Source organism: Channa argus, chromosome 15 (assembly GCF_033026475.1).
Source record: "Channa argus isolate prfri chromosome 15, Channa argus male v1.0, whole genome shotgun sequence".
Classification (NCBI taxonomy): domain Eukaryota; kingdom Metazoa; phylum Chordata; class Actinopteri; order Anabantiformes; family Channidae; genus Channa; species Channa argus.
The window spans coordinates 1458319-1602497 of record NC_090211.1 but is presented as its reverse complement, the minus strand read 5'-3'; the positions used below and the strand labels follow the sequence as shown (position 1 = coordinate 1602497).

General features: G+C 39.2%; 4 protein-coding genes across 10 annotated transcripts in view; 3 read left to right on the top strand and 1 right to left on the bottom strand.

The window, feature by feature from the left end:
• Nucleotides 1-4338, top strand: part of aoc2 (amine oxidase copper containing 2) — a 10940-nt gene extending 6602 nt beyond the window's left edge. Inside the window, exons 4-5 of the mRNA XM_067477431.1 lie at nucleotides 1384-1516; nucleotides 1606-4338. Coding sequence (XP_067333532.1) covers nucleotides 1384-1516; nucleotides 1606-1890 — 418 coding nt within the window. The 3' untranslated portion in view covers nucleotides 1891-4338. The remainder of the gene's footprint in view (nucleotides 1-1383; nucleotides 1517-1605) is intronic.
• Nucleotides 4339-20439: 16101 nt separating this feature from the next.
• Nucleotides 20440-25297, top strand: LOC137100330 (apoptosis regulator BAX-like). 2 transcript variants are annotated; one of them, XM_067478090.1, is made up of 6 exons: nucleotides 20440-21200; nucleotides 21437-21467; nucleotides 23946-24107; nucleotides 24204-24342; nucleotides 24716-24820; nucleotides 24924-25297. In XM_067478090.1, the coding sequence occupies exons 1-6, from the start codon at nucleotides 21182-21184 to the stop codon at nucleotides 25059-25061; spliced, it is 594 nt and encodes a 197-aa protein (XP_067334191.1). In that variant the 5' UTR covers nucleotides 20440-21181; the 3' UTR covers nucleotides 25062-25297. The 2 variants fall into 2 exon arrangements, with proteins under 2 accessions (XP_067334191.1, XP_067334190.1); XM_067478089.1 differs by having other exon boundaries at nucleotides 20442-21209.
• A 10348-nt stretch (nucleotides 25298-35645) lies between these two features.
• Nucleotides 35646-44228, top strand: LOC137099958 (pyruvate dehydrogenase (acetyl-transferring) kinase isozyme 2, mitochondrial-like). Its single transcript, XM_067477445.1, has 11 exons — nucleotides 35646-35982; nucleotides 37130-37271; nucleotides 39610-39681; nucleotides 39808-39995; nucleotides 40165-40254; nucleotides 40676-40753; nucleotides 40842-40918; nucleotides 41526-41624; nucleotides 41994-42104; nucleotides 42343-42456; nucleotides 43006-44228. Exons 1-11 carry the CDS (start codon nucleotides 35853-35855, stop codon nucleotides 43147-43149), a joined length of 1245 nt encoding a protein of 414 aa, XP_067333546.1. The 5' UTR covers nucleotides 35646-35852; the 3' UTR covers nucleotides 43150-44228.
• Nucleotides 44229-57921: 13693 nt separating this feature from the next.
• Nucleotides 57922-141454, bottom strand: LOC137099455 (voltage-gated potassium channel KCNC1-like). Of its 6 annotated transcripts, none has more exons than XR_010910752.1 (6): nucleotides 140389-141454; nucleotides 104294-104425; nucleotides 102625-103486; nucleotides 95172-95384; nucleotides 68065-70807; nucleotides 57922-65295 (listed from the first exon to the last, which is right to left on the bottom strand). XR_010910752.1 is itself a non-coding variant. In XM_067476317.1 (5 exons), exons 1-5 carry the CDS (start codon nucleotides 140929-140931, stop codon nucleotides 59029-59031), a joined length of 1761 nt encoding a protein of 586 aa, XP_067332418.1. In that variant the 5' UTR covers nucleotides 140932-141453; the 3' UTR covers nucleotides 57922-59028. The 6 variants fall into 6 exon arrangements, 3 of the variants coding, with proteins under 3 accessions (XP_067332418.1, XP_067332417.1, XP_067332416.1); XR_010910753.1 differs by having other exon boundaries at nucleotides 68065-73162; nucleotides 140389-141453; XR_010910754.1 differs by having other exon boundaries at nucleotides 68065-73159; nucleotides 140389-141453.
• Between the last annotated feature and the right edge of the window lie 2725 nt (nucleotides 141455-144179).

Sequence of the window (144179 nt, the reverse complement as noted above, 5' to 3'; positions counted from 1 at the left end):
AAACTGTGCTGTGTGATTCTGAATGTACCTCTAATTAAAATGTAAACTGTTATTGACTGAAGTATCATAAATAGTAATAATTTAAACACAAAAAGAACCCGCAGTATGGACTTAAACAAAAGGGCACCATTGATATTGATTATTGATGGGATGTTTAGGAACACTTGAAGCTTATTCACTCCTAAATGTGCTGCTTTAGTGTCCTTTACACATTGAACACAGAAGTAAGAGGTACAGTTACATGACACACACATTTAAAAAATATTTGTGACTCACCTTAAGAAAAGAAAAAACCCGGCCAACATGTCACTAGATCTGCCACTACTCACTTTTTTCTAAAGGGCTCCAAAAAGTGTCTAAGAAAAGTGGATAAATGGGTAACAAACTGTTAATGAGAAGACAGAGAGGAGTGAGTTAAAGCAGGCTTTGCTGTGTGGGCACTGCTGCTGGAGTGTGTGTGTGTGTGTGTGTGTGTGTGTGTGTGTGTGTGTGTGTGTGTGTGTGTGTGTGTGTGTGTGTGTGTGCAGTTGATATGTAAATATCCGAACAATTGAGGGCCTCCTGTGGACAGGAAGTTCTAAATGTTTTTGGTTTTGACTTTCAATGGCATGGAGCGGGACCTCGTTCTTTCATCTGCTCTTGTTTTTGGACTATTGCAGTTCTCTTTATTCAGCCAACCATCAAATATGGTTTTTCTATATATAATAAATTATTATATTATTATCAAAGTCAAAACTGATTTAGATGCATCTGACAGCTTTTAAAGCTGCACAATCGTCGTCTTACTATACATCCATTATCCATTGTCTGGAACTACTTATAGTAGTGTCAAAAGACATTTAATTGAGAAAGATTACATGCTACAATATGCAACTTAAGCCAGCTCGAAATCAGTCGGCTCTAATTTGACCAGTCCTATTTTTTTGCTGCTTTGCAACACTCCTCATTAATCTGCCCAGGTAATTGTAACCCAACAATTCCCCCTGGAGCAAACCCTAGACAACAGTGGAGAGAAGAAAAAATCATGAAAGAATCCTTTCTTTAAATCTGTTTATAGCTTATAATGTATACAATATACTTTATTGTAAATTCAAATATTATTAGAAAAGGGTCAGACCAGTTAGGGATCTAGGGGCCAGGGTGTCAAAGCCTTTCGTGTCTTATCCCCCAAACGTTAATCTTTTAACTGTAACTCTGACCTTTAACTAACCTTGTAAGTAACCATAGCTTATTTTTTGCCATATGTGTGAACTTTCTTTTTTCTACTATGCAGAGTTTTTGAGGAAATTAAGAATTTCACACACCAAAACATTAGTGTGTAAATCCAATTTGCCCATAAGCTACAGCACAAGCATGGCTCTGACCTCTTTCTTGCATCACCAGATATAAGGTTGCCATCACCAAGCATAAGGACTTGGAGCAGACCAGCAGCAGCCTGTACAGTCAAAATGACATGTGGGATCCAGCTGTTGACTTCAGCAAGTACATTGAAGACAACGAAAACATTGAACATGAGGTGTGATGAGATGGAGTTGTGATGTAAAAATTGTGATAAACACATGTTTGAATATGATAACTTAAGCTAAAAGATGCGTGTGTCTCCAGGACCTGGTTGCCTGGGTGACAGCGGGTTTTCTCCACATCCCTCACGCGGAGGACATCCCCAACACAGTAACAGTGGGCAACGGGGGTGGGGTCCTGCTGCGTCCCCACAACTACTTTGACGAGGACCCTTCCATCCACTCCGCTGATGCTGTGTACTTCAGCCCAGGCAGGGAGACCAGCTGTGAAAACAATAGGATGGCCTGCCATGCTCAAGAGACCTGTAGCCCTGCGCTGGAGCCATTTACATACAATGGCTTTGATGGAGTGATGAAATTTGAAGATTAGCTCGGATTTATTGAGCTCCTCTAGTAAAAGCTATTGAGTCCTGACAAACTCAGAGATGTGCTTGAACTGATTTTATCTATCAATTAAGAAACTTGTGTCAATGTGATTATAAAGGCCGTTTGGAATGGGAACGTATTTACACTGCACATGCTCTAAGGCTGAACTAGGCAAGATATTGATTACTGTGGGAAATGTGCTAATTAGCTTTATTTCTGAGAGTGAGATTAGAAGATTGATACCACTCTCACCTCTGTATGTTAATTATGGTTAGTCTAGCTTAGCATTAAGCCTGGAAGCAGGAGGGAACAGCTAGCCAAGCTGAGTTGGAAAAAATGTCTGCTGAGTTTGGGGATAAGAAAAGCCCTTACAAATGGCTCAATCATTCTGGCAAGGATTAAATAATTAACGATGACATAAATAGGAAAACTCAGCCCGTATATAAGTATTTTTTTAATTTAAAGGATAACTTCATTTTTTAACCTGCCGTCCACCTCTAAAAGTAGGTAGGGTGACTCTATAGGTAGTGTTAATTTTAATATTTAAAATTTTAATTGAATATTATGGAAATTCCATTATTAATCCATTTTGTTGAGGAGAGTCTCAAAAATTTCTTAAGAAAAGGCCACAGCTGTAAAGCCCTGAGTGTGTACAACATTTGAGATTACTGATGGATTCTCCCAAAACATTATTTTGTTCATTATATTGTTCTCCAGACATAAAGTTAACTTTTCTCATACAGACACAGAAAAGCTTACAAATCAGTGCCGTTTATTTGTATTGGCCAATTTGGTGCTGTGTGCATTAATACATTTAATGAATACATTAGCATTTCAGTTTATGCATCCGTTAAACTAATAAGATACAACATATACATTTTTACAGATATAACAGAGCTAGGCTACCTGTTTCCTCAGTGGAGGTTTTTTTGATGATGGTGATTTATTTCTTATAATGAAACCACTAACAATACACAGCATTGCTCCTACACACACACACACACACACACACACGACAACTAAGAAAAACACTACACAAGATACAAAAAAAAAATAAAAATTTCCTTTTTTCTCTTCGAAACAATTAACCTGTCATAAAAAAAATTATCTCAACTTTCATACCCAGTTTACAACTGTATATAAATACAAGGTATTCTAGCAAATTTCACTTTCAGCCTTCAAAAATCTTTAGGCAGAACTTTGCTTTGAAATTTGACCAGTTTAATTAAATTTGTTGGTTTTGTGACACAGTTCTGACTTTTAATAATGGTCGATATATTTTGTAATAGGGTTGAGTTCACTACTTACCAGATCATTCGCGAAGATTGATGTTAGCCTGCTTTATCTAATCTAACAAAAAGTTACATAGAACATGCTTCATACTTTGGGACACTGTAACATCACTCCACCCACATCTGACCTCATCCTATTCTGTTCTACTGCAGGTTACCCACGTTTTGGAGCATTTGCTATAATTTCATGCTTAAGACATGAAGCTTTGGGTCACATTTACGGGTGTAAACATAAAAAATTTACCTCCCAGACATGAGCATGTTAGTATACTGAGGTTAGCACTTAACTGTCTTGTGTTTGTTTTCTTTCTTTAATCACCAAAGGTGGCAACAACATTAAAGAGTTTTCTCATTTTGTGTTATTGTTTTACATTTACGAAGCTTAAAATGTGAATTTTTAGTTACTAGTTACTTAAAATAAACTATGAACATTTATTACTTTATTAATAAAAATTCACTGCAGTCTGAAGTTTTAGCATGAATAACTGTTGCATGGAAATGATTAATATTTTATTAGTAAAGACGCTATTTGCTGATGATTTCATATTTACCATTTTGCTAGCAATGACTTGAACAGGAAGTCAAAATCTATTCAAATGTTATTGGAAAAGACATAATTGTTTCTTCCTGATAAACCACTGATAGACTGTACACTGTGATGTAAACACTGGGCAGTCAGGTGAGTGTGAAAGGTGGAATTATGCTTTTGCTTGTTGCACGTTAACAAATGCAGGTTACATTAGGAGACTTTTTTCTGTTGTACTTGTGCAGCAGAAATACCTGTCTACAAGGGGCAGTGTTGATTTTACCAAACCACAAATTACTGAAGATTAGGGGAAAAAATGGAAAACTGTTACCCTGGTATAAACAAGTCAATCTATTCCTGTTTCGTGTCATTAGCCAATCAGCTAACTCAACATGCCTCTTCACCTAACACGGTCCAAATTTGGAACATGTGCACGTTAGCTCCTTTACAAAACTTCTGTGACCCATAGCACCCTTGTCTGCATAGACGTGCACCTTCAGAGAAGCATAATTCCTCCTTTAAGGAGCCGTCAAGAACCAGCATCACTCTGACAGGCTCCAGGCTGGGACTACTGAACATCTATTGTTTAATTCATTTTGTATACTTTTCTACAGAGATAAACTTTAAAATTTTGTGTTGCTGTTTCCTTTCTAAATAAATAATAAAAAAAAAAAAAGGTTATATGAGTAACAGGAGTTCTGGACGTCTGCTGCTTTTTAGCCTTATCAAATACTAATACTTTCAGCTTGGCTCTAAGAAAATAAAGGCCACTGAAAGCACTGAACAGCTGTTCCAGACCATCAAAACAAACACACCCAGAGATGGGTGAGGACCAGTAAAGGGCAAAACTGCTCAAAATACACAAGCACAGGCACACGCACACCATCCCTCTTCTACATACTTCATGGGAACACAAAGAGAGGGCAGGAGTGCATGTAATGTTCAGTGATTGTTTTCGTGTAGCTTTTACTTTGTTCTCTGCCCTGCACATGCAGAAAGGCAGTGTGATTGTATTTATGCTCACTGGCGTCTTGAATGGCTTAAATATCACAAAATATATATACGTAACAAATATGCATAAAGTAACTTCACATAACCACATTGAACATCTGGTCACATTACATGCCTCATTGTGTACATAAGTGCCACTGCAGCACAGATGTTGTTAAGGTGGTGTACTATAACAACACCCTCTTATGCTGCTTTCAATGTTCCTCAGTGCTCAGTTAGAACGCTTGCAACAATAGAAGTGTCAATGGTTTATAACTATTCAGTTATACGATCAGTTAACAAAATGTAAATGAACTGAATAGATATCCAAATCAAAATCATATTTAATGTGGCCATCCTATGTCTGCAAAACAGCATAACATCTTCTGGGATTTTGGAGGATCACAAACAAGTGCATGATTAATCTATTATGCGAAGGAGGCTGTTATTACCAAAAAGTTGGGACGATGTGTAAAACATAAAGCAGGCAGAATATGTCAGTTTAAATGAGTCAACCCCCCCAAGTCATATTAATTATCATATTCCTGGAAGCACAGGCCGAGGTGGAGGAGTTGCAGCAATCTTCCATTATAGCTTATCAATAAACCATAGACCTAAACATAGCTATAACTCATTTGAGATTTTTCTCTTACTCTTAACCTTTCACACCCAAACTGGAAAACTCAAAAACCACTATTATTTGTTATCGTGTACCGTCCTCCAGTCCCTTACTCAGAGTTTTTGATTGAATTTTCTGATTTTCTATCTGATTTAGTGCTTAGTACAGATAAAGTCATTATAGTGGGTGACTTTAACATTCATGTAGATGCTGACAGTAACTGCCTGAGCACTGCGTTTAATTCATTATTAGATTCAATTGGTTTTTCCCAAAATGTAAATAAACCCACTCACTGTTTTAGTCACAGCTTAGACCTTGTCCTTACATATGGCATTGAAACTGATAATTTAATAGTATTTCCTCATAATTCTCTTCTGTCTGACCATTTTCTAATAACATTTGAATTTACAATAACTGACTATACAGCAGTTAGGAAAAAATTCCACTACAGCAGATGTTTATCTGAAAATGCTGTGAATACATTTAAAGAAATGATTTCTTCATCTTTTTCACCACCATGTGTCAACACTATGGTGAGTAGCCATCTTACTCCTGTACAAATTGATTATTTAGTTGACGATTCTGCAGCCTCATTACGTATGATACTAGATACAGTTGCCCCTCTGAAAAAGAAGGCCGTGAATCAGAGGAGCCGACCTCCATGGTTCAATTCACAAATGCACAGCTTAAAACAGGCAACACGAAAGTTAGAGAGGAAGTGGTGTTCCACTAATTTAGAAGAATCCCGGTTAGCCTGGAAAAACAGTTTAAAAATGTACAAAAATGTGATGTCAGAATAACATATTATTCATCATTAATAGAAGAAAACAAGAACAACCCCCGGTTTCTGTTCAGCACTGTAGCCAGGCTGAATAAGAGCCATAGGTCTGTTGAGCCTAGTTTTCCCTTAACTCTGAGCAGCAATGACTTCATGACTTTCTTTACTAATAAAATTGTAGCTATTAGAGAAAGAATTCACCAGATCCTCCCTACAAATATTACAGATAGATCTTCATGTACAACAGCTCTAGAATCCTCAAAAAGGCCCCAATCCATCTTAGATGGCTTTACACCCATAGATCTCACTGAGCTAAGTTCAACTATTGCCTCCTCAAAACTAACAACATGTCTTTTAGACCCTGTTCCAACCAAATTGCTTAAAGATGTTCTACCTTTAATAGACACGTTCATATTAGATTTGATTAATCTCTCTTTAGAAACTGGCTATGTACCAAAGGCCTATAAAGTTGCTGTAATCAAACCACTACTTAAAAAACCTTGTCTTGATCCAGGAGATTTAGCCAACTATAGACCAATATCAAATCTCCCGTTTATTTCTAAAATCCTTGAAAAAGTAGTTAAAAAAAATTACGTGATCACCTGTACAGGAATGATTTGTATGAAGACTTTCAGTCAGGATTTAGAGTTCATCATAGTACAGAAACAGCACTGGTAAAAGTCTCCAATGATCTTTTCCTGGCTTCAGATAATGAACTTGTGTCCGTACTCGTCTTACTAGACCTTAGTGCCACATTTGACACCATTGACCACAACATTTTATTACAGAGACTAGAACATGGATTTGGGATTAAAGGAACCACATTACATTGGTTTAAATCTTATCTGTCAGACAGATTCCAACTTGTTCATGTTAATGATGACTCTTCTTTATGCACCAAAGTTAGTTATGGAGTTCCACAGGGCTCTGTGTTAAGACCAATACTTTTTAATCTGTACATGTCACCTTTAGGCAAAATTATTAGGAAACATTCCATAAACGTCCACTGCTATGCAGATGATACCCAGCTCTATTTATCTGTGAAACCAGAAGATATTAACCAATTAGTCAAACTTGAAGCATGTCTAAAAGACATAAAGACCTGGATGTCCTACAATTTTCTACTTCTAAATTCAGACAAAACTGAAATCATCCTCTTTGGGCCTAAAAAGATGAGAAATAATCTGTCTAACAATATAGTTATTTTAGATGACATAACTTTGGCCTCTAGTACTACGGTGAGGAACCTTGGAGTTATCTTTGACCAAGATTTGGCGTTTACATCACATATAAGACAAATCTCTAGAACAGCCTTCTTCCACAACGGAACATTGATAAATTAGAGGCATCCTGTCTCAAAGTGATGCCGAAAAACTGGTCTGTGCATTTGTTACTTCTAGGTTGGACTATTGTAATTCCCTACTCTTCGGGTGTCCTAATAACTCTCTAAAAAGCCTTCAATTAATCCAAAATGCTGCAGCAAGAGTGCTAACTGGATAAAATCTAGAATAGAGTTCAAAACCCTCCTCCTTACATACAAAGCTCTTAATGGTCAAGCTCCATCATATTTAAAAGATCTCATAGTTCTGTATCGCCTGATTAGACCACTTTGATCCTGGAATACAGGCCTACTTGTGGTTTCCAGAGTTTGCAAAAGTAGAATGGGAGGCAGAGCCTTTAGCTATCAAGCTCCTCTCCTGTAGAACCAGCTTCCAATCCAAATTCGGGGAGCAGACACCCTCTCTACTTTTAAGACTAGGCTTAAAACCTTCCTTTTTGATAAAGCTTATAGTTAAAACTGCTCACTCAACCTGAACTAGCTTTTCTCTATACATTTATTTGTCACCACTGTATGGCATTAATTTTGTGTCCTACAACCTGTACAATGCTTTGTTGTTGCTTTTTTGTTGTTTTGTTCTTGCTTTTCTTGTTGTTTTGTTGTTGCTTTTTGTTGTTGTTTTGTTGTTGCTCTTTTCTTTTCTCTCTTCACTTTCCACTCACCCCAACCGGTCAAGGCAGATGGCCGCCCACCCTGAGCCTGGTTCTGCTGGAAGTTTCTTCCGTTAATGGGAGTTTTTTCCTCTCCACTGTTGCCTAGGGCTTGCTCAAGGGGGATTTGTTGGGTTTCTTCTACATACTTGTGTAGTCTGGACTTTATTCTGTAAAGTGCCCTGAGATGACTTTGTTGTAAATTGGCGCTATATAAATAAAGTTGAATTGAATTGAATTGAAAATTGAATTAAATAAAAACAAAATGCAATGATTTGCAAATCTCATCAGCTCATATTTCATTCACAACCCAGCACACATATCCCAGTGTCACACAGGCTGCACTCAAGCTACAGTACTTTCAAAGTTTGGATCAACTTGCAAATTTTAATCAGTTTTTCTAACCACAACCCAGGACAAGTAGTTACAGATGATGGATGGATTAATGTTTTTCTACACTGAAATAAGTCAAAAACTGCTCTGTTTTCACAGATTTTACAGAGTTGCTTCAAGGGGCAACAACACCATACAAACCAGACCTGTAATGGATTGTGGAAAGACCACTAGGTGTACTACAGAGTAATTTAGTCAAATAAACTCATGTAGAAGAAGACCTATAAAAAAAGGCTGCGTTATGGCCTTAGGCCTAAATGTCATTGTTGCAGGCTTCAGGTCCCAGGCTGAAGTGGTCCAGAAATGTATAATATTGGGGCTTCATTCAAGTGACATTAGTTGATGGGCAAGGTAATCTTACACTCCTTACACAAATTATGTGTTTAAAGCAGCATAAAAGTATAACTGAGCTTAATGAAGCTCAATTATTTTATTTGTGAAATACTTTACAAATAATGTAATACAATGCAAAGATAGAACTGACTTCTTTTAAAATGCAGATTCTGTAGACAATGAGCCGTCAGAAGAGACTTTAAAATATTAAACTTGTGTAGGTCTAATGTTAGGTCTCAGGTCACAGGGAGTAATGAAAAAAACCTAAATGTGTTGCAACTCTAGTCTCTTACTCTACATACTGCACAGTGTAATGTTAAAAAGGGAAGAGCATACAAGCATGAAACCATCATCCAAGGGAGTGGAGGGCGTATTGTGATTTAGCAGTTACTAATGTATTTGTCATATCCTGCAGTCAGCAGGATGACAGACTCATGGGAGCTGAGCTGAGCCAAGCCAAGCCAGGGGAACTGATTTTTAAACATTTGCATAGAGCAAGCACATCGTGTAACATGAAGTCACAGATTTGCACATGGACAGTAAGAATAGTGATCCTACAAATGTGAGGGTGCTTAGTGGTACCTGATCTTTCTACTGATCTCAAACCATCTTGTCATTGTAACCCCATGTATTAATTATATGCAGAGAAGGAAAGCTCACTCAGTGAAGTCTGCTCATTGACGCTGAGAGTCTAAGACCTTCCACGTTTTCCCTCTGATGGAGACCTTTGTTGTGTTTGGGATCATTTGCTTGCTGCATGATGAAGCTCCTCCTAATTAGTTTAGTTGCAATTCTATGTCCTGTCAGATAGAATAGGCAACAGTTAGGTAAAAAGAGACTTGACATGGCCAAGACCCGGTAGAAATTGGGGAGGGTTGCGTCATGAAGGGCGTCCGGCATAAAAACTGTGCCAAATCAACATGTGGACAATGACCCGCTGTGGCGACCTTGAACTCACGGGATAACAACAACAAAAAAAAAAAGTAAACCACTACTCTACTACTGTCCTACACATCAAAGCCAAAAATTAATTTGGTGTGAACAAGCCTATTAAGGCTTTATTAAGACCACCCATACTAATGTCGGGGCTGAGCACTATATTTAAATAATACTTAAAAATTCCAAGACAAATTGTATAAAAACAATTCAAGGTTTAATAATAAATAATTCAATTATAGTCACCAAAACTATAAAACTAAACTAACAGAAATAACACAAATTCAACGTTAACTACATTCTACTATCCGAAATATGTAATATCTGAAACTGTAGGTCAGGAAGGTAGAGCGGTCGTGTTGTTGGTTCGATTCCCGGCTCCTCCGGTCACATGTTGAAGTGTCCTTGAGCAAGACACTGAACCCCAACTTAGTTGCTCCTGGTGAGTGTTGGCCAGCTACATAGCAGCTCCCCCATTGGTGTGAGTGTGTGTGATTGTGAGTGTGAATGGGTGAATAAGAAGCAGTGTAAAGTGCTTTGATTGGCAATAGGTAGAAAAGTTCTATATAAGTGCAGAAAATTTACCGTTTGAAGTGACTTTTCTTGATATTGCACAAATTTACAACAAAAATCATCAAGGCACTTTAAATAATCTATACTGTCTATCATCTGATACTAAGTGTATAACAGCCTAAGTCTGTCCTTAAGCACCAGCTCCACGCTGCCAAATGGCCAGTTTATCAAAACCAGGACAGATAGTTCACACGGGTATGTACAGTCCTTCTACTTTCAAAATAAACAAACTGAAAGGAAAATCCTCCCCAGGACCCTGAAACCACATCTTTAAAAGGTCTAACCGTGCTGAAAGCCTTGGACAAAATAAAAAAAACATGTTGTAGTTCACTGTCTGGCTGCACTCTTTATCTGTTAGTGTCTCCCCCTTTTTTATGGACAGCTTCTACAGACACAGCCAGCTGCCTTTCAGATAAGCATCTGGACCAAAAAAAACAAACAAAACAAAACTCAGTCCACCTCAACTTTTCAACTTTTCCAATGAAAGTTCACATTAACCTTTATCTGCAGTTCTTTCCTACAGTCTAAAACACACGGAAGTAAATAATTCTGAATACAGCAACTGAATTCCTCTTGCAGTTTTTTGCAAACACTCTCAGGGATTGTAGCAAGGCAGCCCAAACTTCCTCCACAACTGTCACTGATGGTCTCTTTAATTATTTCTGACAGCTCTAGTGCATCCTTCTGAGGCTGATTTCTGATTTCTGGTACACCATTTTAAAATCCTCCTGTGCTTGTAGTGTAGTGTTAGAGCAGTGAAATCCACCATCCTCAGGTGTAAGAGGAAAAGATGTTTATCATAGCCCAAGCATCCCCCTCCCCTCAGCAGTGTCTTGCCAGCTTGGACCGCAGCAATAGAGCAGCTGTACAGTAGGATAGAGTCTGAGGGAGGAAATCTTGGAGCGAATGCCATTCTCCCTACACTAACAAGGTGGTGGTCAGCCCGAATTATTCTAAGTTTCAAACTGTGAGAAATGTAGATTCTGGCGAGTCTGGCTGCACTTACAGTACCAACAACCACACCAGGAAATGAGTGCTCTGGGTCATTCACCACCTGCTCGTTTTGTGGACAAAAGGTCTGGGTCCCACATCTCTATGCTCAAAACACTTCATCTGATTGGGCATATCAGACAACATGGTACTATGAGGTCTTTCAGATATGACAACTGAATGACAACTTCTTACACACTCACACACAAGGAGCTATTAAGGAGGTGTCAGTATCTTCTTACCATGTTGTGTTATGTGTATAACATCCACTCTCCACTGACATGGGAAACATTTTGTTTTAGATTTGAGGTCAAATCAACTCGATCACTAAAGACAGATATGTAGATGCACATTAATGTCTCTGGACATCAAGTGTCATTAGGCACAGTAGGACCACATGATCTATACCACACCTCCCTCTAACAGGAGCTTAGGAACACAGATTTTTACTACTAACAAGCAATGAAAGAAGAACTCCATAAAAAAATGGAGTGGTGAATGCAAACACATGCAATCACATTGCAGCTGCTTTCGGGTTTGTACTGTGTTTTATTTAAGCCATAGCCTCCTTGATGGTTTAAAGTCAAGTAGTTGAGGATTGTTTCCACAAGAACTGAGGAAAACAACCTGCAAATGATTAAATCAACATAGAGCAAAAAGACAAGAAAACCAGGGGGAAACATGCAGTAGAACTACTAAAAGACAGATGTCATAAGTAGTCCTGGAAAGCACAACCACAAAAAACACTTTCAGACAGGAAAAGAAAGCAGCAGGAAACTCCGAGCAGTCCCAGCAGAGCAGCAGACAGTCTTTGAAACAGCAATGACTTGTAAGGGGACATATGGGAAAACAGTCTGAGGTCAGGTCTCAGAACTCTGGTAGCCAAAAGTGGACGTTATGTGTCAGACAGCATGTTGTTGGCGGGAGAGTGAAGTAGAGCTAAAGGAGGCTGAGAGGGGAGCAGCTGATATGTGCCCACATACAACAACAGTGAGCACCAGTCATGTTAAAGTATGTAGGTTTTCACTTTAAAAAAAACACACTTTTTCAAAGGCAGCAGCTTATTTAATACTATATGAACAGTCCAGAGACCGTAACCATGACCCCATGACACTTTGTTTGACATACGGCTGTTGTGTTTCTAGGATTTGGCAGTAAAGAGCTTCGGAGTTGCTGCTTCTGGGTTTGTTGTTTGGGTTGTTCTTCAGGATCATATCATGGAGGATCACCTGAAAGGACTAACAAGCAGAAAAAAGACAATTACAACTGTGCATGGAATAACTGGGATCACACTGAATTTAGCAGTGGGAACTAAGAGGTCTGCAGAAAAGAGTCATGGCAGCAGGTTTTCATTGCCCTCAGTCCAACACCTAAAAGTTGAGACTTTTACCAATAATTCAGATAATTCAATCACTCAGCTGCTTTTAAAATGGGTTACAGGAGAAATGTTCAAACCCTTAATAAAACTGGGTGCTGGGTGCTGGTGAGATTCACTCAAAATGTTTGAGTGAATCTCAGTGCAGACGATTTGACACAAACATGGAGACTGGGTCTATTAGAGCACTGGGATCATAAATTTCCTTTCTGTGTCTGTAACACTGTTGGGGAGTAATACATATTACCGCATAGCAGAAATATTATTCTTTTAGCAAGACGTAGTAGTGTGAGGGATTACAATTTGAATTTCAGTAATGACATATCATAATCGCATTTCGTTAGATTTGTTTCTGCCCAAACCACCTAGGCCCATCTTTACACATCTCGAGGCCAGTCGTCTCCTCCCAGCTGCAGCCTCTCACACCTCAACTCCATGTGGACCACTCTGCCCCCTTCTCCTATTGTCACTGAGGGCTCCCAACAACCACAACAGATCACAACCACCCCCCTGTGCCCCACTGGGGACCAGGTGAGAAGGGAGTTAAGGAAGACCAAGGTTAGGAAGGGCACAGGCCCAGACCCAGGTGAGCTCAATGTTGGGCCTGCTGCAGTTGGCTTATCGACCTATCATCGGGGCGGATGACGCTGTGATCTACCTGCTGCATTGGGCCCCATCCGACCTGGAGTCCCCCGGGGGTACTATGAGGGACATGTCCTTCGATAGCTCCAGTGATTTTAACACCATCCAGCCATCACTGCTACAGGGAAAGCTGTAGGTGGTAGGCACGGACCAACATCTGGGTGCATGGAACATCAATGAGCTCACTGACAGGCGTGAGACTGCGTGACTGTGGGTCGGATGTGGGGGTCTGTAGGCGGGGGGGAGGCCCCTGGGGGAAGGGGCTTTTCCCTTTAATACACATCAAACTTCAAGTACAACTCACCCAACTGTCACCTGCAGAACTTCTCAAATGACACTGCCATAATTGGATGTGTGTCAGAGGGAAATGGTATCTGTCTTCCCCATCTAATAAAATATTTCTCTGCTCCTAGCTGCAAAACACCTTCAGATGACATCACCTGGAGTTTTTCATCATTAGGAGTTCAGATGATGTCATGTGGGTGGGGGCGCTAGAGAAGCAGGTTGACCATGATTAAAAACCTCATAGTGTGAGCAACACACACACACACACAAAAAAACATAATCTGAACTGAAATTTTCTTTCAAGTGATGCTATCTGGAGGCATTTTTTCTACTAGAGGTAGAGCGATATTTTGAATAGGGAAGTCAAGAGGAAGTTTAATGGCAGTCATTCACATCTGCTTATAAAACTAGAACCAAAAGAAGGAAGTTTAAAACCAGTGAAGATGCCCTTTAACACCAACTGTTGTATATCTTTACTTTACAACATTTAAGACTCATTCAGGCCAGAAGGTTTCATTACATCGACTGTACTTTACTTATTGCTTTTTGCACCTCAGAAAGGGACATTTGTTTGAATCGGAAACTGTTTTCACCCAGTGCATGGTCTAGCTCATCTGACATATTTACAGATAGGAAATCATTGTCAAAGTCATACATATTAAAAGAGGCAGCAAAATGTTAAATGAAACAACTTAGCTTGCTGAGCCTTTCAGACAGTTGTTTGAATCAGTCACAATCGTAATGAAAGAAAGGATTGAATGCAGTGAGACCTAATGAAGTCTATTCCCACTATCAACTCAGAATATCCTGATCGAGTATGTTTTTGCACCCAATTCTGAGCAGAGACCTCTTGTTGTCAAACTCTACTAATACAGAGTTTGATCACAATTAAAATTGTTGGTAACGTTACGTGCGTAGGAATGAGACTAATAACTGTAACAAAGCTACTTATGAAGTTGACACAAGCAATTCCTCTGGAGAAGAATGTACTGTACCATTCTACTTAGTTAACATCACAAACAATCTTTGACTATGTACACACACCGGCTTAAAAAGAACAAATACGTTAGTCATAGATTAATGTTTGTGATAATTGAAATGACCTGCTGCCGGCAAAGTACAAACTTCACAGAATGCTACACTGCCATTTGAGCATGAGAAATAGGGTTAAGAGTCTAGTCAATGTTTGCATTTTGTTGACTAATTTTCACTCTGATGCAGACGAATGCTGCTGTGACAGAGAGCAGCACTGCAACGCTGTTAAGTGACATGGACAAAACACAACAAAGAGCCGAATCTGATCCTTTAAAATGGGCCTAGATTGGCAATAATACTGATCTCTCCACATCGGCTCAGATCATCTCCACTATAAATGTATGTGTTATGGAAAACAGAAGCTGGGAATGCCATGCAGGCCGTCGAGCAAATTAAATGTCAGCAATAATACATATGTAGTTTGGCTTGGGATTTGCATTTAAATTGTGTAGTTATTCTTTGTTATTTCATTTGAATGGGTAGGAGGCTTAGGTGAAATGATGTGTGATGTGGAAATATAAATGTGTGATGTGGAAATGATCAAACTACACTACCCTTTTAAGACAGTCGTGCTGTAAAGCCACAGAAGTGCAATGCTTCAATATGGTAAATGTTCTGCACTTATATAGCACTTTTCTACCTATTGGCACTCAAAGCGCTTTACACTGCTTCTTATTCACCCATTCACACTCACAATCACACACACACTCATACAGTGTATGGCTGTGGTAATGTAATATCTAGAGATCTGGTCCAAATAGGATGCTGCCTCTGACTCTGCCGTCCTCAGCTCGGTCACCATCTCTACAAACACACAGACACACACAGTAAGACACATCCTGTCCAATTCAACATGATATAATTAACTTTTAGAGTGAAAGTCATACAAACAGACTGACACACAAATGCAGAGCCACGTCACAACCATGTCTGTAAGAATGCTGTCTGTCACTGCACACAATTCCAATGTGATCTGCTGTAAAGTAAGTCACCGCTGCCTCCCAGTGTCAAATCCAGTGATCGCACCAAAGCCTTCAGTCACTAAGAGCTACTACATAGTGGTAAGTACTAGCAAGGTTGATGTGCTGACTCGAACTGGTCGGAATTAATCAAGCTTACAGTTTGTGCTCCACAATTATGTAATCACACAAGCACAGTCAGTCTAGGAGACTGTATAACTGCAAAAGGCTGGAATTTATTTAAATAAATGTGTGTCTGCGTGTGTGTGCTGTTTGTTCATTAGCTACACTTCTAATAAAGAGATGATGCTCAGGCTCTGTTTAGGCAGTGAAGCAGCTTTGCACAGCAGTGTTGCCAACTTAGTGAGACTGTCACTAGACTTAGGGACCTTCAGACGCCTTTAGTGATCAGCTTCCCAGCAAATTTTGGCCACTTTCCTAAAGGACAGTCACAGAAAAATAGTCAGTGAATGTAGCTCCTTGACAACCTGTGTTCAGTTACTGTTTGAACCTAACTTGACCATTTTACATTTAATTTGACCAAAATATACAATTTAATTCTTTAACGGTAATACTGCAGCAATCAGGGGCCTGGTGGCTCATTGGGTAGAGCATTGGGTCGGGAGGGCCGCAGGATCGAATCACACTTCAACGGGTGTGGCGCGGCGGGTCCCGAGCCAGATAAAATGGGAGGGTTGTGGCAGGAAGGGATGGCTGCAGGAGGAGCATCCGGCGTAAACATTTGTGCGTAAACCCCTGAAGGACAAGAAAAAAAAGCCCTCGTTTTTCTTGAATTGTGATACTACTGCACTATAATCTACATTAAAGGTTTGTGATACAAGAAGCAGATTTAAGTGCATCATGGTCTTTTCTTCTAGTTTGTTTGAATGTTTAAGTTTGAATTATTCAGGAATCTGAGTATTTTCTTTGATGAGCAGGAGAGTGGACTCATGATGGTAAATGGTAAATGGTCTGCACTTATATAGCGCTTTTCTACCTATTGGCACTCAAAGCGCTTTACACTGCTTCTTATTCACCCATTCACACTCACAATCACACACACATTCATACACTGGTGGGGGAGCTGCTCTGCAGCTGGCCAACACTCACCAGGAGCAACTAAGTTGGGGTTCAGTGTCTGGCTCAAGGACACTTTGACATGTGACCGGAGGAGCGGGGGATTGAACCAACAACTGTGAGATTGGTGGACAACCGCTCTACCTTCCTGCGCCACAGTCGCCCAATGATCCCATTTGTTAATCAGTATTATTATTGCCATTGCAATATTGTAATATATAATATAATTTAATATAATATAATATGCCCTGAGATGATGTTTTTGTGAATTGGCGCTATATAAATAAATAAAGTTGAATTGAATATTGTCCACAAGAATAACAAAATGACTTTTTCACCAAATGGCAAAGCACTAACCCTGGGAACAAATCTGAAGTCACAAATACACAGAATCTTCTGCATCTTTATATTTATATATAATCCTGTTGTTCCTGGTAAAATATCATTTTAGTCTGTTTCTTGTGTATGACGAATTGTTTTCCACAGAAAAAAAGACAACAGGAAGTGAAACTTTCTTGCTTATTTTGATTGAATGTTGAGAGCAACATTTTAGCTTCCTGTTGAAATAATACTTTCCTCATATGAATGACAACATAATTTCCTGTTTTTCGATTTATCTTTTTTTGTCCCTTCGGGTTATCCTGTGAGTTCAGGGTGGCCACACCTGATCATTGTCTGCATATTGAGGTTTTTACACCGGATGTCCTTCCTGATGCAAACCCCCCCCCCCCAATTTCTACTGAGCTTGGACCAGGGAGGGGAATGGGCTGCTAGGGGTTTACTGTCATGCCCAGAGACACTTTGACATGTAGCCGGGACCCAGGATTGAACCCTTTACCCTGCGGTCCATGGACAACTGCCTTACAAACTGAGCTACAGCCGCCCCTCCTTCCTGTTTGTTGCTGTATTTTTGTGAAAAATAGACAAAAAAAAAAACTGACAAAATTATAGTTTTTCAGGATTGAACTGGATTATTGTTTAATTTACAGCCCTTGTAAATTTGATGCGAGTCAGGAAATACCTTAAGAATTGAGTGAGGGTCCCTTGACTGCAATTAATTAAAAACATGCCACATACTGTTCTGCGTTTCTTAAGAGAAGCACTATGGCTCATGTGAATGCAATAGATGAGAAACAAACTGGGACTAGGCTGACGCAATTAGGGTTCAATGACAATTGACATAAGGTTAGTTGTGGTGCTGTTTAAAAGGTAAATAAAATAAGTGGTCATTTGCAAATAATTTAAATCCTTTATTTATAAACCTATTTGTTTATAGGTATTATTTTTATCTACTGAAAACACTTTCGGATTCCTTTATATTTTGTGTGCTTTATTGTGTCAGACATTTACTTTGAAATAGTACATCAGGGTCCTCCCAAAGTCATATAGTTAGGCTGACTGCCCACTCTAAATTGTTTGTAGGTGTGAATGTGAAAGTGGCTGGTTGTCTTTATGCGTATGTGGCCCTGTGATAGGCTGGTGATCTGTAGCTCCCTGCATCTTCAGCAGTGACTGCTGGGATCACCTCCTGACTACCCTCAAGAATAAGTTGCTCCGACTGGATAGATGGATACCTGACAGAACCTACTGTAGATACATCATATTAATGCCATGTCAGTTAGTTAAGAGAGTCTAGTGCATTATTGCTTGTTCTTTTCCTCCTTACTCTTGACCTATCAACAATCTGCACTACCATCTTAGTAGTTTGAATAGTGGTTAGCGCTGCTGCTTCACAGCTAGAAGGTCCCCAGTTTGAATCCTGACTGGTTGTGGCCTTCTTTTGTGGGAATTAGCATGTCCTCCCCTTGTGTGGGTTTCTGCCCGGTACTCCGATCGCATGCATGTTACATTAAATAGTGACTGTGAATGGTTGTCTGTCTGTGTATGTCTCTCTGTGTTGGCCTTGAGATAGACTGGAGACCTGTCCAGGGATAACCCTGCCTCTTGGCCAATGACAGCTGGGGTACACTCCAGCCCCAAAGAGGATGAATAGTTATTTTAAAATGGTAAAAAAAATAAAGAAATAAAAGGATTTTTCCATCAAAATACTTTTTGCTCTTAGCTAGTGCAAATTTTATTTCATCTGCTCCTTGTTATACAAATGATTTACTGTCAGATCAGTGGACGTACTATCGTGGCTACCAGTAAGGATTCACATGTAGTCAGCAAACACTTTTTGCTCCCATGTTTTCTATATATCTATATCTCTTGCTCTTTTGAAATTAGGATGTAGCCAATGGGAAATTTGCTTATCATAGTTTCTAGTGTTGATGTAGATGGTCTATTCAACAACCACAAGAGCGCACGGTTATCCCAAATGATCAAACTCATCTTTTCTAATCCAATTCTCTTTAAGGTTTAACGAACCAATAATATTGGACAACCTGATTGAGGATTAGAACACCCACTATTCCTACAAACAAAGAATAGGGACCAGGGCTGACAACCGCAGGATTATATTACAATAGTCCTATGTTAAGATTCATTGGAATTTTAAATAGCCCTTTATTCAAGTGACTTACCTGAAGAAAGTGATTAATCTCCAAAAGTTTTTGAGGGAAAAAGCCAGCAACCAGGTTCCCAGCCTACAATAGCAAACAAAATGAATATTTTTTGCAACTTGGAAAAAAAACTTGAGGAGGGAATTACATGGGAGAGCTGATACGCTAATGAAAGGACACCAATCACTCAGAAGTTGCTGTATTTAAGGGTTTGTGGACTTAATATTTTTTGTCAGAAAAAGCCAAATTAAGCACAAGCCTCAACTGCATAAAGCAGCAACTCAACTAAAGTAATGAGACAAGAGAGACAGCAAAGACAGAGTAGGAATGTTGGAGGAAATCCTAGCTTGGTCATATCAGGTAAGATGCTCACCTCCGCGGTGATCTGCTCCCTAAATGTTTCCACCTGTCGTGTTGACAGGTCAAAACCCAGATAAGGCCTCTTTAAAATTCAGCAAATGACAGCTTTCATACACAGTCATCATGTCTACGCTGCAGACCCCGTGTTGTTCATCTCATGTGAAGGCCTAATGTGTCCCTGCAGCAGGTTTTCAGGTGGAGCACATACAGAGACAAAGATAAGAATCATAATTTACTGTACACTAAAAAGGAGTCAGAACAGCCATTGTTTAAAACATCAAAAAGAATCAAAGGTCTGTGAACAGCACTAAAGACACTCCTGCAAGCTCTTTCTTTTCCCTCTAGCTGTGAAATGCCGATAGTTGTCGTCATGTGTTTGGCCTTGTTCCCCTTCTGAGAAGTGGGGAAGCTGAGAATGCTGCTCATCCTCTGAGACAACCACTGAACAGTCTTCTTTTAAAGGCATTTTGGCTGACTGCTGTCTCGCCTTCTTTATTTGGCAAATTTGTTATCTCTCAACAAACTAAAAAATAAACTGAAACTAAAACGTTTTTGACATTATATTTTCTGTAAAATATGTCAAACCTTATTCTTTTTTTGTCTCCCACTATAACAGTGATAAACTGATAAAAATGATAAACTGTTGGAAAACTGTCTCACTCGCTCACTCACTCAAACACACCTTAGTTTTCAACTCACTATCAAGCTTAAAAAAAATTTGACATAGTTTGAAACAAATGTCACAAACTGCTCAAATATACGTCAGAGTTAATACTTAAGTGATAAGTGATGTTTTAATCACGCCGCACGCACCGGTTCCCCAAGAAGATTACGTAATCAGATCGCGACAGGCAAAGTCAATGGGTACGTTGGATATAGGCGCCGAATTGCCAACTTGAAACGGACAGAGACGTTGCCACCATGTTGGACCGGGCTAGACTGGACATTAAGCAAGTGCAAGTCAATGCCGAAGCTCGTTTTATTTTTAGAATAAAATGTATTTTCTTATTACGGTTTTAACAACGTATGATAAGTCAAACCCGTAGCTAATAAACGTGAATTGTTATGATTCCATATGACAACTACTTTTCTGCCCGTAATTTACGTCATGTATTCCTACGTTGACAGAAACTCCCCTCTTGGGTTGGTTTTTCCCATAAAACCAGCGCTTCTGCGTTTCGTTTCCAGGCCGGTCTTGCCCGGTCCAATATGGCGGCAGTATTAATGTGCCGAAGCTATGCGCTTTTCATTTTTTGCTTCCGTGGGGACGTTCTACAGGACTGTTTTTGTACTGATGATTTAAATTATAAAGACTTACATCAAGCTTTTAAACACTGAGCAGCAGGGCGGAAATACGCAATGTTTCTACACGGAAGTGTAGTCACGGACAGCTAATTGGCGCTACCTGAAACCTTCTCACAAGTTACTGCTATGCTTTCGATGTGTGTTTCAGAGTTTTGTCGATTTGCCGAAGGTGATTGATTTGTAAGAAACGCGGAAGCAGACTTTCGGTTATTGCAATATTTCATAAGGTGCTGTTTTCATCGCGGAGTAAAGTTTTTTTTTTAAAGAAGAGTTTTATTTGACACCGAGGGAAGGAGGACAAAGGAGTTTTTAAAACATTTTTTTTTCTAGTTAAACAATGGCGTGTGAAAGAGACGGTATGTCAGGTAAGTTTAATATTAGGCAGCATTCACGCCATTCTTTTAATGCATTCATTTAGTCATTTTAACACGGAAGATAATTATTATTTTCCACATCATAGAACCGATTTATGTCCCCAGTTGCTTAAATAATTATATGATTTAACGATACCTGGTATTTTACAAGAATTTCGAGCCTGCTGACAGAACAACCGTAACATTTTAACTTGTATGTTGGTTTTATTCCACCACAGATGAGATGATTGGGGAAGCGCTGATCAAAGAGTGAGTTTCTTTTATTTTTATTTTATTTAACACTAACATTTATGTTTTCATTGCTTTACACGTTGTCTAAGAAAAAAGCAAAAAACTAGTAGCAATACTTTAAGGTTTCATTAAAATCTAATAACTAATATGGGATAAGATCCGTGCAGAGTTTCTCGGTTGTTTTAATGAATATATCAGTGCAGAATGTACAGAAATACTGAACAGTTTTGTCCTTACAAGGTAGAGCAGAGCAGGGCACATATTTTCAACTCATTTGACGTATATTTACTTATCTACAACTTTTATAAATTCATTTTACTATTATTTATTTATATAACTCTTAAACAATAAAAATCTTAGGTGTTTTATTTTGCACTTGCATTCAATGATAAGGAAACAATTCTCATAGCCATTTTGCTTCAAAATGTTCTTGTTGACATTTTGCTTGCCTTATACCTCACTTTTAAACTTTACTTCCTCGATAAAAGCATCTGCTAAATGACAAAATGTATATTTATAAAAATGATAAGTATGTAATACTACTCATGTTTTTATCTAAGCAACACATTTCTGTCTAAATTAAGGCTTTAACTCTGTTTCTAGCACCTAATCTTAATGTACTGTACAATGCCATTAAAGGGGTTTATTATCAGGTATTATTTAGACATAAAATTTGAAAAAAGCGTCTTATAGTGGCATCTGTGTTGCTCAATATATTTATCATTGTGTATTACAACTAAAGTAGAGTAAAAAAGGTAAATTAAGAAGTGGGATAAGCTGAGCTAAGCAAAATTTTAGTATCAACATGTTGGCTTGTTGCACTATGTTTGAGAGGCACCTGGTTGCAGAGAAGTTGGGTTACTTTCAACCATCCCCGGAAGTTGTCTGCTTTGTCAAGGAGGACATTTTCTGGAGGTCATTATAGATTTTGTCAAGATGCATCATGATTAACATCTTTCCACCAATATTTGCTACTGAATCGTATATAGTATAGTTGTTGAATTAGCCACACCTGACCTGTTTTTTTTTTTTTTAATGTTTATTTTCATCAGCCCAAAACTGTTATTTGAAAGTGACAATTCTTACTTTTCCTAACTTAAATCTGCAGAGTCCAGATTTAGTTTCGTTAGCATTTCACATAAACAGCTCTTACCATTTACAATAAATCGCAACAACCATAAACCTTGTGTAATCTACGGTTTATGGTGTATGTCATATCATGACTCATATAGAGAAGACAGTAAATAGAACTTCTTCAAACTGGCTGTGCTGGTCTCTGCAGTGTTTGTAGCTTCCTGTCATCGTATGCATAGGAGGAAGCACTGTAACTAGTATTATCATGTTAGTGAAGCATCAACAGAAAAAAAGGCTAAACAGTACACACTGTTAGCTTTACTGAGGATGAGTATGGTAAATATGTGGTACTTTGGTATTGGATACTAGAGGTGGAAACACCTGGGCCGGCTATGTGTGCACGTTTTTTTTTTTTTTTTACGCGTGTGCTAGTGACTGGTGAGATGACATTCAGAAAGTACAGGAATTTTAAACTAGTTAAAAGACCATAAACAATAAAGTAGGTAGTATATCCATTATTGTAACGTGTATAAATTCTTCACTCTTTCTCCCTTTTCCATCATTACTCCTTCACTAATGCAACCACAAGGGCATATCCAGTGTCTTCTCGTGCCAGTCCCAAGTCTGGATAAATGCGGAGGGTTGTGTCAGGAAGGACATCCGACGTTCAACGCATGCCATATTAAACATGCAAATCATGACTCCCACTCCTTCTCTCTTGTGCTTTCTGTTTGTTTTTTTCACTTCAGCAGAGCCAGAGTTAAAAAAATAAATTAATGGTACTCCAAATCTTTATCACATCACTATTAGTTGTATTATTATGATCAGGTTACTGTGACTGACCACTACCAGACAGTTTTAGTTTTCTGTCATAACTGTACCCAATCATTTCCTGGCTAAATTGGAAACCAAATCCATGCGACAGCTACTCTTAGTTTGGACAATGGAAAAGCATGTCTGAACCATCCTGTCACATCCCAAGATGCGTTGCTGCGAAGTTTATATAGAGTGGCCACTTCATGATGTAGACCTGTACAATCTGATGCAATCCAATACAGCAGCTCTGCAATGAATTCTACCCTCTCATTTATTTTAAAAAGTGAGGCCAAAACATTAGAACCATTTTTGTCTTTGTTCAGTAACTAATTTAGTTTTTCTCAATTGTACAAAAACTTGTTATGAGACTGAGATTTTTTTTTTTTTTTTTTTTAATAAGATGTTGACTTGGTGTAGTAATTAGGTTTTGTAATGTAAGCAAAGTTTTATGATAAATGTTTGTAAATGAACACAAATCAGAACATGAATAATATCTGATGTAATGTGAAGTGGATCATGTTGAAACAAGACACTTTTCTTATTCTAAGGGGTCAGTTTGGGTGAGTGCTCACAGTCTAATTTTTGTTTTTCCTCTCTGTCTTCTAGGGTCATAGAGGAGGAGCTGAAGGACATGCCTGATAACTTCCAATTGCCCACTTCATTGGCTGTGGACGTCAAAAGTGAACAGGAAAAGAAGGTGGTGACCCAGCTGGCCAAAATGATTCGCATCGTTGGTGACAAAGTGCAGGACGACAGGGCGTTCCAAGAGTGAGTTTCTCAGCCGCTAGTATCTCAGTTCATGATAGAAAACTGAAGACCTAACATCATTTTTCCATTTTTCTCGGGTTTATATCTGGGTTTTAGTGCAATTGACGGGATTGCTCGAGACCCTGTGTCTAAATGGGTCAGATTTAGACAAGTGGCAGACAAGGTGTTTGAGCATGGGATCACCTGGGAGAGGATTGCTGTGCTCATCTATGTTGCTGGCAGGCTGGCTGTCAAGGTGGGTTTCTCTCTTTTTGTTATAGATAAGAATGGGTCACGGCGAAACCTGTTGCAGAACTTATTCTGAGCTTTCTTTACTCAAGTTCTTATTAGTTGATGGTCGTTATCGTGCATTTAACTCCAGAAGCTGAATGAAAGGGTCCACACATTCCTTTTTATTAACTTTAGCGGAAGCACTCTAGTTTAATAATTAAACTAACTTATGAATATAAAATTCAAATAACCTAATTGGTTTACTAAATAACTGTATTGTTTGTAAATTACTTTTACGTATAAAAAAAACAGGTTGATGGAATGATCCCATAGTGTAACTGAAATAAATGCATTAGCGTGACTGTGTACAGTAAAACTCATGTCTGTGTGTCTATCAGATGGTGGAGATTCACCTCCCTCAGTCAGTGAGGGATATCATAAGCTGGACTGTGGAATTCTTGAAAAACAATCTCCTGGTCTGGATTCAGGAACATGGAGGATGGGTATGTTAGACCTTTTATTTCTTTTCTTTTCTTTTCTTTTCTTTTCTTTTATTGTTTTTAAAAGTGGCAAAGCAGAACTAGAACAGTGTACGTGTGTCCACAGATCAACAGTTTTCCGGACCTTGCGGTGGCATCAATACAGCGCATGTCATTAATGAGCTCTCCAAGCTACAACCTCATCTTCTTTTTCATCGCTGGACTGGGTCTTGGAAGCTTTATCACTTGGAGACTGACCAGATGACTGAGATGCATGTTAGCTAAGGAATTATTATTCTCTATTCACACTCTGCTTTTAAATTGTTTTCAATTATCTATGCAACATTCGAAGGGACATTGTGTCAAAACAATCTTTTTATTTGCATAAAGATGAACGGTATCATGTTAAATATTCTAGGTTGTGCTTAGATCTATGAAACATAAAATTTAAACATGGAGAAATATAAATTATAGCAGCCGAAATGTACAACCCCAATTCAATTTGGGAGGATGTGTAAAACATAAATAAAAACAGAAAGCAATAAAGCAAATCATATCAAGCAACATTTTATTCACAATAGAACATAAACAACATATGTTGTAACTGACATTTTAACATTACATGGAGAATATTAGCTCATTTTGAATTTGATGGCAAGTGACTGTGACATAGTCCTGAATCTTCTACCAAGTAGACTTTAACACACATTATGCTCATTCCTGTTGTTTTTAGGCTGACTAGCACAAAGGTCCAGTAACAAAGTGCCACTTTATAATTTATAAAAATATATAAATTTATAATTTATATGTTTTGATGGGTTACACAGTTTACATCATTTTGGCTCTTTGCCATCACAGTGAAAATTTAGCCATATGTGTTTAGACTAGGTTTAATTAAATTTATTTTTGTTGTTAGTTTCGGGTTTTATTCCCAGAAATATTGGAAGAAGCATGTAGGAATTATATATTTAGATATAAAACCCAATTGTACAGATTCAGATGTGATTGAACTGAAAATTATATAAATTAAATTCTGGAAATCATGTACATCGGATATTACGTTTTCTTCCAGCTAATTTGATACGTTTCAAAGCTTTCGTTACACAGAATTCTAAAGTTTACATGGTGTTGTCAAAAGGTACAAGTTATATTTTTTTTTGTAACTCAGAACATAGCTTTAAAAAGTTTTTCCAGAATCATCACCAAACCATCTGAATAACAAAATGTTTTTGCACAATAAAAATGACTTTAGCCACTTTCTCCAATTATGTCTCTTTTGTACTTGTAAATAATGTACTTTATGTTCTTCTTCCTTAATTTGGACATCATTTCTTAAAGAATAAGGTAAAGAGGTAGTTTTTTTTATACACAATATTTTATTATTACAGACTTGACCCTAAGTACTTAAAGTCCTGCACCTTCTTCACCTCTGCTCCCTGTAACCTCACCGTTCCACCTGGGTCCCTCTCATTCACACATTCTGTCTTGCTGCGGCTAAGCTTCATTCCTCTGTTTTCCAGAGCAGACCTCCACCTCTCTAGATTTTCCTCCACCTGCTCCCTGCTCTCACTACAAATCACAATGTCATCTGCAAACATCATAGTCCATGGAGATTCCTGTCTAACCTCATCTGTCAACCAGAGCAAACAAGAAGGGGCTCAGAGCTGATCCTTGATGCAGACCCACCTCCACCTTGAACTCCTCTGTCACACCTACAGCACCTCACCACTGTCTTACAGCTCTCATACATGTCCTGCACCACTCTAACATACTTCTCTGCCGCTCCAGACGTCCTCATACAATACCACAGCTCCTCTCTCTGCACCCTGTCAGACGCTTTCTCTAAATCTACGAAGACACAATGCAACTCACCTTCTCTGTACTTCTCCATCAGCGTCCTCAAAGCAAATACTGCATCTGTTTTTCTCTTTCTAGGCATGAAACCATATTGTTGCTCACAAATACTCACCTCTGCCCTTAGCCGAGCTTCCACTACTCTTTCCCACAACTTCATTGTTTGGCTCATCAGCTTTATTCCTCCGTAGTTGCCACAGCTCTGCACATCTCCCTTGTTTTTAAAAGTAGACCCCAATACACTTGACCTCCATTCTTCTAACATCCTCTGAGTGGTATGTCATCAAGACCAACTGCCTTTCCACACTTTATCCTCTTCAACACCCTCCTCACTTTACTCTTATAATTTTCTAATCTTTGCTACTTCCTGCTCCACATCTTCTATGTTCACTTTCTTTTTCCTCATCCATTAACTCTTTAAAGTACTCATTCCTTCTTCCCATCACACTTCTTGCACCTTTTAGTACATTTCCATCATTATCTTTAATCACCCTAACCTGCTCCACATCCATCCCATCAAGTGATCAAAAGACTCTGAACCCCAATTTATAGTTGCTCCTGTTGTGTTGACCAGCTGCATAGCAGCTCCCCCATCAGTGTGTAATTGTGAGTGTGAATGGGTGAATAAAGAAGCTGTGTAAAGTGCTTAAAGTACCAATAGGTAGAAAAAGCACAATATAATGATGGACCATTTACCATTTGACTCATATTAACAACCACTCTTCTCAAATTTCAGATTATATGATCTAACACCAAAATTATACATGGCATTATTTCATGTTAGGGCCCTAAAACAAATCATCAAACAAATCAAATGAATTCATAATAATGCAATAGTAATATACAAAGTAACCTAAATCATAATTCTCCCACAGCTAGTTTATACACGGAAGCACTAAATGGTATGTAACCTTGGGCATCTTGAGATACCCAGTCCATATTAAATGTGTGCATTACACACAGGGGCTTCAGTAAAGAGGCCACAACATATAGCATATACCCCAAAGCTACTTTCTCTCTTTCACAACTGACACATTAAAGTGATGAACACATTAAATCAGAATTTATTAGAATTATAATAACATATTGTTTGAAATAAAATCATACTTTGCTTTGACATTTCTGCACCTATTACTTATAAATGAAACGAATAGATGACTGATGAAGGTACAGTACTGACCGATCATTTGCAAACTGTCATGAAATAGGAAATTTAGCAGATACTGTGTCAAGCTAAAAAAAAAACCTCCAGATCTGGGTTTCAGGTAACAGGACCTCACCTCATCACCAGGATTACACTGATAGGCACCGTGTATAAATTACTGTTGGTATAAATTGGGACTAAGAAACCATCATGTCAAACCATGTTAACTGTTGGAGGACACAGATGTTTCCTTAATCCAGCTTTACCAACTTAAAGTTGACTTTTGCTTCGTTTTGGAACTTGTCATCTTGATGCAATACCCAGAAACTCCTGTGGATGGCAGCAGAATAATAGGCAGCCCATTGATGCAACAACAGCCCATCCTGGTCCTGCCTGTTTAAGAAGTGTTATCTATAGGTTAGAGTCATTTTAAAGCACGAACGAGCACAAATGTCATTTTAATCTGCTTTAAGAAGCTCAAATGTATGCAAGCGTTGATTTTTGTGTGTTAGATGATAAAGGAGTTGTTTACCTTGTTTAATACATGCTCCCCTGTTTCTAAAAACGTGACTGAGTCAAGTCCTTTATCATCTAAGGCACAAAAAAATCAAAGCTTCATGGACATAATTTTAATAATTTCCCACTGTAAAATGTGTAAATATGTGTTGACTAATTAGAGTGAATTGCATTTTTAAAGCCAGATGGATAGACAGCCAATCCTGTTTATCCATTTGTACAGTGGCAAACAGTTTTCAGATTTAAGAGATTTATGATTTGTGCTTATGCATCATAATCAATGAGGCTCCTGGTCACTGGTGCATAACACAGTAACTTTGCCTCATCTTCAACCTTCTGATCTGATCTCTCTCTGCTAAAATCAATATTGCTCATACATTATGTTACAATTTTACCACCTGAAATATTCAGTTACATGTCCAAAGAGTACAGTCAATATTCTAATTCCCACCTGCCACTGCAGATTTTTAATCTCTCAGAAGGGGTCTAGGGATAAATACAGTTCATGAGGCCAAACATACTGTGTATATATGAGTGTATTGTGATCTAACATCCCCCCTGCTTTCACTTCCTCATGTGAATTTCAACACTATAAACAGTCTATATTAGGGAATGGCTGGTAGATGCAGGCAGAGCCTCACATGCAGAGGCTCAGAGGGCCACAGGTCAGTGCAATAGGAACATCAACAATAACAAAAGGTGGTAAGGACTGATATTAATAATTTGAATTGTGATAAACACAAGCACATAGAAAGCTGCAGGTGACGCACAGCGTAAACACAGGGCATCCGTCACTCTAAGGGCATGGAACATTCACGGCCAATACAGTGATCCCGTGATGGGAAAACACATACCGAAAACATGTGCGACACACAGCTGCTACTGTCTGTAACACACACACGTCTGAGAGAGATGGAGTTGGAAGGGGAATGTGAAGCACATGCTGTTTACAGTTGACTTCAGTATTTGTGCACAGCTGTGCAGCAAGCTACATGCACATAAGGTGAAAGGTGTTAGCATCTAAAGTTGTGTAAATGCGTTAGAATATGGCCACAACATTACAAAATATTATTAGTAATTTTAAGTAAAAATATATTTCAAGTAATTATCTGTCTGATGTACTACTCCTATATACTGGGTCCTACATGTACTGTAGGTAGACAGGCATAAGATGTAATGTTGGAGACCAGTTGACCCCAACTACAACCTCCCTAGTGTGAACAACTACATCACTTTGTTGGTGATTGTTTTATAGTTAATAGGGAAATCCAACCCAAACACCCAACCTTCTCTGCCTCCGTCCAATATACCCAGATTATAAGATAACTGATGTGTTTAGAATGACCAAAAAATAAAAAAGTAGAACCCAAGTGTTGCAGACAGTACAGGGGTTTACCTTCAATCCTCTACAGGAAACATGTCCCTTTAGATTTTCCACCACTGCTTCAGTTTGAACACATGACCTATGCTGTTTTTAGTAATTCACCCCACTGGTGTTTTTTAAAACTCAGTATGAGTATATTTATACAGTATTAGCAAATGACCCCCTCACTCACAATAAAATGCAGTTCGTTCCTACTTAGGGTGTAAAAGGAACAACAATAAGCACTGCAGGTCATAATCTCTTTATTTCAGCAAGTTAAACACACACCTAAAGTGTATTTGTTAGTGTTTTCACTAGAACCATGCTCTAAAATATATCTTAACGTGGGAAGGTGCTGTCAAAGTCTCAGCACTTGATAATTTGGTGTAAAAGAAATAATCTTGAAAAATTTTACTAATTTATAATCAATATATTTGTGAATTAAAGTAACCACTTATTTTCAAAATAGGTCAAATAGGGCGTATCAGTTACTTTCTTACTGTGTAGATGTCATAATTGAGTATCTTGAAAGGCAGGTTGGGTCAACACATGAAAAATATAAATAAAATCTTAAAATAATAAACGTTGTTTGACAATGTAAGTAATTCACTCACCAGGATCAACTTAAGGTGTGTGATGGGGATCCAACAATGCACCCTGTGATTTGTGGATACCACAAAATGAATATAATAATAACTAAACATGTCTTGTTGCTTGTCATTACCAAGAAAAAGAAAAAGAACTGCATAATATAAATGTACTTTGTTGGTCTTACATAACTTGTTTAGCTTTAAATGTTGGAAAAACAAAGCTAAGCATGTATAGATTTAATTGATACAACCCAGATTTCCCCAGTTCCCAGTATCCTAAATGTAGTAAATGTCTGTAGGTTTGCTGTAGCGTAAAACATAAACAAGTATTAATTTACAGAAAGTGTAGTTTAGTGCATCAGCTCAGGTTAAAGAATATTATGATACAATGTTATGACATTTATTATTCTCACTCATCACGTTTGCACATATCATTGTTGGCAACACCATAGACAATAATATGATGTGCAAGATAAATTGTCCAACATTCAGCGTTTTTGTCAGGATGAAAAGTGATAAGAACATTATTGTAACATTTAAATTGTGTGCAGGTAGTGTTATGATTCTTTTCACTGCAAAAAACACAACCTCAAACTTCTTGAATGACTTATTAAGACTCCACAACAATATGAAGCTCGTGGACATACACCCCAACACAGGTGAGGCCTCTGTGGGTGCAGAAGATGGATGTAGCCCCATCAATGGCTTTAATGCTGACAGCAGCTACAAAGAACTAAGGAAACTGTTAGCTGCATGTGTACTGGATCAAATGCTCTTTTTCACTATTGACTCTCAAACCAACATGTGGACAATGATCCACAGTGGCGACCCTGAACTCACGGGATGAGCCAAAAGGACAAAAAATAAATAAACTCTCTGTCCCTCTCTCAGACGCTAATGCTTTGGAAAAGCAATTTAACGATTAATGTAGTAAGTTACTTTTGACAAGGAGGAATAAGTAAAGCAACAATAATAATTTGGCCCATAGTAACAAGTAATGAGTAATGTCAGAGGTCACTCCAAAAGATGTTCTGTACAATGTGCAAAGATACACCTGAGACAATCCATCAAATAACAGTGAGCAGCAAAACGCTAGCAGGCATAGCAAATGTGACCAAGTGGCTGGTTGTAATGTAGAGAAACATCTGTGCTGAGTCCAGGCTGGAAGTCCTAAAGTCAAAATAGGATACACCTCAGAACCTGCAGGAATTCAAACTGGCAATGGCCAACCAACTAGACGTAGTAGTGGTGAACCAACACAAGAAGGCTGTAGTGAAAGATGATAGCAATCATCTCATGATTGCTCAAGTTTAAAAGGTGAAGACACAAGTAGTCCCTGTGGTGACGGAATCACTGGAAGCTGTGGCCGTCAAACTGTAAGAGTGGCTCCAGCAGATTTCAGAAATTATATCATGCAAATAAACAACAATATATAAACAAGATCCAGAAACAATGCCACCTTCTTGTAGCCCAAGCCCATTAAAAAAACCACCTGACTGGGTATTAGTGGACAAGTCAAAAGCCAGCATCTGTGATGATGTAGGATGGGTTCAATTAGCCCATTGCATGAATTTGCAATGTTGCTATTGCAATCGTAAAAGCACTGCAACATGCATTGCAATATTTTTGAAAAGCTGCCAACCGAATGGATAACTTGCACATCTATGAGGGCTCCACTGCTGCTGAATCGTATATACAGGTTATTACAACAGCATAGCTTGGTGGTAAAAGAAATGCAACCGCAAGGGGGCACAAGCCAGTGTCTTCTTGTGCCAGTCCCAAGTCTGGATAAATGCAGAGGGTTGTGGCAGGAAGGGCATCCGACGTAAAACACATGCCAAATCAAACATGCGAATCGTGACAAAGGCTTCCATACCGGATCGGTCGGGGCCCGGGTTAACAACGACCGCCACCGGTGCTGTTGACCTACAGGGTACCGGTGGAAATTGGACTACTGTTGGTCGAAGACGAAGAAGAAGAGGAGGAAGGTGTGTTCGTAGGCAGAGAGAGAAGAGGTAAGCTAAGAATGTAGGACTGACAGTAGGGACTTTGAATGTTGGTACTATGACAGGGAAGGCTAGGGAGTTGATCGACATGATGCAGAGAAGGAAGGTGGACATACTGTGTGTCCAGGAGACCAGGTGGAAAGGTAGCAAGGCTAGAAGCTTAGGAGCAGGGTTCAAGTTGTTTTACCATGGGTCAGATAGGAAGAGATATGGAGTAGGAGTTATATTGAAAGAGGATTTTGTGAGGAATGTTCTAGAGGTGAAAAGAGTATCAGACAGGTTGATGAGCCTGAAGCTGGAAGTTGAAGGGGTGATGTTCAATGTTGTGAGTGGTTATGCCCCACAGGTAGGATGTGAGTTAGAAGAGAAGGAGAAATTCTGGAGTGAGTTAGATGAAGTGATGCAGAGCATCCCCAGAGGTGAGAGAGTTGTCATTGGTGCAGATTTCAATGGGCATGTAGGTGAAGGGAACAGAGGTGATGAGACTGTTATGGGCAGGTTTGGTGTTCAGGACAGGAACGCAGAAGGTCAGATGGTGGTTGACTTTGCAAAGAGAATGGAAATGGCTGTAGTAAACACTTTCTTTCAGAAGAGGCAGGAACATAGGGTGACGTACAAGAGCGGAGAGAGAAGCACTCAGGTAGACTACATCTTATGTAGACGTTTTAATCTGAAAGAGATCAGTGACTGTAAAGCATTGGTAGGGGAGAGTGTAGCCAGACAACACAGGATGGTGGTGTGCAAAATGATGCTGGTGGTGAGGGAGATAAGGAGGACTAAGGCAGAGCAGAGGACGAAGTGGTGGAAGTTGAAAAAGGAAGAATGTCGTTTAGTTTTCAGGGAGGAGCTGAGACAGACTCTGGGTGGTTTGGAGGTGCTTCCAGATGACTGGACTACTACAGCTAATTTGATCAGGGAGACAGGTAGGAGGGTACTCGGTGTGTCATCTGGAAAGAGGAAAGCGGACAAGGAGACTTGGTGGTGGAACGAGGCAGTTCAGGAGTGTATACAGAGAAAGAGGTTAGCTAAGAAGAAGTGGGACACTGAGAGGACTGAAGAGAGTAGACAGGAGTACAGGGAGATACAGCGTAAGGTGAAGATAGAGGTGGCAAAGGCCAAACAAAGAGCATATGAGGACTTGTATGCTAGGTTGGACACTAAAGAGGGAGAGGTGGATTTGTACAGGTTGGCCAGACAAAGAGATAGAGATGGAAAGGATGTGCAGCAGGTTAGGGTGATTAAAGATAAGGATGGAAATGTATTGACAGGTGCCAGTAGTGTGATGGGAAGATGGAAGGAGAACTTTGAAGAGTTGATGAACGAGGAAAATGAAAGGGAACGAAGAGTAGAAGAGGTGACTGTTGTGAAGCAGGAAGTAGCAAAGATTAGTAAGAGTGAAGTGAGGAGGACATTGCAGAGGATGAAGAGTGGAAAGGCAGTTGGTCCTGATGACATACCTGTGGAGGTATGGAAGTGTCTAGGAGAGGTGGCAGTAGAGTTTTTGACTAGTTTGTTTAACAAGATCTTGGAGAGTGAGAGGATGCCAGAGGACTGGAGGAAAAGTGTACTGGTACCAATTTTTAAGAACAAGGGAGATGTGCAGAGCTGTGGCAACTACAGAGGAATAAAGCTGATGAGTCACACAATGAAGTTGTGGGAAAGAGTAGTGGAAGCTCGGCTAAGGGCAGAGGTGAACATTTGTGAGCAGCAATATGGTTTCATGCCTAGAAAGAGTACAACAGATGCAGTATTTGCTTTGAGGACGCTGATGGAGAAGTACAGAGAGGGTCATAGGGAGTTGCATTGTGTCTTCGTAGATTTAGAAAAAGCGTATGACAGGGTGCCGAGAGAGGAGCTGTGGTATTGTATGAGGACGTCTGGAGCGGCAGAGAAGTATGTTAGAGTGGTGCAGGACATGTATGAGAGCTGTAAGACAGTGGTGAGGTGCTGTAGGTGTGACAGAGGAGTTCAAGGTGGAGGTGGGTCTGCATCAAGGATCGGCTTTGAGCCCCTTCTTGTTTGCTCTGGTGATGGACAGACTGACAGATGAGGTTAGACAAGAATCTCCCTGGACTATGATGTTTGCAGATGACATTGTTATTTGTAGTGAGAGCAGGGAGCAGGTGGAGGAAAATCTAGAGAAGTGGAGGTCTGCTCTGGAAAACAGAGGAATGAAGCTTAGCCGCAGCAAGACAGAATACATGTGTGTGAATGAGAGGGACCCAGGTGGAACGGTGAGGTTACAGGGAGCAGAGGTGAAGAAGGTGCAGGACTTTAAGTACTTAGGGTCAACGGTTCAGAGCAACGGTGAGTGTGGAAAAGAGGTGAAGAGGCGAGTGCAGGCAGGTTGGAACGGGTGGAGAAAAGTGTCAGGTGTGTTGTGTGATAAAAGAGTATCAGCGAGAATGAAAGGAAAGGTGTTCAAGACGGTGGTGAGACCAGCAATGTTGTTCGGCTTAGAGACTGTTGCACTGAAGAAAAGACAGGAGGCAGAGCTGGAGGTTGCAGAGCTTAAGATGTTGAGGTTCTCTTTGGGAGTGACGAGGATGGACAGGATCAGGAATGAGGACATCAGAGGGACAGCTCATGTTAGATGTTTTGGAGATAAAGTCAGAGAGGACAGATTGAGGTGGTTTGGACATGTTCAGAGGAGAAACTGTGAATATATCGGTAGAAGGATGCTGAGGTTGGAGCTGCCAGGCAGGAGGTCTAGAGGAAGACCAAAGAGGAGATTTATGGATGTAGTGAGGGAGGACATGAAGTTAGTTGGTGTGAGTGAAGAGGATGCAGAGGACAGAGTTAGATGGAGGCACATGATTCGCTGTGGCGACCCCTGAAAGGGAGCAGCCGAAAGGAAAAGAAGAAGAAGCTTGGTGGTAAAAGAGTCCACGTGCTAAACTGACCTGCCTGCAGTAAGATGGAGAACACAGCCCTTTCCAGGGCATTAGCATTACCCAATTTTCCCAGTCTTTTGTTGCTCTGTTTCCACCTTTTTGATGCCCTCTTAGCATCAAATTCATACTGAGCAAATACTTTTGAAAAAAGAAAAAACTCAAAATTCTCAATTTTGAACGACTTGCAAATTATTGCATTGTCATTTTATTTGTGTCCCAACAATTCTGAAAACAATTATCATACAAACAGCTTCATTGTAAAGCACTTGTTGGAAGGGGATAATTTACGAGTGAAATGTTCTGTGCAACTTTAAGCGCTCCTACTTTTTCATCCAGGCTGTTTATCAGACGCGGAAACGTTACATAAACCTCCATATGACCCGGTCACACACGCCCACGCTCACACGCGCGCGGCGTTGTTTACTATCTTCCTCGAGTACATGACGGTGGGATTCTTGGAATATGATTCGCGGGCTACCACCCACCGCTTTCTCCCATTGGCTGAAATCGCCTATTAACTAAGAGGATCTTGCGCGAGACTGCACACACTGGAAGCGCGAGCATCTGTAAGACTAATCCGCTGAATAGTCGTTATTGTCACAGCTAGCGAACTAGGATTCTACATCCACTTGTCGTGTTTTGCTCTTTTTTTTCTTTTTGGATTGTTACCGTAAATTTGACGTTTGAGGATGACAAGTAAGATGAAGTTTGCTCGGTCTCTGATGAAGGCTGCAGCGCTGGCCAACGTGCCCAAACACATAGAGCATTTCTCCAAGTTCTCGCCATCTCCTCTGTCGATGAAACAGTTCTTGGACTTTGGTGAGTGTCCTCTTTCTATTATCAGTGTGTTTACGCCTTATTTCTTTATTTTACCAGAGATGGGAGCAGTACACAAACGACTGCTGTGCACTGCTGTCAGTTGTAGATTGGTATTTTAAAGCTCAAGTACATTCTTTACCTTTACTTAAAGTACAAGTACTCCGCCATAAAAACGTGCACGAACGTGCATAGGAATGAATTCGAACAGGGCTTTTATTTGATGCAGAAGCTAAAACGAGTGGACGGGTACAGTGCAGATTACTGACAGGTGCTTCATCCGCAACAATACATCGGCATTTATTTGTTACTTTTGCAATACTTTCAGAGAAGTGTAGTGGAGTGAAAAGCACAGTGTTTCCTTCTGAACTGTAGTGGAGTAAAAGTAATGTGTAAGTAGTCACAGCCCAACCTACATCCGTCCTTCATGCATACAATATACAAGTGTTTTTGTTTCACATTAAAACTATCGTGCAATATTTAAGATCCATAAGATTAAACTAGGGACATAAACAGTCTCAGCAGTGGTTTTAGCACCTGTTGGTGCATCAATTTACAGAAGGATAGAAAATGGAGCTGTACTCCCTGTGTGCGTTTGGGAGTAAACTATTTCTACGGAGGTCAGCAGATTATCAGCAGGGAGGGAGGCTGAGACTGTTTCCTCACACGTCTCATTGACTTGATTTCACCATCTGACCTCAGCGGTGCAGGGGCCACAGTCTGTCAGCAGCCTGTTGTGACGTCTCAGGGATGACGTGGTAAAATGCTGCTCCTCACAATGCCGATAACGGCTTTTTGGTAGAAATTGTAGGCTTCGATCTTTTATTTCGATCACCTCGGTTCAGGTGAACGCTGATGTGTAATAAGCAACCGTACGTTTACCATATTAACTTCATCCAGGTTTGGTTATCTGAAGACTGAATCATTTCAGCTGGACTCTTCTAGGTTCCCTTGAAATATGTCATCACAACTTCACATCACAAAGTCTCGGTGTCTGGCCTGTAGGTCACTTGATAACAGTTTAACCCACCTAGACTTGCTGAGAAAGACCATACGAAACTGCCAGAGACAGCTAGTAAGTTTCCCTAGAGGTCAGATTTTCACATCCTATTTGTACTGGAATTTAATCCTCATCTGTCTTGTCCCCCAGGTTCCACCAATGCCTGTGAGCGCACGTCATTTGTCTTCCTTCGCCAGGAACTTCCCGTGCGTTTGTCCAACATCATGAAGGAGATCAACCTGCTGCCGGACAGGCTGCTGGCGACACCCTCTGTCCAGCTGGTCCAAACCTGGTAAGACAAAAGAGATGGATTAGCACAAGAAATGTGTTACCTGACAGACAGGTAACTGATGTACAGAACTGTCATTCAAGTCAAGTTCAAACACTTGACATCTTTGTTTTTGTCAACATAAATGTCCTCAATCCTCTGATTGTGTGATGTTAAAACATACATGTAACAAAAGCACATGTATCTTTTCGATTTTTTTAAACTTCATCATTTGCTGTTTGAGCACAAGTAGTTCTCTAACCCAACCTTTCACACTTGCAAAACACTTTCATAACTCTGTCAAAGCTTGTTTTTGTTCCCTAGAGCTGAGGAGTTCCTCATTGGCAAGAGTTGCAAGCTTTAAATTCAGCTGCTATGAATAGCAGACCAACAGTGTACTGTGTAAAAAATAAATTCATAACAAACCAGAGGGAGGAGGAGGAGGAGACAGTTTGGTTGAACTTTGTCCCAGTTCCTTCTCTAAACCCCGCCTTTCTTCTTTTTCTGTTTCCTCATCCTTCCTGCTTGTTGTTGCAGCTGAAGAGAACAGCGTGTTCAGAACAGCAGCTTCACAGCTGAGAGACAAAGTCATCAACAATGTCATACTCTCTAGACAAAAGATGCTAGATTAATTATGGAAGATTTTGGTATTTGGCAAGTCAATTAAAAATGAGACTGTTTTATAGAGTGGACTCCTGAGGTTAATGAGAGAAATCAGTTGTTGAATCGAACTGAACTGAACTGTTGTTGAGCTGAACACATTGACTTTCTGGATTCACTTCTTTTTTTTGAGGCTAATTCAAATTTTGTTCCATCTTATGTAATGAAAATGTGACCACTGACCTTTTGACTTGTTCACATACAATTAGTAGTGAGGCCATTCTAAGTGTTTAAAATTGATAAGAGCAACTTAAGTTGCAGAATCAAAATTTGCTAGAGAGTGAAAACACCACTGTATGTGGTAGTTGGATTTTCACATGTGGTAGTTGGATTTGTTTTTGCAGTTTTCCAAGATGCTGACATCATGCTGAGGTTTTTCTAGGAATCTGCAGGAGTTGAGCTCTTTCCACACTCAGCAGTGCAGTGGTTGTTTGTGTACTGGAACTTGCGAGACAGGAGCTGCAATATTATTTGACATTAACATTGTATATATATTTAAGTTTAGCAGCACTGACCCCAGTTGTTGACAAAGTTTCTGGAAGTTATTATAGATTCACCTTTGGCTCACAGTCCTATGACTCGCAGGTCAGATTCCCTTAACGTGGCTGAAGCATATATGCAGTATCAGTTAACCAGAGTCCTAGGGACAGGATGACATACAAGCTACGTAAGATTGCACTTGCAAACAGTCAGAATACTAACAGACTAATTAAAACATTTTACCGGTTCTTTGTCCAGGAGACTTAAAAAAAATTGGCCCCAAGGAGATTTTCCCTGTCACTACCGTTCTCGTAAAGTTCTTGACCTCCTGGTTTTCAGTTTGCCACTGTGTACTTCCCGGAGCATAGTTGCATGATTTTACTGTCCCCTGTAATCACAGGCCCATAGTCCCTCACCTTCTTGGGATCAAATGCCACTTTTGATTTATCTACTTTTAAAATATGTGACTTTCATACATCCCCTCTCTGGATGAAGTAACACACTGGTTTTTAAAGTGGAGGATAGGCCCCCCTGTTAAAAACAAAAACAAAACAAGTTTTCTTATAAAATATAAAAAAAACAAATTGGAGCGGCAGTGACACTGACCATAGGTTCAGAGTGAATACAATAACAAAGGATTGTGTGTGCAGTCTGAAATGTAATTGTTCATATGGTTTGGAGATGTGTTGGTCCTGGAGTGATGGTAGATTTGTAGCCTATCACACTCTCATCACATTTTAAGGAAGATCCATATAAGGTCAGACTTTAGGAGTGAGAAACTGTCCTGTTGCAATAAAACGTTCTGGTAATAATAATAATTCAAAACAAGATCTAAAATTTACATATAAATAACATACATAGGCTTATGAATCCTCTAGAATTTTAGCCAGTGGTTGTCTGCCCCCTTGTGGTCATTGAAGGCATTACAAGTGGTCAAACCTACATGAAAGTTATCATTGTTATCAATATATATTGTTATAGATATTATAACAATGGGAGCAGGCATCTCTTTAAATTGCCCCCTTTAGTGCATCCCTTCGCTGCCAGGGAACAAAGTTGCAGTGCTGTTTTTTACAGACACACTGAAATCGCAGCAGTTGCAGTTTGGCTTCATATCACTTGCTTTATTACCATTACACAACTACATGTTTGTTACACCACATATCTACAGTATGTTTTAAACATCTTCATGTTCACAATAACAATGTTTGTATTCACTCAGGTACATTCAGAGTCTGATGGAGATCCTGGAGTTTCTGGACAAGAATCCAGATGAACAGAGAGTCCTTGAGATGTGAGTGTAACTGGATGAGATAACATTGCTTTGGCTTTTTTCGGTAAACCTAACACTATAATCATACTCTCCTCTCACCTTTTCTCTCGTCTTTCTGTCACCCTCCTCCACCCCACCCAACCCCAGGTTTGTGGAGGTCTTGGAAGGCATCAGGAACCGGCACAACGAGGTGGTCCCCACCATGGCTCAAGGTGTCATTGAGTACAAAGAGGCTTTTGGCCAGCAGGACCCCGTCACTGACCACAACATACAGTACTTCCTGGACCGCTTTTACACCAGCCGCATCTCCATTCGCATGCTCATCAACCAGCACAGTGAGCTTCCACGCATTTTAAATATATATAGTTAGAGCTGGAATAACAGCCGAAAGAAAAAGAAGAAGAAGAAGAGCTAGAATAACTTCAATACAGATATTATAATGTAAATATGCGGTAGTTGTGGAAAGAAGAGCAACTGATTTCCTGTTTTCTTACTTTGTTGCAGCTCTGATATTTAACGGCAGCACAAATCCAGTTCACCCTAACACCATTGGCTGTATTGACTCCAAGTGTGATGTCACAGAGGTTGCACGAGGTAGGAAAAATGAGGAGAAAGGCTTGGGTGGTTTAAATCTGAGGTCATTCTAATTACATTTGTTCCTATTATGTTCCTTAGAATCGTATGGTTTGTATAAAGTTGATCATTTTCTAAATTAATCATATTTTCAGCAATCCCTATATAGCAGGGATCACGTCACAGTTGTTTTTTGGATAACGGGCACAATTATGTAACTCGCTTTCCATGTATGATTTACATACAGTCGTGTGTGTGTGATTGTGAGTGTGAATGGGTGAATAAGAAGCAGTGTAAAGTGCTTTGAGTGCCAATATGCAGATAAGTGCAGGCCATTTACCATATTATTAAGCTCAAATTTCTTTTAAACATTTGTGCTTTTACGTTCATTCTATTATTTCTACAAAGGCAAAGAATGAGGCTTTTTTCTTTCTCTCTCTAGATGCCTATGAGAGTGCTAAGTTGCTGTGTGAGCAATATTACCTGGGTGCACCGGAGCTGGAGCTGAGGCAAATGAACGGTGAGATTCATAAAAGACACACACACATACTTTGAATCCGCTCTTAATGTATAGAGAGCTGAGTGTTGTGTTTTTTCCTTTCCTCTAGCCAACAACATCAGAGAGCCCATCCACATCTCATACATCCCATCGCATCTATACCACATGCTGTTTGAGCTTTTCAAGGTAATAAATTATACTGCATCTGGATAAAAAACGGTCACATCTGTCTCTCTTTCCATTTCTCTCTCAAATATATATATATATATGTGTGTGTGTGTGTGTGTATGTATATATACAACCTATTATTTAGTTATATACAAATACTACAATATAATTAAAATACAATTGAAACAATAAATAAACATAAATAAAAATGAAACAACAATTTAAAAAATGCTGCCTTGCATTTATGCTTGAAACAGTTAACAGATGACATCCTTTGACTGCAAACCTAGTAATAAAATTATGTCCATAACAAATAAATAATAGTTGACGATAACGAGTATGTGAGGATTTTTCTCCTCATCAAACAAAGCAGAGATGTATTCACCCTGTATTCATCAATGAGACCAACCTGAGATTGTGTGTATTATACTAATAGTTATTCTGTCAAAGTTCAGGGTGGTGTTAGGGTTGTGGTGGACAGGGGTCAGCATGGGAAAAATTACAATAGTGACCTTAAATATGAACACATGCAACCTGTACTATGTAACACGTAATCATACATCTTGTTTTTAACAAAATATCTGAGTGAAATTTGCAACAGCTGATAATTCTCGTGCCTCTGCAGAATGCAATGAGAGCAACTATTGAGAACCATGAGGCCAGCAGGACCCTCCCACCCATCAAAGTAATGATTGCCCTTGGTGGAGAGGACATGTCAATCAAGGTGAGTGACTTCTCTGCTGAATACAGAAACATTTTGATCTCATATGCTCTTAATTAACATTTTTAGTATCTGCATGAACTTAACATGTCTTTAACATTATTTCATGTTCTCATTCTCATACATTCACCCTTTGCAACATTTAACCAAACTCAACACTGTCCACCTCACCTAAATTAAGCAGACACTTCATAAACCGTTATAATCGTTGTCATAATCCACCCAGACACTGAGCCTACTGGCACCTGGACCCCGATACATCCACGTTTAGACATGTTAACACAGAACACTACTGCTAATGCAGTACCTGCAGCATTTGCCCTTGTCCTTACACACTAACACACTCTGTCTGTGTCCTCGGTTTCTCTCTAGATGAGTGACAGAGGAGGTGGCGTTCCTTTCAGGAAGATAGAACGTCTGTTCAGCTACATGTACTCCACAGCTCCCAAACCCTTCATAGGTGAAAAACACAGAGCCCCATTGGTGAGCAAATCACACAAAACCACTCAATATTATTATATTTATTGCCTGGCCAAATCAAAATTTCCACCTGGATTTATACTTAAATAACAGTTAAGAGCCTTCAATTGCATAATTACTGCAGTGATTAATATGTTTCTGCTGTGAAGATTTTATTCGACCCTCAATCATGGAATGAGTAGTGGGCTACAAGAATATACTGAATAACCAGGGTTGTGTGTGTGTGTATGTGCTTGAGCAGGCTGGGTTTGGCTATGGTCTGCCAATCTCTCGCCTCTACGCTCGCTACTTCCAGGGAGACCTACAGCTCTACCCTATGGAAGGTTACGGCACTGAGGCTGCAATACACCTGAAGGTAAAGTATTTCTGTAAATACACAAAACGTTTGTTTATAGACTATATTAATAAAAGGGAGATCCGTAAATTTCTTGACACAACATTTTGAATTACAATTAACTGAAATTAAACATAGGAGATAAACAGTGTTCATTAGTTACTGTATAAAGTAGCCTAATGTACATTGATAGGTATGTGAGCCCCTGTTCTAGATAAGCCTGTTTCACGTATGGCCTCTAGACAATGTTAGGAGAATTCATCCTCGGTCCAGAGTGAACTTTCAGACATGTAAACTCACAGCGGGAGATCGCTGTAAGATATAGTCCAGATCATGTCGGCCTCAGCGTTCACACATACTCCTCCTCCAGTGCATGTCTGAAAGGGGATAGATTTACCTCATTACTGATCTTGTGATCTCAACTCGTAAAGCTCCTTTAAGGAGAAAACGCTGGTCATGTGCAATTATCTGTCATGTAAATTTATAACATGTATTGTTAAAATTACAATAAATGAAATAAATGTTATAATACTGTATGAAGTCTACAGTGTGTTCTGTGTTCGTCTCTAGGCTTTGTCTACAGACTCCGTGGAGAGGCTGCCAGTCTTTAACAAGAGTGCTCTGCGTCACTACAAGCTCACTTTGGAGGCAGATGATTGGTGTATTCCTTCCAAGGACCCACTGGACTTGGCTGCCCACCCCACGGCCAAGTGATTCAGTCATGACCCAATGATGTCTGACACCAACTAGCTTACAAGCTGACCATAAACTGTCCTTCAAAAGAAGGACGTGTGGGAACAGAACTATAACTCCAAAATGGTGACCAGGACGTGACCAAAAGTGGCCCAGGAGATGAAAGAGAAGGCCCAGCACCAGTGACCTAAGTGTCTGGGAGTTTCCTTAATCAGAGTGTGCACTTTTATCCTGTGTTTTCGCTTGCTTCCTTGTTACAGATAAAGGATGAGGAGAATGACATCGAAATTCGGTGTCAAAGATGGCAGCCAGAAAAAGATGCCCTGCCGCAGCTGGCAGGTGGATTGAAACACTGGACCTGTGAGGTGGCAGCGCTAACAACTCCACCACTGTGCTTCAAAGAAACTGTTTGACGTTCAATATACTTTCTCTTTCTAAATTTTCATTTTCTGAAAGTTTTCATTTTCTGATGTCCCATCAGCAGTTAAATGAAGGGAGTGGGATGTTTTGAAGTAAAAAATTAGAACAAAAAGCAGGTCTTCCAGCTCCAAATTAGTCAAACCTTACCTCATTGGGAAAAATGCATTTCACCCAAAGATACTTTTTAATATACATTTTTGTTTTGTCAGTTCTTAAGGTTTCAATATGCCAGGACGTGTCCGTGAGAAACGCAGCATGTCTCAGTCTTTGTCTGACAGGTCTACAGTCAGCTTGTCTTAGTTGAAGACATAGAACATGAAGATACCCAGATACTCAGTTACTGAAATCACACAAAGACTTGGGATCATTTGGTTTGAGTTTTGCAAAGATGCCGATGCAGTTATAGAGCTTTAAAACTAGATCTTTAGTTGAAAGTAGTGGTTATCCATAAATAGCCTTGCTAAAAGTGTTCTAAAAGCTATTTTTTTGGCAACAGGCCCATGTGACTATGTATAAATGTGTAAAAATAAGTCGTTCATGTTGAGATACATGGGGTTTATTCACAGATGTGACACTGTTTTAAGTGTGTAATTTGAAGTGCCTGCATTATTGAGCATTCAACGTTCAACTGTTCATACTAAAGGACTTTTTTATATAATAAATCAACCTAAAATGAATAAGACTCTGTTTCTTTGTGTGTGTGTTTGTGTGTGTGTGTGTGCACGCGTGTAGGCTAGGTGTACGACAGCGTGAGTATTTTCCAGTGGGAGTGAGAATACGAAGACTTTCTCACTGTTTGACACTTTTCAACTCAAGAGTTTTTGACTTGTTTAAACTTACAACAACTTCTCTGATGAACCCCAGTCCTCCACATTATCTTCAACTTATTTGGTCATTCTTAACACTTCTTAGCACTAAAATGCTTCTTTCTCTTTGCTAAAAAGTGATTACAGCTCATCCTTTGTCATTGTGGGTTTTTTATCTGCCTTAATTTTCCGTTCCATGTTCCATGTCACACAAACCCTTACACAAGCAAAGCATGTAATGTATTAAAAGTATTAAATGTTTGAGTCAGCAAGATAGTGCTAATCACCTCAGTCTGATGCAAGTATTGAGCGTACAGTCACGTACAGTGTATTTACTGAGGCAGGACCATGATCGAAAGCTGTAAGACTGGCTTGAACCAGTTCTGTAATACTCTGCCCCTCTAACAGCGGAGCACAGTCCAGATTTTATTACGTGATACCAGATAAACCAGTCATGTCTTACAACAGTAAGTACACTAAGGCCTCTTGGCTTTTATTGCCCTTCAATTGCATTATCTATATTTTTAACAAGAAACAGTTTAAGGTTACAGAAGGTTGATTACATTTAAAGTGTTTGTGTGTGCATGTGCTAAAGACATCACTCGTGATCTGAACACACAAGTATTTAATTTAACAATAAGTGGCTCTGAAGCCTCCATATGATACACAGGGCCTGTGTTGTACATGGACAGGAGCATCCTGCTTACAAGGCTGATTCTTCCTTGGATCACTTTAAGTCTATGATATTTGAATGTAACACAGAGACGTGTTACATAGAGATGTATGGGGAGTATACATGTCCCCATAGGACTGTTCATGAAGGACTCTGAACTTAGTTGTGAGACGTACAGTGTAGCCCACATTGTACTTAAACTGGACGATGCTCTGGGGCTTTGTTTTGCAAAGAGTGTTAAAGAGAGCACCTTCATTACACTTATTAACATTTATGGGGGGCATCTTTATTGACCTATGGTGAGAATGGTTGTCAGCCACATGCATAAAAAAAAAAAAAAAAAAGATAAATCACACGCAAACCTCCCAGCCCCACACTGTTTACAAGTGTACCTAATGAAGTGGTCAGTGAGTGCAGGTCTGTACTTGTGTAATGTAACATGTTTTTAAAATGCCTTTATTTTGAAAGTGTGTTTCCTGTGTGTGGGTATCTGTCTCTCTGTGTGTGTGAGTCTGTGTGTATGTGTGTGTGTGTGTGTCTCCACTGTGTACCATGTGGGAAAAAAAACTGTCAGCTAAAGTGTTTGGACACAGACTTTGACTCGCATAATGTGCTAAATGTCAAAATAATTCCTATTGACAAAATTAAAGCGGCAGAAGACTTGACCGAACACAGAGATATTGTTTTTTTGAAGATACTCAATAAAATGAAGGCTGAAAAGAAATACTGAAAGAAACATAACATAAGTCCCGTCACTATAAGAGTTACACTTCCTGAGAGAAAACAGAAATACATACGTTTAGAAGTTGTTGAGGAAAGATGAAGAAAAGAAGAAAAAAGTTGATAAAAGTTAAAAGTTAGAAGCTTGAAGTCCGAGTGTGTGATGTCACTCTAGCTGGGCCAACATTCCACAATACACACTAATGGAGAAGTTGAAAAGTCTTCAAAAAGCACATAAACTAAAATTGCAACTATTCAAAATAAAAACTCAAAAATTATAAGGCTGATAGCTGAAAGTCTTGGGATTTGCTAAACGTTTGAATGGTCTCTCTAGGCTCGAGTATGCTAGTTAAAGCTGAAAGAGGACAAAGCTGAAGAGTAGCTGAAGTGTCTCTCCATTCATTTGAATAAGAAAAAATTTCAGAAAAAAGCTGAATATTTTAAAAAGTATAAAACATATTTGAAAGGCTGTGTGCAAGCGATAATTTCCTTTTCTAAGCTGAACATTTTGAAGTTTGAATGGTGTTTCTAGCTCAAAGTAAGTCGAAGCAGTTAGGTGCCAGAAAGCACACGAAAGATGGAAATCATAATAATAATTAATATTTCATTACTGTGCATTCACAGTAGATAATTACAACACGATTCATACTATGTATAGTGACTGTATGTTTTTTGCTTTCTTGAACAGTGATGTAAAATTATATCAAAAAATTTGATAATAAAGGTTATAAAAAAAATTATCCAAAAACATCATGACATCAAAGTCAGAAAGTTCTGATGTCATAGCCCAGGACATCAAAGCCACAATATTTAAAGGCCTCAGATTAGACCAAATGTTAGGTAATAATTTCCATTTTTCAGTATAGTGCCATTAGGATTTGAATCTGTATTGGCGAACTTCGCGCCCATTTGAACTAAAAATGGCTGCGTTTAATGAAGAAACAATGAGATTTGGCAGAAAACAGGATTTATTCACAACTAAAAAAATGGAAGCACTGGTGGAAATATCTTTGGGGATGATCCGTTTACAGCTGGAGAAGGTGGAAAAGACCATAAAAGCCAAGAAACATCTTGTAATTGTACTTGAAGAAATGCTCCAGAGAGTAAAGCTCATTGCTGAAGAGTTCCGTAAGGAGAATGAGCAGAAATCTTTGGAGGTAATAGCAATTTCCAAAGGCGCTAGAACAGAGCTATTCCGTTTGAAAACTGAGGCTGAAAAGCTAAGAGGTAAAATTCTGGATGTGAACTCTCAAATACAGATGAAGGAGGACATGGTGAACGAATACAAGGGATACAAAGACCTCCTCATCGACCTTATGTCTTTGGAGCAGGAGATAGAACAGGAATCCCAGACTGTGACACTGTCCTCAGCCCAGAATGACACACTTGTCACAAATAGTGACAGCTCAGATTATCAGAAGGCAGAGGAGTATTACAGTGATTCATGGAAGCTGCTAAATGTAATGACTGGTCTGAAAAAATATAACCTATCACTGATTGAAAATAAATCCAGGGAGGAAGAGACATTGATATATCAGCGGGAGGACACTGACATAATGTCACAAAAATTCAAATTGGCAAAAGACAAAGAGATGATGAGGGTAAACGAGGTAAAAAACAGAGCTAAGAATGTGAGGGAGGTAACTGTAGATCTTAAAAAAAAGATTGAGATGCATGAGCACATAAAGAACACAGAGGAGGATATCTTGTTACAGTCTCTGGAAAAGATGGTGTGCGAGCTCTATCAAACCCATGTGAATAGTCGGCCGACTGCCATAAACAGCTTGAAGAAGCTGTCTGCTGTGGAGCATCATTTGATGTCCCTCCTCAGGGAAATTGATGCCATTGATGGAGAAAGACTGGAGAAGCTGAGGAAGGAGCAGTGGAATATCAAGAAATACCTGTGGCAACAGGAAAACGTTAAAAGGGAATGGGAGAAAAAACAGGAAAGGTTACGCAAGTGCATGGAAAGAGCGTTTGGCGAACGCAAAGTAATAACTGGAAGGAAGCTCATGCCCAAGTCCATGATCACCAAGCAGGAAGTAACAGTCAGCACCAAGGAAGTCAAGTACGTGACACCAGAAGACATCATTTGGGAGGAGCTGATTGCCGAAAAGTACGGAAAAGCCATGCCTAAAGTTTCATGGAAAGAGTGGTTATGTGCCTTAGAGAAATCTAGGAAAGAGAAGATGAGGGGAACGGTCCTCCCACCCTCCCACAAAGAAACGACAGAGCAGGACAGGCCCTTCACTGCATTTGCCGGTAAGGCCCAGCCGCCCTCTTCATTACCGCTGAATTCTCGCCTTCCACAAATTCAGCTAGCACTCAAAAAGAGGTACAAAAAAAATGTTCACGACCTGCCGGATCCAACAACTGTACTGACTTTTTAACCGGGTAACTTTGGACTCTGAATTGGCCATGTGAAAATGTAAGTGTCAATAGTTGTCTCAGACGATGTTCTGCCACTTCTTACCTAATGACCCTGACACTGGAAATGGTTTGGATGAGGGATGGATGGAGTTTTGGGCAATACACAGTTTTTACGCCCTTCTGGACACAACCCTCCCTAATTTCCACTGGGCTTTGGACCAGCACTGTGTGGCTGCGGATGGGAATGGGCTGTTGGGGGTTCAGTGTCTTGCCCAGGGACAACAGGGGTGGGCGGCCAATCTTAACCATGAGCTACTGCCGCACCAATTATTATATTATTTGTTTAATTTAAATTTTACTTAAAAATTTCAGACAACAAAGCCTTCACGCATCAACGCCACATGTTAACAGTGACTGACACCTGTCAAATACATCGGAGAAGACAACTCGGAGACAACAATGGAGGATGGGATAGAGTATAAATGGATAAATGAATAACTAAAATATATAATCAAACAAAAGATCAAATAAAACAAAAGAAAAAACAAACATAAAATAAATGGAGTGTTAAAAGTCTGTAAGTGCACAAGGGCTGTGAGCATATTAACACGATTAATATTAACACAAGTGTAAATGCAAAGCCGCAGCATAGAGATTAGTATGAATCTGCCTAACGAGTGTAAATTAGAGCTGTGAATTGACACCAGGGTAAATAAAGCAAATATCTTTGTGTGTCATTCCTTAATTTAGATTAGAGATTAGAAATCATGGCCAAAATTGATCATAACTGGTCACATTATCTTTGACCTACTAAGATGGGAAGTATCCCTGCAAGCAAACCCTTAAGCTACAGTATCAAACACCTTTAAACAAAGCAGAGAGATTAACGTCATAGCTGTGGGTGTGGACCAAACTTTCAAAATGTCAGTTTTGCACAGTTGTTGCACGTTCGAAGACTGGTCATATTAAACCTTTACTGATGAAAAGTGATTTTTTTCTTCTTCAGGGAATATTGCCATTTCTGTTTTACAGGTCTAGCTGCCCTGTGACTAAATCGCACAGGCACAGGCTGGCAACATGTACCATACAAGCACTGAACGTAAATGTAATACACTTTTTGTGATAAACCTTCCACACTGAAGTTACCACCGAAGTGAAATCTTTAATTTCACTGCAGAGTTTCAGAAGACCGAAGCAGAGAGCTCTGTGCATTCTTCTGCATCAGCATCCTAATTGTCTGGGAGATTCCTTAATTGGAGCATAGTCTTATTTTAGTGTGGAGAAGTGTAATGGAAGGCTCCCGTTACACAGACCCAATGAGCAAAGTCCAACTTTGACGCTTTCAATATGCCAGCATGTGCTCTTCAGAAAGAAACAGTAGCTCTGTCCATTCACTGACTTTTAGTGTGAATCAGTCAGTGGGGATACTGTGGACATTCTGTAGTTATACTTTTGCTTTGTCTTGAGGAATTTCACAATAGTCCTTTTTAAAATTTCCTCTTTTCGTGGCCTTGTTTTAGTTTAGCCGTTCAGTTACTGACAGCACACAAGGATCAAGGATCATTTGCTTTGCAGGAGTTGAGCACATGATGCAACTCTAAGTAAATTCATGTTATCCATTCATTAACCTTGATAAAATCAGCTTTTTCTAGAGCTGATTATTGCATCCAAACTGCAAAAAAATCTACACCTCTAACATTTTATGTTGTGAGTCATTGGGTTTATTCCTATACACGAGTTTCAGGAGTTTTCAGCTTTGGGGTGTAAATGTATTGGATTCAAGGGGAAATTTAATGGCATTTATGTACATGTACTACCCAGAAAATAACCAAAAGAAGCAAGTTCAAAACTACTGTGCCTTTAAGTTTAAATATGTCATGTGTCAAGTGTCTGCATTCTATCATGTACTTGAAGTTAACTGCTCACACTGAAAGAGTTTTTAAAGAAATCCTCCCCAAAATTGCTTTGCTTGCCTAAATGACTAAATGTAAATGTAAAATGTAAGTGTAAATAAATTACATTTTTATATTATGAATGCTGTTGGTTTAACACCACAGTGCATTTCACTATCCAGGATCTGTACAACTCAACAGAGTCAGAGAATGAGTAGACAAAATCACTACAGACCCTCGAAACAACCTGCTCCAGCTTCTTCCCTCTGGTCAGTGCTACAGGACACAGAACTACTGGGCCTTTAAATTGTGTTATTACACTGTTGATCTCAAGCTCTGCAATAATAGCATAAATACAAATGACCCCCAGGAGGCCACATCTTGTGGATCAGCCATCACTAACCGCACACGACAGTTGTAAGTAATATCAATTTATCACTAAAACTCTTAGTTAACTGTTAGTTACACAATGCTTGTAATGCGTCAAAAAAAAGTACAAATGGTTGGATGAAGTTCTTTCTTGACTTTTTCTCATGTCCTGTGATCAGGTTGGATTTCACAAGCAAAGCATGTAATATATTAAAAGTATTAAATGCATAATTCAGCAAGTTAGTGCTAATCACCTCAGTCTGATGCAAATTTTGAGAGCGTACAGTCACATACAGTGCATTTACAGAGGCAGGTTCATGATGAGAAGCTGTAAGACTGGCTTGAACCAGTTCTGTAATGAGTGACAGAGCCAAAACCCTGTCCAGCAGAACATAGTCCACGTTATTCTGCTCTGCATCTGTACTGGTAGTTTTTCGTACATGGTACCAGACACAGTAATGTCTTAAGAAGTACATTAAAGCCTTTTGGTATTAAGGCCCTTTTTGGACTTAAAAAATGAATTTATTTCAAACATATCTATAATACATTATGCTTTAAAACTTCCCCCGAGCAGCTGTTTCCTGCTGTGTACATAAAATATAATTTATTCATGTGCACCCACTCTGATTGGCTGGTGAAGGGCACCCAAGTTCACCACAAGCCAATCAGAATGTGACCTAATGAATAATGCTGAATTTGTTACAGCACATCTTCACCTTGTGTAACGGCTTCCACTGGAGACGTGAGTATTGCCGTGTGAGATACATACTCTACTAGTGCTGAAAAAATAAGGTTTACTATTGTTTTGACTTCATTATAATTTTCTAAGGCTCAGGTTCTTTAACAACCATGAAATGTCGAACGATGCTGAAGATGTTTTGCTGCAGACACCAACAGACTCAATAAACTCAAGGGCCAGTGACATTGTGGGGATGGAGCTGGACACCAACAGCAGAATTAAGCAGAAATATGCTGTCCAAGCTCCAAGGGATGATGGAGAATGATTCCCATCCTCTGCATGACACGTTGGTGATGAATAGAAGACTCATATCAAAGGGCCATACTGAGTTTCCTGTGGCCATTAGTCTTTATAACTCCTCCCTCTAAGATACGCTGATTAAATGTTTTACTTTATATTTAATTATTGTTTTATTTTCTTTCTATGTGCATATTTCATGTTCTTATGCACAATTTCCTGCTCTGGCATGGTGCATCTGGGACAAAAGCATCAGGCATTTATAAAGTATTTCTGATTCTGGTTCATAAATGTAGTCACTGTTTAAAGCAGGATGTTGAGCAGGGCTGACATCATACCAAGCAAGCCGGGTTCCCTTTTTAATGTTACTAGTTTACATCATGGAATTAGTCATTTCACAGCACAGGACGTTTTTATAATCCTGCTTATAAAAACTTGTGACAGAGACGAAAGTGATTTATTAACTATTTTATTGATGGGAAAAAGTATCTTTGAGCCAGTGTATGATATATTGTCATGAACTCAGAAGCTTTAGTATCATAGTTTTGCGACCGTGCAAGTACGGTTTTCCATTTCAGCTCTGTTTTCTTGATTCAACACCTCTTGCACAAAACCAGACCGTTAAATATTTTCTCTACACCATCAAATGAGGGTCCTGGAGACCCTAGGTCCTCTTAAACAGTTTTATGAAACGTTATCGTCAAGAGAAATTTCACCTGGTCTGCAACGTTATACAGCAGCCTCCTTTTCCTTTTTGTCTCTTCCCCTGATTCCTAGCACTTGTGTTTATCAGTTATTACCTGTCCCCATGTTTTTCTGTAATATTTCTGTGGTCTCCCACATTTCAAAAATTTGGCCTCTAATTCATCTTAGGTAATACAAATAGAGCAATATGAAATAGGGGAAAATAGCTTTTCCGTATGAATGTTATGCCTGTCTGAACTTTTGAATTAATTTTTTTAAGATATCTTTTTATTCATTACGTTTCCAATGTTCCAATATCTGCAAAGACATGCTTTGGTCCTTATGGAAGCTTCAGTGTTTACCCGCTCTTCTCTGACTGGTCCAGTAGAGTAGACTGACATCCAGTCCTGCAGACCACCACCACCTGAATGATGAGTGTGTTTGTGTCTTTATATCTTTTTGGAGCTCAGATACCTGATAAAGATCTGTTGGATCCAAATGTTGCTCTGTCTGTTGTAGTCAACTTGCAAGTGCAATAAACTGAAATTGTCAATTGAATATAATGATTCTAAAGATTCATGGAATTTTTAACAGTTTAAAAACAAACATTTACCTTTGGTCTTTCTGTGACACCTAATATAAGAACTTTGAAGAAGGAAACAATATCAATTATAAAGAAAATCAATACTGACAAAAGATATAGAGAATTTTTCTTCCAAACATCAGAGACATGACAGGAAACGTGACCATTTAAACAATATTCACTTATGATGAAAATAATAATGCACCTAAGCTCAGCAGTCATTGAAGCTGTAGTGTTTGCCAAGCTAAAGCGTAAATCTAGATAAAAATAGTAAAATCACTGACAGCCATTTAACAAAAATGCTGTAAACATTACAGGCATAGTTTAGTTTTTGGTCCACTGCGGGTTCACATGTGATAATCGACTCAGCAGTGAACCCATGTGGCCAGTTTGCGAATTACAAATACTGCTAGACTGCGTCTATATTTAAACATTAAGTTGGTTAGTAAATTTGCATTACAGTCAAACTGTATCAACATGCATGAAACAAATTAAAAGTTCTCAAATTCAATGATTTTCAGGGCTTGGACTCATGACACCACAACCAGTTTGAAAACACTGACGACCCAGTCTACAGCTTGTACCAGTGTGACAAGGAGACCCAGGCCCCATTCTTCATTCATTCATGGATAACCGAGTTGTTCAGTCATTTCCAGACACAAATGCGTCACTTTCTTAAAGAAAAAGAGGAGCAATCAGTTGATCTCACCATCACAAACAGAAAACAACAAAAGGTTAGACACATTTACAGACACTGTGACAAAAAGATAGAAACTCAGCTAGATTCTGACTGTTAAAGGATCAGTGGAGTCTGGACTAAAATGAACATTAATTACATAATTACACATCAAAGGGTTACTTGTCATTTATATTTCTAAACAGTCTGACACTTTGCCCTAAATATGACCAGTGCTGCACGTTACTCAGCAAAATTATAATGAAGAATCGTTGCAAACACTTTTCCACAATGCACATATATTTTATCTCTTCAGTTTATCCCTCTACTCTTTATTTAATTTGATCTATTATCTCTTTTACCTGTGTAATTCTTTTTATGTATCTATTTTTGTTATCTTTTATAAAGATCTGACACATCTGGCTAAAAAAAGACCTGGCAAAGAGTCAAGATCAGATACAGAACATGTTGCCGGCCGGTAAATGACTCGATTGCTGAATAAGGCCAATGCGTAAGGTGTCTGCTGACCTACTTCATTGTCTGTACTGATTTTAACAGTTAAAAGAAAATCTGTGGGTGGGGGTGACCAACCCAAGACTTACCCATCAGAGGAACTGGCCCTGGCCTTGAACTAAGGGTCATCAGCGATGAAAGAAATCCCGGAAGGACAGCCACTGACTTTAGCCCAGCTAAAACAAGCTGGCTTCTTCATGCAAGGTATATTACTCCAGAACTGCAAATGGAACAGAATCGAATAATCTAGTATATTTAAATCTTTACTATTATTAATATTATTCTTCTAATTTCTGTCTTCCGTACATTTTTTTGGCACTTAACTACTTGAAACAGATTTCAGCTTATCAAGGAGAAGTTCTCATCCTTTCAGCTTTTTAATACCTTTTATACTTTTTAAAATATTCAGCTTTATTCAGCATTTTTTTCCCATTCAAATGAAAAGAGAGACTCTTAGAGCGACTGTTCAGCTTTGTCCCTTTTCAGCTGGAACTAGCCTACTTAAGCCTAGAGAGACCATTCAAACTTTTAGCAAATCACAAGACTTTCAGCTATCAGGCTTGAATTCTGCTTTTTAATATCTTTTACAGTTTTTGAATAGTCACAGTTTTAGTTTGAGGTACTTTACCCAACAGATCTTCTGATACACAGTGGATACACACACACACACACACACACACACACACACACACACACACACACACACACACACACACACACACACACACACACACACACTTTCAAAATAAAAGCCTTTTTGATACTTTTTCAAATTTTTAACAATTATATATTAAAATGAGTTTGTGGTGAAGTCTACCTGTGTGTACCTTTGGTGTGTGTGTGTGGACACACCCACTCACACAGACAGGAAACATACTTTACTGAATACTGAAGCAAATACTGAAGCATTCATAGTGCATTTTCTCTTTGGAAAAGTTTTTTCTAGTTATATTTTCTTATGTGGACCTGTCTTACTCTGGCTGACCAAGCAGTGTCTGGTAACATACTTTCAGTTCTGGAGCCACCAGCTGATGATGCTGTGAGTGCTGTGTTGAATATTGCAGGTGGAAGGCACATCTGCAGCAGTGGAGTGTACTTCCACATTAGTGGACCTTATAGTTTTGTTCAAATGGCCTACTTATTCCGTCCGTTATGGAAAATAAGTCAGTTATATTGTGCGAATAGAAAATATATTTGTCACAGGATAGTGTACAGCCTGATAAGCAGCCTGGTATAGTGAGCATTGACTAAATCTACATTCAATTCAATTTAACTTTATTTATATAGCACCAATTCACAACAAAGTCATCTAAAGGCACTTTACAGAATAAAGTCAAAACTAGGGCGACTGTGGAGCTGGAAGGTAGAGCGGTTGTCCACCAATTTCACAGTTGTTGGTTCAATCCCTGGCTCCTCCGGTCACATGTCGAAGTGTCCTTGAGAAAGACACTGAACCCCAACTTAATTGCTCCCAGTGAGTGTTGGCCAGCTGCATAGAGTGTGTGTGTGACTGTGAGTACAAATGGGTGAATAAGAAGCACTGTAAAGTGCTTAGAGTGCCAATAGGTAGAAAAGTGCTATATAAGTGCAAGGACATTTATAAAGATATATAGAGAGAACCTGACAATTCCCCCTTGAGCAAGTCCTAGGTAACAGTTGAGAAGAAAAACTCCCTTTAACAGAAGAAACGTCCAGCAGAACCAGGCTCAGGGTGGACGGCCATTTGCCTCGACTAGGTTGGGGTGAGTGGAAAGTGGACAGAGAAAAGAAAAGAGCAACAAAAGCAACAACAAAATATCGGGCAGGTTGGTAGGACCAGTAGCTGTACACTGGAAGACACACAGCTCAAAGTCGGGAACACCTGCAGAAAGGGACAGAGAGAGGGGGACAGAGAAGGACAAAGACAACTACGGGAGAAAACAGAGTTAAAGTCATACAGTGGTGACAATTGTGGGGTGAGAGGAGAGGAGAGAGGGTGAAGAGGAGGAAAGGAGCTCAGTGCATCGGGTGGGTGGGTCCATCAGCAGTCTAAGCCTATGGCAGCATAACTATAAACTAACTAAAGGTTTTAAGCCTAGACTTAAAAGTAGAGAGGGTGTCTGCTTCCTGAATCTGAACTGGGAGCTGGTTCCACAGGAGAGGAGCTTGATAGCTAAAGGCTCTACCTCCCATTCTATCTTTGGAAATTCTGGGAACCACAAGTAGGCCTGCATTCTGAGAGCGAAGTGGTCTACTGGGATGATATGGTGCTATGAGGTCTTCTAAATATGATGGAGCCTGACCATTCAGAGCTTTATATGTAAGAAGCAGGGTTTTAAATTCTAAGCTACTTAAGGTGTAATATGATCTCTCTTGCTAGTTCCAGTCAGCACTCTTGCTGCAGCATTTTGGATTAATTGCAGTCTCTTTAGTTACTGGGGCATCGTGAAAGTAGGGAATTACAGTAGTCCAACCTAGAAGTAACAAATGCATGGACCAGTTTTTCAGCATCACTTAGAGACAGAAAGAGCTGGCATATGTCAAGATTGAAGTGAACAAGGGAAAGCTGCTGGACATAGTCCTTAAGATAGAAATGAATTGCAACACACTGAAAAAAACTGGACCTGGAATTCCAGAAACTAGAGGGTGAAGTAGGTGATTAATGCAGTGCACAGAAACACAATGTGTTAACATTATTTATTCTGTCTTCAAAGCAACAAGATGACAAGTTCTAACCTTAAAAATAAAACTAAAACATTGCGATCCTCTCCCTTTTCCATGAATGTCCACTATAACATATACAATAGTTAGCAGTGGAACCACACACCGTGTGCCGAGTGAGATGCATTATTCACTGAAATTATTTGGAATACTGTATAACGTTCTCTGGGATAGTGATAGCATAATATTCCCAGTCTAAGAAAGGCTGGCAATACTATGCAGCACTGTGCAGGCAACAGTCCTGTCACAGGCCCTGTTCAGGCAGGCTCTCAGGTGGTGCAAGTGCTGATATTGCGATTTCAGAAGGCTGAAGCCCGTTTGGTTCAAGCCCTTTTTTACGGTGGGCATGATTGTAGTCGTGCTTACAACTAAATTCTTCCAATTTTTACTCCTTAATATATGTAGCAGAGTTGAAACTTCTGACACACCAATCTCCAAGGTGCTTTAAAATAACAACTTACCTTGTGAGGGTCTCTGGAGTCATGGACTGAGCCAAGCCACTTTGTCTCTAATTTGATGATATCATTCTTACCTGAACACTAATAATGCGGAGATATTTCCATAATGTCCATCAAGTGCTCCGGAGGCGGGTTTGATGTGTATATGGGTGCAATCAGCTGCACCAATGACTTCAGGGAAAGCTGCTAAATAGAAAAAGTGTCTTACTGTAAGTTTTCTTAGGTAACAGTTTTTGTAACCTGTAATTCATACCTGCATTTTTTTAAGAACTTTTCCTTTATGAAGAAGGGTCTTCTGTGGAAAGGGAAAGTAATGAATAAGTGCTAAACTAACATTTCTTACTGTGTGGCAAATATGCCTTTGCCTTAATTGAGGTGTTATGTAAGTGTAGGTTTTACCCTGTATGTATAATTTTGATAAGCTGGGAACTAAATTGTTGTGATTTTTGTTTTTAATCTATGTTGTTCAATTATATTACTAAAGGAATCATTTAAGCCCCATATTCCCAATTATGAGTGTACAAGTCTAGTCCAGATATATATATACATTAACACATCATCATTTAGCAGTTGGTGATGTCGTTAGAGAAGAAATTGGCAAATGTGAAGCAGTAAAAGTCTCTTTGTCAATGAACTGTAGTGAAGAAAATCTTAAAGAATTATAAAATGGAAATACAGTACAGTACTTGAGGTAATGTACTGTAGATGATATGTGTGTCATTTATTGATTTTACACTTTCATATCAACATTTACCACCATATTTATTTATGTTTTTATAATTATTCACACATTTATTTCCATGTCCCTATATAAGCCTTGCACTCTAAATAATATTCATTGAGCTAGTTTTTGCATGCTGCAGATGAATGTATGGCCACTAGAGGGTGCTGCACTAAATAATGACAAAACAACAATAATGACAAAACAAAAAAAATGGCACAGGACACATGTGGAGATTTTGGCATAAGCTTTTAATTTTTTTATTAGGTTTTTTGATGTTTTCTTTTTAAACTGAATTTCCCCAGTAATTTTCAGATTTTCTTTTCAATATTATTGATCAGTAAAGGAGGAGAGTTGCTCAGGTAAATCAGCATTCACAGTCAAACCTTCATACGTTTTAACAACATTACTCTTTTTATAAGATTCTTTTTCACAAATGCTGTGGAATTATTACAGCTTTGCCTTTTTTTTTTTTGTTCTTTTACAGGTTTCAAAAATAGAAAAGGTAAATAATAAACATTCCATTGAAATATATTTTGTACATCTCTTTTTTAATTTTTCTTTATCCCATGTAATGACAAAATTATATCCAGCATCAGTCTTTATAGCACAAACTCCATTCATCAATGGAGGGAAGCCTCTCATACTTCTGTGTCTGTCATCCTTCAATTGTTTTTTTTTTTTATTTTTTATTTTTTTACTCTTTACCAATTTAGCCCTGTGGTGGGACCATCAACTAACCAGCTTGTCAACAATCTAATCAGTCAACACTGATACAAACCCTAGAATCCCTCTCTGAACATGTAGACTTATAATGGATTTTTCAGATGACAAATATCTGCAGCATTTGGAAACTGCATAAAGCGAAGGCACAGCAAAATGAAGAGGCCTGAAGCAATAGGTAGAGAAGCAGGTAATGGTTAGGTAGCTTGCAAGACAATTAAGACATTTTCCATGATGCCAGCATTAACGATTTAGTGAAAAAGCAGTGTCAAAAACAGAGGACAATGGAATTATGGAAGAGTAAAGAATTACTCCACTTAATTTCCCAGGCGAGCACCAAAGCCTCAACACCAGCACTGGGAAGTTACTGGAAAACCATGACTGGACTCATGAAACTGAGCCTGGTTTGTCGTCCTATCCCCACACTTGTTTTAAAGCAGTTGAGGTAATGAATTGTGAACTGAAGATTAGAAAGAGAAAGAATGTTGATGTCCCACACTGTATTTTGTAGGAAAAGAAGGCAGCGACGATTGTTTTCCCGGACAGTGGAGAGGCTTCCCTTCACATGGCCATTCACAGGTTAAAGTCATCATTTAAAAGTTTCCCACGCATGCATTTAGAAGTCATCTAAAAAAAAAAAAAAAAAAAAAAGATAGAAAAACACAAGAACAAGGGATGCAAAAAGAAGCTTCTTCCTCAAAATAACTGAAAGGGTAAGTGGGGGAGGAGGAAGAGGAGGAAATAATGGGAGCGAGGAGAAGTGGAAGGAGCATGGGATGAGACGTCGCTGGAGGAAATGGAGGCTGGACATTATTCGCTATAACTACAAATGGACACAAAACACCTACATTGAGTATGAAAGCTGATTCTTCACTGTGGGAAAACTGGGAATGGAGGCTTGCTAAGGAGTATATTCAGACAACATAGGTTTATAGTGCTAGGACAAAAATGACTGGCCTTAATACATTAAAGGTCCACTTATGACTATTTTGTAACAGTTATTTTGTTTATCCAGAAGCTATAATGCTATATAGCCCACTACAATGTCCAGGCTAAATAGCTTCCACTTAGCTTTTCAAATTCCAAATTCAAGCTTGCCTTTAATGGCAGCTCATTTTTAGTACACTTTTTTTTAAAACCATGGTCAATCTATTAACTTTTGATGATGGCTTAAAGCTTCCAAATGTACCCAGACTGTCCAGTCTAGTAGAAGTTGTGATAAACCAGGTAGCCTCAACTAAGTAATTTATTAATTATCATGTATAAACGATCAGACTGCTTGGGCCTTTTGAAGCTCACAAAAGATGGGGGCTGTAACAGTGGCCGGAGCCAGTCCTGCGTAGTCCTATTCTGATATGTTTGCTCATCATTTGGGTTTCAAACCCATTGGGTTTGATGGGTGTGACTTAGCTCAGCCTGTACAGCTTTCTGTCTTACACAGACTCTTACACACACATACGCCAAAGCAGAGATCTAAAGAGTGAGCTTGTATCCTACCAGTCATGCTTTGTCTCTTAAACTGCAGCTGAATAATGGTTTCTTTGTCTCCGTATGACTGCACAGCCTCCGTGTCTTTATTGTGTCTGCGCTGGATTGGTTTCTAAAACAATGCACCTTGATCATTGTATGAAGGGAGAATGATGGAATGGATCCCATTTTAATGCAGGACTCTACTCACACATTCTAGTACCAAACAAAACACTGAAGTAACATAGTGGTTGTCAAACTGACGGATGTTACAAAGAAAGCAGGATGATGGAGACTTAAACTTTCTAACTGTACTGATGTGATCACCACTCGTGTGATTATATTGTCATGAGTGTTTGCTTTAACACTTTAACACACTTTACATGTAGAGGGAGGATGACGACCATTGAAACGCCGCCTATTATCTATGGTGACAGGTGAGTCTTAAAAGCATGAAGCAATACTTTCTGAAATAACGTATGTCTAATGTCCACATCTACCCCATAACCACATCCTCATTACCAGTTATTTCTAACAGCAAAGTGACCTGATAATCATGTGGTAAAAATATAAAATGATCGTATAAACCAAAACACAGTTTTATTATAATATTGCTATAAGCAAACTAACCAAAAGCATCAATGACACTTATAGAAGTTTTGTTCACCTTAGTATAGGTACAGTCCATGGCAAGCTATAATTATTTTGGACATTTGGACATCAAGCTATACCTTTAGGAAGACAAGGGATAAAACAGAACAATTATACCCTGAAAGCAAAGTGGATGTAATGCCGTGCGGAAGGACAGATGGAGAGTTCACACTGAGAAGATCCAGATATAGTCATCAAATGATCTGAATGATCATTTGAAATAATTTGAAATGTACTTGAAAATACAAACTGCATTCTAGCATCGTCAGATCTTTACATTCCACCTCTCAGCCATTTGCAGTGTGTTCCTGAGAAAGGCCCTGTTTTTTCTGCGTCTCCCTGCCATTTTGTTTCTTTGCCAGAAAGAGACACACAATTCTAAAAGCAATAATCACAATGGGAACTCAATCCTAGCACTTGTGACAATCTAAAGAAAATGTTAACAGAGTATGGATACCAAGTAGTACCTTTGTTGGTGCCGACAATGTGCTAGTGCTAAACAAACTTACTGTCACATATACCAATAATAACCTTTGAGGTTGAAGTAAGACTATAGGTCCATTTCACAGCAAAGTTTGCTCACATTGTAAAATCATTCGTAATGTCACAGTTTAAATGAGACATTATTAGCGTTCCAATAATGCCTATTGCCCAGACAGCATCACTTCTATATAACAATGGTTTGCCAGAAAGTCTCTTATCATTTTGATGAAGTACAAACCGATAAGTTTGACAAAAATCTGTGATAACAAGACAGTGTCAATTTGTGGATTTTTTTTTTCCTGTCAGAATGTTTTCTTCTTCATATATATCTTTTTATAAAATGTCTAATAGGAAACACAATATAAGTAGAATATTTTGGTTTGATGTTTGTCATAGCACTACTATATGCCACTAAATCTCAAAAGTACACACATATGGATGGATTATAAGATGATGGGCCCATGGGCACGATCATCTAAATTTGCACCCCAAGCCTAGACTGAAAGAGAAACAAAACTTTGCACTTGCTATCATTTTTTATTTCTGTGTAGTTGTGATCTATGTAGTTGTCTTTGTGAGTCTTTTTGACGTTCTTTTGTGCCTTTGCAGCTGTTTTAGTTCCTGCGAAATTGTTTTGTCTCTTCGTAGTCATTCAACTTTTGCTTATATATGTTTTGTGCCTCTTCTTAGTCAGTTGGCTGTTATTTGTGGCTGCTTTAAGTCTCCTTGAAGTTGCTTTGTGTCTCTTTGTAGTCTCTCTCATTGATTAATCGTCTAACAACATACTGAGTTGCTCAAAGAGGTCTACACAGTTTTAAACAATTTTGGCCAACTGATTGGTCCACTCAGACTCATAGGCAAAATAAAACAGCATCCAAAACTAACATTATTGCTCATATGAGATAAATGAGACATGAAATGGTAAAGAAATGAGAATTAATTCAGTTATTCTAACAATCTACAGCTTCTTTTCATATTAGCTCATCTGCCCAGTACTTGCTACCTGCTAGGGTTGAGTCTGTCCACAGTGCATCAGCTACTGTACCTTTAAAGGCAATTCCAATTTTCTGCATGTCTCTCCATGTTTAAATGCATCATCTAAATCTGCCCACAGATTGTGCAAAAATAAAGGTCCCTACAGCAGAGCAGCATGTCTTTGCTCATGCTTTTGCTGATGCTAGGGTTTTTTTTTTTTGGCCATCCTAACATTTTTACACACAGAGTCAAGATGGCTGCCTCTCACCCTTGAAAAACCATCACTCCCAAACACCACTGTACAATATTTCTCCTGGTAGGTGGTGTCATCTCTGAGGCAAATGATGCTCTGCTACTATCTTGTCTCACCAGGTTGTATGAGCATATGGTACCCAACTACAAATTATTTTAGCACGTTTTTGTAGGACTTTGACCACAATGTCAAATGGCACATTGTTAACAGTTATTGCACAATGGATCATAAACCAATCCCTATTTTTTTCTCTTGATAATATAAAAAATAAAAAGCTCCAACCTTAATTATGGATTTCATACATTTGTAAAAAAAAAAAAAATTCTATGTATTTACAGGCCAGATAGTCATCGTTTCAGCTGGGTGTAGCATTGTTAGGTAATTATATTGTCATGCCAGCATGACCTTACATGTTCTGTGACACAAATAAGGACTTTTATAGACAGTGTGCCACAAAGGGAAGTGACCGTGTTACCAACGACTATAATATTGCAATAAGACTTTTTCAAATGCCCTTTGATAAGTACAGTAAAACCCTTTAAAACAAGCTACACTGTTGATTCCAGACGCAGAGTAAATTACATGTCAAAGTAGATAACATTTAATTTAGATTGACTGAAATGTTAGAAGAATAAAATAGAAATGTAGAATTTGGGGTTTCTATTTAGAATGCTCATAAAATCGCACAAAATATTTGTTGGCCTTTATATTGTCTGATTGGTGAGGTTGAGCTGGAGGAGTTGAAGCATAGAAATTTAAGAGAATGGAATAACCACCCTTGGATGATGAGGCAGCCATCTTGTTACTTTTCACCTGAGGAAGAAAACACACCTGCTTCAGTCACTGTGTGGGTAAAAATGAAATCTGTACCTTTTACTACTGTATTCTTGACCCCAGACTTTAAATGACCTGTCTAACCCTTGACGTTGTGGAAAATGCCTTGGAGGTCAAGGTCAAGGAAAAATGTCCAAGGAAATGATGATCTTCAAATAAAATACACATAATCAATGTCATCTCAGAGCAGATGGCAAAGTTCTGTTCCATATAGGTTGTATAGTCCAGGGTCCAGATAGTGGCACAGACACACACAGCTGCCTTTGGAGAGAGTCACGTGTAAGGGTTTCGGTAAAAGGCTACAAGCGGAAGAAGAAAGAGGAGGAAGATAAAGCAGAGTAGCAGCCAGTAGTAGTCATAGTAGTAGAAGTAGTAGACCAACTTGTAGCAGCGTAAATACTTGAAGAAGAAGCTGGGGTGGGAGTCTCCTAAAATTTCTTCTTAAAGAAAACAAAAGAGGCTCTATGTTGCAACCCTTTTTTTTTTCTTAATTATGTTTAGTCATTAAAAACAAGAGTGCGAAAATCTTCTTTTAAACATAATCTAACATTTTGTACTCTTTTGCATATTATATAATTTTGTTCAATTTTCATCTTTAAATCCTCAATTTTGTAGCCCTGTTATTCGAGGGGGCGATCAGACTGGCTTGCAGAAGTCATGCAGAATATTCATGCTGGTAAACAATGTCATAAAAATGCATTTCTAATTTGCAACCATTGCCATTTTTTTGTCCCTAGAATAGCTTCCCAAAGATGTGCTCCCACTCGCCGAATACCCGCTTTCTTTAAAAAGCCTTGCAACATGTCCCCAGAGGTAAAGAGTGTATGGTCTGCAGAATCTCCTTCCCCCCCTTCCAATTTCTCACAGATGATTAGGGGAATGGAGTCCTCTTCGTCCACCGTTCCTTTTGAGAGGGTGATTTGCTGCACGAGACGCTGATTCGAACATATCAGAAGCCAGTTTTTGAGTTAAAAAGTAGCTTGGACGATAATGATGACTTTGCATTGACATTGCTGGGTAGGGGGGAAATAAAAGGAAATCTGTGGTCTTTTGTTCCCCCACATTCTCACAGACCCTTTCCCTTCTCCCCCTCTTTTTTTTAATCCATCCGTTGTATCTTTGATTGTCTTTCTTATAGTTTTTAATTGCTTTCATTCATGCCATGCAGATTTGCTAAAGGAGAAGAGCAGCAGCGATGTTGAAATGCAGGAAGGGGCGTAACAACTGGAGGGGGAAAGAGAGAGTGCGAAAGAAAGAAAATGGATTAATCACATCTTCATTTTTGGTGACGCCTTTTTTTTTTTTTTTTTTTTTTTTTTTAGCAGATGTTATGGCCAGTTTTGCGTCTTTGAGGGTTTCTGTTCAACCAAGCTGATATGTCCATCCACATATCAATCTTTGGGTTCAATTCCATTTCAAGGTGGATTTAAACAGACTCTTTGACATCTATGGAGGTCTCGGTATTCAAGAGAACCAGCTGAACTTGAAGTCCCAAGGTGTCAACTGGCTCTCGGAAGGATTCAGATGATATCAAATAGACACGATCACGTGAAAAATACATGTACTTGTGATATGGCTGATGCTTTCTGATATGTATGAGTAGATTTCTGCCAGCTGACAAAGAGGTCCTGGAACTCAGCAGATATATTAGCGGGGCAGCCCAGCGGCAGCACTAGAGACATCACGACGAACCACCCCTCACCTTGCATAGTGCTTTGAGTGTCAAAATAATGGAGCATTCACAGCAAATCAACAGTTGCCCTCTGAATGCAGAGTGGTCACTAACGCAACAAAACAACTAAATTGCAAAAAGACGGGCATCCTCGTCGCATGGTTTCCAAATCCAAGTTTGTCATTAAGATCCTCTGGCTGCTCAGGTGGGAGCATCTACGCTCCGACAAACACTTACAAAGCGGGTGGAAACGTTTGGTCGCCCGTGGGAAAGTGGCTTACGTGTAATCGCAAGCGTTTTCTTGATTGAGTTGCATGTTAATATGTCACACTGATGATGAAAATGTTCATGTCAGAGCATCTGACGGCGATGATCTGTACCTCTCATCTTCTTTTTTTTCCCTCTTTCCATCTCCCTCTTACATTCTACAGTGAATCCCATTGGGGGAGACAGAGGTGTAGCAGTATAACCTTTATTAAGTCCCACTTCTTGGAGAGACAGTTGTGGGATTGAAGGAGTGGGGTGGGATGAAATTTAGAAACTCAGCACTGAAAGGGAAAAAGAAACAGACTTTAGTGAGGATTTGAAGTGAATAATTAGCAACTCTTGATCCTAGGACACCAGGCCATGGCAGAGTTTTTGATTTGCCCTGATGGAGGGTGGTCACCAAGTCTACAGTGCATAAAAAATACTTTAGATATGGTTTGAAGTAATAATTTACACTAACTATGATAATTAATTTGTTTCAGATTTAGTCACATCTAGGTCTGGTGCAGATCAAGTCCATTTAACAAATTGTTTCAGTAGGTCAAATGATGCTGGTGGGTAAAGTAATTTGCTTTGCTTTCATAAGCCACACAGCTGTTTCTAAGATCAACATCTTAGTTCAAATGTATTTTCACTGATGACATTAATATGAGCTGCATTTTATATTCCAGCTTAATTACTCAGAGATTGGTTGTTTAAATTAATTAGTTGTTGCTTACTTCCAGTAAGTGCTGTCTAGCTTCCTAAAATATAATGATTTTAAAAAGATAACTAGAAGACAGTTGACATATCTGTACTTAAATGCAACTAAAGCTGTTTATTAATCAAGTGTAGCTTGAAACTTCTAAACTTCCTCACGAAAGAAATACTTCAAATCATAAAAAACTACAATCACAGCTTTGCACAATCGACTCTCCCTAAAACCGTATAAAAGAATACTGATACAGTGGTATTAGAAAACTAATACCACCATTATTTCAAGTTTATAAAGGTGATTTCCTGTTCACATTGTTTCTAACTGAGTACAGATACACTGATTAGCACTGTTGGCCTTAATACTGTCATGAAGGACAAGGGTCAGCATGAACAATCTGCAGCTACACAGCCCTATACACAGCACGCTGTGATACACGTGTGTACAGGTGGTACAAGTACACAAACTCACTACTCAAGTAAAAGAGTTTACTTAAAGTACAAAAGTAAACACACTCTACTAAATCCAATAATCATTACGGTAATTATGGCAAAACATGTAATTAACAAAAGGGTCAAAGGTCACCGTTGGTAAAGGTGGAGCTGATTTTAACACTTTCTGTGCTGACACCCATAATGATATGTGCAAACTTTTGCAACCGACTGGATGATTGGTATCAAACTTTTTCCTGCCTTTCCTATATATATTATCACTGCTTCTACCTGAAATGGATGATCGTAATATGGTTCCTTATACTGAATTAAAAAGCTCCTCCAGGTCAGCTGGGTTTTCAACTACATCCACAAAGGGCAGGAAAAGACTGGTTTAACATCTATTTATACATGTTCTCTCCAAAGCAGAATCTGAAATAACTAAATTGAAACTACTGTAGCTACGAGTTGTATCATTAGTACAACCCAGTCCTGATGCAGTATACGTTTTACAAATGACAGCTGATAAGGGAATAATTTTACCCGTGTGATTAGAAAGAACCACCCATCAGGTGATTCCGGCAGATGAACTGAGCAAAACTGACAATTATTTTACCCACCATCACAGACAAACCTAAAGTTTCATTTTCATTATTTAGTATGGAACAACATTAGATATGAGCCTGTTTCCCAAAAGCATCAAGATGTGATATGATTATTTAGTATATATTTGATAACTTATTTGCTTATTTACTACAGAAAATAATAAGAAAATAATATTACATGTGCTCCTTGTGCTGACGTATAAAAACCCAGCATCTGCACTAGGCAAGAAGCATTTAATTAATGATAAAATATGGTAATTAATACAAAGCAAAGTGTTATATTACTGCACATGTTGTTGACAGGTGCTTCTTGCTATGACATCAACGCATTTCATTCCAAAGATACTTTTGGCAAAGAGACTGTGAGAACATTTGTTGATATGAATGGGATTATTGCTGTTTGCCATTATAGAAAGTCTTTGTGTTTTAATATATATGTGTGTGTAAGTTCCCAGGTTGGAGCAAAAATGTAAAAAGTGAAAGACTTCTACAATGGCACACTGAGTGTTCCTATTTTAATTTGTAGTTTCCAGTGGTGCTCAGACATTTTGTTTGTACTAATGGAAACTGCAGTAACATAAAATTGTACACCAAGGCAAGGACTAAACCACAAAAGCAAAAAAAAATAACTAAAGAGACATCACTGTAACCTTTGTTCAGCACAGCCGACATGCAAGAACACCAACAACACAAAATTAAATATGTCACACCTTTACGTTTCTTTCTATGGATATTACTCACACACACACACACACACACAAACACACAAAATGCACAAGTCCTTGGAGGGCTGCTCAGTCCTCTGATATAACTCTTTTTTTCATTTGTTCTTAAGAAGAGAACATCAGACATTGAAGGTAAAGACTTGGTGAAATTTAAAAAAGGTGTCAGATATAAGAGGTCAGACCAGAGGATTGCAGCAAACCAGGACTGAGCTCGAACTCAGACCAAAGGCTGAGACCGGAACATCTCAAACCAGACCTTGGCCAAATAACAATGATCTTCAGCCTTTGTTTAAATCCCACAGTAACTTTCGTACAGGCTGGATTTCCTGCTGTATCAGGTCATTTCTACAGTTTATGTTTGCCCAAATGTTCAACTACCCCCGTCCCGATGTGGGATAAACCAAGCTTCACTGTTGGGTAGGCTGTTTGACCCAGGTGTGGTACACACACAAAGGCTACGTTAAAGAAAACCGAGTGCGGCACACAAACACGAAAACACAGGAAAAAACAATACGCCACATGAACACGAAACCTAGATGTGAAAAGACAAGAAGCGGATGGTGCACAGGAACGACAGTGAGGTGCACATTCTTACATGGAGAAGTGATTTTTGCTGCTTTCTTTCTTTCTTTCTTCCTCCTCCTCCTCATCACCACACTTTTCTGTTTTGCCCAAACTTTCCTCCTCCAACTCCTCCTGCTCGGCTGACAATCCACTCAGAACACAGTTTCATAGCACATTTTCCCTCCTCCCCATGTACATCATATCGCTGCAGACTGTTTTTAATGAATTTGTATGTCCATTCCTGTCTTCATCCTCGATAAAGCCCAGTGTGAGGCCTTTCTTTCTTTCGTTTAACTTTGAAGTGTGATGGAGCTTCGAATTCACTTCAATTTGGTTTTGCGTTCTTATACTTGAAGACGGGTGGAGGATGGTGTTTTGTCTCACAGAAACGGGGGGGGGGGGGGGGGGGGGGTTACACATTTTAGGAGAAGGGATGACACAAGAAGACAAGAAGCACATTTGGACAAGGAAAGCAAAGTTTTGAAAGGAGCCACAAAACAGAGCACATGGCAGGCACGTTTGTTTCCTAGCCTCTGTCTTTTCATTACATACAGTACATCTGTGAGGAAACATGGGTTGAACACTGGGGCACGGGATGAAAGATTGAAAAGTAGATACCTGAGTTGTGATAGATGGAAAACAAGGGGCAGAACTTCAAGTGATAACCAGCAGTAATTTGGTTTACAAAAAAAAAAACCCAAAAAAACCTTTGACCTTTGAAAGGTGCCTCTGCATTGTGGTTCCTTGTTGGCCCATTCAGTGCAACTTCTTCAAAGACCTGTTAGTGCTAAAGCAATTTTTTTCACCCGCGTTTCTGATTTGTTCAAGAAGCAGCTGGATGGAGGCTCATTCAGAAGGCGAGAGTGAGTGTAGATCAGCATGATACTGATGCATCAATGATTTTCTCTAGATAGTCTGGCCTTGAGTTGAAGCCAAAGGGATGCTGAGGATAACTGGGGACTATCTCTGTACGTCCCTCTATGTAACTGTCCTATCCTGACCTGAAGCAACCGAGATGATGTCAGTAGTAGTTAAAGCAAAACTGTTCATATATTTCACATACAGACTCTAAAACCAACAACGACTTGCCTCTACTCACATGTAATGACTGTCAGCCTGCAGCGTCAGCTCATTTGTTTGTGCTATAGACCTCTGTCATTGAAATAACCTCAGCTGGACAAACCGCTCTACTGGTTGACAAGTTAATCCACGTTGCAGACACTGACACTGACACCTGCCCTGTGTTTGCTAATATTCTACTGTGAATACTTCGACAGTCAAAGCATTGATATCCTAATCTTTTTTTTTCTTATTCTTATTTTATTATTACGACTTCCGTCTTCTGTACGTTATTTGGCGCGTAATTGCTTCGGTGTACTTTCAGCTAGAAACCAGCGCTCAAACTTTAAAAACGTTCAGCTTATGCAGGACATAAGAGGACTTCTCCGTCAGTGTGTGTCGCAGAACGTTGGCCCAGCTAGAGTGGGTGACATCATATACACTCTAACTTCTCAGCTTCAACTTTTCTCAACTTTTTCTTCAGCCACTTTCATCTTTCTTCAACAAATTTTACATTAATATGTAGGTAGTTTAGTGCCCTTTCAGCGAATGTTACTCTGATGCTGACAGGACTCGGTAGGTTCTCGGTATTTAGCCAGATGCCAAATTCTCCTCAAATCACAGAGGGGGGCTGTTTTAAAATCGCCGCCCTGTCTTCCTTTTCAGCATATAGCTGCGTTCAGTCAAGCCATTCACATTTTTTTTAAAATTTTGTTAACAGGACTAATACTTTCACATTTTGCCAGGCAAAGTCTGAACAGTTCACAGCCTGTATTTAGCATATGTGAGCGACTCAGCAGGTTCGAAGCTGCCGTTGCCATGGTAACATACACAGCGGAATTGGGTCATGTGATCAGCCTGCGTCCAAAGACTTTATCTAGTGGAGAGACACACACAGGAAATACTATATATGCTTTTTGTGGTTAAATCTACCTTAAGTGAACACACACACAGGAAAAAAAAGCCTTTTTGATACTTTTTCAAGTTTAATCCTTTCAGCGCCGAAGAATTCACAGTGCATTTTCTCTTTGGAAATTGTTTTTCTAGTCATTATTGATATTTGACTGAACCCCATAAAAGATTGTGGTAGAACAGCTCCACGTGATAATAGTGTTACTACAGGAGGTTCAATGTCTCATCTAAGAGGGGGGGTCAGGAAGAACTGGGAATTGAACCACCGACCCTAAAGTTCCTCGACAACTGCTCCACTAACTCCGCTACAATCTACTCAATCATGAATTAGGCTCTTTCTGATCAACAAACCAGACAAATTAGCCGCCAGTTGTCTTAAATCATGGTTGGCTGACAGTTTTATGCATATTATGATATAAGACAGAGAAATGGGCCCTTTAGGTTATTTAAGCACTGATACTCATCCTTTGTGGAAAGTTGCACTGAAGCGGTGTATATCCACATTGCAGAGACGTCCTTCTTTGAAATGCATAAATGCATGTTTAAACAACAACACAGAACACATGGAGATGACACATGACACATGATACTGACAGAAGATACTGAAGCAGACATATGAAAGTGATGAACAGGGAAACTTGTGTGAGGAGGCATTTTGAGGAGGGTCCCTCCTCGAGAATGATGGAAGAAGCTGGATTTAGTTTTTTTTGTTTTTTTTGTTTTTTTCATTTCTTATCATTAGTTCACAGTTACTGCTTCTTTTTGCATATATCTGATAAGCACAGGGCTTTCAGAACAGTTCTCTGTGAAAAGATAAGCAAAACAAAGGACAAGAAAAAAAAGTCATAAGCTACGATTATTAATGTTTGTCTTATGATAAGTCTCACAAGATTGATAAGAAAGCAGCCATACAAGACCTATCAGAAATACAACCCCTCCCTATCCTGCAAAAATAAACTTTCCCACCCCCCCCCACCCCACCCCCGGCCCTGTTACAGTACCTAACTTGGTCTGTTCTGACCAATAGCATCATAGCATTTTGGCATGCATAATATCAGCCCGTCCCACCTCCTCTTGCATCCAAAGAGGTGATTTTTTTTTGTCCTGCATGCTCTGTTAGTGCATATGTATGTTTCTAAACATACATCCATACACACTCATAGTAGTCTAAATGATATATACATATATTCATTAAGTTTGAGACTAAAATCTTATCAAACCTCTTCACATTATTAGTCATACCAATACCCTTATTGCTCGCGATGGAAACCCATGCAGATTCATCTACAACACAAACTTTACATATGTACATTATCGTGATAAAAGTGACCAATCAGCAGTTGTCTTCGTGGAAAGGACAGATAACTGGATGTTGAAAGGAAGGGGTGGATTAAAAAATGGGATGAAATAGAGAGAATGAAGAGATTCAGCAGATACATTGAAGTGTGTGTTAACATATACAGTCTATCCATGTGTGTGCTGGTGTGCATTTTGAAGAATTGGATTTCAACAATTTACCAAGTGGAAATCTAATCCTGATCTTCCAGTGGATTGATATATGAAAGTCCCTTTATTCCTACTTTACCCAACTGAGGCTAATTGGAAACTGATACCCAGCTTTAGCACAAGGCCCAACAGAAAAGAGACAACCCTGCATGGCCCCAAATCCGAGTCACATACTTTAGGGTTAATGAAATAGCATGGTATTAAGGAATGAGTGCTTTACTGCTGAGATTGAGATGCTAAATGAATATAAATGTCATGCCTGTGCATCACAGAGCTTTAGCCAGGAGAGAATAAATGACTGAAGTTAATAAATTAACATGTTTTATTTGTTTAATCTTTACATAAGTAAAATTCTTTTTCATTTCATTTTCGTATTACCTGTATACGTCTGTATATGTGTGTTATTCACACAAGATAAAACATGTTAATTTGTGAGTTGCAAAGTTTAACATTTGGATAAAGCCAATTTAGCAATTTCCTTGTTTCAGGCCTTAAATCTAAATTCGGCTAATCGCTTTCTGGCTTTAAAGTTAGTGCACAGGCTTGAAATGAATGGGTTTTTTTTTTTTTTTCATCTCAATCAGCAACAAGGAATTGTATTTCCAAAAAAAGCCCAACATAACCGTTAGACACACAATAATCTACTTCATTAGTGCTCCCATCTCGAAACACTCCCGGTTTGGATGTAGAAAAGTAACAGAAAGAAGAAAGGAAACCTCAACTCAGTTTTTTCTTACACATCCTGTTTCTGCCAAGATTCAAAAGACACTGAAACACTACTTTAAAAAACTTTAGCTGCACTTTTACATAAGTGAGTCTTGTTCCAAATTCCTAAACAGAGTCTTTGTTTAGTGAGTGGTTTATGGAAGCCAATTTCTGCCACGTAAACACGTAAAAAAAAACTAAAAGCATAAGAAATGTCATAATGAATGACTTTCTAAGTTAAATTAACACATTTTGACATATTAAGTTGAATTTACACGATAAAGTGTTTAATATTATGCCTTAATTTTGACTTTAAGAAGTCAAAATGTTAACTAAAATTTAAACATCGGCCTCCAGCTAGAATCTTTCTGTTACCTTTTGGTGAGAGACAAACAAGGTGAGAGCAAATGTTGAAAACAAGCAGTTAGAACAGATACAAAACCAACAAACTGTTGAGTTTGTCGGTAAAAACACTTCAGATCTAAAATTAAATACCTTCCTAGAATATCCAAAAAAATGCTATTTAAAACAAAAAGCGAGTAATCTTTAAACAGAAATTACCAATAAAACCAATTTTCTACAATCTGAGGCAGAAATAGAACATCACATTGTGATGATACACAGAACTAAACAATGACACAATGTATTTTTCTTAGTTGAAATTTGTGCATCATAGTACAGAGGTAGATGAAGAGCACACACACACACACACACACACACACACACACACAAACAGAGTACATCTACATGGACACTGATCATGGGGTCCTGCAGATACAACATATCTGAACACACAGATCCTGTCTTATTCGTCTACATTGCATATTTCAATGTTTGTAAGCCGTCACTGTCATCGTGTTTTTTTTCCTTCTTCCCATATGGCGTCGGTCCTCCACTCATCTTTTACCACGGGCTGTCGCTCCAGTATCCGTTCACTGTGCCTCCTACTGAGCAGCCACAACCGAAAAACAAGGAAGAAGAGATGGACGGACAGAAGAGGAAGGTGGGTGGGGAGGAGGGTTGGGACGGGGGGGGGGGGGGGGGGGGGGGGAGGGATGAGAAAGGGGCAACAAAGGGAAAGAAAGAGAAGCCAAAAAGGGAGAAAACTAAAAATATTGCCACTGGCTGCTGAGTCACACTGGAGTCAGTGCAAGTAGTTACGCTGTTGGTGGCGGTGGTTGTAATGACAGTGGATAAACTCGAACCCGAAGGAAACCATGCTTCTCACACCCAGGCTGAGCTGCAATGTCTGAAGCTTTTCCAGATTTAGACCAAGTTACAGCCTTTTGGAATTATACTCTGTACTTTTTGCTTTCTCTCCAAAGAATGACGTAAAAGATTAATACCAATCTCATCTCTGTGTCCAAAGCCTCTTTCAGACAGGAACTGCTTCCCATTGATCTGACAGCATCTGATCATGTCTACTTCACGTCTGAATGAGCAGCCTGGTCGCTTTTTCTCTAAAAAACACGACTTTAATGGCATGTAGTCGCATTAGTGGAGAAGGCATGTACTATAATTCGATGTAGTTAAGTAAGATAATGTTATGCACAGTGACCAATTCATGACAATAGTCAATAATAAATGATTGAAAAAAATATTCTTCTGGAATGCACTCAGGTTCACATGCAATGTTGCCGATAGAAACATCTGGCGCCCAACGTCATCATGAACTGTCGAAGCTAAAAGAAGCTGAGGAACATAAACCATAAAGTGACCTAAATCTGGATGACAAGAACAGACTGATGGAGGTAGCAGTGTTGCGTATCTGTAAAAATCCTAAATACAGAGTTGCACTCCAGGCTAAGCAGAGCCCATCACAAACAATGGAAACAAAAGGAAATGGCCTGGGCCTGTTAAAAATCAGACGGTAACATATTGCTGAGCATAGTGTCTTTGTGTACTGAGACAGCTGCCAGAATCATTTTGGTGATTTCATGCTTGAGATCCTAAAATAAGTTGGTAGCAAACTTGTATTAAACCAATATGACAATGCTCTGGGAAATGCAATCACTGCATCAAACTATTGGCAAGACATATTTTCTGCCCATAACCACAAATTATCCCTTTGCCTATATTATTTACTGATTTAAAAAAAAAAGATGCCCCATTTCAATTCATCTGCTTTACTTATTTATTGTGGACAGAAACGGGCTAACTGTGTTTCTCTTCTTCCAGGCTTTAAGCTCAGCTGGACTCATCACCTTTAACTCCAGCTGTTTTCCTAATGCACCAAAATGAAAGTGGTATCAATCTTCATTTCTCACTCTGTGAAAGCAAGTTCTGCTTTTCTCTTCACTGTTCCATTAAACATTAACTTACGGACTAAGTAAAAAAGCAAAAAAAAAAAAAGAATTACAAGTCATCATCCTTTCATTCTGGGCTTGCAGCTCAGCCTTTTGCTGAGAGCCCAGGTGAGAGCACATGGACAGCAGGTGAGAAATGATGGTGGGATAAAGATCAGATCTTACTGCTCTAGGTTCAATGACAACATCTAAGCTATGCTACGGAGGTCTTAGTGAGGCTACAGGTGAAAACGTTTACCTGCAGTTTTACTTTCCCTAAAGCTAATTTTGTGTTTTTTCTTTTATGAAACATGTTCCATTGACCAGGTCTGCAGTGTTTGTCCCTTTGGACAGTGATTTCCAACCTTTTTGACTTGTGACCCCCTTAAAGTATCATTCCATTATATTAGGGTGATTACAGGACTACATATTGACATCAGTATTCAATAAAAGCAATATATAGGAACTTTACTACTTTTAGGCCCCCGAAAAGAATATATATAAGTACAAGAAGTACATCGGAATTACACGGTAATTGTTAATAGCTAAGCAGGAAGGAGGTGAAACTTAAAATTAAAAATGAAATTCAAAGACAATCATTATTGCTATAAATAAAACATTTTGATTCTTGTTTTTTTAAAACATAATTTTCTGTCTCGGGCCAAAATCCCTTGGGAGTAGTAGGGATCTCTGATATGATATGAAAATGTGCCCCTAATTAAGGGTCAAAGTCACACATTTAAAATGTTTGCAACATAAAATTCAGTGGAAAAGGGGAAAAACAGGTTTGTGTTAAGTTGCTTTATCGATGAAATCTGGCAAAGTGCAGCGGAAATGAGCTTGAGAAATTATAAAGACTTACTTTAAGGATGTGACTTAAACTTTGACCAAGCTTCCAGCAAAGCGTCCAACCTCTAATATTCATACAACAGGATTGGAAGGAAGCATGAATGAATTTTTTTGTTTTTCTTTTTATTAGATCTATTTTTTCTCAAAATAAAGATGAAAATCTTTCTTTGAAAATTGATGAGGAATTATCTGTACATTATCAGATGTATTGCACATAAAATCCTAACTAGCTTTCTCCATATAAATTTATACTTTTCATTAGCAATACACCTCCTCCATCTCCACTCTCCCAAAGAGGGACCTTTACTTTTCAGATTGCTTTATTTGGGGCCTGGAGAGCTAAAGTTATCCAGTAAATCAGGAATAAGAATAAACATTTTTTTTTTTTAAAGAAATATGTTTAACTTAATAGGAAAATTTTAACCATCTAACAAGTTCTACATTTATCTTGCAAATCATTTGGGGGGGGAGGGGCCTCAGGTTGGGAACCAATGTCTTATAACTTCTAGTCCACCCTCATAAGAGATGTCCACGATTCTTAACACCTGCTCATCTACAGCATAAAATAAATAAAAGAACATGCTTTTGTCAAGTTGATCTGCAGTGCATCCTGTGAGAGCTGTTAGGGTGGGGATCCTGAGGAGGAAGCAGACGAATAAGGAGGAGGTGAGGGCGCCTCTGCTTTTATAAGCCGATTGCGGTGGTGGGGGGGATACTACGAGAACAAACTACTGTATATGCCTGTGTGTGTTGATTGCAAAAGTGTGTCTAAGACATGGTGCTTTATCACCTACTGGAAACAACCTACATGGGTTTTTAAAAAGGTGCACAGGTGCTGCAGGTTGGGGTACCTCCTTTCACATAGTTCAGTGTAAAAAAAAGTCTACTGGGTGTTCACTGTCCTATTCTGGAGATTCTCGCAAGTAAAAACATGCATGTTGCAGTAATATCTTTCTACATGTGTGTGGATGTGAGCATTTTGAGGTTTTCTATTAGAAAAATGTCTCCTATTCACAGCGACTCTTAGGTATCAGTCTTAAAGCTTCGAAGTGCAAGTGCAGTCAAGATACAGGCAAGATGTAGAACAGGGAAAGCAAGAGCTAAACTAACTCAACTATATCAACAACTAACCTAGACTCCATCCCTGTTAGTAAGGCAGGTGTGTGTATGTCAAAATACATTTGCTTAAGCATCTATTTCAGTTTAATTATAAGCTATTCTGTAATTTTAGATCAGGGACCTGACATTGCTACAACTATAATCCATAGTTATTTATATCCAGAGGAAAATCGGAGTAATGGCAATGAAATAGCATGAATCACAATATGAATGGTTATGCTTTTCCTTGTCTGCATGTTGCTCGAATAAAAAAAAAAAAACACTGTTGCTGTTGTCATTTTGTTGTTTGCTACGCTACAAGATGGAAGGGATGGGAGAGTGGCATCGCCTGAGGCCAGGTGGCTCAAAGGGCTCGAAGGTGGAGTTGGTAATGGGGGTGAGGCGCAGGGGGGCGCCCGTCATCCCAGAGATGTTATTGAGGCTGCGTGACTTCTCATAACCCGTGACTACATGAAGATAACACACAAAGGCGAAAGGTTACAGCAGGATTATGAAGGGTCATTTACAGCAGTTATGAGCAGATGAACATTGTGTAGAAAGTAGTAAAAAAATAAGGTTAATATGTGTTATGTAAATGTTCATGACAGAAAAGTGTCATGATATATTCATGTATGGTATGTTGTGACAGCATTGCATATAGGAAATAGCAAATAGAAACCATTACAGTTACAAGCATTTGTAAATGAAACAAAGTTGGAAAAAAAAGTAGAATTTGAAACCAAATCAGCCCAAACCAAAGAAAATAGTTTAGACCAAAAGAGGAGGTTGGAAAAAGACAGACAGACAGATGGACAAACAGATAGACAGACAGAGAGACAGAGACAGGACAAACAAGGAATATGGGTTACGAAACTATCAAAAGCTAAATATCCTGAGACACCTAGAGTTGAGGGGGTGGGGCGGGGCGTGGAGGGGTGGGGAGGTGCACTTATCCAGTGAACATACATATTTCAACATAACCCAAAACACTTTTTATTTATTTTTTTACATCCACTGAACACCAAGCTCTGAGTTTCCCCAAAGAAAAATTTCAAATGTTTTTTTGGGAAACTCGGAGCAACTCAGGTGGATAAATCATCTGGAGCTGAGCACAGTTAAAAAAACACACAATCCCTTCTTAACACTTAACATTATTAACCTCACTGGACTGAAGACATTTGGATCTCAGAGTCCAGGTGTTTTTGGCAGCCTACTGTAGGTTCAACAGGTTGCCGTTAATGTGGGAAACCATTAGACAGACAGGCTGACTGACTGAAGAAAGAAGCCTCTCCAAGGTCAGTGGCAAGTATTTTTCTTTTTATTTATGGCAAGTTTACTTTGAGTTTGATCTAAATGCCTGTAATGTTAATATTTTTAATGAGAGCAAATGCAAATTACAGCTGAGGCTGCTGGGAATTTCACTGACTTTGTGCAGGTTGGAAGAGTAACAGACTTTATGTAAATCATTGGTTATTTTCACCTGCCCTGTTCAGTCTTGTTCAGTTTAACTCCGGTTTGTTGTCGTGTCGAAAAAGACTTGGTTGCAGATCAAAACGGGTGGTGTTGATCTGCAACCAAGTGTTTTTCGAGAGCCTTTACTCTGTGGATGTGGTCTCAGTTCAGTCCCAAACAAACTCTGGAGGCCTTTGATGGCACTGAGAACATGATCCAACTCTGACCAGCTCAAAACTTTTTAGATTTTTCCTAAAAAGCTTGTTGACTGCTCGTCTTTTTTACAGTGTGGAGCGATGCTTGTTTTTCTAGTTGTTCGTCCATGTGCATTCAGCATTTTCTGCTGGCAGAGGCTGGTTTGGTATATTGCACAAAAATCGCCACAGCTAAAGGCAATTGATAATTGTGCTGTTGGTCATGTTGCATAACACTTGTAGGAATATTCACTAATACAGAACAGGATCCGCTTCCTGATCCATTTAACCAGTGAGCAGGCAACATTATGGTCACGTGATGTATTGGGGTGTATCATGGTTTGCTTGGCGTTTTGGAGTTTACAACAGGTTTTCTTTTCTTATTCCCCCCCCAGCAAGCAAAACTTGCAAAAATGACGGTTTTTGGAGACGGTTTTTGCTGTGGTTCTTTTTCTGACTCTTCCTTGTCCAACGATAGAAAATAAAAATATTAAATGCTATTGCTGCCTTTTTTGGCACTGGCATAATGGAATTTGGTTTAAGTTTCCTCTATACATACTACAATGCCAAGCTGGCATTTCCAATGTTTAATCCCTGGAGGCACAAAAGGTCTTTATGTGTTTACTATTTTTGCCTGCTTAATGTATAAATTCTTTTCTTTTTAGAAAGAAAAAAGGATGTCATTTTAAAAAAAACTATGCTTCTTCTCGAAGGTCATCTGAAGAGAACTTTTATTATGTACTGAATTGACACCACCACTGACATTAAAGCTGTCAAAGATTTGACCTGTCAGACATTTAATGTGTAACTGTAAAATCCCCACATTGGTGTGTTTTCTGATAATAATGTCTAATGTGCTTAAGTTCTTCAAGGAAATACAACACTACATAGACGATCCAAAAGAAACAATGGTGTGAAGTGTAAAAAGTAGGAATGCTTATCAAAAGACAACTAGCAAAAGTTGCAGGTAAAATGCTCTGCAGTCATACTTTTAGACACTTTCATAAAACATAACAATATAATACTGTGGACCAATATCAACATACCTGATGCAAACATCACTAACATCAAGAGCTCAGACAGTGTTTAGACACTTTTAGTGAGAATGCATTCTTTTCAGAGGCTTTGCAAATAAGCATTAGGTTAGTTAATTTGCACCTAGCTTTACTCCTTAAAAACCTTTTTTAGTTGAGTAATGAAAAAGCCTTCCAACTAAGAAAGGAGACACTTGTCACATGCCTGGCATTAGCATTATGCTACCTACCTACAACTGGGAAGTGAAAACGAAAAGTGCTGGGAACATTTTTTTAAGTCAGCTGCAAAAATTCAAGTGTTGTGCTGCACATTTGCAAATCTGTCACCATTATCAACCTGCATTTGTGCTGTGTTTAAGTAACAGATTAAAAAGCATAGCAACAATTAACGAACGGCCAGATGTGCATTTGTGTTCTGACGCTAACACATCCCGACGTTAGCCTTGGGGAGCTGCATCCATCTTAGTCGGCCCCTTTAGGTATGACTTAAGGAGCCCAGAAAGTCCAAGGTGTCAGGAAATGCCACAAAGCTACTGTATCAGAAAGCTAAGGTTGTCTTTAGTTTGACACAGTGATCCAGACAAATTAGTAACAAACACCTATTTTTAAATCAACTTGTAAAAAAACACTTTGTGGGATTTACTGACAAGCCAAGCAACCGATTTTAGAAGCAGCCTGTTGCTGCTTTTAGCACCATTTTGCTGCTTTTAGCAGTACCTTTATAACATATAATATATAATATATAATATTTCCAGGCTGCTCTTGAAAAAAAAAGCAAACACAAGGAGAACTTTTGGACTTGTGTGTGTGAAAGACAACCCCAAAAAATCTTACAACATGAAACAATCTGTGGCAATAGTGCATGAAATGGACTAAATCAAAAGAATGTTTTCTCTGCCTCTGTATTTCATAACATGACACAATTATTGTTTACCTTTAGTTTCATACACTTACAACAACTAACTTTAAAGCAATATGTTAATGTCATTGCTGTACTAATTTGGTACTAGAAGAAGTAGAACTGACCAGGATCTATGTGGAACTTGTGAAACCTCAGGATGCATTATGGGTATTAGAAGCCACAGTGACAGATCTGGGTCATGATGTCCTATAGACCTGGCTTCTCAAGTGCACTTTATGCTGTACATGTCTGTGTGTAAGAGAAAATGAAACCATGCACAGATATCAAAGTCCTGCATGAATCCTTATCTGAGAATGAGGCTCTTTGTGTGCGCTACAACGTCAGATGTGTGTCTGTGTGCTTTGTGTATTTGTTTAAATAGCTGTGTTTGCAACATAAAGTCCTGTTACCGCAGGAATTAATCAGCAGTACTGCAGCTCTTAGCTGATTGAGAAACACACACACGTGCACACACACACAAACAGACACACACACACACACACACACACACACACACACACACACACACACACACACAGAGCAGCGGTAGTGCCGTTTCACTGGGATGTAGTGTGTAGCATGTAGTAGCAATTTATTACCTGTAAACCCTGATCAGGACAGGCAGCTAATATGAATCTGATTATGAGCACAGCTCAGCTACACCAAACAACGCAAACGGAAAACACATTATTGATCACCAGCTCCGTATCTCGGTGCACTAAGGATTCAAATGCTTGTAGTGTGGCTCTCACTGTGTTACACAAAGTCAAGTCGAAAGGTGCTTTGCATCTGTAATGAGTGCTTCTCTGCAGTTTGCTCTGCAGCAGAGCAGCATGAGGCAGCTCTGCCTATGATCTGCCACTTTGTGCCCGCTCTTGTGGTTATGGACTTTGAAGCTGTTACATCTTATATTATCCTGCTGCTTGAGTTGATGAAATGTCTTCATTGACTGAACAGCTTTAAGCAGTGATGCAGCACTGAGAAATTTGTTGTGGTAATGCCCAGTATGGTAGAATGTGGAATTTCGGTAATAACACTGCAGTTATGTATCTCATATTGTGTTATATTAAATTATCGTATAATTAATTTATGTACGATTGCTTTTATTGTACAGAGGTATATTTGTTAAATCTTTAAGATGATCTTTAAGGCATTTTTTATCCTTTATTGCTGCGACCTAATTTGGTCAATACAAATTATTTAATAGTTACATAGAACTTGAAACTAATAAACTTAATAATGGATTCACTCTACCTGGTGTCATATTAACTACGGTAGTTTAGTTGGAGATAGTAGTTACAAGTCTTTATCTGCAAAGTATAGTATAGAATATCTAGTTAGATTTATCTGATATTAAACTATAGCATACATTTATAATAGAAAGTAAAATACATGTCTTAGCATGAGGCCAGAGACACACCAAGCCGGCCTTGAAGAACTAGCAGCAACACAGACAGACCGATGCATCGTCTCTTGTCACCTTCATCTGAGCAGCTCACAAAACAACCCTGTCTCCTAAAAATTATGGTCCCATAAAATGAAACTGCAAAGGCTATTACATTTCTAGAGCACCATAATGTGAACCACATTATGTTTGCCGTGACCATAATGAGGATACGTAAACATGTAATGCAAATGGTGAGTTGAAAAACATTGATACAGATCGTATAAATAAAATATCCAATCTTGCAGCGAAAAAATCTGGTTTTTGTTTTCTGCCGTAATATGTGATCTTGCAGTACAATGTCCAGTTTGTGTGACTACTGCATTATTAAAGTATTTTATGGTTGGGATGGGGCAGATACAGGAGCTGGTTAGGGTCAGAGGAAGATCGGCGGCTGGTATAAGTCAGGAAAATTCAAATGTAATTTTACACAAAATGTGTTTTATTCATCCACGGTCTCTCTAAACCCAACGTCAGTGGTTTTCTCGCCTGAACATAACCAAATACAAGTTTCTGGAAATGATCTTGGGTCTTTTGCTTGACAGTCCAGTGCTTTGTACAGCCACCGGCCTCACCAACCGCTTCCTGGCAACTATCTTTCCCTTAATAAAGTACTGTTTGTTTCAATGAAAAATTCTTTACATCAGAACATAATGAATAACTCATTATGTTTGCTACAAAATCGTATTTGCGTTTGGGGTATAGCGTGTGGGAATATATTTTTTTAGGAGACCGCATTGCAGACTACAGCCAGCATCGAACTTGCTGATACGTTCTGCATCTTCATGAGAAAATAACTCTTCATAATAGTAGTTAGCAATAGTCTGTATTAGACAAAAAAGGACAGACTCAGGACTATAAATGTAGAAACCGTAAAAACAGCACCCTTTGCTTACCATTTTCACACAACTCTCGATGACCAAAGACGGCTTCAGTTCCTTCGTTTCAGACGACCATGTCACTGTGAAAATATACTTGTACTAATGTTGAGATGAAGTGAAGATGATTTACCTCCATTCATTTCAGTGCCTATAAAAGTATTTAGTCTTTACTTCTTCCTAACACTGAATCATGGTAGATTTAATTTGGCTTTTTGGTTTACAAAAAATTTACAAATAAAAGTTTTGTGTAATAGTGAAAGCACATTTCTGAAACGTAATCTACCTCAATGGGTAAAGGATCAGTCCCATCAATCCCACCTCATCAGGTGTGTCGCCGCCCAGCCATGAAGGGCTACCTTGGTGCAGGTCCCGCTCCCAGATAAAATGGGCGGGTTGTGGCAGGAAGGGCCTCCGGCATAAAAAAAACTCATGCCAAATCAACTTGCAGAATGTTCCACTGTGGCGACCCTCAAAGGGAAAAGCCGAAAGCTGCTGATCTTTTTGAATCTGATTTAACTAAAACTAGGAGTTGTGCAGTAAGTGCATATGTATTCACTCCTTTTAAAATGACTAAAACAATAGAAGAATTAAAAGTCACACTGTAACTGTACACAGAGATCCCCTGAGTGCAGTGAATGTTTTTAAAAGAATTGGAGTATTTTTAAAAAGTTATTATGAAAGGTAACTGGTGAATTAGTATCTAGGCCAAAAACTAGACCATGAAGACAAAAGAACACTTCAAACAACTATGTGAAAGGGTTATTGAAAAGCAGAAGCTAGAGGATGAATACAAAAACCATTCCAAGTCCCTGAATATCTAGTGGAGTACAGTTAAATCCATCATTAGAATATACAAGTACTGCACATGTGTAAATCTGTCTAGAGCCAGTGGTCTTCAAAAACCAAGTGATCGTGGAAAGAGGAGACTAGTAAGAGTGGCCACCAAGACAACTATGATTCCAGTGAAAAAGCCACCATTGAAAAAATGTCATAACAAATCTCTAGAGCTAGAGTTTGTAGGGAACTCTCAAGTAAACTGGAAGAAAGTAGTTTGGGCTGATGAGATTTTAATTTAACTCTCTGGTCATCAGATTTCATGTTATGCCTGGCGTGACTGGAGGTTGGAACGGGTGGAGAAAAGTTTCAGGCATGCTGTGTAATTAAATACTATCAGCGAGAATGAAAGGGAAGGTGCTCAAGACGGTTGTGAGGCCAGCAATGTTGTACAGCTTAGAGACAGTGGCTATGAAGAAAAGACAGCGAGTGACGAGGATGGACAGGATCAGGAATGAGGACATCAGAGGGACAGCTCATGTTAGATGTTTTGGAGATAAAGTCAGAGAGGCCAGATTGAGGTGGTTTGGACATGTTCAGAGGAGAAACTGAATGCTCCAACCTCAGCATCATAGCAGGATAGGGTTTGATGGAGCCATATGATTTGCTGTGGTGACCCCTGAAAGGGAACAGCCAAGAAGAAGAAGAAGAAGAAGAAGAAGAAGAAAGAAGAAGAAGAAGAAGAAAGAAGGGGAAGAAAGAAGAAGAAGAAGAAGAAGAAAGAAGAAGAAGACAATAAAGTAGAAGAAGAAAGAAGAAGAAGAAGAAGAAGAAGAAGAAGAAGAAAGAAGAAGAAGAAGAAAGAAGGGGAAGAAAGAAGAAGAAGAAGATAAAGTAGAAGAATAAGAATAAGAAGAAGAAGAAAGAAGAAGAAAGAAGAAGAAGAAGAAGAAAGAAGAAGAAAGAAGAAGAAGAAGAAGAAGAAGAAGAAGAAGAAGAAGAAGAAGAAGAAGAAGAAGAAGACACTGATTTGCTAATCTGAAATCAGAGTGCTCTGTCAGTAAAGTGAACCACCTCCTATTTAACATGCGGCCCAACATTACTTTATGGCCAGGAGTCAGCTTGGTGTGTCACAGCCATAATGTAGTCAAAAATGGAAACAGTTACGTTGCCTGAAAAGTTTACTAACTCTGATAGAACTGCATTTTTCAGCAGTGGTTTTTAATTTGCAGTCTCGACATACAGAGATATCTTTGGGGCACTAAGGGGTATTAAAGAGTCATCCTTCTTATCTAGTTGACTGGTGCCTCAACCAATTAGTTAATCAACCAGAAGAAATAAAGACAGCTATGGCTGTGGATTGATGAATGTAATGAATATCAAATAATAATGACTCCAGTGCTTCTGCCTATTGTCCACAGCAGGTCTGAGCTTCAGACAGTCAATCTTTAAGCCTTAATTCTGTATAAAGCCAAAGCAAGAATCTAAGTGAGCGATCACGGTGTAGCAGTGTAAATGTTAGTAGTGCTGTGATGTACATACCTCCACTCAGTCAGACTTTAGTAACACAACGCAGGGGGAGAGACTGAGGAGGGTAGCCTGAGAATGGGATGGATACACCAGTGTTAGAATGTGATGTGGAGACACGAGGGAAGGGGGGAAAGTAAAGGTAGGGAGGTACAAGGGACAAGGAGGAAGAGGAAGCAAGGGGGAGAGAGGAGGGAGAAGCATGTGGGAGAGTGAATGGGATGGAAAAAGCTAATGTGTCTGCCCCACAGAACTTGGGAAATGACCATTATTTCTTATATCTATATACATACATACATTTATGTATAGTTTTTCTTTTTTTATGTTTCTACATACAGTAATGTGTGTGTGTGTATGAATGTAAACATTTTCATCGTGAATGCCGAATACTTAATAATACATTTTGTTCAGTTTGTTATTTTTAATGAAAACAAAATATTCATAGCTGCCATTGCAATTTAACCCTAACTAAGCATGCGACTCATGGGCCAATCCATTCTCCTCTCCCCTGTCTTCTTCTATTGTCTGCTTTGCGCAGCCCTTCAGGTATTAGTTATGATCAAATTACAGAAAGTCACAATAAATAAAATCCTATAAAACTTACTATTCAAGCATAAGTGTGAGAGGTATTTATATTACATTACAGTCCAACGCTAATCTGACACTAGAAAGGAGAAAAACAGTGATGGTTGAATGGAACCATATGATTATTATATTTATTATACAATAACTACCAAAATAGAACTGAGCCTAGAAAAATATTTAACTCTATGTAAATTAGACTCCTTTTTACATATTTATTGTTTTATTTTTTAAGAAATTCAAACTGCAAACACGCTGAACCTTCTAAAACAGCTAGACACTATACCTTTAGTGATTCTAGTCAAAATGAGAATAACTGGATTTCTTGGTGATTAATAGCAATTCACATTTTGGTGCTCCAGTGAAAATCTGGAGCAGCGTGATGGTGTACGTGTACGATTAAATCAAAATACAAAAACGCCGAGTTCACGATGAATGTTTGGTTTTGGTCTTTTTTTTTTTTTTGGTTTGTTTAGAGAAATAGTAATAAAATATCCATGCTTCCAAAAAAAAACAAACAAAAAAAACTTTTAGGATTTTCAAATGTAACAATGTTAACATGCTCATTTTATCTATAATCTGTGGCTGTGGCAGTGATGAAATAGTTATAGAGGATAGGACAACAAAATCTGGAATCAAAAGGAATTGATGAAAGGGTTGTGGTGGAAGAAGGAATGCAGAGAGGCCGAGGGAAGGGAAGGAGAGAGCATGAGGAAAAAAGAGGAAAGGGAAGGTTTAGGGGTGGGAAAGGGGACAAATAGTGAACAACCAGAGCAAATATTATCTCAGCAACAATCAGCATGCAAAGAACATATCAACATGTGTTTCTGTTCAAAGAAAAATGCTGATTATTTTCTATGATTATCTTAATCTTTTTTACTAATCTTCAATCAGATCACACACACACATTGCTTTAACATTAGCATGTGAAACCACATGTGGATTTGAGATTGTCTAGAAATAATATTTGCATCAAATTCAGACATAACAATACAATATAAATAACATTACCAATACATCAAGTACATACATACATACACATACAGTATGTAGTATGTATGTGATAGCTGACATAGCTCATTCACGGCTGAGAGAGGAAGTGACAAGAAAGAGAAAGAAGAAAGACACACAAGCAAGATCAAAATATAGGAAAGAGATGATAACATATAGTGTCTCACTGCTATGTCATAAACACTATGAATCTGCAAGGAGAGATGCACATTTCACATTAAGAGTGAAGCAGGCAAACATGAACAGTTACCACCATGATTTACCTAACACTGAAGGTCCTGTTGGAACAAACACAATTCAGTTTGTATGGGAAAATATACAGTAATTAAAAGCAACTGAATGCAAACCAAGTTGTGATGAAAGTGAATGAAAGTGAATAATATGTATTAAAAAGTTGTTTTTAAGACTAAACAATGAAATCTTAAGATGCTGGAATGGTGGAACGCAACTCACAGAAGCACGAGTAGCTGCCATTGCACCGAAAGAAATGTTTCACTAAAGGAGCTACAAAAGAACGGTTTCCTTAGCAGCAATAATTAGGCCCAGTGGTTTGTCAAGCTTTGGACTTCTCCACATTAAGGTTGTTTATCTCAGCCTGAAATAAAAAAAAAGATATTTAACATTTGATGAGCTTGGGGGTTTGGGTGAGAAAAAGAAACCTGATATCAGCAGAGAACATTGATGCATGATTGGTTGTGGGGCCCCACTGTATAACATTGGTATCATACAGGACCATTTCTTCCACTTTGGGGGCATTTTTGCAGTATTTGTTTACCCACTTGCTCGGCTCCAGTTGAGCAAATCCAAGGTCATAATCATATACAATACTGATGCGGAAGTAATGACTGGTTAAAGACATTTTAACACATTTCACATGTTTTAAAGGATCATTACTTAGAATCACTAAAGCCAAATCTATTCGGTTAACTTGATTCTCCCCCTGACCCAATAAATCAGGCCCCCAGGGGATTCTGACCACCAATAACACAAGCCAAAACACCATTGATTGAGGGCTGGAGAAAGGGTCAATAAAAAGAAAAGTGAAGGGATGTGAATAAGAGATAATGTGTATGTGTAAATGTGTATGAATGAGAGATAATCAGAGTGATGTTTGGAGAAGATCTAGTGCTGGTGGTGAGAAAGAAGCTGGAGAGCACAGCACTCGGATGTAGGCCTACGTAAAGAGCCTCTAAGAAAACCCCAAGACTTAGTTCAGGGCAGTGGTATCTGTTTTTCCATGAAGAAACTTAATCCCATTCCTGTTTAATACAAGGATAGGAAGGACAGGCAGAATAAAAAAAAACAAAACAAAAAAAACAGGGTGAGACAGGATGGCAGTCAGAGACTGGATGAAATACAAAGTAAGGGAGTGATTAATGTAACATATCATTCCCTTTTTCAACCCCCACCCACTCACTGATTAGGTTTCCAAGTGAAAGAGGAGACAGACGTGTACCGTATCACAATAAAGAGTGTGTGTGTCAGTATGTGCGTGTGTGTGTTGTCTTTGAAACCCATGCAGTTGGGAGGAGGGTGTAATGTGCAGTGTTGGCCTTTGGAGGCACTAGCAGCACTGCACCAATGCTCACTCTAGAGCTACTTCTCTGCAGGTTTTTCTCTCCCTCTCCTCTTTTAATTCTAGACACAGCACCTTCTCTGATCATTTATCCTGTTTTCATTCAGCCAGAAACCGTAAGAAGCTGCACAATTATTAGTAGAGAGGAACGGTGAAAATATGAAATGCAGGAAAATAATAAGCTTAATAGCCTAAAGATAACAAAGGTCATACTTATTGTCAGTGGATACATTCAGCAGGCCTGCAGGAATGCTGCACACCCACCCACATATTCAAATGATATATTTTACATTTAGTATCAAAGTTTGCATTGCAAGGTCAGATCAACCATGATTAGACTTTGGCACCGGATTTTGCTTTGAGTTGATAAGGTTTCTTTCCTGTTTTCAGTAATGTTAAATAACATTGTAACTTTAGTTAAACCGTGGACTCTTTTGTACCTAAACCTCCATAAAACTCCATATTATTCTGCATAATACTGCACGGTAATGACCTACTGAGCCTGCTACTGTAGCATGTGGTGCAGGCACCTACTGGCCCATAGCTATGAGGCTGCGCTGATAACAACAGAATGACGTGCTAACATCCAAAGCAGGTGTTTTAATAAGGATTAGCACAAACTGAACTGACTCCTTTCTCACTAGTGTTCACAATCCAGCATTAGCACAGCTACCCGTGCTCTCCAATTCATTCATTCATTCGTTTTTACTCACTTATTTAGTAAATTACTGTTTACGATCTTAATTTAACCTGAAGAGAAGAGAAGAGCACTGAATAGCAGTGATTCAGCAATGGGGGGGGACAACTGATGATAGTCCACTCCGTCGTGCCCAGCCCTCCCTCTCCCTGCTCCACCACGATTGGTCAGAAGGCCAAACATTGCTCAAAAACCTTTTGAGGTGAAAATCTCTGCACTGCTGCCAGTGTTGTTGAATAAGGCTGCGTCACAGGAGGCTTTGACAGTACCAGTATACATAGCTCATTAATATTAACCACGATTTAGAAAAAGTTCGATACTGTAGCTTAAACTGTCTTTTTGTTGTTTCTGTTGAAGGACTTGCCTGTGTAAATCAAACTAACCTTGCTTCTCTTTGTGAGTGAGAAAATAAATGAATTGTATAATTGTAAAAGTCAAAGGAACTTTTAAAAACATGAGGCCTACACGTTATATGCTTAGTGTCCATGAGTTATCAGTTCTTTCTGAGTATATCCATAAAGTTTGGTTCGTCGATCAATAATGCAACACCAAGCCTTGACCCAAAATGCTTTGCTGCACCACGTCCCAGAATTCCCCTGTACACTGTTTCCGTAGCAACAGTGGGGAGAAGAGGAGAAAGTGAGAGAGCAGAAAGAAAAAGAGAGCGCAAGAGAAAGAGGCAGACAGAGAGAGAGAGGGAGGAGGAATGATGGGTAATATGATCAAAAGATGGGCAAGTAAGACAGAATCATTAGTAAACTTACTAAAGCAAAAACTGTCTCAGTGAGGTAGGTGGAAAAACTCATGGGAAATACCAGCAGATAAACAGATAGATAGATTACAATACAGTGCTGCCCTTTCAGATGCCTGCAAAATGCTCAAGTCTTTCGTTCTTCCCGCCCATCATACAGATCTGATGCCACTGCATTACAGTGACAGCAGTGACATTAAGATCTGTAATTAATCCCATCCAACTCCAGCACAATCTGTAACAATGTCAGCAAGAGAGGCAGGGAAGAAGGAAAAACGAGTGTAGACATATTGGAAGGGAGCCCTGATGGCACTTTGGAAGCAAAAGCCCAGCGACCGGTTTGAAATGCGTGCGACTGTGAATTCTTGAGGTGTGCTTGATTTATCTCGCCAAAAAAACTTGACGGGCTGCAAAATGTAGGAAAGATGATTTAAGAGAGGATAAATGAAGCACAGAGTTTCCACAGAGGTACTTTCTTTATCCAGGGGAGTTGAAGCTTTTTGAGCGCAGAGAAGAGGAAGCGAAGAGGCCATCGCCATCACAGCACAGGAAGGAGTGCCACCAAAATGCTACAGTAGTCACCAAAGTCCTTCGAAGTTGTTCTACCACTTACCTTGATGTGTACGAATGTGTTTTTTTTTTTTTGTAAGTTAAACAGTTTGTCTGTCATTTTTATTCCCTGCCTGCTCACCTGTCTCTTGTTTTGTCTAAGAAACTACTAGATCCATCTTTGCAGTTGAAATTAAAAAAAAGCTGTTTCACTGTAGATCTTCGAAGCACCACAGCATTCAGTGTTCCAGCCCAGCCTGACAGAGAGCCAGACACAACTTAGCTGCAAAATACGGTGTTTCCATTTGAAAAAGTTTTTTTTTTTTTGTTTTTGTAAATTGAAAACACAATTATTGCCTGATTGATCAGATCAGCCCCAAACCCCCATGATGCACCTAATGGTTGGAGCCATGTGTGTTTTTAAACTGAACACTACTCTCTGTGGGCTGCACTGTAAAAACTGATCTGAGCTCAGTTCCAGAGGAGAGAACAGAGGAAAGTGTTCAACCATTCAATCAGCAACCAGCTCTTACTGGCCAAGTGGGGGCAAAAAGCCAACCAGTGTGCAGCAGTCACTTTCACTCTGGCACTCGTTCCAAAACAAAAGCAAACCCCCCTTTATTCCTTAGTTCTGATTCGCATTTTCATTTTAAATAACATTTCACTCGGATTTTGTGTTTTTTAAAACAATGGATTCCTTTTGAGTGACGTTCTGACTGTATAATCTGCGAACCAAAGCCGTGGTATCATCAGGTCCACTAACGGTGAGTGTTTTTACTCCCTTGCCCCACCCACCGCCCCCGCCTATCTGTAAGTACCAGAGTGAGAAGAGACCGGGTGAGAGGAGGAGAAGGAGGAGGAAGAAGAGGAGCAGGGGGAGGGGAAGACAGCTACACACAAAATACAGACATACACAGAAAAGGACAGACGTACACACAGAAAAACAAACAAAAAAAAAATGGAGAAACAGACAGACAGACAGACAGATGGATAGTGTAACACGGACCAACAAGAGCCAATGTACAAACGCATGACCTGACACAACCCTGAGGAAGGAGACAGTAACACAACAACAAAATAGCAACAGCAACAACACGCATAAGAAATGGACCTGTACTGTGATCTTTAACCTTTAGGCCAGATCACACCCCCATTAATATGTTTACATTTCTAGACATATTTCTGTCTGTGACACACCAACAGTACATAGAGCCATGCATTTAGTCACACAGTCATACTCACACAGTGTGTTCACTTACTGTGGTTAAGCACTAGGATGTGTTTCCCTGCAACTGCAATTTAATCTAAATGTTTGGGAGCTTGTAATTACTGTAGCTTAATGCTACATTCATTTAGCGAGACAACCAGGATTGAGATGTAGCAGCAGCATAAAGCTAATTATAGCTTAATGAACACTAGATAACTTTAAGCCAAAAAAGCCATCATACACTACGCTTTCATCATAATTATTTAATATAAAATAATTATTACAAAAGAGTAGTAATTGATTGTTAATTGGTGCTAATTGGAATAAACCCTTAGGTCAAGACTTTTGAACCCCCCCCCCCCATACACACACACACACACACACACACACACAAACACACACACACACACACGCAAAACACTGTTATTTGGTGTATGATACTGGAACACAATTAAAAGCTTTAGAGTAACAAGCAATCTGCATGCAATTTTATACTTAGCTGGTGTGTAAGTGTGTGTGTGTGTGTGTGTGTGTGTGTGTGTGCTCACGCTCGTGTGTGTGTGTGTGTGTCTGTTAGTTGGAGGGAGGGCTAGGGACTCCACAGACTGTGTTTTCTTCTATATACAGTACCACATCGGAATCTCTGGATTGTACTGAAACGTACTCCACTTTGCAGTACTTCTACTAATATAGTGCATGTGCCATATACCGTATTACCTTCCCTCATATTGAATGTCTCTGTGCACATTAAACACACAATAGGTCAATAGGGGATTGTTTCCATTTTTTCCAATCTGATCAAGTCAAATCACACTATGTTGTAACAAAAGCAAATTTAGTCTAGTCTGATTGATTGTACTCCAATCAAATGTTACTTAATCTAATGTAGTTTAGGGCAGTGTACTGCAGTACTGTAGTCTAGTTTGCCTAGTCTATGATAGACTAGTCCAGTCTAGGCTCGTCTATCTAATTTAATCTATTCTAGTCTGTTTTAGGCTAGTCTAGTTCAATCTCATCAAACCTAAAAAATCTGTCTAAACTACTCTAATGTCGCCTATTCTAATCTAATCTTGTCTGGTCCAGTGACTTTAGGTTGTCTGGTTCACTGCTGTGTGGAAGATTTACCTCTATTTCTATGGGCTGAGCCAAAGCCAAAAGTAGGTGGAGTGAACACTGAGACCCCGCTCTAGCAGTGCATGTGTATTGAGAGAAATTTAGATCATTATTTTGGGGGTAGCAGGTCAATTTGGTAAGAGGCGAGATGGTGGAAGTAATGGGGATAGAAAAGTGAAAAGCAAACGAGAGATGAATATTATAGAGAACAGAGCAAACACCAAAATGTAGAAGATATAGGAAAAATTAGACGAAGTAAGACGAGAGCAGGGTAAAGAGAAATGGAAATACAGCGGAGGTGGTCAAAAAGCAAATGAAGTAAGACAGAAGAGAGCGTGGAGGATGAGACACAGAGAAAGAATGAACACTTCATGATTTTCAGCATTAAAATGTGAGAAAAACAGGGAAATAGAGTGACAGAGTGAGGAAAGAGACAGCAGAACAATGGTGAAGCCTGGTGTGATGACTGAGAACAGGAAGACACATCAGATCTGTCTGTTCTGCCAGATCAGATTAGAAATTATAAAGTTATACAAAAGGTACATGAAGGACATAAAAAAGTTTCATTTCAAAACAAGGAATTCCACATGGAATGATACATTTGAAGGGATGACTTGGAATGCAGCTTATGATATTCTCTGTTTTTCTTACTGTAAAGTCGCTTTAAAAACAAGGTAAAGCTAAAACATTGTTGTTTTAGTGTCTAAACCTGAGAAAACTTGGATTAAGGTTTGGGTGTACGGAAATGTACTGTACTGTCCTTCCACTAATATCACAACTTGTGCATGTTGCCATGTGCTCTACCTCACCTTATATTGAACGTCTGTGTGCACATAAAACACATAATCTCTCCTCTGGTGTGGTGTCATCTATTGGTAATAAGTCACTTTTTAAAAATTGTTTGAATATGTTGTATCGTTATCCAGGGGATCCCAACCCTGGTCCTCTAGGGAACACTGTCCTGCTTGTTTTCCAACATTTACACTGCTGATTACATGCTGTTTGGGTGTGTTCAGTCAGTCATACCCATTAGCTTCATGTAAGCTGGTATCTTCCAGCTTCTGATTGCTGAGCAAACCTGATCCAGGTAATCAGAAATGGTTATTGCAGAGAGAGCTAGAAAACTATCAGAGCACTGGGACCAAGGTTGGGAATCTCTGTCCAGTATAATTTAAATTAATCTAATATAGTTTAATATAGTCTGCGTCAGTCTCACATTGATTTCGTGGACTGATCCCATCATATTAAGGGGTGTGAAAGCTCCCCGATCATGTGCAGTGTAATGTTTGCAAAACTACAGGCATTTTAGTAAAAAAACATTGACTTTACATCGGGGTGTCTTTGTCCTTCATCCCGTACGTTCAGGGTCACCAAAGCGGACCACATGTTGATTGGGCACATTTTTACGGCGGATGCCATTCCAGATGCAACCCTCCCCCATGTTTTTCGGGCTTGGGACCAGAACTGAGGGAGTGGAATGGGCTGTTTGGGATTCAGTGTCTCGCCCAGGGACTATTTCACAATTGGTTGTTGAGAGCCGGGCGCAAACCTCTGACCCTATTGTCAATGGGCAGCCTCTCTACATCCACCCCTAACATTGAGTAATCATGGTAAGATGGATAAAAAGAAGTACCAGTAGCACTTCACTCTACAGATAATCTTTCTAATATCAGTATTTTATAGAGAGAGTGTGTAGAGAGCACATATCACCCAATGACAACATAGATAGGCTTCAGCCCCCTGTGACCCTAAATAGGACAGTGGTTATAGATAATGGATGGATGGATGGATAAAGTGAAGGTGATATCAATGTAAAGGTGGTAATATTTGTAAAATTTTAGCAATAACAAAGCAATAGGGCTATTATTTTGATAATAAAAAAAACATAAGGATGTCAATAATGTAATTACCTACTTTATTTCATGACCTAATGATCTAAACCTCACTAATCAAAGAGAAGTAATCAAAACTACCTGATTGGTTAGAATTGTGAGCCTGAATCAGAAACATTTACAAATGAATATTTTTGCACCACTGTCAGTGCTGCTCTGTGACTTTAAGCATCTCTCCACATTAAGTTATGGAGCATAGTTGTAGTAAAAATATTGTAGCTAGGTAAGCAAATAAAAATATTTTCCTTGCTTGACATTTGTCCATTTGTCCAAAAAACATGTTTATTTGAACAGTGTTATCTGAACCGTATGACTTCTCTCTATCAAAATGTCCAGGTATGATTCTAATAATCAATAATAATAATAATAATAGTAATAACCAATATTTTGAAATGAAACAGTTGAACCTTATATACTCAGCTTGGATGAACACACAATGCTGCTTAAGACCAGAGTTGTATTCTCCTTATCTGCTGAGTGACGGGGGCGACAGAATCTGAACACTGAACTCAGTTCACCACAATTCACACTGGAAACTGTCATGAATACATTTGTGCTTTAACATCAGTTGCAGATGGTCATGCGGCAGCAGCCTCTGCAGCACCGTACCTCTGCAGTACAGATGCAGGATAACTACAGCTGTAGTGTGAAGGTGTGAAGGAGCAGGATCACTCGATGAAATATCAATAGCATTCGGTGCATATTGATATGTTCTTTGTGCCACAGGAGAGTGTGGAGGGGAGAGGGAGAACGTGTTGATTACGTTATTAAGTGTCAAGAATATTTGGGTTTTTTTTTTGTACTTTTATTTTTAAATGTTGTTTTGTTGTCTGAATGGTGAACTCTTGTTGTACCTGTGGGTTTTTGCAGATGACACATTCTGAAGGCTCAATAACTGTAAAGGGCATTTTTCTGTTGTTGTTATTTCATTATTATTTATACAGCCTCTGTACATATTAACATATGTGTCTGACAATTACATGTGTGTGTGTGTGTGTTAATTGTGTTTGCCGACCACACACGGTAAATGTCAGTCAAGACCATGCATTAAGCGACAGCCCGCTGCTGTCACTCAAGTATCGCTCCTCCTCCTCCTCCTACCCCTTCAATCCTCTGCCTCCTCCCCTCTGCCCTCCTACCTTTTCGGACGTTCCCATCCGTTGTGCGCTGAAACTCCCCGGCGCTCAGCAGGAAGCACGCCCGGTCGTGTGGGTAGCGCTCACGACTAGTGGTGGAGCCAAGCCCCCCAGTGGCTGGGCTTCGCTCGTCCCCAAGGACCTGGTCAATAGTCGGACAGTCCTCATTGGCCAAGGCTGCCGCACTGGCCGCAGCATCACCATTCTGCTTGGCATCTGCGAAAGGACAGATGGAGTTGAAGATAAAATAATGGTGGTGAATATTAGAGAAATATAATGGGTAAAGGCAACAGAGAAGGAGAAAAAGAGGTCATAGGAAAGAGAGTAGAAGGAAAAAGGGAAAGAAAAAGATGGAAGAGAAAGGAGATGGAGGAGAGGAAAAAGTAGAGGAGACACAGAGACGACAGGAGAAGAGAGGATGAGCCAGGAGACGGGAGGCATGGAGAGGAAAGGACGGGAAGGAGAGGAATGGAGAAATAGGAGAAGAAAAAGGAAACATGGAAAGAAAAGGAAAGGTGGGGAGAAAAGAGGAGAGAAGACAGGTGGAAGGGCAGGACAGAAGAAAAGACAAGGAAACATGAAGCAATCAGGGGAGAAGACAACAGAGGAGGGAGGAAACAGGGGAACATGGCGAGGAGGCAAGAGGAGAGAATAAGTCAGCAGAGGAAATTAGAAAACAGGACAGAGGAGGTGAGAAAATGAAAGAAAATAGAGGGAATAGGATAAAAACATGAAAAGAAAGAAAGAGAAGATAGAACAAAGACGGTGGTAGATAAATGGTGAGAGGAAAAGAGTAGATTTATCACGAGGAAGGGAGCAGAAGAAAGTATAGGAGGGAAGGAAGAAAGAAAATGTGAAAGAGATAAAAAAGATGAAGGAGAAGAGGACACGTGGGACACAAAGGAGAGAAGAGGTTGGATGAAACAGAGAGGTATGAAGAAAGAGGAATGACAAGAAGCAATAATAGATTAAAAAAATGATTGGAGGAAACATAAACAACAGGAATACAACAGTTACCAATTGGAAGAAGAACAAGAGGGAGGATTGGTGAAAGGTGAGAAGAATAATGGTGGAGAGACAGGAGGAGATGAGAGGAAAATCCATTGAGAAGCAGGGACGGTTGGGTTGAGGAGAACAAGGTGAAGGGATAGAGAAGGAGAGGAACAGAGGAGGGAAAATGGGAGGTGAAAGATGTGGGATAAGAGAGAAAGAGCAGAAGTTGAAAAGAAAATTAGAGTGAAAAAAGAGAGGATGGAGAAATGACAGAAGAAAAGAGAAAAGAGGAGAGAGGTGTAAAGAACATTAGTGCCTTATGATAGTTATCCTGATCACATGACCAACACACTGCAGAAAAGCAGGCTGTAGACACACACACACTCAAACACAACATTTAACAGACTTGAAAAAGACTAACTGAACAAAGGAGTAGAGCAAGCAGAGAGAGAGAGAGAGAGAGAGAGAGAGAGAGAGAGAGGCTACAGGGGAAGCAGTATTTGATGATTTCAACACAGCTGTCAAGTTTAATATGACATGACTTACTGTTTAACTGTCACAGATACATGCCAGCGGGCTGGACACACACACACACACACTTATGGCAGGAGATTGCAAGGAGGCCATATTGGAAGGCACAGTGCAAAGTGGCTGTCACACAGATGTGATACCATTCAAATATGAGGATACAAGGACATTTTATGGGTAAGTGTTCACTTACTCTATGACTTTAGCAGTGACTTTGAATTGAGTAGTGGGCCTAGTGGATCAGTGAGTAGAACATTGGGTTCGTATCCCACCCCAGCACGTGTGGCCCCACCCAGTCACCGAACGCTACCTTGGTGCCAAGGGCATCCGGCATAAAAATGTGTGCCGACCCCGGAAGGGACAAGCTGAAAGCTGTTGAGTGGACTCCTCTCTGACCGTTACACAGTTGTCATCGTCACATGAGAAGTGAATGCTAGATTTTGGCAGAAATGGTGGGACAGTCCCTCCATCAGAGAGGTGGATAGACGGTGTTTTTCAAGCTGAAAAGCTGATGGACTGGTCTCGCTCACTGTAACCATATCCCCTCACTCTCAGAACACCCTTCTAAACTAAGCAATGAGGGACAGAAACCACAGTCTTCTGTCTTTGCAAAAATGTATTAAAAGGTGTAGCTGAAGTCAACATAAGGGTCCAAATGAATCAAATTGACAGAATATCTTTTACATAATGAATTTCTTATCCACCAAGTATATGACACCATTAAGCTGGTCTGAACACAGCATTATTAAACTTTCTGTGTTGGGGTTTCAACTCTTCCAGCACATGGTTATAGTCTGAGAAAGGTTGTGGACTGGCCTAAAATAGAAACCAGTGCAACAGTGCACACACACACACATGTGCATATTTGCATTTAAACACCATTAGAATCTTTCTCCAAACAAAAGACTAGATGCCTAAGCCTCACCACACATGGGACACTTTGAACTGCGGTCCATGACAGTTTATTACATTCTATATCCCCCCGAATGTTTCTATGCAACTTGCTTTTTTTTCGTGACCTCTTAAATCGACTCCATTCATTCAAAAAATTGCATTGCAGCATAATGATACACTTATGTTCCCTCTAAAAACTTAATTGAATTTGCAGACACATAGAGTTAATTCTAAAGATGTGCAAAACCAGAGGGAACACAAGATGTGCAATAATGAATATGGAACTACGGTATTTCAAGTATTTAAAGAAACACACACTCGTAAACACCCTGATTAAATGTAAGTTTGTTGTCAGTCATTGTAGTAACTCAAGACTTATCGTATTTATATATAGTTATAATCATCTTAAAAGTCACACACTACACTGCACCACAAGAGGCAAGTCACATACGCCCACACACACATTATTGTGTAAGTACAGATGATGGACATATCCATTAAAACAGCAGAGCAGAGCAAAGCTGAGATGGACTGGATCAGTGTTTCAACAGGCAGAAAATACTGTATATCTATATAGACACAGTCCAGGATTATCCAAACATGTCAACCTTGGTGGTGCAGCATCTGACTGGGAGAGGAAAGAGATGGATTTGTGGAGAAATTAATGCATTTTTTTTTTTTTTTTTGGCCCCCTGCTTTCTCATCCAATTCTAAATTAAAATCTATTTTAGTGCACTCTGCTCTAGCAAGAATGAGGACATCAGCAAGTTATTTGCAGCTTCAAAACAGTTAGATACACATTTCGTGCATCAGTTCAGTGCTTGAAATCTGACCCTTTGCCATCGGTATGATGAGAAAGTGAGAAACCTTGACAGCTGTAATTTTGTAAGGCCACTTCAATAACTACCTAGTATTTGGAACTCTAAGTATTAAAGTAAAAAGAAAAAAGGAAAAAGAAAATGAAAAAGAGGAGTTAAAAAGAAGATTAAAAAAGAAGAAAGAAAAATCGGGAACAAGAGACAGGCATGGATCCGGAAACATAAACTGCAGAAGGCATGGGATTACCATGATTCTGCACTCTGACAAAATCTGGAATCAGTTCAGAGGTCACTCTTCAGTTAATGATATATTTTCTGCAGCATATTTGTCCCCTCATACATGGGTGATGCTTTTGGAATATGGTCAGAGTATGGTATCATTTCATTATATCATCAAAACACGGACAGTTATTTCAGTTAATTTGAACAGTTGGTGCAAAGGTTTAACATCCCTATGACTCACTTCTACAGCTACCAGCAGCTGTTCTAACTCTGACTCTTTCCCTTTAAGCCCCTCTTCATCTTTTACGGATGCCATTTATAAATGTAAGCCAGATGTAAAGAAAGCCATAAGTATAATATATGAGGTGTTAAATACATGCAATTCGATAATACCGAAGATGCTCAAAAGTAAATGGGAGGAAGATTTACAAGAGGTTTTCAGATGAACTCATCCTCAGTCTGCCTGAAACACACTGCAATTCAATGTGAAATTGTTCATCATCTCCAAAGGTCTAAGGCAAGAATATTCAAAATTAGACAAGGTTTTGACCCACACATGTGACCACTGCAAACAAGGACCCGCAACATTAGTGCACATGTTCTGGACTTGGTCCAAAATTACATACGTTTTGCAGATGTATAATTGGACTTCTATCAAAAATGTGTGAAATCAACTTAAACCATCTCCCTTCATCTCTCTGTTTGTTGTGCACTCAAGGATTGGTCTTCTGAATAATTCTCAGGCCAAGGCGATGGCCTTCTGTTCCCTCCTTGGCAGTAGAATGATTTTTGCTTAAATGGAAGGAGCCTTTACCACCAGTGCCTGACCATTGGACTAAAGAAGTCATGTGTCATATGCATGTACAGTATAAAGGATCAACTAAAAGATTTTAAGCATTTGGCAACTTTTCATGACTTACCTTCAAAGTACGGAAGCAGCGGTTCTCTATTTATAACTTGCTCTCCTTATGTTTTTATTTATAATTTGAATTCTATATTCCATTCTTTTATTAAATTTTCCTCATGCTACTTATTCTGCACTCTATTGTCTGCCTAACGTGTTCTAGAAAGGGTGAGGGTGGGATGATGGGCGAGGGGAGGGGGCCAAAAATTTTATAAAAAAAAAGAGAAAGAAAAAAAGAGATAACTGATTCATAATCCTTTTTCAGTCCTGCCAAAACATGTCCAGAACAACATCAAGTCCAAACAATTAAATGCACAGTGACTGATTTATCATCACCTCTTCTGCCCAACTACAACCACATTCCAGCACACAATCAAATTCAAGCCATTTAAGTAAATTTCCCAGTTGATTCCCCAATTTATTTGTATTGGTGTTGGGTAATAAATAACAGTTTAAAATGACCTAATTAGTTGTCAAATGCTCAATTTTTTTGCCCCTGTTCCAATGTTTTGGAGATATGTTGCTCACATCAAATTCAAAATAAGCTAATATTTTCCATGAATTAATAAAATGTCTCAGTTTCAACATCTGATATGTTCTTTGTGTTCTATTGTGAATAAAATATGAGTTGATGGCAATGCTAAAGTTCAACTCTATTAAATTGTTTGTTCATGCAATAAAATTAATGGCAATGAAAATAAAAGCATGATTTCTATTTAAGGTATTTTGGAGGTACACTGTTGTTAATAATAAGTACACAATAAGTTTGCTGTGAAAATACAATGCATCACAAAGTAAACACAATGTAGCCAAACAAGAGCTATAAGAATTAGATAACCACAGCTGCTGAGAATGAATATGTTTTGTAAGCATATGTACAGGTGCTGGTCAAATTATGAGAATATCTTCACAAAGTCGATGTATTTCACTAATTCCATTCAAGAAGTGAAACTTGTATAATGTATACAATTATTCCATAAAGACTGGTATATTTTTATTTCTTTTAATTTTGATGATTAGAACTGTCAACTAATGAAAACACCAAATTTAGCATCTAAGAAAATTTGAATATTACTTAAGGATTTTTAGAAATCTTGGACAACTGAAAAGTATGAACATGAAAAGTATGAGCATGTACATCACTCAATACTTATTTGGGCTCCTTTTGCCTGAATTACTGCAGCAATGCAGCCCTGGCATGGAGCTGATCAGTCTGTGGCACGGTCCAGGTTGCTCTGATAGTGGCCTTCAGCTCCACTGCATTGTTGGGTCATATCGCATCTTCCTCTTCACAATGCCCCATAGGTTTTCTATGGGGTTAAGGTCAGGCGGGTTTGCTGGCCAATCAAGAACAGGGATACCATGGTCCCTAAACCAGGTACTGCTAGATTTGGCACTGTGTGCAGGAAAATGAAATCTGCGTCTCCATAAAGTTGGCAGCAGCAGGAAGCATGAACTGCTCTAAAACGTCCTGGTATACAGCTGCTCTGAACTTGGACCTCAGAAAAGACAGTGGAACCATCACTCAAACCATCACTGACTGTGGAAACTATACACTGGACCTCAAGCAACGTGGATCAAGAGTGGCTTGACACAAGGACTGCGACAGCTGAAACCCAGGTCTTGCATACGTCTGTGCGTAGTGGTTCTTGAAGCACTGACTCCAGCTGTGGTCCACTCTTTGTGAATCTCCCCCACATTGTTGAATGGGTTTCGATTCACAATTGTCTCCAGGGTGCAGTTATTACTTTTGCTTGTACACTTTTTTCTACCACATCTTTTCCTTCCCTTCACTTCTCTGTTAACGTGCTTGGACACAGAGCTCTGGGAACAGCCAGCATCTTTTGCAATGACCTTTCGTGTCTTTCCCTCCTTGTGCAAGGTGTCAATGGTCGTCTTTTGGACAACTGTCATATCAGCAGTCTTCCCCATGATTGTGTAGCCTACAGAACTAGACTGAGAGACCATTTAAAGGCCTTTGCAGGTGTTTTGAGTTAATTAGCTGATGAGAGCACTGATGAAATCCTTTCTTTGTATTGGTCTTAAGTAATATTGTAATTTTCTGAGAGACTGAATTTGGGGTTTTTATTAGTTTTCAGTTATAATCATCAAAATTAAAAGAAATAAACACTTGAAATATATCAGTCTGTGTGGAATGAATGTAAACATTACACAAGTTTCACTTCTTGAATGGAATTAGTGAAATACATCAACTTTGTGAAGATATTCTCATTATTTGGCCAGTACCTGATAGTAGCTGACCTGTTAATGATTATTTATCTGTGCATGTCATTGTTCAGGTAGAATCGTATTCTCCTATAGCTGTGCTATGTTGTGGAGAGCATAGCACAGCTGAGGTCTAAGTGTTTCTGAAACAACAAGTGCAGTCAAATCTAACAGCTCATCTAACATTTAGGTGAATCAGGCAGAAGAGGAATTTTAAAACTAACTAAGTAAACTAACAATTAAAACTAAAGAATGTCCATGAAATGAAATTCAATAAAGTTTCATTCTCTGGTTTTACTATGTAAATATAATATAAAAAGACATGAGTTATTAAACATTATTAACTTCAAAGGTATGTTATTCAAATTAGCTGGACAGTTTTTATTGTGTAAAATTCAAATTGTTTTATTAAATATTACTCCTCCATTTTTACAGTGTATCTGAGGGAAAACATGCACAGACTTAGAGTCACCACTTAACAGAACTGCATGTCTTTAAGCTGGGGGAGGAAACCAAAGGACCAAAAAGAAAACTTATGCACATGGAGAATATACGAAAACCACACCGAAAAGTCCTTTGGTCCAGGGAATTAGAGATATCTGAGGGTACTAAAGCTAAGCAACTGAGATTTATAGCACACATTTTTGCTTTGTCCCCAACATGCAGATCTGTTGTTCTCAGCAATTTGGTTGAGATTGAATTTCACTCAGAAATGCTGCTGATCAAAGTGCTTGTTTTGACCTTTACGTTTGGAAGCTGAACTTGACTTAAAAACATAATACGGCTTTTCCTTGTCTTACTCATATCCAGATTTTGTAGACCCACTGAAACTTTAGCACATGCATGATCGACATCCTGATGAACCACTCACCTGCCCTGTTGATCTCAATGATCTCCTCCTGTGCCAGCGGGCAGTCTCCAGTACCCATGATGCTGCCAGATCCCACCATGCCAGGCCCGAGCACATTGCCCATTAGCCTGTGCGGCGAGGCAGTTGCCATGGCCAGGGCATCTGGCTTGCAGTAGTTGGGGCTACCTGGCTGTGGAGCTCGGGGGATGTGCTTGTTCCTCTTCTTGGGAAGCTTCTGCTTGGCCATTGCCAGAGAGTAGTACATGCCGAAGTTGTTGACAATAACAGGCACAGGCATGGCAATGGTCAGCACACCCGCCAAAGCGCAGAGGGCACCCACTAGCATCCCTGACCATGTTTCTGGGTACATATCTCCATAGCCCAGTGTGGTCATGGTCACGACAGCCCACCAGAAGCCGATGGGGATGTTCTTGAAGTTGGTGTGGGCCGCAGCTGTTGGATCGTCTGGGTCGGCACCAATGCGTTCAGCATAGTAGATCATGGTAGCAAAGATGAGGACGCCCAGCGCCAAGAAAATGATGAGCAGCAAAAACTCGTTGGTACTTGCTCGCAGAGTGTGGCCCAGGACCCGTAAGCCGACAAAGTGGCGGGTTAACTTGAATATACGAAGGATACGAACAAAGCGCACCACACGGAGGAAGCTCAGCACGTCTTTGGCTGTTTTGGAGGAGAGGCCACTTAGTGCCACCTCCAGGTAAAAGGGCACGATGGCCACAAAGTCTATGATGTTAAGGGCGCTGCGGAAGAATTCTGCCTTGTCAGGGCAGAAGATGACACGCAGCATCACCTCAATGGTGAACCAGATGACACAGACGCCTTCCACATATGTCAGCCAGTCATCTGTGACCACCTCATAAACTATCTGCAGGATTAAAGAAAGAAAAAAGAGGGTTAGTTGATTCAATTACGTCTTTATATTCTTTACTTACTCAATATTGTAAATCTCAGAAGCCAAAAATTCCATGTTGCCATGTTTCATCATCTAACTATTACATGCATTTATGCTATATAGTGCCAATATTTACCCACTTTCAGTCCTGGAATAATTAATAACTCAATTTTAGGTGATTCTAAATAAATTCCACCCTTTCATTTGCACTATCTCTGCCTGCCTCTAACTAACCGATAGCAGTAGCAACAATTTAGTTCTTGTCAACCCAAACATTCAGTCCAAATCCAAATGATGTCAAACCGTGAAAAAGGCAAATAACACTCGGTTTAGGAAGTCTGTAAAACTTGGTTGTACAATTTAAAGGTTCATCCTCTATTGCAGACTGGCACATTAACATGCTAAAGACTGCAACATATTCTGCCTATCAGCTAAATGTCTCGTTACAGGGGTAATCCACTGGTCAGAAAACCTAAACATAAAACCTGCCCTGGACATTTTTCCTTACAAATACAAGTACAACTCAAAAACTATTGTGTGGATCCTTCTGTGGATCCGGAGGAGCCCTCTGAAGTTGCCGCAGAGAGTATCTCACCTTTATACAAGTTTACCTCACAAGGAGAGACTTCTAGAGTGAAGGATGCTTTTGGTTGCATAAGACGAAATCTAGAATTGAGCATTTATGGAGGCTGATACATACTATCCTCGATCAGTGTCCCTTTAATGTTCATATTGACAGGTCTAAGACTCGTAAACCGATCCAATGTAATGTCACTGTACCTCTTCATGTGTCACATTGCCGACGGTGACGTTCTCTGTTTTGTTGTAGATGGTGTTAAAGGCTTCATGGGTCTCCAGGCAGAAGGTGGAGATGGAGAGCAGGATGAAGAAGAGTGAGCCAAATGCCACATACTGCAGAGAGAGAAAAGAGAGAGAGCAGGGAGAGAAGTTTAACACATGAGGCATAAATCATCTGTCCGTATTCAAGTAACACTACTGGAAACTGTCACACCTGCACACCAACGTTTTCCTGGGTGATTCAAGACTTTGTCGTTTTTTTTATTTTAGTGTTCCAGGAATTGCTGTAGGAGGAGGGTGGGGGTTTGGGCCATTGCAGTATATGGAAACCAGTGCTAATAGCAAGAAGCTGCAGATTGGGGGTGCTAATAACACACTACGTGAGAGGAATGTTGGTGATTCAGTGCAACTCTCTTCACTGCTGCAATTCCATTGATAACAGCGCAGTCAGGGCAGCAGGGAGGGATGATGGATGGAGTGTGGAAAATAAATGAGACAAAGTGTGTGTGTCTGTTTGTACACACTCCACTGTATGTAAAGAAAAAAAAGCACTAAGGAGGAAAACAGATTTAACGTGAATAGCTGTGAGCAGCAATATGAAAACGCACTACGGTTTTTAGAGCAACAAATGTGTGTCTGCGTGTAGGTTTGCACACACTGCAGGATCAATGACCCTGACTCACAGCAATGCTAATTGCTTCTAATTGTGACTACATGTGCATATTTAATGTTTTCTGCCTAAAATCAGCTGACTGGAAGTTTAGATGTAAATGAGCATCAGATACTGTCAGATGTTGGGTTTCTTCATTCCTTTGGTCAGATTTAGTTTTTACTTGTGTCTTTTTGTTCTTTCATCTTGTGTTTGTATGTGTCCCTGAAGTTCTCCTCCCGCTCCTCAGCTGGCACTGGTCATCACACCTGATCCACATCTTTCATCCATTTCTGTTTATAAGGACTTTGAGTTTTAGTCTTTATAGCTAATGCTACCTTACTGCTATCTTACTATGTTAGTTTAGTCGTGAAGTCCTGTTAGTGAGTCTGTTATCTGAGTCTATTAGTTTTAGTCACTGAGTTTTAGCTTATGTACCTTGTTTCGTTAATGCATCGTTAGAGTGAATTTCTGTTGGTTTCTTTTCTACTTGTATGTTTGACTACCTTCTACCTTTTGTAGTGAGCCTTGATGGTTTCTGTAATTATTTTATTTACCTCCTAGGCAGCGTTTTCTGTTTCCTGTACCTGCATGCTGTGAGTTTGGTTTCACTATTGTAGTTAATAAATCTGTCTACTGCACTTTCTGCCCTGTACTGTGCTTTGATGATTTGCCAAAAGATGTGTCTCCTTTCGCTTTACAAGTAGTAAATTGATTCACTATTAATATAAAAATATTGATTGGAGCTCTAAAGTATACAGGCCCCTTCACAAGTGTTGGAGCAGAAAGGCATTTGTTTTTTAAAGTACAATGAAGATCAAAAGATGGATATCAATTATGGCAACAAATTTACTTTCTTCCAAATTTGGAACTTTTGACCAATGGGTGTTTCTTGTTACACTCATTTCCTGTGACATTGCTTGATTGATCAGGAACAAGGACTGCAAAGGTCAAAGTGTGAAAGAAGTAAGGATGTGCTCATGATCCAAAGCAAACAAACTTATCTGGGAAGCACTGTAGCATCACGGCTTGTGCTGCTGGAACACACTCAATGATCTTTCTTGATTATTTATAATGGTTGCAGTAGATTTTAAATCACAGGTGTACGGAGATGTGGAACATTTTTGAACAACTCAATCACCAGAACTGAGCCCAGGTCAACGTGCATTTCAACCGCTGAAGAGATCAAACGGAGAAAACTCCGAAACCAGCATCGACTGGAGGAGGCTGCAGGTCTGGAAGAGCCTACGAAAAGACGAAACCAACCACTTGGTGATGTCAGTGAGTCACCGGCTTCGTGCAGTTATTGTAAACAAGGAATTTGCAGCCAAATATGACATTTTATGGACTTAAATTTGTTTTAAAACTATCTTTTCAATTACTTTTGCTCATTCAAATATGATCCATTTATTACAGGTTTATAAACTTGGTTAATTATAACTAATGTTGAACTTTTTGTAACCTTCTGTACTCATTTAGTCTTCATGTGACCTTTTGGTGGTTGTTGTTACCTCTAGTTCCTCTATCTGGTTTTTAAGTTTATACATTTATATTTTTATAGTTTCTTACCCTTATTTCATTGTACAGGGAAACTTGCTTTCTGTCTGTGCATATGAAAATAACCACTTTGAATCTTGAATCTTATGCACTCATCTCCACATGAACTATACTCACATTGATGAAAGAAGTAGTTTTTATTTTGAAAAGAAATTCAGTTCTGTTTATTGGTACTTAAATATGAATCACAAAATAAAAAAAAAAAAATGCCTCAAGATTCTGAAGTCTATTCTCATGTTTTTGTGAAATATAATCCAAAACATTCACCGTATTTGTATCAGGTGAAGTTGTCAGGGACAGACACCCTTCTTGCACACAGAATTTATAGCACGTGACTCACAACATAGCACTTCACATGTTTCAATGGGCCCAGATAACCGATACAAAATGCCAGCGTTCAAAATTGTAAAAATAAAAATGAGCAGCTCACAATTGCACACTTCTCTTGTATTTTGGACAGAAAATAGATGTGTTGCAGAAGTTTAACTAACTAACTAACAATTGTTTCAGATGTACAACTCCTCTCCTCACATCTCAATCTCAAGTGGGAGGATTTGGGATCATTTACAAAAGCAAGCCATGACACTACTGACTGGAAAAAAAAAAACTAGTGAATTATCAGTGTTTTTAAACCTGCAGATAAAAGTGGCAAAAATAAATTTCAGCAACAGGCACAGTCAGAACTGTTCCGTTGGTACCACTCTCTATGACGTCACGTCACAACAGATGCTGCAGTTGTTTCCAGTTCAGGTTTTCTCCCATGTATGGAGATCATCAGGATCAGCATAGCTGCAGTGCATTGATAACTCTATGATCTGCAGCCGCTCTAAAAACGCTGCAATATGGATATGATGCATCTATTCAAACATTTAGCAGAAAAAGAGACATACATTTAGTGTATCTTCATATTAATTTGCCCTACCTGAAGTCATATAATCAGAACAGAGGGCACAACCCTCTCACCAAAACATGTGAGTACCAAACAATCCATTTCCATCCCTTTGACCAGGAAAAAAAAATAGGAGTTTCTTAGGTATAACTGCATACTGCAAACAATGGATTCCAAATTACACATAAGAGGCTCTTTTGTCTAAATTTTGTCCTAATGTAACAGTTAATGGATGTATTGTTCTTAACCCAGTTCTGAAAATGGCTTCATTGCCAGATGCTAAACCTTTGCCCAACACTAACAACACTGACTTGGTTTCAGCAGGAAACCCAAAAGTGGATGCTGTAGCAAAGACTCTCACACTCTCACACACACTCTCTCTCTCTCACACACACACACACACTCTCACACAATCACACTACTTTCCTTGTGGCCTAACATTGCCTGTGGGATCCAAAGGTATTTGTAGCTATCCTCAACATCTGTTCTTCAGCTAATCCTTGTATGGCCACATGCATGCTCCTTTTTTAAATGTAACTTTTGTTTTACCAGGAAAAGAGGATCAACACAAAGTTGTAGACACCATAAAAAAATGACATTGAGATCTATTACAGCCTCTTATTAATAAATACTAATATGATGATTAAAACTACAATATACACAGTACATTTACAACCAATAAATATTCTTAAGGTAACTTAAGAGACAGCAGTGGTAAAAAATGTCCTGGCAAAGTAATTGACAATGATGAACAGAGATTCTCCGGTAAAGTTTTAAATCTGCCCAATAAAACCAGCAGCTGTAATTTTAGCTCATCTTGTTGCTCATCAAGTTCCACACAGAGGGAGCTGCACAAAAGCCTTTTTTACCAAATGCACTTTATAATAATACAATCAACAGAAGAAAGCTCTTAGAATGAAGAGGTTTGATTTATATTTTTCTAACAAACACACACACACACACACACACACACATTGTTAAGAGGCCAAGAATGTCTTCTTAAAGAAATCAGTGCAGATGGTAAAAACATCAGAGATATCCGAGAGGGATAAACAATCCAAGCATTCAGTGTGCATTGATATGTAAGGGTCTTCATTTTAAATTAAATAAATAACAAAATAAATATGTATTTGTATTAAATTGATAGCTTGTGTGTCTGTTTACATGGTAAATGATCTGCACTCATATAGTGCTTTTCTACCTATTGGTACTCAAAGCACTTTACACTGCTTCTCATTCACCCATTCACAGACACAAACGCCGATGGGGGAGCTGCTATGCAGCTGGCCAACACTCACCAGGAGGAAGTCGCCCAGTGAAAACATGCTATACACATAAAATACATTTGTATATGTATGTTTAAGTTCCTCAGTTCAAATCTACCAGCCACTGCAGTATTTCTGTGTGGAGTTTGCATGTTATCCCAGTGGTTGTGTGATTTACCTCTGGGTCCTCCTGCTTCCTGCCACAGTCCACAGCATGTTAGATTACTTGGTGACTCTAAATTGCCTGTGAGTGTGAATGGTTGTCTGTCTGTGTATGTCTCTGTGTAGGACATGGGATAGACTGGAGACCTGTCCATGCATACATACATGCTCATGTGTATGTGTACATATTTCTGTGTGTGTGTGTGTGTGTGTGTCAGGTCAGTGATGAAGACAGACAGATGAAGTCTTTCTCTAATCCTCAGAGAGCACATTAAGTCCCACAGCTTATTATCATGGTCTAATTTAACACTGCTATCTAGAGCTGCCCTCGATACACACATACACGACCACACACACACACACACACACACACACACACACACAGAGGCTCTTGAGTATTTTAGTGGTGTTGGAGCATTGAAAAAACAGGAGGATACGCAGGTAAAACATTCTCTCATTTAATTTTACAACTTGGCTTAGTGAGTTGCTACTCTAACTGGATGCTGCCTTGTTTAAATACAATCTCAATCAATTTTGGCCATTATCACTCACCCTCCGAGCTAGTTTTGTATGGGTGTTTTTGCACTTTAATGATGCAGGTATATCAGATATGTTCAGAAATTGGGGAGGGTTGTGTCAGAAAGGGCATATATATATATATATATATATATATATCTGCAAAATTAAATCATGTTTGATTGAATTTGGCCTTTTGACAAAAAAATGACAAAAACAAAACAAACAAAAATGATGGTTTTGCAGTATGAGGATATGGACAGTAATTGCTACCAATGGTTCAACTACTAAACACTGATAGTAATTACTTACTGATGGGAGAGCTATGCAATAGCCGTGTTGCCTTCACTCGATATTATTATTATTCTGCCTTTTTCTTTGCTCAAGGAGACTTTGACATGTGACAGGATGAACAAGGGAACGAATCAAAAAACCTGGGATTGGTGGACAACAGCTCTACCTCTTTCGCCACAGTCACCTCTGAAGCTGTTTCTGTTGAAGCTTCCAGATGCTCATAATTTGGGAATTTTTCGATATTACCTTTAGCTTTGGTGTAGTTGCCCATTTTGCCAGGCAAAGTTTCAGGCAGTTCAGTATTACAACCTTTGCTTGTCTGACGCTATAGCCTGTTCTCATTCCCGAGGCATCAAAAAGTGCCCCTTTGTCCAGTCCCTTTGCATTACACAGTGACACTTAACCGTTCGCTTCTCTAATTGACGCTCTGAGCTTTCAGTGTAGTTAATTAGAAACACCGGTAATGCTGACGGTAAGTCGATGACATAAAATATTAAGAGAAAAAGTCTCACAGGGAGATGGACAGAATAGTGGACAGGGTGGTGCAACAAGACACAGGAGGCTGGGGTTTGACTCTAGTAAGACATATTGTGCGCTTTATTGATGACTGTTTAACACATGATTACTATATGTATTAAAGTACATGTGTCACTGTTTGTAGCATTTTGTTTTACTGTAATTTTTCTTCTTAACTTAAGTTTTCGTGCTTTACCCCAATCGTAGCTCTTTCCTAACATAACTTTACCCTGTAGTTGTTTCTCTGACCCTAATGTAGTTATTTGTGTATATAAAGTTGTTCCTGAGGCGTAAAAACGTGACGCTCCTGGATCGTCCACTTACACCAAATTATACCTGCAGCGTCAATACTGGACGCCAGTTGTTACCGTGAGCGTCAAATATAGTTGTCCTGGAGTGTCTGAAAGTAACATCAAAGGGTACCTGTGGCATCCATATGATACACAATTTGACGAATTAGGAAACATACATTTATGATGCTGAGGGATGAGAACATGTTGCTGACCCACACTGAAGGTCTTTACACTGTGCACATGAATGATACAAAAAAGTGAACATTTTGGATGATGAATTAAAAAACACCTTAAATATTTAAATCATGCACAGAGTAAGTTGTATTAAAAAGGTCAGTACAAAAATGCATTTCACATGAACAACATGGTGCTGGAAGCAGTGGCTGAACTCCCAAGCAGTATTAGCCTGTTGCTTGAAAATAAAACAACACATATAATAATCTGTCTAACTGCCCCCTAAAACTTTTCTTGCCTTCTATTAATCCTGAATTTGAACAAGTACCAGAATTTCAGGGAGCAGATCAACCCAGGACAACACCTTGCCATGTGTCTAAGCTTAAATCGTGCACTTTGCTGAAGAAGTCAGTAGGTTTATCTTATAGATGCTCTGCAAGTGCTGCATGTTGATTGTGAGCATGTTGTGTTTTTTAACGTGTCTTGTCCAGCAAAAAAAATAAAAAATAATTAACTATGTACTTTGGGCTCAATTGTAAGCAATTTTGCCCTCAAATTTAAAAAAAAAAAAATTGAGAAATCAACCCGGGAATAAAAAACAAATAAATTAAATGCTGCCTTTTTTTGCACAGTGAAATCTTTGTTTGATATGAGATGGCTCATTGATCGGTTATTGTTTTGAAGTTTTTTTCTGACGTGTGAAACAAAACCGCTTGGGAAATTCTCGTCCGTGTCCAAACCCTAAGAAGAAACACCTGCAGTGTCTCGATCACCCATGTCTCCTCTCTCTCTCTTTACTAACAGTGTTTCTGTTACTGGGCCTCTGCTCAGCTGTTTATTGGAAAACACTCAATATTTCTGTGTCTCTCTTCCTCCCTTTCTCCTTCATCCATCGATGTCGCTTCCTCTTCTTCCTCCTCCTTTTCTCTCTATCCATTTGTTCTATCCATTTTATAAAATGTTACCTCAGCTCTGCTTAACAATGCAGCTTAATTCCTCTTCCTTTACATTCCTCTCATCTTTCTTTTATGCCGTGTTTTTTTCAATCCTTCAATTCCACTTTCCTCCTGGGCTGCATCCTCCTCTCCAACCCTATTTTCTTTCCTTCTTTGTTTTGTTCTTTCCTTTCTGTCCTTACTGTATCATTTGTTCCCTTCTGCCTCCTTTCTACAACTTGTTTTTACATATTTCTTTCCTTCCGTTCCTCTTCCCTCCTTTCCAGTTGGAAGAAAATGCCAACCAATTCTCTATTTTAAATGATTCTCTTCTATTCTTTTCGGATTTAATTTCACCTCAGCTGATGCTTCTGGAATAGTACTGTCACAGTTCAAATTCAGCTACTTGTACTGCTAGTGAAAAATAGCTAGGATAAAAAAAATAATGAGGGGGCAAGAAATAAAGATTAGAACAATGATAAATGTCCAGTTTAGTCCTGTCATTGCAAGTGTAACAGATTCCTTATTTTTCTCTGTGTGTGGTTTTCTTTCTTTCTTTTCTCTCTTGTTTGGTCAAAAATATCAAACACACACACACACACACACACACACACACACACACACACACACACACACACACACACACACACACACACACACACACAGAAACACGTGGTAGCACCTTTACTTTCAAACATTTTTTTTCAAAATACGGGTCTTCTATGGGTCTTCTACGGGACCTCACAGAGCGCTATAGTTCATTTCTTTTGCCTCCGCCTTGTGAGAGTACCTATCACAATAGAAGTCAACTCAAAATTCCGTATTTTCAAATTAAGAACCCTCTGACTTACTATTTCTACTATTTAACTATTTTTCAACTTCTTTAATTTCTTCTTTGTCAGCGTTTGACCTCTTCTTTCTTGTTTTAATTGTCTTATTAGTTCTTTAATGTCAATCACTTTACTGTTTGTTTCTATCAATATCAAGTTCATTTTTTCTCATACTTAAACTACTTTTCACTGTCTTTATTTTATTCCTTCCTATTTTCAGTTCCTACTTCTCTCCTTCTTTGCTCCTTTTTCTCTTCGTTTAACTTTTTTTTTTAAATTTTGACTCTTATTCCACGCCAGGCAGCAAACTAGTGAAGTGGAAACCTCCTGTGACACAGACTTACTAAACAGTATTGACAGTGGTGCAGAGATATTTGCATCTAAAAGTGTTTAGAGCCATGCCCCTGGGGGGGGGGGGGGGGGGGTAAGTGATAAGTTTACTGAGGAGGATGTCAGTCAGGGAGAATAATGTTGAATGCAGTGTCCAAGAATACAGTGCAGGTGTGAGAAAAGGTGGCATTGACCTGTTGGATCTGTAAGCAAACTGCACACTCAAGTGAAATAACAGACCTTATATTTATAGATGAAATATCTCATGTAGTTTATAGATATATTGAACACATGCACTGTGCCAGCCATGCATTCAGTCGGCAGAGATACCACATGGACAATTGTGACTGGATGTGAAATTATACATTTGTTCCTGCCTCTGCATATAATAATAATAGCGTATAACCGTGTTTGAATTGATTAATTACCTGATGAGGCCGATCAGTAGCAGCACCTGGCTGCAACATAAAATCCTATGGAAGCAGTAAGGGGGTACTTAGCATTGCTCACATGCCTTTTGTTCTGTTTGGCTTAATTTTTCTGAATAAATAATAGCACAGTGAAAAAAGTTATATGTTGTCATTCTCCTTAGGTTGTATTTGCTTAACACTGCTAAGCAAAGTTCTTGGGATGCCTGTGTTTTTCTTCATTACAGTCTTCAAACATAAAATAATGTACGTAATAATAATATCATACAGTGCATTAGATTTTGTTTCTCCCAGATGACAGTCTGCTTGTGACATCTACCAGTGGGAAACACCTTCTAGAAGCCAAATGGTTCCCAAACGTGTCTGGCTGGTGAGTCTCTCTTCTCTGCCAGACACTTTGGCAGGTAACCAGCCATCATTTGCTGGTGAAATATGACTGATTGATAGAAAGGTTTTAGCTATTACTGCGGTCAGCTGGGAATTAAACAATTGTACAAAAATGAAATAACTACAGTGTATCTCAACCAGAGAAATGTATGATGCAGTCAAATTAAGTGGCCAATCCTGCTGTGTTTGGGATCAATTTGTAATTCTGATTTATTTTGACCTGCTCCAGAGCAGGTTCAAATGTAATTATGTTTTGTAAGTATTGTTTTTGCAACATCATTACTATTACTCATTAAAGTAAAGAGGATACATTGACAAATGAAATTGCAATCACAAATACTTTGATACTGAACATATCAGTTCCCAGTTAACCTATTTTCCTAATAATGTTTTTAACTTGCTGTACAACATTCTGATTTTTGTATGGTTATGTTTAGACATTCACAGCCCCGGGGTAAGATTAGGAAAAGTCTGAGGTTTGCTTTAATATAGTCAAAGTCACAGAAAGCATGTTCATTAACCTTTAATCAAAACCAAATCTTCCTTAAGCAAAGTGCTTTTATTTCATTAATTTAACAACTGATGACACTTCAAAACTCAAATCTGCGGTGTGACAGTCCTGTGCATTGTCTGCCCATCATCTACCGCCTGACTTTCCATTATTAAATGCAGTTTAATTTATTCAAAAAACAAGTTATATTGGTACCTCATCCCTCTATTGATTATATTCCTTTTCCTTAAAATCCTTTTCATCTGTCCAGTTCATTTGAATAAGAAGTGTATTTTTAGGAGACAGGGTTATCAAAGGATGAGATTAAACCTATCAACTGTCAAACTACTGACCAATCAGATGATGGAACAAATTGAGTCATCAATTAGGATATCGGATAGGACAAAACATTTAAAATAATAAGTGGGCAAAAAAAAATTAAGCCTAGAATTTATTTAAGAAGAATTTCTTCAATTCAATTCAACTTTATTTATATAGCGCCAATTCACAACAAAGTCCTCTCAGGGCACTTTACAGAATAAAGTCAAGACTATAAAGATGTATAGAGAGAACCCAACAATTCCAACTTGAGCAGGCCTTAGGCAACAGTGGAGAGGAAAAGCTCCCTTTAATGGGAGAAACCTCCAGCAGGGATAAGCTCAGGCTGGGCGGCCATCTGCCTCGACCAGTTCGGGTGAGTGTCCAATTTAGAATTTTTGTTCTTGTGGGGTTTGTGGCTTAATATATCTCAAAACTTACAGTGATCAGGTGTGTGCTCTTTCCAGCCTGTCACATACTATCAATCTGTAAATGGTGTAAACAGTGTTTAAGTGTGAACTGTCCAGTCTTTAAAAGTGTTAATTTGAGGAACTGAAATAGCAACATTTCCGGTTTATTGTGAGGAGAATGCAGTGTATGACACATTCCTAAGAAAACAACATTGTTTTAACTCTGAATATAGTAAATTTATTTCAAAAACCTTTGTCTATTTCAGTTGTGTTGTATTTCTGACTAAGTGACTTATCAGTGTCAAACCCCAGGTGTCACCACAATATGTAGGACTGGAGTCTACACAACTGTACTGTTTATCTAGCGTTTGTCCTGATATTAATGGCTGTTCATCTATTTTCCTTTCTTGGACTAAATTTGGTCCGTACTGACCACTGCAGAATGAGACCCCTGCGAGTAAGAGCTGCAGTTTTGGAGATGCTCTGACCAAGTCATCTAGCCATCACAGTTAGGCCCTTGTCAAAATTGCTCGTACCCTTAAACTTACCCATGTTTTCTGCTACAAGGTACATTCCTTTAAATCTCGCCTACATTCTCCATCACATTCCTGTGCTTCTATCAGTCAAACAGAGTGACCTAAATCTTCCCCATCTCCTCCCCTGGACAATCATGTCTTTCTTTAGCTTTCTGTCTTTGTCCTCTTCATCACTAACCTCTCCACTTTCTATTTTCTACTCTATTTCTGTAGCTCTTATTATACTGTACCCATCTTCTTTATTTGTGTTCTACCATTTTCTGCCATCTCTTGGTACCCTTTGCCAATCATTTTGTTTTCAGTTCATTCTCTTTGCTCATTCCTTTTCGTTAAAGCATTTTCTCCTGTTATCCAACTCACAAGTTTTATACTCAGCAGCCCTTTTTTGCAGCTTGACGCTGCAGCTATTTTCAGCAATACAGCTATGAAGGACCAGCAAACAGACCACGTTAGCAATTAGCTGTTGAGCATTGTGAAGCATGTAACAGCCAAAACCAACAAGGGTCTTTGCTCAGGAGTTAGTGGAAGCATTAAGGAAGAGTTAAATAGAGTGACTATTTACCCAGAGAACAGAAGCACAGCTCACATATAATGACAATAAATGCTCCTCAGGGCTTTTTGGGGGGAAGTTAGTGAAGACCAAGAAGCAAACACACTGTATGCAACTAAGCAAAATGTCAACTGATGAGGTCATTATTGTTACTGCCATAAAATAACTTAAACCAACACTGAACTTAACTGTGTCTACTCACTGTTACATTTGTGATCCAATTAACCTATTTGTCTGTTTTATATTGTGACATTGTTGTTCAAAAGTCGATAAAAACAAAAATGAATTTCAAAAAGAACAGTCAAAAGTGAAACAAACAAACAAACAAAAAAAAACCTAGAAATAAAATGAAAAAAAGGAGACTCAAAATTTGAGATAAAGGATTAAAAGCTTCTAATTAGACTGATTTAGCCTGACTAGGCTCATCTTCCTGATCCCACACTGACCTACATGTCAGTGGAGATAGGACTGAATACACTTTTATAGCCTCCCTGTTTTTAATGTGATAGATATCCGAATGAAATTGAACTTGAAATTAAAGTCATTTTTGACTAAATCTCCGGTTTGGTATTATTGTTCAGGTATGAGCTGTTTCACTAATGTAACACTAATCATATAACTTTAATTACAGAAGATGCAGAAAGAGAAAGCTATATGCATAACTTAATACCCATAGAGTTTAAAGCCTTTAACATAAAAACAAATTGGGACAGAGCTATGTTTACCGCTGTGTTTTCTTTTAATGACACTTTTTAATGGTTTTGGAATTTGGAATTAATAATTGTTGCCATCTAGTGGAAATTTTTTCCATTTTTACTGAATACAAGATTTCAACTGCTCAACAGTCTGTTGTCACCATTGTTTGATTCTCCTATTCGTGATGCTCGATGCATTTTCAATAAGTGACAGATGTGGACTGATGGCAACCAACAAGCACACACTCTAAGGCAGGGGTCACCAAATCTGCTCAATTTCCCTTTAATTTTATGTTATTAATAATAATCAATTACATTAATGATATTCATCCACGTGAAGACCCGGATCATGTTAATGATTTCTCACAATAACTATCCAATGTGATTTAAAAAAGAATAGCAACAAAAAAATTTGATGCAGCCCATTGGTAAGTGGCGCTATGGTGACGGGCACCATGTTGGTGACCCCTGCCCCAAGGCCTGTTACTTCCCTGCTGAAATGTGCCATGATGGCAGCACATGTCTCTTTAAAATCCCAATATGCACCACTGTATCAATTACCCCTTTGGACAAATGCAAGTCATCCATGCTGTGGGCACTGATGCACCCCAATCTAGTATTTTATCAATCAAATTCAAAATGTCCTCATACTTAAAATAATACAATTAAATGAAAAAAACTGAAAATATTTTCTTGTACTTTTGTCAGATAAATATAGTTCAGGGGATTTATTTATTTATTTTGGGGGAAATGGGGTTTGTTTTTGTTTTTTTGTTTTTTTTGGCTTCTGAAAAATAAATGTCAAGCAGAGAATAATAAATTGAGTTGCACTGTTTTTGCAGCTTAGGACCCAAGGAAAGATTGTGGTGTCGTAGTAGCCTAAATCTAAAGACTGCAGTTTCTAGACTCAAATAAGCCAGACAATGTAGAAGTCAGGGGGGAATCGCATTTCCTAATTTTCCCATTCCTTCCAATGGGCAAAACAAATTGAATGTTGAATATGAACAAGATATAGTTGCAGGGTAAGCAAGTGATCAAAGTACTTAACGCAAGGCACGAAAACGTATCAAATTCTAATAATGTATTAACCAAGAATAAGCAAAAGGGAAACTAGGCGGGAGACTAGTATGTGTGGTGCTTATGTGGGATGAAGCACTGATCTTCTAACTGTCCCCAAATCATTGCTGTGTATAACCAGACTTTAATCATAGTAAGATCAGCAACTGTGCTCTAATTTGAAGGCACTAACAAGTGAAGGCATCCTTCTCTTAGGTGCATATTACATCTCTAATACACACAGGAGGGCAGTCAGATATAGTTGCATGCTAATATCTCTTCTGACCATGCTGTTTACATACTGTAGGTGTACCCACTTACTGTAGACCACCATACCTGACATCACATTTTCTCTCCTGTAGGAGTGACGCAGCACCCGGGATGTCCTCTCTTACACTGCAGAATAGACACACACATACACCGTGTCCCTTCTTGTAAAGGTGACTTCACTGCAAATAGCCTGGCAGAGTATTAGCATAATGTTTTCCATCTCAAGAGGAGGATAAAGCAGTATGAGGTACCAACACTCGTTTGATTTAAAGATGAAAGTAGAGATATGTGGTATGTTGTCATGGAGTTGCTTATGACACTACGAAGTGGTGCAGTGCTTTACTGCTCATTGTGTTGCAGCAGCTGTGATGTCTCAGCATGGCTCCCTCTGTGGATTTCCTCTCGTTCTACTTCATTTTCCTTGTTTATACTCATTTGTCACTTGCTCTTTATCAAGTCGTCTGCCTGGCTAGATTCATAGTCACTGCCGTTTTTGTTTTGTTCCATGTTTTTTTTTTTTTTTTTTTACCTTTCACTTCACCTGCAAAGGCAACTGTACAAGAACGTCAAAAATCGGCTCCAGCACAAACCACACAGTCTTTCCTGGTCGTATTTTAATGAATCTTATATTGTAATTGGTCTTTCAAGCTGGTCTTTTTTTATTGTTCATACAAGTATGACTTTTGTAACCTTTAGGCACAAACGCAGATTGGTTAGGGTTGAGGGAAAGATAGTGATTAACATAAAGTAACAGCACTGACTAAAGTAACAAAGTTTTCTTGTTCGTAGTCGTGTGTGTGTTTGCTCCTATTGCTTTGGTCAAAATTTACACAGGCCTCTAATTGGAATCAAATTATAGCATGTGTGGATGACAGCAAACCTATTGGCCAACTTGTAGATAGAAGTAGCTCGACTGAACCAAACGTATGGGGATGATAACAACTGGTAACTGAACACCTAACAGCAAATTTTAACAATTAAAATTAGCTGACTCCAGGCTTTATACCACACCTCTAAATGCAGTCAGTGTGAACAAGCAAAGTCCTGCTACCTACTGGAATGAGATCATTATTAATTCATTACGCTGAGTTGATCATTCATAAATCAGTGTCAATGTGCTGTCTTTTAAATGTCAGTAAATAATGAGAAACGTGCATCACAATTTCCTTGACTCCATGATCAATTTATCATAATCATGATTATCAAAATTGCCATTTAGTTTTCTGCCAATCGACAAAATGATTAATCAACTAATCATTTCTCCTCTAATGCTAAGGCACGTATTAGGAGAACAAGCTGTCCCTGGGCCCTCGACTCTCAGGGACCCTAAATGTCCCACATTGATTGTACATCAGTTGGTGTTTAAAAGTGCATCAGTTATTACAAATTAAAAATTCATTTGGGAATATGCACAAATACACAGTATCAACCGCAACTGTTTCATAGAATCCTATTAGAGTGATGTCACACTATACATTATATATATATATATATATATATATATATATATATATATATATATCTTCACTAAAGTGGCTTTCAATAATTTTCCACAAACAGGGAGATAACAGGGGCAGACAGAGCCTCAAATTAAATAAATTTATCCAAGTAGTTAGAAAGTGGCTAAAGTAGGAAAAATACAGTTGCAAAGCTTTACAAAAAAAAAAAACAAGTAATACAACACACTAAAAACCTTTTTTTTTCATAGTTTTCGTCTACACTCTGAACTAATTCGACACATAAAGAATTACTAATTTCTATCAGCTACGCCAATAAAAATTGGACCGTAAGAGAACTGTAAAGTATGGTGATCAGACAAGATGAATATTATGGGTCATATTTGGGTTAAGTAGGTTGAAGCAGAGTATGAGGCAGCATGTGGTTTGCTTAGCTTATGTGAAACTACAGTAGTGGTGCTGTGGCCAGTTAACCACAGCTAATCTGACTTTGTCCATGTTGCTGTCAGTATGAGGTCATGTGATTCTGCCTATGATTACCAATGCAAGACCTGCACTGTAGCCTAACACACTGCACAACATGGTGACATGATGAACTGCTGTTTGTCAAGATTTGGTTTTAGCATGTAATGGCACTTAAAATCCCAACTATTGGTCAACTTAAATGTGTGTATGAATTCAACTGAGGTTGTAATAATAATAATAATGGTAATAATCAAATGAATTATAAATTCCCTCATTCATTCCTGCATAAACCCAACCATTCACACTCACATTCCTGGTGATTAAGAGACACCAATCAACTTATCATGCATGTCTTTGGGCTGTGGGAGAAAGACCTGTGGGGATCTGCAGTCCTGAGAGGAAAACAGGCTACCTGAAGCAAATGCATGGAATATATTATAAGTACAATTTAAGGGGAACATTATTTAATATGGAGAAATTCTTGGAGTCAAATTTGTGTTTTGGGAGCAAATTCCAGGAAAAAAAAAGAAAAAGGACAGAAAAAGGAGTAAATAAAAAGCACTGTCACTCCCAGGTCCAGTCCTTTGTCTTGCATGATAGGAATAAGAGTTTGGTTTGAGTTAAACAGAGATTGCAACAAATGTGGCAGTGGAGAAAGTCAGAGGGATAGGAGGGGGGGGGCTATGGAGAAACCTTCTCATCTCACTTTTAGCATGACGATGAGAACAAACCTGTTAGTTTGTCCGTTTCATGGAATCGTACAAAGAATTTTGTCTCAAATAAGTTGAAGAAAAGCAGAACCTCTAAATTAACAGATGCAATGTCCAAACATTCATGTTACATATATATCAGATACTGCACATAAAACAATTCCCCAGTTAGATTTCTGAATGGAGCCCACCTTAACACTGTATTATTTTCTTCAATGAAACCTCTATTCCTCTGTCCTCACACAGATGGACAAAGCAGCCTGCTACAGCCGACCAGCCTCAATGTTGTATCAACCTCTCAAAGCTTGCTGATAGCAATTGGCATCTGAACTTCAGACGCATGCATAAGCAAAGCTGGACCTCCCTGAATCAGCAAGGATCGATAGGGCAATGGGATGGAGAACAAAAGAGCCTGATGACTTTTCATTAGAGTTCATTTGATCCCATCAATCCTAACAGATCTCCGTAAGACATAAATACAGCAGTTTAGACAGCTTGGACGTGTTTTTTTTTTTTTGTCTAGTTGGAGCATGCATGGAGAAGTGCTAGCTGGTGCCGAAGCCGATTTAGGCCTAAAAAAATATATTTCCTGAGTAATTTAATCTGCTAAGCAAGACAGCTCGTGCTTGTGAAGTCTGGGCAGTAGGAGAGGGTGCAAGACGGGTAGAGGGAGAGCAGACAAGTTACAAGCTAAATGTAATGCCTGGAGCTTCCTACTGCGCTATAATGACACAGACCAGTGAACACCCAAGGTAGAACAATGACACAGGATGGCAGGAGGAGAGGGACTATGACAAGGCGACAGGACACAGTGGCGTTGAGAGAGCCGCCAATATGCACGTTGGCTACAATCCTAAAAGAAGCTTAAAGTCACACTGCAAAACCTGAATCTGCAGGTATGTGTGTGCATGTAGAGTGTGCGTACTTTTGTTTTTTGTTTTTTCAAAGGGCATGAAGTCCAAAAGGGAATTTTTAAAGATTGCATTTGTGAGACACAAAAACAGAATAAAACCCGATCAAGAGATGGGAAAAACCAGAGCCATGTGTATGTATAGTTTTCTACCTTTTTCTCTTACTCTGCAGTAGCGCTGCTGCGGGGCCACAGATTGCTGCAGTGCTTCACTTGGTGCAGAGGTAGCTCCAATACACTAAGTAGGAACAACAAAGCTCTGCCAAACAATACCCAAGGCTGCCAAAGAACAGAGTGCAGGCCAAAAGTAGCTGCTGCCAGAAAGTACATGGGGGGGGGAGAAAATGGGCCAGTGGGGGCGCTGTCAAACACTTCCTGTTAACGCAGTGACCATGATTCAGACTAGTTTCAGACTTTTTTGTTAGTTTGGGTCTTTTAATGACCTTTTGGGAACTTTAAATATATAACTTTCCATCCACTTAAACTTAGACTTGCTTAAACTGATTGCTGCGATAGCTTTGTAGCTGTATTCATTTAAGTGGTCTTCATGATATTCAGTGCTCATATTTAGTGGTATTGCCTTTTAGTGTTACAGATTAACGGAGGCTGCAAGACTGGATGAAGCCTTTTACTGTCCACTACTATGACTGACAGCTCAGGTCTGCTTGCTGCCCCATATCGATGTTTTAACTGGCTGGCTAGATGAGGTCTTCAGCGGAGCAGGGCACTCTGCTAAGGCCCTATATTGATCTCCTGTCGTCCCGTGTGTGCATGTGTGTGGAGGATCAGTGTAGGCATTCTTGTTCCTGCCAAAAGCAGAATCTGTCAAATTACTGATCGCAGGGCAGTGACATAAGTGAGATCCCTGCAGATTTCTGCACAAACAGTGAGACCAAATGAGAAAAATGCCTTTGTTTTCATTATGCCTTATAACTCAACAACAAGGGGGAAAAATGGTACAGGTGCAGTACCATCTGGGGATGTATCTGATCTACCAACCCACTGACCCCCCCAACACACACACGCGCGCGTGCACACACACACACACATCCACAGAATATAGTCCCAAAGCTCACTCAGCTGGTTGTTTTCCTGCTTAGGGCAGAATGCACTATCCAGTACTCTGATTTTGTTTATACCTCCTACCAAAAGTCAATGTTGATGTATTTGGTAATAATATTAAAGGGTGACTTCACCAATTTTCAGCTTGCTCTCTATGGCAGTTTACAATGTAAATGTGCATTACTGCTTTCAAACCTCCCTTTGACTTACCAGTATCAAAATATTCCTCTGCCTCTAGCTATAAAACTCCTCCAGATGACATCACCTGAAGGAGTTCAGATGATGTCATCTGGAGGAGCTCTGGAAAAGCAGGTTGACCATGATGACAAACTCCATAGTGTGAGCAACTAGATAACATAATCTAAACTTAAGGTTCCTCCAAATTATGTCATCTGGAGGCATTTTTCTGCTAGAAGTAGAGAGATATTTGAATATATGGAAGTCAAGGGGAAGTTTGATGGCATTTATTTACATGCATTTCCAAAACGAGAACCAAAAGAAGCAAATGTCCTTTAAGTGTCCTTTAAGAAGTCCTTTAATATTCTCATGATCTTTTCCTAAAGTAATTCTATACCATGACCGCAATCTTTACCTAAAGAAAACTAAATCCACCATGAATGCAATCTTAATCTAAAGTAGTTATTTCCACTGACCATTACAACTATATTTTTAAAGGTTTTTGGGGGGTATTTAGGCGGCTAAGTTCAGCTTCACTTTAAGTGACATTAGATTTTATAATATTGATCAAGTTCTGTTTGTGCTGATGTGACACACCTTGAATATCCATCATACATATAAAAGACCTATTTGTATGAATAAATTGACTTGATTTGACATGACTCAAATCTTTAGCTTAAGTTCATTACATCAACGACAACGAGTTTTATACTATGGCCATGATCTTTACCATGATAACAGCCTGGATGGGCACTAGAATTAAGACCTAAATTGGTTTTATCCTGTACTCACACAGGAAGAAAACAAACACACAATCTGGGACAGAATAGATTATAACATTTCCAACGTGTTAACTCAGCAAAGGTTGTTTGGCATGAGACACTGCTCACAGCCTTGTGATAGCCAATTTGGTTATTTAGGTTTAGGTAAGTTTTTTTTTCCTATATAATTATAATCTTATTAATGGATTTGGATTAAAGCACAGCAGTATTGATGACTGTATGTCTACATATATCAAAATTTCAGTGGACAATCTTCAGAGGACCCAGTCTCAGTCAGCATATAACTGTGTCATGAAATCCTTTAAGGTTGCTGAGTACAGGAAAACAAGGAGTTAGCTAAAGAAATTCCACTCGAAGAAAAAAAAATGCAAGTATATTTCTATTTGCATCATGGTGTAGTTTACTTCCCCCAGCTAATTTCATTCCAACAGGACATTTGAACAATATATCCTTTAAAATAATACATGACGATTACTTCTGTCCCTTCAGCAGACACTACTGGAAAACACTACAGGAATGGAACTAAGACCTAAAACTGATCTGAAAAACTCCAAACTCCAAATGAAAGATGTCTTTCCCTTTCTGAAAAGTCTACACACACACACACACACACACACAGAAACACACACAGAAGACAACTTCCACGGGGCAAAGAGTAAATAATGGAAAGAAGAGTAGTGGTTTCATTTAGCCCTGTGGTAAGAAAGTCATTCTCCACAAATGTCTGCAACAGCCGCAAAAAGCAAACTGCTCCGAGGTTTGTGCATGAAACAGGTGATATACGTACATTAGTGAGAGGAAATGAACGGCATGGCTTTCAATGTCCACAATTCCTTTCTGGTACAGCTTTTCTGATGGAGTACGTTACAGCTGCATTGTTCGCTGATGTAAAGAAAGGCCTCGAGGTGCATTAACCAGCTGGCTTCCAGTCTTTGACTTGCGCTAGTTGCATGCTTCCTTCTCCCCTCTTTGCCTCTTAGTCTCTTTTCTTTCTTCGATTGTGTCTTTGTTTCCTATTTTTTCCGTTTTCTTATTCAATTTACGTTTCTGTCTTTATTAAATAACATTATTTCATTTATAATTCCTGCTATGTTTGCTACACGGTTGTACTGTAAACAAAAAGAGCTGAGCGTTAGACGGAAATGTATACACACATGTAATTCTGAGTCAGTGTGTGTGTGTGTGTGTGTGTACTGAGTGTGTCTTCACACACAGCTATAAGCCCCATGAGTGATTTAAGAACAGCACAAGACCTCGGGGATGACAAGAATGAGAACAGGATAATGGAATATGAAGAAGGACAAAGAAAGAAAGAACGAAAGAAAGAAATTTACAGTACACACACTGACAAGCAGATTATGAGTTCATTACAAGCACACTTCATTTTCTTACAATATAATAATTAGAATGTTACACGATTGTTCCAACATTAAGTGCACACCATGCTCACAGTAACAAGCTGCTTAGATGACTCAGGCAATTATAAAACTCTTATGAAATTCCTCTGTCTGACACTCTTATGACTAAATACCCCCTTACATTTCCTTCACTCAACATGCTAGCTAGATTATGCTGTTATGGCTTCGGTGTCACTTCCTGCTACAGTAAGACTCACTCATACAGTGCACACATACACAGAGGTGAGGCCAACAAACAGACAGCAGTGCACTTTTTTCTGCTTAATTTCACTCTTCAACCTGATCTCTGCAGTGCACTACAATGCTGCTCAAATTTGTCCTTGCAAAAAAAAAAAAAATGCTCCTCGATTTTGCTGCATCCTCCCATGAACCTAAAGTACCTTAAGAATACAACAGAGATTGACCAATTCCAACCCCTGCAGGAATCCAGGTCCAAATAAATAATGATTCCCTGACAAAGACAGAGGAACAGGTTAAACTTGCTCATGAGTCTGGCAAGTGAAGTGAAGTGGCCTAAGGTGACTGGGTTGAGCATTCATCTGTTTGGACATATAAATGTCTTTGTCAGCACATTCAGGATCATTGTCCTGCTGCAATGTCCTCAATAAAAGGGCAATGACTCCAGCATTGTTGACCTGCATAGGAATGAACGCCCTCAAACATGCTTATTGCTAGAAGCTGAAATTTTAAGGTGAGAGTAGAGGAGAGAGGGTCAAGAGGAGGAAAGGAACTCAGTGCATTGAGGGGTGGGTCCCCCAGCAGTCTAAGCCTATAGCAGCATAACTATAACTAACTAAGCTTTAATAAGCTTTAATAAACTAAAATACTACCTGAAGTTCTCTTTTTTTCCTAAAGTTATTTTACCTTGATATTCCTGTGTAGAGGCTACAGTCCATGTTGTCCACACGTCTCTATCCAGGATCCCACGATAAATCTGTGCTGTGTTCATCTTTTTTCTTTTCTTTTTGTTCTTTTAGGTGAAAGTTGCTCCATTTATGAAACACCAGTTGCAAACAAGTTTGTTTTGTTTTCATGTAGCCATTTAATGCTAAAATACAACACATACATTCAAAGAATTGGTATTTTGTAAGACGAGGGTCAGCGACATATTTCACCTTCATCAACAAAGATCACAAACTCCCCTGCCTTCACACACACACACACTTACATCACATTTTTGATTGGCCGCTTTTGTGTGCATGCATGGCCACACATTTGGACACTGTGGGACGAGATGTGAGAGAACAAATGGGGAGTCTCAAGCTGACAGTGTGATGCTGCAGCACGCTGCTTCAAAAGTGACAGAAAGACACAGAGGGGAGGAGGCTGGAGGATGAGCAGATATGTATGAATAGGAGTCGGAGATGACAAAGGGAGGTAAAGGTAGCAGGTTAATATGTGTGAAATGATGATGGGACATAAGTATCAAGTAGGAATTCAATCGACATTCCCTGATTTATTCCTCCCTTACGTACTTTCTCTCCTGACTTCTTGAAATGTTTTTGTCATGTTTCCACTGTGTGTGTGCGATAGAAGCACAAGACTCAGCAGTAATGTTAAAAGACGGGACGTAGAGTGGACTAAAATGAATCCTCTTCCACCCCCATCCCCCATGTCATCATCTTTCTTTTTTATGGAAGAGCTGATCAATTTTTATTATTAATATCCAGAATCCTGAAGATTCCTTTGTAGTGCATGATTCCTGATTCACGATTCTTTTTCTTGTTAAGCATATGTTCTTATCTATATATCTAGTTCTTAGAGGAAATACAGTGGTATCTATAAACAATAAAATGTGGATACGAACAGTTGTGTCTTTTTATTTTTAAATAAATCGGTATTCTTACATGTAAACTAGCTTGAAAAAAAACTGGGTCACAATAGTCCGATGCTACAACCACAAGCCAGTTAGCTTAGCTTAACATAAAGGCAAACAGTTGGAGTTGAATCATCCAAAGAAGGTGCCGATTAGGACCTGACTGGCACAGATGATGCAGGACACATCGCAAAGACTAGGCCAGCAGATGCTCCCTGACAGTCCAAAGTTGGAGGATGACCAATGATTTGCTCAGTTTGTCCCACCCCATACTCAGACAGACAACCATTCATGCTCACACTCTTACCTATGGGCAAGCACCAATTCACCTAACTGCATGGTTTTGGATTGTGGGCCGATTCGACTGGGCCACAAGAGCAAAGAGCCACAGAGCCACAAAGAGCCAAACGTGGTTTGATCTAGGCCACAGTGCAAAGACCGGGCTAGGCAGCCGACCAATGGCTCGGTGTGTCACAGGCCCTAAAACTAACCATGTTGTTGTTGTGCCAAAACCTAAGCGTGTGGTTATAAAATAAAGAATGTGAGGTTCCTGTCACACCTTGTTGGGGGATTGGGAAACCATTTTAGGAGTTACACAGACACCATGCTATGTGATTACCTGCAAATTTATGTTTTGTTTGGGTAAAATTAGTTTAAATAGATTAAAGTTGGCAATATTGCCAATATTTTAGGATTGACAATAGTGCAGGTTTTCTGGCCACAAGTCGTACCACCTTTTTCGTGCATAGCAGCAACTGTGGACCATCATTCATCCTTTACCTGAATCCTTTCTTTTTAGACAAGTTTTATATTGGCTTCATGCTGCTTGGCTCAGCATTTCACCATGCTTGTTCTGATGGTTGGCCCACAGTACGGCACGTTTGCATCATCGTGTCAGAATGCACAGCCCTAGCAGTAAACTGTTAGACATAATGATGATAGTATGATGCTGATATGGTGAATTAATTAAAATCTCCCAATTAATTCAGGTGAAGACGCTATAACTCTTAGGAGCGAGAAGGAAATCTGTCTTTAGGAGTGACACAATAGGTTTGATCACTCGTGAATTTCATTTGTACCAAAGTACAAGAAATGTAGTGAATTTTACAAATCTACTAAAATCTCTCGTGTGTGCCACTGACCTGTTCTTACTACTGGTTCCTGCTTGAGGCCTGTGGTCTTTGTGGTCCCTGTCATACAAATGCATTTACAACAAGACTCCAGAAGTGTTCAGTCCCACTGTGGGTTAATCTTATTAACAAACTGGAAATCTGTAAGCAAAGGCAACAGTGGTGATGTTACCATCCCAACACTCATTACATCCACAGGACCAAATTGATCAAGTGCCAGTAGGTTTCCCTGCAAGCTCCATTCAATTGTGTCTACTATAAACCCAGAGAAGACAGAGAACTCTGCACTGTGTAACGTTAATTTGTTCACTTAAGGGTCATTTATTCCGCTTCTGCTCTGACTTGCAGCCATGCTAGCAGCTCTGTAAGACTAAGTGCTAATGTTGAGATTCTAACAAGCTCACAGGGGTAATTTATGTACGCTGATGTTTAGGATATGTCCTGTCTGTGGAGTCAGGGATATCACGGTGCTGTGACACTATTATGAGATTGGCTTTAGATTTCCCTTTTCTCTTTTGCTTTCCTTTCACTTTTAAACTCAGATGAGTTTATTTAAAATTATTATTATTGTCTATAATGATTAGCCCCTTATGTGTTAATCAGATTTTCTGATAAATAGCGAGTTTCAATCCAAAATCACTTATAAGGCTGTGCATTCAGTAATAATTTTGGTTAATTTCAAACTCAAACTCACCGAGGAACTGCATGAAAATTTGACCTGATGGTGGCGCGACCGGGAAAGGGTCATCAAAAGGGTTCAACACGGTGGCCGTCACTCCATTCAACATTGTTCCTAACTCCAGACATAATCCTGATCGATCGTTCATCACAGTTCCTAGTTAGCAGAAGCTACTAATAGATGTGATCCTCAATTAACTCCTTCCTTCATTTCACAGATTTCAGTGTGTGGTTCTTGCTCTTTATATACTAGTTATGTTTTCTTAAGTTTTGCATTGGAATATATTATGTGTATTTTCCCTAAAAAGCAATATGGTTGTGAGAGAGAGAGACTGCAGTAGGGCTCATCTCCATTCCCACTGGGGGGGACAAAGTGTGTGTGTGTGTGTGTGTGTGTGTGTGTGTGTGTGTGTGTGTCTTGTGATGGGTTCTTGGCTACTTCGAGAAAATGATCCAAAGATAATTATCTCTAATGCATTAAAAGTTGTAACTTCATGTAATCAGTGTAAAGGCTCCCAGGTTGTAGAACTACTGTCTCACCAAACCTCCATAACAAGGAGTTTGTTTAAGACGATACCAATTAAATTTGGCGTACTTAGCTTCATGTGACCCAAAATATGTGAACGTAAAAGAAAAATTCAGTTGTCTAAGAAGAGTTAGGGTTTGGTTTTCCTGTGTCTCTCTGTCTAGCATTATTTATCATTAACAACATGTCTTTACTTGTCATAACTGGCAACAAATGGAAGACTGTGGACTGGCGTGGAACATGCCCTCTCTGTGGCTTGTAATTCTGTGATGTGTGTGAATAGAGAAGTTGTAGTAAAGTGATTTGGTTAAACAACTATGAAAGGTTTCCTCGAATCAAATCACCCCCTAACAAAGCTCTTTAAATCTTTAAGGTTCACCACAGTGGGTGAGAGCTGATATGTAAGCTCAGTGATCTGGGAAGATACATTTACAGCAGTGGTTTGGACCTAGCTGTAAAGCTTTACCACAATGCTTCATAAATCAATACAAATTATGCGCCTTGGATATATTTGGTTTAAAGACACATTTGCTTAAGTCTTCTCTTAGGACACCCCTGCATGCAAGAGAAAAAAAAGATGCAAAACCTATTTTAGTCAAGATTTGAGCTCTTTCTAGCTTTTACAGGTTCCATATTCATCATAATGGCAAGCTGTATGAGGTGAGTTGGCATCTCAGGCCATTTTTATTATGTAACTGGAAAAGGCTGTAATTGAATTAAAAAATAAATAGGTCAGTTTGCACACAACTATTCTGTTTGTGTGAAGTTTGCTCAGTATCTACGCCGCAGTCAGTCTATGTTTAGAAATGCAATGAGTGTAGTGCAATTGTTGTGGAGGGAGGGTGGGTTTCGGACTGTGGGCTGCTGTCATATATAAAGTCCACCACAACTTTCACAGCTTTAAGATTTGTAGCAAAATGTCCTAAATGGTACATGTACAGTAGCCAACGTATAGTCAGCTTTCACTTTAGCGATGGTTTATTAAGAAATATTCATTCACATTTGCAAGTCAAATTCTGGGTGAGGGCTGCAGATGTTGGTTAATCGGCCGGCGTGAGCACATCAAGTTGCGGTGATTATTAAAAATTTCAAAAAATAATAAAATAAAAACACAGTGACCAATGTATCGTAGCAGCAAGTGAGTGGATGGTGACAGCACCTTAACTGTTGACAGGGCCAGAATAATGCAGGTGGGTAGTGGTTCCCAGCCACTGTTGGCTTGTCACGCTTTATGCCAAACAATGTCTGTTCATGAATTTTTGGTTGCACACATTTATGAGCTGTATGTAAACACCAATCAAAAATGTACAAAATCTTTTTTGTTTGGAAAAATATCTAATTTTGCAGAGCTGGGAGACCTGCGACCATGGATATACAAAATGTAAACTGCATTACATCAGCATTTTTCCACCAATTTCATTCATCACAGATTGTGAATAACTACTTCCAACTAAGAATATGTCTGATGGAATGTTGTACTGTAAATGGCACTTTTGGCTTCCTCGGGCCTTACTCTGTTTTTGTGCACTGATTCTCTAAGGTGTCATCATGCTGAATGAGCTGAAAACAAGCTGGCAGCGGTTCTATAGCACCAATGGGGCACACAGCAAAAACTAGGCTGACAACATTTAATTTTGTAAAGCTAATTTGTTGCATGTTCGAGTTGAGAAACACACATCTCAAAATCATCACTAATCTGATCTTTATTCATGATAATCAAGCAAGTAGTTTTATAACACCATTTATTTCATATATTTTATCACAACTGACAATATGGTTTACAATAACGGCAAAATTGACTTTTTGAGTTCATTTTACGAGCCGTGTTCACCTGCACTATAGTAGTAAATTCTGCAAAGAAGTAATTCTACCACTGCAACTGAACTAATGTCTTACTCAAAATGTAGTATCTCAGTATATGATACAAAAGGTTTTCATTAACTAATTAATTTACTAAGAAGTTTTAATGAAATCAAATCAAACTTATTTGAGCATATTTATGTTGACCAAGGTGCTTCATCATAAAATTTAAAATGAAGTTAAACTGTTAGATCTAATATAAATTGGTTATATAAACCAATCAAATGTTTTATTTCTAAAGCCTGAGTCTTCAAAGTACAGAGAAATTGTCATCTGTCATGGAAATGTAGTCAAGTAAAAAGAGGTTTACAATCTTACAGAGAAACATGATCAACTCTGCTTTAGTTTGGTGGAGTACACATATAAAGTAGTAAATATTTGTTTAAAATGTTTACTTTGACTTAAGGTGTCTTTCACAAGTACAGGAATATCAGCAGGCAGAAGATGCAAAAACGGGCAAAGGGACATTGAATAATCCAGCAGGTATACGGTTAATTAAACAATAGGAAACAGGTGAGTAGGTGGGTGGACATGAGTCAGGTGGCAGAGACATTGGGCAACAAGTAACAGGTGTGAATGTGGGCCAGGGAAAGGAAAGGCACAATGATCACACAGCATCTGAACCAAGGTTTCTAAAACCAAACTAATTCTGAAAATGATTACTTTATGAGGTTAGGATTCAAATGGTGATACAGCATTGCTGTGTAACACCAGCTGTTATGCAGCCAACACTCACTGGGAGCCATTAAGTTGGGGTTCAGTGTCTTGCTCAAGGACACTTCAACATGTGAACCAACACTTGGATGGACGTCCGCTCTACCTCCTGCGCCACAGTCACACTGTACTTTAGACCTGTTGGATTAAACGGACGTACTTTTAGCGGTAGCCGTAGTAAACTGACACCTCAGTAAAAAGTTATTCATTAAACTCACAAAATAGACTTTTTGAACCAAAAAAATTTGGTTTTGTTTGCAAATATATTGAATCTTTCAGCACAGCATCCAGTCTGTCTGACTACAGCAGTAACTGAATGATATTTAGGTTGTTTCAGCCTCTCACTTCACTTGGTTAACGTTAAAAAAAGACTGTGGTCAGTGTAACCATTACTTCAACTCCAATATATTTAAAAAGCACAATGTTTCTGGTGGATATTTTCAAAGTAATTTACAAAATATAATTTTATCTATTGCTTTATAGTTAAACTGGGGGGTCTGGGGCCTAGGAGCTTGGTGTCACCCAGTCTTTAACAAGGCAAGCTCCACCTCAGCACAGCGATTTGATTTGAGTCAGTCGGAATGATGAGAGTGCTGAAACATTTCATCAGGCCAATTCAAAAGGCTGATTTACCATCACTTGCGAAAGATTTCAAACCTCAATGTGAAATTGCAATCTGTGCACTATTTCAGTACTTCAGCAATGGACAATGTCTGCTTCAGCAGCTGCTCGCATCTTGATGTGCCAACAAACAATTGCCTGCAAAACAAGCGCTCCCAAATTAAAATTGCATTTAGAAGTTGATTCAGCAATTCTGCACCTCCAGCTATGCTGCTATTTCAGTGTCACCACTTGGTGCCAGAGACCCACATTAGCCACTTCAGCGCTGGAGAGCAGCACAGGGGAACAAAAAGCACATGTAAAGCATTAAATTTTTCATAGGACAGCTCTGTTAGCTGAAACCTACACCCCATATCAGCATTCTCAGCACTGAACTGCTTCGTGGCTCAGCACAGATGACAGGAGTCATGCGGTGTGAAGACTCAGGACATCAGACAATTCATCCAAGGTCCTTTTACACCTGAGGGGTATATAATACGACAACAAACAGAAACAAACCCTAACTCTAACCTACACCTAGTGTGAAGAATTTCAACTGCTGCACTAATAATACTGTAGTTCTGAAATATTAACGGTATCAAATCAAAGTTATATTGTTAATAAAATATTCTTTTAACAGAAACAAGATGAATAAATCTTTTTTATAAGGATCCCTGCATTTACTCTGATCCACACAAGAGGGCCAAAGAGTAGCTCATGTATTTTGCAGTAAATGGCTATGGTTGTGACTACAGGACCAATGGGTTTCCCCTCAATTCAAGAAAGTGTTGGACTGAGGAGGAATGATGAGATGTTTTTCTTTTGTTTTGTCTGCTGGCTGATGCCGTGTGGACACAATATCATTCATTGGCTATTCTCAGCTGTCAATGCGCATGAGTATGGGTCAATAGGTGCATATCATCAGTGCTATCGTCAGTGCTCCGGTTTTCACCACACTATCTGTGGCAGTCATGCAACAGTACAATGAATATCTGTCTCCCCAATCTGTGTGAGAGGGGGGCAGTATGCAATTATTCAAATCACTGCACTTTTAACGTCTTCATTCATAATTTAAATGAGTTTAAACAGTAGACTTATGAAACAAAATGTTTTTCTGCAGGTAATCTCCCGTGAACTTGTCCCTGGCTGGTCCAGCACCGTTGCTGCTACATAGTAAATTCCATTGGAAGTTAAAATTGAGGATTCTTGTATATTTTAGAACATCACTCAAATTACAACTAAACAGATTTAAATCTAATTAGTTAATAAATAAATAATAAATTTGAGATATAAAAGGAGCATGAATGAATGTTTAAATGCATCCTGTAACACATCACTATCTCAGTCCTGATTGAGGTTTATTTGTATCTGTACAGTATCTGTACAGTAGAGCAACAGAAGCAGAAGAAAATCTAATGTGGTCGCTTAATAGAGTTTCCTCTATGGACAAAGGCAAACCATATAATGGGTTTTATATTAAATGCCGCCATGACTTAAAGAACAATGCATATTCTTTTCTTTTTGGCCACACGATGTTTTAGAGCAGTAGGATTGTGTCTAAGATTCCCAACAAAACATTAACATGCGAATGTAGCTAGAAGCAGCTAGGTAGTGTTTGAAGTGCGCTTCCAACATCCTACCTTGCTCCTCATCCTCCAAATGCAATGCAAACTCCGTCTACAGAGTTATGTATGCACCACTTAATCTCCAGGTGGAAAACTTTTTGGTTAAGTTAAAAAACCACAGTGCGGCAGGGCCCCCACCATCATCTTAATCCACCCTTGTTTGTTTGGGTTTTCTGTTAAACCCGCTCTTTAAGTCAACGTCATCTGTTTTTATATCCTGAAAAACGACATGTTGACGTAACAAGAAAAGGATGGAAATCAGAAGGACAGAAGGAATAGACAGCCACAGGTCCCTCAGAGACTTAAAAAAATAACTGGTAATATTCTATTATTAAATAAATATAACCAAACCAACAATAATTAGTATCCTACTAACAATGCTGGATAATCTGATTCCTCTGAGCCAGAGATATATTGTTGTTCCAAACACGTTAATGGGTCACACTGTTGCACTAGGTGATGTGTTCCTTTAGTACCATGAAGCCTAGTTTAGTTTGACTCAGTCCTACATATGCTGTCCCCCTGCCCTACATACTCAATAGAGCACAAAGGTGGAGTAATCCATCACACATAATAAAAATTACAGCTGTTTTGGGAAATTACTCAGGCTTTGTCCAGTTAATGAAAATATCTACAGTATGTGGGTTTTTTTTTGTTTTTTTGTATTTACTAGTGAGCGTGACAAAAGAAAAAAAAACACTTTTACACTGTAAACCAAAGCAAGGCGGAGAAAGGGAAGGGGGATCCTGGTAGCCTATCATGCAAAATCAGGATGGAAAAACTCAGGAGAGAATGAGACTTTACCATCTATTGCCCTGCACCATAACAAAGACTGGAAGTAATGTACCTGCTCCTTAAATGAGATTGGCTAAGTCATTGCTTTTGGTTAAATCAGTTCCTAAATGGGTCCAGTTTATACCCGACCTTAAATCTTAAAGAGACAGTACGCCACTGTGGGTGATCCCATTATACTGCTTTCAGGCTTTCAGTCATTGTTATCTCATTATTCATTCATCTACTTCTTAGCTAACAACTTCAGCTAGTAATCAATTACACTAAGGTCTAATTCATAACTTTTAGATAACTATAGGTGCTGTGCCCAATTAATCTGAGGAAGCACGTACAAAAATCAAATTCAATTTTCACGAGATCAGTTTAAATTTGCTTCAGTGATGTTATCTAAAAACCAAAGGCCCTTTTTTTTCTATGTTTGTATTCGCATCTAAGGCAGACTGGTGCACACAGACACCCCTCCCTGTTCAGGCTACTTGGTTCCTTCTAGTTGTGTGAACATCCAATGTCAGCTTACAACACAAAATGTTTATGACAAAAAAATCACTAAGAATTTCTCTTAGTAGCTGAATGATGCTGATTAAACTGAATAACACATCAACAATGAAAAGTTGTAATATTATTAAATGTGGGCATGATATTGATTGTATAACAAATGTATGTATTATGCAGGAATCTGTAAATGCACCCGTCAGATAAATATATGAAATGTAATTTTATCTATTATACAATGTGGATGAGAACTTGTGCCTCCTCAAAGAAATGTTATACACGACACCCCTAGTTAAGCCTCCCAAATATTATTTACATGTAGTTATAGATGTTAAACTGCAGACAGGCTTTCATTGGTTGATATGGAAAAACACTACATCCTACTGCAGGCATCATATGACCCTAACATGATTTCAGTAACAAAGATGAAATATTTCTTTAAAGTTGCTTTAACTGATATTTCAGCTACTCATCATGCTGGAAACAAAATTCACATATTATCACAAAAATATTGTGGTAAACGTGTATAAAGCAGTTGCTTTATTAACAGAATCATCATCATCAAAATCATCATTTGAATGTTTATTTGAGCTGCATTTGTGACAATGTGACGGATCTAAGTCCAGTATTCACTTTTTAGCTGGAAACAGCTGTCTGCTGTGGCAAAACCAAGCTAGAAGAGATTAAAACGCAATATCCTTTCTGTTCGTTTTTGTACTACAAACAATACACAATACAAAAACGTCAATACAAACAAATGACACTTTACTGTAAACCTTTGATGTCCATTGAAAGGACATCAAACTGCCTCTGCAATCATTTATGCTATACACTAACAATACTAATATTAGCTTCTTTTCTACCAGCCAATAACATGGCAGCTCTTAGAGCCTGCGATGTTACCTGCAGGAGCTCAGTCATTACATTCCAGCAAGCTACTACAGTAAGATACGGATGAACCCAGTTAACGCACATGTGCACCGAGCCTCTGAAAATACTGTCAAATTGGCATCTGCAGGACCACAGTGGACTTTATGTGTAGCGGTACAGTAAGTAGGAGGGAGCGTAGATGTGTCAGTATTTGTTTCTCTCGTTGAGGGACTGGGGGACTGCTATCACTGGTGGTTTTGCTTACAAAGGATCACCACTCAACTGAGACCATTCCACTGAATGAGGCGAGCTAAGACATACGACCAGATCGATAAACGGATACGAGCATCCCAGCCTGCCCAGCTCAGCAGGAAAAAAAACAAAACGAAAGGAAAAAAACAAGGGTGTGCAGCAGAAAGTGACCCCCCCCCCCCCCCATCCTGTTCTCCTTCTCCTTACTCTCAATCCATTCCTTCACACTGCACCTTCCCACCAGAGCTTCCTTCCCACTCTCTGTGTCTCTCTCTTTCCTTCTCTGCAGCAGACTAGAGCACAGTCAGCTACTACGGGGACTGCAGTGTTACGCTATAGCACAAGCAGAGTGATGGGGGGGGGGGTGGGGGGGAGAAATGAGTAGTGATAATAAGCAATCCAGCACTCTGCTTTGAAATCGGGGTAATAAAGCAGCACGAGCTGTCAGTGGCGATGACGGAGTGAGAAGGAATAGAGGGAGAACTGCACACACTGAGGAGTAGGGGAGGAGGGGAAAGAACATCTGTAACATCATTGCTACCTGTGCAAACACTTTACAGTTAGTTAGTGAATAAATGCATGAATTAAACAAATGACCTTCATTTCTTCAAACACTCAGCATTTCCCTTCCTCTGCAGCCAATGGATAGGCAGCGACATTCTCCAAAGGGCTAAAACTTCATCTCGACCCACCTGAGTGCTGCTGCTGTGCTGGCTGTCTCCCTCCACCCCTTCTAACTTCTCTCTATGTCACTGTGTTGGCACCAAAACTATTGACTGCAACACTTTCAAAGTCACCTTAGCTGTCACACTGATGCTGCCCCCCCACAAACAACATCCACACCATGACACAACTATAGCGTCCAAATCATTTTTTTATTTTTTTTTTTTTAGTTCTTCGATTTCTTGTTTGGCTGCCATTTAAATTTCTGACCTGTTCAGTTTTATGCACAAAAAATGCTGCACGAGGCAAAAATGTATGGTTGAGGACCAAAATGCAGCTGCACGAGAAAAGAATGGCCATCGTCTAAAATATCACAAATGCACTGTTTATTTTATACTTGGCCTGGAGGAAATGTGTCCTTACAATAAGAAGAGGATGCTGATGTAGAGCAGACCTGACTGGTAAACATGCTCCTCTGGAGCACATGTGTTTACACCTGTGTGGATATTGAACATTTTGTTTGCATGTTTTTCACTACAAATCCTTTACTGTACCAACAGAAGCCTTGTGCAGTTATATCCTGGTGCATGGTGACAACAAATCTCCAGCTTCATATGAACACAGATACACTTCAGTGTGAAATGTTCAAACAGAACTTTTTTTGAGCTACTGTAACCCAGTGCATGTGCATTAGAGTCTTGTTTCTTCTGACTTACATATGCAAATGTGCTAATATGTAATGGGCTGTGAGCAAATTATACTGTAAATGCAGTCAAACCATACAGGTACAACAATGAAAGACAGCTCCAGCTGCTGCTAACATGCTGCTTTTTATATGCTGCCAGTTTTGACAAGGTGCAGATGGTGCATTCACGCAGGTCACGTGGTCGTAAATTTTGGGTTTTATGCAGATGTTCCTAAAGATTTCACTCGAACATTAACATACCGTGTCTTTGTTTTTGTCTCTATTTTTGGATCCAACGCCAGATATGTGACGATTCAACCAATCAGCTGGCTTACAACACATATCTACATGATGCGTCGTTCAGAATTGTCAAGCACGTGAGTCTGCTCCTTTCTAAAAGAACGATTTCAGCTTTAGATTGATGATGAAATTGACTTAGCATGAGTTTATTAATGGCTACACAGATATGCAGAACCAATTCTTTTTCATTTAACTGTTGTGTGCCCGTATTTTGAGAAATGAATGCTACAAGACATTAGATGTCTTTGTTAATCTAAGTCTATTTAACCCCCTGTTTATTGTGATATAAGTGCGTGGGGACCCTATATGGTCAAGTGGTCTTTTAGTGTGTGCAGCTTTGTATGTGCACACATTGCCCTCGCCTGTGTATTTACTGTATATATATCTGACACTTCAATTATGTGCTAGTGTAAATGTGAGTGTCTCTGATTGTTTGTCACCATCCTCAGTCACAAGGCCACAAAAAAATGCACCTCAACCTACAGTGATCCAGGTCAGCACTGGCCTCTGGCTCAGCGAAATGGCCATAGACGTTTAGAGACATCCAGTACCTTCCTTCTAATTTTCGAACAACTGATTACGTAAAATTGTTTCAGCAACAGTGATAAGTAACAACACACAATGAAGAGTTCAAGCTACACCTCAGTCTACCACTACAAAGAAAAGTTAGATGTCTAAAAATATCAGGAGGAGCCTATAAACAGCAAGGTTGTCTAAAGAAATGATAACACTAAGTAGTATTATACTGTGTGTAGTAAAACAGCACAGATACCCTGACAACGTCTAACAATATTGGAACAATTGTGCACAATTACAGTATGGTGACAATTGGTTAGGGTCATGTTACAATGTTTAAAAAGTGACCATTAGTGCACTGAATTTATGAGCACATGGATGTTTGTTAAAGAATTATGTTAAAACTGGTTATTTTAACAGTAAACCTGCTCTTTTCCAAAGGGAACATAATGGCAGCAGTCAGTTCTCAGGGCTAATACTAGGGGTGCAACGATTCAGCAGCCTCAGCTTTCGGTTCGATTCCCAACACAGCCCTCACTGTTCAATCCACTCATGAGTCAAAGTAAGAAAGAGATTGTAATAAAATCTAGTAGCTTTGCATTGTGCTTATGATGACTCCTTATGATGCGGTTGTGGATTCTGTGGCATGGTAGTGTTGTTACCCGTCCTCTAACTTCAAATAGTCTACAGCTGTGTCCCTGTTCATAAAAATAAGTGACTACTGACTACAGTCATTTAAGCTATGGACAGAGGTCGTAAGTTACTGCAGTTCAGTCCATTTACCCAGATACTTCAAATACAGTAAGTAGAGTTTTGAGGGACTTGTGCTTTAATAGACAATTTTAAGTGACATTTACTAAACTTTAAGTCAAGTGATGTACTTACTACCTTTACTGAAGTAAAGATTTGTGAGGTGGAGTATTGTTTTAGTAAAGTACTTGCACTTTTACATTTTATTTTGTATTAAGCTTGTGTGCTTCAACTCCTCGTGTCTATGGAGAACAAACCGAAACTTTAGCTGTTCACCATCCTTGAACTTTTTTAGGTTTGTTTGTTTTCATCTCTTGCACTCCGTGCTCCAAAGGCATGTTACATGGTCTGCACTTACTGTATACAGTGTTTTTCTACATTATAGGTATGCAAAGAGCTTTACACTGCTTGTCATTCACATATTCATACACCCAATCTCACACACAGCTGCTGACCTGATCCATCAAGAGCAACTAGGTGTCCCATGCCTGGAATAAAACCAGCAACTCTGGGATTGGTGGACGACCGTTATAAATCGTAAGCCACAGTCAGCCCATTAGCATATGCCTTCACCTTCCAGCACACAGTCATGAATAAACGTGTACCCTTATGTGCAAACACACACACACACCTATCTAAGATAATAATAAGTACAAAGTGCTGTAAAAGATGAAGTATGAGGTTAAAGCTGAGGGAAAGCAGATGAATGGCTGCAGGGCTTCTCGTCCACATTCTGACAAGTTGAATATTGGACTGCAGAACTATTCACACCAATTGTGGACTTACACCAAATTAGGGTAATTCCCACTTAAATTACTGTAAAACTGTTCAGTACTTTGCTGGGGAAATAATTTGCCAGACTTAGACAGACACTGGATTGAGAGACAGAAAGCGTGAGAGAAGAATGCACTGATGCACACTGGCAATGGGGAAACCGCAGAGGCTAAATCTTCAAGGGCAAGTTGAAAGAAAAACATAAAATCGAGGACAATTAGGAAAAGAGGAAAATGTAATGAGCCCAAAAAGAGGAGAGAATGATAAGAGCTGCAGAAAAGAACATCTGGATCTACCGCATCTATCTACACTGCAGTAAACTTAACATCTTTCCACTCCTCCAAAGCAATTTAACTTTATAGGCTCAACAGTGCGCAGTGGCCAAGACAGTACCAACGGTAGATGTGATGGCGCGCACTCAGAGCAGAGAAAGAAATACCAAACGGAATGCAGAACAAAGCGTGTACGACAAGAGTATAAAAGACACCTGTCCGGTCACTCACCCGGGCGTATTTGGAGGAGTAAGGGTCTTCAAACAGAGCCCACATCCTGGGTTGCCACACTTCCCACCACGTCGCCTTGCGGCCGTCCTCCTGCATGCAAAGCCGCTTCAGGTCCCCGTCCGCCCCGCCGGTGAGCGCAGGGTCATCCTCTGGTGCGTCCGGCTCTGGGGTCTCGAAGCTGTCCAGGGCTTCCTCGGCGTCACGGTGCTGCCGGTAGTTCATCCAGCAGCACGCCTCCACGTCCGTCTCATCGATGCCCCAGAAGGCGAGCTCCTCTTCGAAGAGCGGCCCGCACACATCGTTGGGGCAGTGAAGCTTACCGGTGCGGTAGTAATTGAGGATGAAGGCGAAGGTAGCTGGGTGGCGGTCGAAGAAGAACTCGTCGGACTTGGGGTCGTAGTCGAAGTTGCTGTATGCGTCGGGCTCCGTCAGCCAAGACAAGCGCGTCCCCGGCAGCGTCTTCAGGGTGCTCCGGTAGGTCTCGTGTCGAATCCCGCCGCAGTTGATCACGATCTTCTCGCTATCTGACGCCGAGCAAGTCATGGCTGCGCTGGTGCATGCTTCGATCGGTGCGCCCGACTACTGATGCTGCTGCTGATGCTGCTGCTGCTTCTGTTGCTGCTTCTGCTACTGCTTCTGCTACTGCGTCTGCGGCTACTGCTCTTCTCCATCCGCGGTACCCGCTCTGTAGCCTACTGTTATACAGTCCCGGCAAAGAGTCACAGGGCCAAGTGAGAGGAGGAGAGGAAGGAGGAGTCTGTCTAGGTGTGTGACAGAGAGAGGAGAGAGAGAAAGAGAGTGTGTCTGCAAGTATGGGTATGACGGAGAGAATATGTGGGATGCGGACTTTATGAATCAATAGGTTTTTTTTTGCTGAATGACTGATTGTCTGGTCGTGTGACCGACTAAATTCACAAATGTGATCATTTCATTTGATGCGATTAAGGCCGAAAACTCCAATTTGCGTTAAACGTATTTCTGTGCATGCTGCTGTTAGCGCTGGTTCTTGTGAACTTGCTGCATTTTGGGTTAAACCGCCTTAAAAACAGGATCTATGGAAAATGAGAGCAGGAGAGAAATAAAAGAGAAATGTAATTCCTGAACCAAACCTTAAGCCTGCTGTTTTACCAGGTTCCACACCAGAATCTGCCATGAATTCGTTGAATGCAAGAGCATTAGTGAGGTGCAGTCAGCACTGCTCTTCATCCATAAGGTGCTGGATAGGGCTGAGGTGATGGCTCTGCAGGCTTGCCTAGTTCTTCCACAGCAAACTGTTAACGCGTCGTCTTTATGGACATGGCTTCATGCTCAACGACACTGTCAAGCTGAAACGGGAAAGTGACAGACACAAACTGCTGACATAAAGTTGAAAAGCACTACAGTCCAATATTATGCTGTTGTTATCTTTTCCTTGAATTTACCTTGTGTGATGGAAAATCAAATATGATTAAATGATAGCATTTTTCTCTTAGCATTTTACCTAGTTATAAAGGCTACTTGTACTCACTGTACTTTTGAAATGTTGTTCAAACTTTGTCTCATAGACACGTTCTGTCTTGAAGTGTTTGCAGAACTGCTCCAAGGTCAGTTATTGTCCAACAGCAGACCATCCCACACTGTAGTGACCCAGAGTCACTCCATGCTCACAGGTGCTTATCAATGTGCTGAAATGAGAAAAGGTTTCCATAAAAGGAGATAAAGGGCCAGGAGCAGTAGCCTCAGGGTGGAGGATGTTCTGCCCAGCAACAGAAGGTTATAAAACTAATGTGTGATGTATGAAGTTTAGAACTGCATAGGATGGAGGCTTGAACTGTTCTTCTCTCTTACAAGACAATAAAACCCTAAAAGACGTCCTGGATGTTGAAGCTTCTTTACTGATTACACTTGAGGTGTCTCAAGTAGCAGATATTGTCACTTTTGCCATGACAGTTTGGCCTTGTCAGCAGGATCTGTGAGTGGTCACCGAAGGAGCCAGAGTGAACAGTGGTTTGCATGCACCCTGGAAAAGAAAACAAACTCCAGTCTCAACCTCCGCTGAGAGAATCAGTGTAGAGAAGGAGAAGTGAACACAGCAGCTCCTGCTGCCAGATTCACAAACTAAAATTTAGACCGTGGTGAGACATTTTAGTTTTACCCTACTACCTACCCTATAAAAGTTACATTTCTTTTTCATGTATTTATTTGATCTAAATGGAATCCTGATAATGAATCCCTTATAACACGCAGAACACAGCTTCATTGAGAGTTTTTATAATCCACAGTGATTATCTGACCTTCACAAAGTAATTATTTGAACTTTGATCTTTACATTGAACCTAACAAAACCTCAACACGTGTTGACTGCTAAATAGTAATTTTTAAACATGTTTGAAGGCACAAATGATGCTGCTCTTAGCTGCTCATAGTATTAGGTCTGTATTAGAGCCATATTTATGCAAGTAACATACACTCACTAGCCTCTTTATTAGGTACACCTGTACAATCTTATGCAGCAGCTCTGCTATAAATTGTTCTTTTTCCATGTTATCATTTCTGAGTTTCTAAGTTGAAACTGTCAGAAAGGTGATAATTCTGCTCTCTGTTTATTGTTGAGGTCATAGTGAGTAGATGACTCATACTGGTGGTTTTAACATTTTGCACCCTCGTTCATTTTAAATAGGACGGTCAAAACTTTAGAACCATCTCTTCTTATAATGGACTCCAATACAACTCCACTGCTCGCTATGACCTCAATAATAAGCACAGTAGAGTAGAATTATCACCTTTCTGACAGTAATATAATAATAATAATAAAAACTAATAATAAAAAACAAGATGGAAACTAAAACAAGAACATAACGAGATACATTGCCGTTAGAGGACTTAAAGAGAATATAGGTTAGGTTGTATTGTCTCTTTGTAGTCCTTTAGCATCTCTTTGTGGTTGTTTTGTATCTGTTTGTTGTTGTTTACTACTCTGTAGTTGTTTATGTTTTGTGGTCATTTATGTCTATTTATGATTGTTTACATTTCTGTGGTTATTTACATCTGTTTCTTGTTACTTTGCACCTCTTTTTTGCTCAATGGTTTTGTTGTTTATTTCTCTCGGCCTGTGTTTGTGTGTCTGTGGCCATTTCCTGCATCTTTGTGACTGTTTTGCATCTATCTCATAAAGATTTTGGATTACTTTTTGGAATTACTTCACAGTTCTTCTTTTAACTTCTTCTGGACATTTTGTCTTGTTTTGTAGGTTTTATTAATAACTTTCCAAAAAGAAATTGTTCACACAAATGGACAGATAAATGTCCCTTTGCCCATGGGCTCCCAGCTGGCACTAGATCGGCCTTTTTAATATTCCTCGCATGTCTTAGCCACTTGTGAGCCAGTGGTAGACTGGTAATTGGTTTGGTAATCTGCAGTGATTTATAAAAGTGCTTTAAATACCAGTGCTTTGGGAAACACTACTAAAGCTTATGATCATTCAGAGCGGGGTTTTGCTCTTGCGCCTTGAACTATGACATTCTTTAAGTACGGTCATGGATGGAAATACTTTGACTGTGTACATTTCTAAAAGTTCAATTATTGATGTTGATATTGATGTACAGTTCATGTAAATATTACTGCGTGGTGAAAAATATATGAAAACAATTAGGATACTACAGTGCCAGTGCCTCAACACTGTATTTAAGATTTGGTGTGTCCTGCATTAAAATGAGCATCCTATATGAAAGCTGTCATCTGTCCTCCCTCTCTTTCCCTCTTTCTGTTTCCCTCTCTCTCTCCGCACCGTCACTCTCTTCCTCCTCACTGTC

What these genes read in the sequence shown, in the direction of transcription:
- LOC137099958 (XM_067477445.1), top strand. Translation starts at nt 35,853, where the DNA reads ATGACAAGTAAGATGAAGTTTGCTCGGTCTCTGATGAAGGCTGCAGCG. An exon ending in TGTCACAGAGGTTGCACGAG is followed by an intron (nt 40,255 to 40,675) that starts GTAGGAAAAATG and finishes TTCTCTCTCTAG; the next exon opens with ATGCCTATGAGAGTGCTAAG. An exon ending in GAGAGGACATGTCAATCAAG is followed by an intron (nt 41,625 to 41,993) that starts GTGAGTGACTTC and finishes GTTTCTCTCTAG; the next exon opens with ATGAGTGACAGAGGAGGTGG.
- LOC137099455 (XM_067476315.1), bottom strand. Translation starts at nt 140,931, where the DNA reads ATGACTTGCTCGGCGTCAGATAGCGAGAAGATCGTGATCAACTGCGGC. An exon ending in GCAATGTGACACATGAAGAG is followed by an intron (nt 103,487 to 104,293) that starts GTACAGTGACAT and finishes TTAATCCTGCAG; the next exon opens with ATAGTTTATGAGGTGGTCAC. An exon ending in CATTGAGATCAACAGGGCAG is followed by an intron (nt 95,385 to 102,624) that starts GTGAGTGGTTCA and finishes GTCCTTTCGCAG; the next exon opens with ATGCCAAGCAGAATGGTGAT.
- LOC137100330 (XM_067478089.1), top strand. Translation starts at nt 21,182, where the DNA reads ATGGCGTGTGAAAGAGACGGTATGTCAG. An exon ending in GGGGAAGCGCTGATCAAAGA is followed by an intron (nt 21,468 to 23,945) that starts GTGAGTTTCTTT and finishes TCTGTCTTCTAG; the next exon opens with GGTCATAGAGGAGGAGCTGA. An exon ending in CTGGCAGGCTGGCTGTCAAG is followed by an intron (nt 24,343 to 24,715) that starts GTGGGTTTCTCT and finishes TGTGTCTATCAG; the next exon opens with ATGGTGGAGATTCACCTCCC.